The 124,551-nt window shown below is 47.4% G+C and overlaps 2 protein-coding genes across 5 annotated transcripts; one reads left to right on the top strand and one right to left on the bottom strand.

Moving 5' to 3' along the window:
* The first annotated feature begins 9,488 nt into the window (after positions 1 to 9,488).
* Pkig (cAMP-dependent protein kinase inhibitor gamma) lies at positions 9,489 to 76,728 on the top strand. Of its 4 annotated transcripts, XM_038330437.2 has the most exons (5): positions 9,514 to 9,619; positions 11,501 to 11,675; positions 49,687 to 49,755; positions 71,488 to 71,660; positions 76,026 to 76,728. In XM_038330437.2, exons 4-5 carry the CDS (start codon positions 71,513 to 71,515, stop codon positions 76,454 to 76,456), a joined length of 579 nt encoding a protein of 192 aa, XP_038186365.1. In that variant the 5' UTR covers positions 9,514 to 9,619; positions 11,501 to 11,675; positions 49,687 to 49,755; positions 71,488 to 71,512; the 3' UTR covers positions 76,457 to 76,728. The 4 variants fall into 4 exon arrangements, with proteins under 4 accessions (XP_038186363.1, XP_038186365.1, XP_038186366.1 ...); XM_038330435.2 differs by lacking the exon at positions 11,501 to 11,675 and having other exon boundaries at positions 9,489 to 9,619; XM_038330438.2 differs by lacking the exons at positions 9,514 to 9,619; positions 11,501 to 11,675 and adding an exon at positions 9,729 to 9,789.
* Positions 76,729 to 76,748: 20 nt separating this feature from the next.
* On the bottom strand, positions 76,749 to 100,041 carry Ada (adenosine deaminase). The gene is given in 16 exon segments (XM_042055116.1): positions 76,749 to 76,896; positions 77,800 to 78,034; positions 78,037 to 78,079; positions 78,522 to 78,650; positions 80,624 to 80,655; positions 80,658 to 80,697; positions 80,940 to 81,041; positions 81,122 to 81,160; positions 81,162 to 81,194; positions 81,738 to 81,865; positions 82,856 to 82,971; positions 83,558 to 83,701; positions 86,398 to 86,443; positions 86,446 to 86,519; positions 89,343 to 89,404; positions 99,881 to 100,041. Coding segments are annotated over 16 exon segments (1,404 nt in total). The 5' UTR covers positions 99,914 to 100,041.
* Between the last annotated feature and the right edge of the window lie 24,510 nt (positions 100,042 to 124,551).

The raw sequence follows: 124,551 nt of genomic DNA, 5'->3' as shown, positions 1-124,551 counted from the left end.
AGGTACCTGTGTATCTGAATAAAGCCTCTTGCTTTTTGCATCCGAAGAGTGGTCTCGCTGTTCCTTGGGAGGGTCTTCCCAGACTGGAAGACAACCCATTTCGGGGGTCTTTCACCATGAAGGGAAAACTTCTGGACCACGGAATAACATCAAAGTCTAGTCATGACCTGGGCTTGATTTATATTTAATTTTTCTCTGTATTTGACTAGCAGAAGTAATATGTCTAACATCATAATACTAAGAATATTAGACCAGTGGTTCTCAGCATGTGGGTTGTAATCCCTTTGGGTGCTAAATATCAGATATTTTCCTTACTATTCACAACAGTAGCAAAATTATAGTTATGAAGTTGCAGCGAAATAATTTTATGGCTAGGAGTTACCACAACATGAGAAACTGTATTAAAGAGTCAGAGCATTAAGAAGGTTGAGAGGCAGGCAGTGGTGTTGTAATGGTTTTTACTAAAGATTGCTGCGGATCCCCGTTTTTTTTTCATTTATAAATAAGCATGTGCCTGACACACATATACATTTAACACAATAAATAAATAAATCTTTAAAATAAAAGTAGAAAAGAAATAATTCCAGCACTTGGGAGGCAGACAGAGGCAGTCCTTTATGAATCTATATGCTCAAAGCCAGCCTAATCTATAAACATGTGAGTTCCAGGACAGCTAGACAGAGAAATCCTATCTCAAAAAAAAAAAAAAAAAAAAAAAAACAACAACAACAACAACCAAACAAAGTATTCGAGTAGCTGGGTGTGGCTTTTGGGAGGCTGAGGCAGGGCAATCCTCAGGTTTAAGGCCAGCCTGGGCTACATAGTAAATTCTAAACCAAGCAAAACACAAAACTACAACAAAAATAGATAACAGTAGCAACAACAGCCACTAAATAACCCTGTTTTACCTGGAGGGAAATGGGTCTCAGCAAACCCTTTACCTCCAGTTGCTCCCTTTTGTCTAATCTGTAGCTATCCTCTCACGTGGCATTTCATATTTTTTTATGGTTTTGAAGGGTTTATTGTAGATATGAGGAAGGAAACAGCCAACCAGAAACATTCAGTAGACTCCAGGCTGAGCTAGACCTGGGAGGAGAGAGAGGTGGGGGAGAGGAAGAGAAGGGGGTGGAGAGCCGACCAAGAGGCCTAAAGAGAGCCAGGGGACCAAAAGGCATTGCACATTTTATGGAGGGACAATTTTGATGCTTCTCCCATTCTTTCCCTATCTCTATTTTTTACATACATAATATATCTGTCATCACGGACAGAAACGGGGAGCCTAAACTGATTATGAGGGAGAGGACAATCTTCAGCCATCTTCAAGCCTACTGATTTCCTTTGTTCTTTTTCTCTTTCTTTAGACAGGGTTTCAGTATGGAGCCCCGGCTGGCCTAGAACTCATCCACAGAGATCCTCTTGCCTCTCCCTACAAGTGCTGGTTAACAAAGGTGTGCTCCACCATGCCTTGATGTTTTCTTTTCTTTTTTCTTTTTCTAAGATTCACTCATTTTTTTCTTTATGTGTATGCACCATGTGCATGCCAGGTGTCTGAGGAGCCAGAAGAGGTTGGAGCATGGAACTGGAGTTACAGAAGATTGTGAGCCAACATGAGGATTCTGGGAAAAGAACTCAGGTCTGATTGGAAGTGTCACCCCAGCTCCAGGCACTCATCCTTGGGGCATCAGTGGAGCACCAATAGAGCAGAAAGCTCCATCTCAAGCCCTTTCCCCCCCCCCCCCTGGGAGTTGCCTTGGTCTGGACTCTACCTCTGGAAAAGCCTGCCAAGCACTGACCCCCTCCCCGGCCACCTAAGAGCGCTGCAGTAAATATGGGCATTGATTCGGTCTAATTTGGTCTGATTGGAATTACTTGTGTTGACAGAGAAGCTCGTCTTAAGCATATTCCTAACAAGGTCCTCCATGAGAGTAACAAGGGCAGGGGTTAAACTCTCCCACCTTTTTTTTTCCCCCAAGACAGGGTTTCTCCATGTAACAGTCCTAGCAGTTCTGAAACTAGCTCTCATAGACCAGGCTGACCTCAAACTCACAGAGATCCGCGTAGCTCTGCCTCCAGAAGCCTGGGATTAAAGGCGTGTGCCGCCACCACTGCCTGGCTACTCTCCCACTTTTACAACTGAATTTAAGTTGCAACTCTCTGAGAAGGGCAAAACAGGTGTCTTTTCCAACAAAGAGCCGTTTATCTCTAAGGCCCTTACATTTGGGGTTGAGGGAGAGAACCTAAACCAGCCCCACAGTATCTCAAGGACAATCCCAACAGCCCCTTCTGGGTCACATCCAAGCTTGTGCAGATGTGTCCAAAACTGATAAGACCAAACCTCAGTCAGTTAAAGATACACTAATGTAAAGGCTGCTTGCTTGACTAATTATGTAGCTGACCCTGGAGCTTCCTTTAGCTGTGTAAAAGGAGCCTGCAGGTTCCTCTCGGGGCTTTCGCCACTTTGGACAGGTGAATGAACCCACATGCATGTTGGTATAATAAACGCTCTTCGCTGTTACGAACTATTTGAGTCTGGGGCCATCCTTCAGCGTTTCCCCAGACCCCACATAAGCACTCTTATCCTCTGAACTATCTCTCCACCAAGCAACCTCTCCAGCCCTCCTCCTCCTACTCCTTTTTTTTTTTTCCAAGATAAGACTTCTCTGTGTAACAGCCCTAACTGTTCTAGAACTCTCTTTGCAGACCATGCTGGCCTCAAACTCACAGGGCACGTGCCACCGTGCCCTGCTCTTTTTCGTGTTTTGGGACAGGATCTCTCCATTTAATCCTGACTTAGCTGGAATTTGCCATGTAGACTAGATGTGCTTTGAACTCACCGGAATCCTCCCACTTCTGCCTCCCTAATGCTGGGATTACAGGTTTGGGCCACCCTGCCCAGCTCAAGCCTAGTGATTTCGAACCACCTGGCAAGACCACTTGCTTGTCCAAGATCACCTGCCTTGTCGACTGTGTACTCCTACCTTTTCCATTGTTTCCCTTGTTAATTAAGGTTCAAAGCTCCTGTCATCCCTAAGAAGATGGATTTGGGGTCACTGAACCCCTTTATCTACATTTACCTGTATGCCATATTTATTAACTCTCTTTCTTTCCTGTTACTTCTCTATTGGTGTGATAATAAGTGGCTGGAAGAGATTTCATTTCTGTGCTGGGACCTTCTGGGACTTTGAATTACACCCCAGCCCCCAGGACAAAGTTGAAGGCCACAGGACCCTCTTAGGGAAAGTATTTGTTAACGGCAAAACCCAAGTTACACAAAGCTGCTGACTGCAGCCCATTCCTCAACCCGTAGTCATATAGAAAATGTTGATCCAAATAGCTCCTGTGGAGGATGTTATGCCCAAATCTGCGAAGTTCCCCAAAAGCCAACAAAGGAGACCGAGTCCCATATGTAAAAGCAAAGAGCCTTTATTTTAATCAAGTTTGCAAACTCGGACTCTCCGCATGTCCAACATATTGGAAGGAGAGCCCTGAGCTCAATTAGAATTGGGTTTTTACAGTAGTAAAGGTGGGGGTGAGGAGTTTCTGAGGTTCAGGATCTCTAATTGGTTGACATTTGTTTAGGGGTGTCCCGGTGACTGTGTGCTGGCAGGTAGTCCTATAGGTTGGAATGTTAGGCATTTCCCTTGAATGATCTGTTCTTGGGTGGTGCTCAGGTAATCTGTTTGTAGTCCTTCCTACAACCAAGTATTGCTTCAGTGTAAACTACTGAGAAGCGGGGCTGGAGAGATGGCTTAGAGGTTAAGAGCACTGACTGCTCTTCCAAAGGTCCTAAGTTCAATTCATAGCAACCGTGTGGTTCACAACCATTTATAATGAGATCTAGTGCTCTCTTCTGACGTGCAGAGAGAACAGTGTATACATAATAAATAAATCTTAAAAAAAAAACTACTGAGACTTAGGCCTATTAAATTTATCAATGGCTGAGTCCTACACTGACCCCTTACAATAGTAGATGGGGTCCTTCTCCATCTGCTGTGTCAGACTGTGAGGCAGAGGACCCATGCTGGCCCATACATAACAAACAAACCTTGCTTTTGCATTCGGAAGAGTGTGGCTCCATGGTGGTCTTCTTGGGGGGGGGGGGGTGTCTCAGGTTAGGACTTAGGCACAACAATAAGACCAAAGACCAAGACAATTTACACATAAAAATAGTCCATACTCATTGTGAGGACAGGCATGGCAGCAGGCAGGTACACATGACATTGGAGCAGTAGCTGCGAGTTTATATTTCGATCCACGTCACAGGTAGAGAGAGGCGGGGAGAGGGAGCTAACTTGGAATCCTGTGTGCTTTTGAACTATCAAAGTCCCATCCTCCAGCAACAGACTTCCTCCAACAGGGCCACACCTCCTAGTCCTTCCTGGGGACCAGGCTTTCAAACACAGGAGCCTAGAGGCGCTATAATCATTCAAACCACCACACCCTCTTCCGGTCTTCCTTGCTGTTTGTGTACTGGCACCTGCTGCTGAGTCCAGTCAGTTAAAATTCCCTTAATTTGGCGTTTGCCCTTCCTAACCAGTTTCCCTCCCTCTCTTTCACCCTTCCTACTTTGTGTGTGTGTGTGGTGGGTTTTGGAGACAGGGCTTCTCTATGTAGCTCTGGACGTCCTGCAACTCACTCTGTAGACCAGGCTGACTTAGAATTCAGAAAGTGCTGAGATGAAAGGATGTGCCACCAGGCCCATCAACCCCTTCTTTCAAGTCTTTGTTTTCTAAATAGCGTCCAGATTTGTTTACATATGTGTGCATGTATACGCAGAGTTGCCATTTCTTGGTTACCATTTCTCATGAACCATTCATCTTGGTCTTTTTGTGACAGAGTCTGTTACCGGAGCTCCCCAATTGGTATTGGCTAGCTAGCCATCAAGCCCCAGAAATATTCCATCTCTGTCTCCCTCCACAAATGGCACCCCACCTAGTTTTTTACATGGCTGCTGGAGAGCTGAATTCAGGTCCTCCAGCTTGCAAGGCAAGTGCTGTACCAACTGAGCTATCCCCTCAGTCCAAGCCTTTTTATTTATTTATTTATTTATTTATTTATTTATTTATTTATTTAATCTAGATTAGCTCCGTGGTCCTATTGAGCATCCTCAGACCAAGTGGAGTCAATGGTTTTAACAGTCTCTAAATCCTTGTTATTCCAAGACTTTCTCCAAATGACAGTTTACTTATAACAACTGCTCAGCTATAATTCCCACAAAAGCGTGGTGTTTTACAGGCCTGGACCAAGTTCAAACGTAGGCACTTCTGTGGGAATGTGACAGCCAGCCCTAACTTGATGGCCCTGTGTTACTGCATGCCCAGGGGGAAAAAAACCTCATGCTATCCTAGTCATCAGTGAGCCTTCTTTCTGGTTTCCCTGGGTGGTCTGGTTTGTGTGACAACTTATACATCCCCTGTGATGTCTAAGGAACCTAACCCAGTACCAGGCACCCCAATAGCTGTTGACCTTTGTCCTGAAATGCCTGTGGGATCCTAGTGGTCTGCAGGTGCTAGCCAGGGGAGATAAGAAGTAATTAAGCAGTTTGCTTTGGCTTTGGTACTTGTGGCTCTGGCTCTGGGATGAATGGGATGAAGGTCTTTATCACTGTACAAAGAGGGATGACAAACAACCGAGGGGAGGGAAGTCTTCTTCTCCTCCAGCTGTGGGATCCTGTCTCAGAACAAAAACAAAAAATCCTCTAGCACAATTAACATTTATTGTGAAGGCTGCCCACCTAGATAGAGATGTTTCAAATAATAATTTTAAAATAGCGACGGAGCATGGTTAAGTTCCAAGGTCTATAACCTCTGAATGTAGCCTTTTTTCTTTCCCAGGTGTAACCTGCAATTTTCTAGGGCTCTCACAAAAATCTTATCTACAGTAGAAGGCATGTCCTAGGCCCCTTGTGCAACTCTTGTGACCCATGACTTTACCTAATCAGATTACAAGACTATCTATCCAAAGGTACCTTTGGAGCCATCCCGTAGGCCCATATTTTCTACACAGCCAAGTTCTCGGACCATTGTTGGTATCCACAGAAATCACACACCCTCTAGACAGCCTGCCGCTACCTAAGGCTCAGGATGGACTGCTCCTTCTCTTTTGTTATTATGTAGATTGCCTGAGAAGAGGTGTGAATTCCAAGCTAGTGACCGAATTGTGGATGTGACTGCAGTCCCGCTACCCACCCAACCACAGAATATTAATGAGCTTCCACCTTGGTTTACCTTGGGGGAATAAAAGGTGTTTGAATAATAAACCCGGTGATCCTCAGGAATGAATGAAGCCTGAGACTCGCTTCCCATATGGCTGTGTGAACTATGTCTCAATTTTTTCCGTGCCTCCACGCTTCCAGCACGTGCCTCTCTCTTCCAGAGAGAGAAAAGTAGTTTATGTTGAAGCATCGGACCCCAACACTATCCTATCTCACTTATTAAAAAAAGAAGAAAAAAATTTCTTAGCAGCCCTTGGAAGATGTTAACTTCAGAAGCCCCTAAAATGGTTTGTATAGCTATAGTTCAGTCACAAGGGTGAGGACTCTTGCTGGGGAGCCCGCGCCCACACCTATCCTCTCCCCAGTGCCTCTCTTTATTAACTCCAATGCTTAAGGGGATGTTAAAATCTCCTCTCACTAGATAGTGCTGGCACACGCCTTTAGTCTCAGCACTTAGGAGGTAGAGGCAGGTGGATCTCTGTGAGTTTGAGGCCAGCCTGGTCTACAGAGTGAGTTCCAGGACAGCGAGGGCTACTTAGAGAAACCCTGTCTCACAAAACCACCAACCACACAAACAAAAAACCAAAACAAAAAACCAACAACAACAACAGCAAAAAACTCTTCTTAATAAATTCCAACTATGCTTCATATTGGCTCCTGAAGTTTTTTTCTGTGACCTCGAGAATCCTGGTGTCACCTAAGTAGAGGTCCCTGAGAAGCAGTCTTCAGACAGCCTTCAACTGCGTCACCAGCCTTTGCCTCTGTTGGCCCTGTACATATGTATTTCTACATGGGTAGGCCTGTATACACACACATCTATGATCTCTCACTCCTCTTTTCACGGGGTAGCATTCCAAACACATGGTGCTGTACATTCAACTTATACATCTGGAAAGTATTTACTTTTACCAAGTGTGGGGCACTGGTCCCAGGGATAAGACAGCAAGTGCCAGAGAGCAATGTGCCTGCCCTTAAGGTAGTCTATGCTCTAGTGAAGAGAAACAAACACAAAACAAATGCATAGAACCTCAGACACTGGATGAGAGCAGAGAAAAAGAGAGAAAACTACAGACAGTTGGTGGTTGGTGGGGAATCTACTGAAGATGATCAGGCCAGGTCTTTTTGGTCATGGGACACAGATACAGAGCCACAGTGTAAGTGAGGAAACAGACCATAAGCATACCTGGAGGCACGGGTCTGCACACGGAGCAGTGAAAGTAAAGGCCTTGAGACAGACGTCCGCTTGGCTTAGAAACCACAAAGCCAAGCGTTGGGGACAAACCAGCCATACAGCGTTTCCCTGGTGTGTGCAAAGTCCTGGGTTTGATTAACTTGGCAAAAATGAAACGAAGGCTGGGAATAAGGCTGGGTGTGGTGGCGCAGGCCTTTTAATCCCACAACTCTGGAGGCAGAGGCAGGAGGACCTCTGCCAGGTTCAGGATCGCCTAGTCTATATACAGAGTTCCAGAATATTGAGGATTATATAAAGACCTTGTTCACCCATCGTCCCACCCCAAAAAGAGTAGAAGCAGGAACAAGACTAGTCGAGAGAGAGCAGGAGATTTTTATTACGCCCATAGCTTAAAGACCGGCAGGTCTATACGTGAACTGTGCTGACAGCTGTAGCTACTCTGGATCCTATTATTTTAGGCAGGGTTTGGACTTTTGAGGCAAGATCTCATTCTAGCCCAGGCAGTGGTGGAACTCTCTGGATCCTAAACTTGTCCTGCACTCTCAGTGACCCTCCTCCCTCTGCCTTCCTGATGCTGGGAGTACAGGTGTGAGCCACCATACCTAGTTTGACTCTCTTAATTCTTTTTACGGATGTACCTATTTTATGGATGTATTGATCAATAGCCTAGCAATGCCCATTCAGTCTCAACTCTTGCTTTTAAAAACAATGGATTTTGTGACAGCCAGTCCTAATCTGATGCCACCATGCTATTGCTTACCAAGAAGAAACCACTCTATCCCAGTCATTAATGAGCCTTCTTTCCGGTTTACAGAGTGGTCTGCTTTGTTGACAATTTATACAGGGACTCCCCTGTGATGGTTAAGGAACCTAACCCAGCACCAGCCACCCCTAATAGCTGTTGACCTTCCTCCTGAAACGCCAGGGAGATCCTAGTGGCCTGCAGCTGTTACCCCTGTGAGAGAAGAAATGGGATTACTGCTGTGTACAATGGGGACCAGAAACAGCTGGATGGAGTGAAGCACTTTGATCACCCAACTGAGATAACTGTGACACCCACCTTTCATCTTCACCGTGATAAACCCTTCCTTCAGCCCCCTTTGGCTCAGCAAGCTTTTTTTTTTTTTTTTTTTTTTTTTTTTTTTTTTTAAGATTTATTTATTGTGTATACAACGTTTCTACTGCCTGTATACCTCCATGCCAGAGAGGGCACCAGATCTCATTACAGATGGATGTGAGCCACCATGTGGTTGCTGGGAATTGAACTCAGGAATTCAGAAGAGCAGTCAGTGCTCTTAACCTCTGAGCCATCTCTCCAACCCTCTGCTAGCTTTTGACTTGACTCTCAGGCTGTTGTCCTGCTGGCAGTAAGAACAAAATTCATTTCATCTGAATTCGGAATAAGTCTGTCTTTGGTTTTTCCTGGTGGGTTGGAATTCCACAATAATTAGGAACATCTTTTGTGCTGAGGGTCCTGTGTATCCGCAGGATCTTTCCAGGAAGTGTAATTGCTCATTACAAATTATTTATTTCCCATGCTGAAGTGCTCACCCCAAACTAATTCAATTCACTACTTCCACCACCAAAAAAGGCTGGGAGGTTGAGGCAGAGTTCAAGTTTTTTTCAGGTACATATTGAGTTGAAGGCTAGCCTGGGATAGGTAAACCGTTGTCTCAAAAAAGAAAAAAGAAAGCAAAATAAGAAAGAAAGAAAAATAGAAACCCCAAACTAATCAACCAAAGGCAAACTCAAAAAAACAAACAAAACAAAACAACAAAAATCAAAACAACAACAAAAATTCAAACCCATTATTATCAACCTAGCAAAGTTGGGCCAAAGGGCACCTCTACTGCACTTTCGAGTGCCAAAGATGAACTGAGACGTGAGTAGCATCCAAGGTACAAACCCTCCCCTAGAGCCTCGCTGTTCCCCACGCCCAGCTTCCGATGGGCCACCTCTCTAGGGAGCTAAGGCCCCCGGCTCAGGACAGCTTTCCTTCCTCCACCCACTCCTCGCTAAGCCTGAGCGCCTCCTACCCTCCCCCTCCCCAGATCGCTGCTGAGTCCCTTCCCGGCCGCCGTAGCGCTAGCGACGCGGGAGTTCGGCAGCCGCGTCGCCTAGGCAACGGCTCGGCGGCGGGCAGCGGGCGCCAGGCGGCCCCGGGGAGGCGCTCGCGCCGGCGGCCCGGGCTCCGCGAGGCGAAGAGGCGGCAGGTAAGCGGCGGCCGAGCGAGCGGGCGGGCGCGGCTCGGAGAGAAGCGGTCCACCAGGCGACCGGCGAGGGACGGGCCGCGAGGACGCGGGGCAAGGACGGAGGGCTGGACTTAGTTCCCTGGGCCCGGGAGCGGGCGCCTGGGACGCCCTCTGACCCCGGCCCGCTTTGGGTGGGTGCGCTTTCGGCTTTTATTCTTACGCATCTCTTGAGGCTCATTGGAAAGTTTTCTTTTTAAATAACATTTTTTAAAGCTTTTTTTCTTTGACGATTTGTCGTCGAGTAACTAGGAACTGAAGAAAACGTATGCGTGTGCCTTCCTTGGGGGGCCGTCGAGATTGGACTTATTCCTGCGTCAGTTTTCTCACCTCTACAATGGGGATAATGTCTTATAAGATGATCACAAAGTGTATTTATATTTAAGATGCGCGCTATGTGGGAGCTTGCCTTGTTGCTACTGCTAGGAGGAACATCAGTTAGGATTTTTTGAGAACCAGGGCCCGGGCTGATCGCCAGCGGTTTAAGAAAAAAAAAAGTGAATGAGACATCTTGTCCTTAGGGAACTCCACTCCAGTCCGTAGACCTATGGACAGGAATTTGGTATCATTTGAGCTGTCGTTTTGCACGTACAGGAAACTGAGCGCAGAGAGAGCAGTTGTGGACCTGCAGAAGTGAGAGAGTGGTGGTCCTAGAGAGATTACACAAGAAGGTTACTTCCAAAGGAGATAGGAAGCCGGCCATTGTGTTGGCCAGGAGTCTAGGCTGGTGACATGCCCGGTGTTAGGAAGGCAGAACCCCGAGGAGACAACCCGACCTGTAGAGAATCTCCCAAGAATTTTAGGCTGGAAGAGAATCTGAAAGGCAGAAATAGTTTCTACTTGATGTTTCAGAGATAGGACTTGGCTCTTCCTGACACATTTTTTTTTTTGGGGGGGGGGTGAAGTTTTAGGAAGTTGGAATTTTATTTATGGGGTCTAAAGGGAGATTGCTTGTTTTATACAGGGTCTTATTTATGGCCTGTAGACTGGCTAGGTGCTGTTATGTCGCAGAGGCTAGCCTTGAACTCCTAGTCCTGTGTCTGTCTCCATCTTCTGAGTTCTAGGATACAAGTGTGAGCTGGCAGGGGACTTTAGTCAGGTGGGTGTGCTCCATCAGGGGTAGATCCCTCACCCTCTTTAATCTCATCACTTATTTTTGTCTGGTTTTCTGAGACAGGGTCTTACAGTGTCATTCTGGCTGTCCCGGTACTCGCTCTGTAGACCAGGCTGGCCTCGAACTCACAGAGATCCCCCTGCCTCTGCTTTCCGAGTGCTGGGACTAAAGGCATGCGCCACCACCGCCCGGCTGTCTCATTGCTCTTATTTTTCACTTTACAGTCGTTTATTTATGGTAATTTAGAAACCAGATATAGAATATTGTCATAGGCCTTTTCGTTATTAAAACTAAGTACTGGAAAAAAAGGGTAGCTTTTCTGACCATAGCCTTTTTATTTTTTTTTTTTTTTTGGTTTTTCGAGACAAGGTTTCTCTGTGGCTTTGGAGCCTGTCCTGGAACTAGCTCTTGTAGACCAGGCTGGTCTCGAACTCACAGAGATCCGCCTGCCTCTGCCTCCCGAGTGCTGGGATTAAAGGCGTGCGCCACCACCGCCCGGCCCATAGCCTTTTTATAGCAAAAGCCCTGAAATGGCTCAGAGTGTCGCACATTACAAGATGGGGAGTTTGAGGCTCCTCTTTGTAGTGCTGGAGGTTGGAGAGACCCTGGCCCGTATTAAGCAGGTGCTTTGCCTCTCAACTACATCCTTGGCCTTCTCTCAAGAAGTTCCATTATCCAGTCACAGGAACTCCAACCTAATGGCCTTGTCTACTGTTGGCTCCCTCCCGAAGGTCCCACGTCTTGACACTGGTTTCCATTCTCTTCGGCTGCCACCTCCCAGTGGAAGTGAAATTTCAACACTTGAGCCCTTGGGCCATAGATGGAAACCACAGCAAGTATGAGGTGCCAGGCACTGTGCATACTGTAACGAGAAAGCTGGTTCCCGTCATGGCCATCAGAGCTTAGGTAGGAAATTGGCCTCTGACAGGTGGCTGTGTGATGGGCGCTGGTAATGGAGTACTTCTGGTCAGGTGAACACAATCTCGTTTGGAGGTTTGGGGAGGGAGTAGTGTGAGTTAGCTCTGTCTGGAAAGATGGTGAGAAGGTAGAGGGACAGAATTTCAGACACATTCGAAAGCAGTGTCACAGAGCCCAGCATGATGGCACCTGCCTGTCTTCCCAGCCTTTAGGAGGTGGAGGCAGGAGGGTCAAGAGTTTAAGCTCTGGCTACAGACAAGTTCAAGGCTAGGCTGGACTGAGTGAAACCTTATTTCAATACACATATACACACAAGTTCATTTCTCTATTTATTTTGAGACAGACTCGCTAAGTAGTCTCTCCCTGTTTGGCCTGGAACTTGCTTTGTAGGCCAGGCTGGCCTACAACCCACAGAGATTCATCTGTGTCTTCCTCTGGAGTACTAGAATTAAAAGTGTGCCACCGCACCTGGCATTAATAGTTTATTTATGGTGGTGAAATCAGTTGACTACAACTGGCAGTGGAACATCAGTACTGACCAGTTGTGGCTCACACCTACACTCCCAGCACTCAGGAGGCTGAAGCAGGAGGATCAGGAATTTAAAGCTAGCCTGGGCTGCCTAGACAGGCCTTGTTTCAACACCCCCCACAAACAAAACAAAACAATGATACTGAAAAATAATGAGAGAGATTTAAAAAGGGCCCAGATCTGAGGGTTGCTGCTTTGCACACTCCGGGAAGAGCCATTCACTTAAGTGACACCCAGAAGTGGCTCTGGAAGAGGAAACAAAGGGAGTGTGTGATAATGAAGGCCCAGGGCAGAGGTCAGCATTCTAAGATGCCACCGAGATGGCAAGTAGGGGAAGTTAAAGCAAGAAGGTGCCATCTGAATAAATAAGTTCCAGGGGTCACTAGGGACCCGACTGGGCAGATGTGTTGAAATGGTGGGGGCGGAATCTATAATGCCCCAGCTTCCAAGGGTTTGGTGTTATGTATCAGTGGGGCGAGGTAAGAGCGGGATGTGGGAAGACCGAGCGTAGGCAGCTCCGAGAAGGAGGGAGGGAGAAGGCTGGAGAGCGATTGAGGAGTAAGGGAGGGTTTTTGATTTTTTTTTTTTTTCAAGCACAGGAGAGAGTTTAAATGCAGTTGGCCTAGAGCTGGTGGGAGGGAAAGGCTGAGAAGACAGGGGAGTGGAAGGGGAAACTGGTAGCACAGCTTTCTCTGGAAGGCAGGAGTGGACGGCTTAGGGAGAGAGGTTGTTGCCGAAAGAAGTGCACCAGTGGAGGGCAACAAACAGACAAAAGGCAGCAGTGTGGAGAGCAAGCCAAGCTCATTGTTGGCAGATAGCAGGCCTCTTTGTACTAGTATACATGAAGCACTTCTTATGCACTAATCTCAGTATAATCAGCTCTTTTGGTGGAGTGGGTTGCTGGGGATTGAACTGAGGGCTTTGAGGGTTCTAGGTAAGCACTCTACAGTCCCTTAATAAAATTGTCTTCATAAAAACGTTGTGAGTCAGGCCCTGCCTTTTATGATCTCTAGTTTATGGATGAAAACTATGGTAAAATGCTTACCCGAAAGCACATTATATTTGGGTCCTGTGTTTTAGTTTGCTGAGCTTGTGTGTGTGTGCCTGTGTGTGCAGGTGTGGGTTCTGCTCTTTATCACTCCATCTTTCACTGAACCTAGAGTTAGGTTGGTAATTAGCTGGCCTCAGGGATTCCCTTTCCTCTATCCACCATAGTTCTGGGATTACAGGCATACAGTCACACTTTGTGTGTGTGTGTGTGTGTGTGTGTGTGTGTGTAACCAGAGTGTTTGTGCACCACGTGCGTGCAGAAGCCCTCAGAATTGGTGTTGCGAACCACCATGTGGGTGCTGTGAATCAAACCTGGGTCCTCAGTAATAGGTAATTGTAGCAACTGCCCTTAACCCGGAGCCATCTCTCGGCCCCACCCCATCTTTTTATGTAGGTGCTGGAGATTGAAACCCAGATCCTCATGCTTGTGTAGCAAGTACTCTTCCTGAGCATCTCTCTAGCCCAGAGCTTTTACTCTTAGTCACTACCTGGATGGTGGAATTTATACCTTCCATAGTATGTGCTGAGAAAATTCAAGAGATTAATTTCAAAATACGTAGATATATAATACAGTTAACTGAGCCAAACAGCGACGAGAGAGAAAGGACCACACCTTCTTCTTTCTCCCTTCTTTTTTTTTATGCCAGGGATTGAACCCAGGACCTTGAGCATATTAACCACCTGCTCAGCCACTGAGCCACACCTTCATCTCCCTAAAGCAATAGCTTTATAATAGCAGTAATCATCAGAATTGTAATTGTAATGGCAGTAGCCACATGAAAGGCACATACTAAGCAATATACTTAGACATGCTGTGCCTAACCACATAGGATAAGAGCTGGCTGAGCGGTGGGAGGGCAAGACAAGAACGGATGACAGGGTGACAGGAAGGTGGTTTTCCCAGGGAACATTAAGGGTGCTGGTGCCACAAAGTGGGCAGGCGAAAGCCGGTCCCAGGAGTAAGACATCACCAGAGAGTCTGCAGAGATGTTGGCCATGGTGATTTATGGTGCTGAAAGACTGGACACAGACTTTGCTTGATGGGCACTTTAGTCATGAGAAGGGAACAAGATGGCTGTTACATACACTTCAAAAATAACTGCATCCTGTGATTATGTGTAAGAGGCAGTTTTATGCTCCTAATGTTTTTGAGAAAAAAATATTTTTTGAGAGAAATATGTATGTAGGAAAAGTTTCTGGAAATATTAGTTTTTTTGTTTGTTTATTTGTTTTGTGTCTGAGGCAGGGTCTTACTATGTCATCTGGCTAGCCTTGGACTTGCTATATAGACCAGGCTGGCTTTTGTCATGACGTTCTGCCTGCCTCTGCCTCTGTCTCATTTTGTTTTTCAAGACAGGGTCTCAGCTGGGCGGTGGAGGAGCACACCTTTAATCCCAGCACTTGAAAGGCAGAGGCAGGTGGATCTCTGTGAGTTTGAGGCCAGCCTGGTCTACGAAGCCAGTTCCAGGACAGCTAGTACTGTTACAAAGAGAAACCCTGTCTCAAAAAACCAACCAACCAACCAACCAACCAACCGACAAATAAATATAAAAAATATTTTTAAGAAAGTAAATAAATGAATTATAATTAAATTTTTTTAGAATTTATTTATTATATATAAATTCTGTCTGCATGTTTGCCTGAATGCCAGAAGAGGGCACCACATCTCATTACAAATGGTTGTGGGCCACCATGTGGTTGCTGAGAAATGAACTCATGACCTCTGGAAGAGCAGCAAATGCTCTTAACCTCTGAGCTATCTATCCAGTCCTAAAAAATATTTTTAAGGTTTATTTGTGGTAAAGGATACATAAAATCTATCATTTTCTAATAACCATTTTAAAATATAGGTTAATAATATTAAATATATTTGTATTGTTGTTCAACCAGTCTTGCAAAAGTCAAGGGTTACATTTAGTTTTTGAAAATTTCATGTACATGCCCTGGGGGTGGTGATGGTGTATGCCTTTAATCCCAGCACTTGGGAGGCAGAGATAGGCAGATCCCTGAGTTCGAGGCCAGCCTGTTCTACAAAATGAGTTCCAGGACAGGCTCCAAAGCTACACAGAGAAATCCTATCTCAAAAAACAAAACAAAATAAAAGCCGGGCGGCGGTGGCGCACGCCTTTAATCCCAGCACTCGGGAGGCAGAGGCAGGCGGATCTCTGTGAGTTCGAGACCAGCCTGGTCTACAAGAGCTAGTTCCAGGACAGGCTCCAAAGCTACAGAGAAACGCTGTCTCGAAAAAAAAACCAAAAAAAAAAAAAAAATTTTGTGTATATAGCTGGGCAGTGGTGATACATGCCTTTAATCCTGGTACTTGGGGAGGCAGAGGTAGGAGGATCTCATTAAGTTTGAGACTAGCCTGGTCTGCATAGTGAATTCCAGGACAGCCAGAGCTGCACAGTGAGACCCTATGTCCAAAAAACAAAATAAAACAAAAGCATAAATACAATAACAAGTCCATAAATTTTGTTTTTCTTTCCTTGAGACAGAGTTTCTCTGTGTAAGAGTTATCTTGTAGACCAGGCTGGCCTCTGTAGGAGGAGGCCTCTCCTTAGTTCCTGGCTGCTCAGCCCCAAAATAACCACACAGAAACTGTGTTAATTAAATCAATGCTTGACCCATTAACTCTATCTTCTTATTGGCTAACTCTTACATTAATTTAACCCATTTCTATTAATCTCTATATTGCTGCATGGCAGTGGTTTACTGGCAAAGATTTGACATATTTGTCTCTGGCGGCTCCATGGTGTCTCTCTCTCTCTCTCTGCTTTCTCCCTCCCAGTTTAGTTCCCCCCCAGCTCTGTTCCCCTATAGCTCTTCTATAGGCCCAAAGCAGTTCCTTTATTAACCAATGAAAGCAACACATAGACAGAAGGACCTTACACCAGGCCTCAAACTCAGAGAGCTGCCTGCCTCTGCCTCCCAAGTGCTCGGATTAAAAGTGTGGGCCATTACCATAAATCTTTAAAAAATAATAAGAAAAGAAAAAAGAATTTCCAGGTTCTGGATGCCCTCAACCTATCACCTCCTCTTCTAAAACCCTGAGATCTGCTTCAGAGTATTCTGGAGGGAGCCAGTTGCCATGCTGGCATTTGTAAATAACTCAACACTTGGACTTTCTGAAAGATGCAGGTTCATACTCTAGTTTTGTCCTCAAAGCAGCTCTGTGAATATTGAGATTAAGGCCTCCAAGCCTCTCAGGATTCAGAAGGATCGCTATAGCAGGCGAAAACCTGATGAATGAAGTCTGAGGGTAAATGAAATAAATTAGCTCACATAAGTATTTTTTATCATGTTCCATTTATTCTTTCTATGCTCTCTCTAATGCTCTCTTGATGTTCCCCTTTCAATGTTCCCTCTTTTTCTTCCTTCCTTTTTTAAAATTGATTTTTATTGAGCTCTACATTTTTTTCTGCTCCCCTCCCTGCCTCTCCCCTCCCCTTCAACCCTCTTCCAAGGTCCCCGTGCTCCCAATTTACTCAAGAGATCTTGTCTTTTTCTATTTCCCATGTAGATTAGATCTATGTATGTCTCTCTTAGGGTCCTTATAGTTGTCTAGGTTCTCTGGGTTTGTGATTTGTGGGCTGATTTTCTTTGCTTTATGTTTAAAAACCACTTATGAGTGATTACATGTGATAATTGTCTTTCTGGGTCTTGAGTTACCTCACTCAAAATGATGTTTTCTAGTTCCATCCATTTGCCTGCAAAATTCAAGATGTTATTTTTTTTCTGCTGTGTAGTACTTCATTGTGTAAATGTACCTCATTTTCCTTATCAATGTTCCCTTTTGATGTTTGTCTTTTGATGTTCCTCACTTTTCTCCCTATCCCACAGGGTTTCCAGTTTACATACCCATACAGACATAGTTAGCAATTCCATGGGTGATAACAGTGGTACCAAGCATGCATTTCTTATGGCTCAGGGATGGATAAAAGACTGACAAGGTAGGTGCCTTATGTCTCAGAAGGGGCGTGGCTGTGAAGCTCCCCAGAAGACACTAGGAGGATTAGGATGGAGCTTGCTCCCGCCCCTACCCCTCTGAGCTAAGTAAGTGTCCTGGTGTTGTGTCTGCTGGCACTCAGGTGAGAAGGAATTTCTTTCTCTGGGGCTGGTTTAGCAACCCAAGCTTTTGTCCTGTATATTTTAGCGGTAAAAATACAGTTAACTTCCTAGACTAAGACCTTGTGTCAAATGAAAGGTGAAGGTAAGTGCAGAATATTGATAGCTTGTTAGGATAGAGCAAAGGCCGGTAGATTATACCTTCCTGAGGCTGCTGCTAGGGAATTCAGGGCTGCCTAGACCTGATTATCAGTAAGAGCAGACATACCGTCTCTCCTGTTTAGTGCCTCCTACTCAGGGCTCGTTTCTTTCTTCTTCCTCTTCCTCTTGCTCTTCCTCTTCCTCTTCCTCCTCTTCTTCTTCTTTTATCCTTTGGTTTTTCGAGACAAGGTTTCTCTGTGTAGCTTTGGAACCTGTCCTGGAACTCACTCTGTAGACTAGGCTGGCCTGAACTCACAGAGATCCGTCTGCCTCTGCCTCCAGAGTGGTGGGATTAAAGGTGTGCCCCACCATGCCTGGCTAGGGGCTTCTTTCTTGCCAATAAGTCCTGTCAATAAGGATAATTGTGGAGGACTTGGCTTTATGTAGATTTGACTACGAGAACAAAGGTTTGTCTGAGTGAATGCTTTCACACCAGGGTCCCACGATGTGGAAAAGGTCATCCAGTTGCCCATACAAGAAGTTATCTCAGTGAATGATTTATACACTGCTGGGATGTTTCAGGATGAATCCATTATGGAAGGGAGAAGAGCCATGGCTTTGCAAGATTTCTACAGAATTGACAGTGACTATCCAAAAGATAGAAATATTTTGAAGGTAGTTTGACAACATGAAAATTTAGCAAATTTAGCAAAAATAACAATAGTAGGTTTCCCTCTAGAGCCTATGATGTCTCCATCTGTGGTCTTTTGACCAGGTTTATAGTATCAGACATGAACTCCCTCCTGTGGATCAGGCCTCAAATCCCAGCAGAAAGTGGTCGGTGACATCCGTAACAGTCATACCACTATTGTGCTGGGGTTGGTGTTGTAGTATGCAGGGTCTGGTGCTGGGTGAAATCATTACTGTCTTTTCTTCTCTGGCAGTCCGAATAACACAGTCTGGCACTAGAAATCCAGAAAGACGAAGAATAGGAAGTGCTCTTAACTGAACATCTCTAGACCCCCTAAAATTAAATCTTAAAAAAAAATGTCAGCTGAGGAAATGGCTCAGTGGGTAGAGTGCCTGCCTGGTAAGATTGAGGACCTTAGTTCAATCCTAACACCCTTGTAAAGTTAAGTCTGGCCACATATATCTATAATCTCAGCTCTAAGGAGATGGAGACAGGAGAATCCTTGGGCTTGCTGGCCAGCCAGGCAAGCTGAATTGGCATGCTCTGGGTTCAGTGAAAGATCCTGTCTTACACACACACACACACACACACACACACGACTTCTGCATGTGTGAGCACCTATGTATGTACACACACACATTTTCTCTAATCTCTGTTTTGATACAAAGTTACCACAGAAGACTCCTACCCTCCCAACCCCTCCCAAGAAGCAACCATAATACCATAAAAGAGAATGTGGCTTTCCAGACCTGATTTGCGATTTGCTTTTGTGGTTAACAACCTTTGGTCTGTGAGCCACCTACTAAATTTAAATAATGCTTAATATGTCAAAAACTTGGACTGTCCTGGAGAGTTCTGCATAATGGAAGTTCCTTCTTTTTCTGATTCTTGTGGCGCTTTGAACTTTTTATAACATTTCTCATGACTAGTCCCTTCCATAATTACTTTTGCAGTGTGTGTCTATGTCATTAAATCCTTAGCTTGGTGAGGACAGGAGTCCCTCACTGGACCTTTACCCAGCCTTACACATAATTGGGGTTTGTCTGTGTTCTTGGAACTAGTGAATGAATCAATGCCTCTTTCTTTTACTGCAGAGCCCTCTTCAGTAATACTGTCTTAGGAATTCACTGTTAGTGGAGCTTGTCAGCTTGCCTCTTGAGTGGCTCTGATTACGTGTTGGGGGAAAACCCATAAATGTTTAAAAGGTAATTTCAAACCTAAATAAAAGAAGAGAAAATAGTATAAAGTAATCTCTATTACCCACCATAGTAATTACAGTACTTTAGGATGAGTTATATTTTGAGATGAAGGTGAAGAGAACACAGGGGCTTTAGGGTGCCCATTTTGATTTTCTGGGGAGAGATGAAGGGCATGTAAGATAGGCAGGGTAGATAAAGAGGAGCTGGTGGCCCACAGACAGACCAGCTTGCCTTTAGTGAACTGGTATTGTGAGCACTACTTGAGTTGACATACGGAAGTGCAAAGTGTTTAGGTGGCAGCTTCACTCCGGCCCCTGGCATCCATATATTCAAAGAGTCTAGAATGTTCAGGTGCAAGCTCCACCCCAAGCCCCCTCCCCTGGAGTTGCCTTAGTCCAGACTCTGCCCCTGAAAAAGTCCACAAAATGATGACCCCTCCCCAAAGCTTCTCAAGACCACTCCCACTGGGTATTTAAACTGCCCCCCCAGAGAACAAACACATGGTTTTCCAGTCTTCCTTTCCTGTCTCCTCTCTGGGGGGCTGGAAAGCCATCCTGGAGGGTTTGTATCCATTAAACCTGGACCTTTTCTAATTTGGTTTGATTTGGTCTGATTTGGATTATTGCGTTGGTGGAGGAACTTTTCACAAAAAACAATGCCCACTGCTTGGTGAGTGTGACTGAGGTGCCACTGCTGCTGTTGGTGTCATGATCGTCACTGCGTGGCAGGAGAAAGGCAAGTGTGGCAGCTGAGACGCTCAGCTAGTGACCTTGGGTGCCACCCTTTCCAGGCTATAGTGTTCTTCATATGAGAATGGGGCTAAGAGTATCTAAGCCATCTAACCCGTTAAAGCATCTCAAGTAATACAAGTAAATGTATTCTAAATTTACTTTAAGGCTATTTTTCTAGAGTATTCTAACCAGAGGGACTCATATCCCTGGAATGTTTAGGGGTAATAAACTAGTGCCTTATATGGTTTCTCATTCTGAGATTTCATGAGCCTCACCTCCAGATCCACTTGTCAGCCCAGCAAATAAATCTTAAAACACAGTACGTGTTTTTCCATTGGCAAAAAAGGCGTGTTTTATTGTTTGCCTGTTTGTGAGCTCTGTAGACCAGACTGGTCTCAGTGTGTGGAGTCTTCCTGCCTCAGCTTCTTGGATGCTGGAATTACAGACGTGTACTTCCATGCCAGGTTAAAACGTTTGTTTGTTTTCATTATTTTCTAACACAGAGACTTACTGTGTAGCCCGGGTTAACCTCCAGCTTAGAAATCTGCATATCGCTGAGCGCTAAGATGGAAGGCATGCGCCACCCAAGCCCTGCTAAACTGTTTATTTCTAAAGAATGAAAACAGCTTCGTTTCATAGTTCCATATATGTGCTGGATTTGAAACTCTCATCAACCAAGCTGATAAAGGACTAAAAATCACTTTCTAAGGAGCCCTTGGCCAAGGGGCAGTGTGGTGTCTGTGGAGGATGAACAGTGGCCGGTTTGCTCAGCTTCCTCACAGCCGTTTGTCAGTTCCTAACTAAAGATAGTGCCACAATCCACAGATTACTGTGCTGCTTTCCCTAAAGCCAGGATTTCTGGAGAAAAATTACTTTTATTTTTTTTTAAATGAAAATTGAGTTTTAAACTGACTGCCCTCTCCTCAGTACTACAAAGAATTCTGATTATTCAGAACATTTTTCCAAAACATGCGCAGACTTTTCTGTCCAGATAAGAATTTGATTCTGTGGGAGAGAAATGGACCATCCCTGGTGGTTCTAGAAACGCCTGCAGTATTTGTTTGGACAGGACAGTCAGCTGTCATATCCCCTGGGCCACAGAAACCAAACCCAGGCCAGAAAGCCAGTGCACTAGACCCAAATTCTTAGGAAGTCTTCAATTTTAAATATTTCCTTTAAAAAACAAAAAACAAAAAAACCAACTAGTTACCATTTAGACTTGAATTTTTAAGTATTGGGTTGTTGTTTTGATGGCATAGGTTAGCCTTCTTAGCATTTGTTTTTGATAGCATAGGTTAGCCTTCTTAGCAGTTGTGATTTATGCCATCTTGTAATTTACAAACTTCAAGGAGATTAAGCCCCAGCTTTATACTCTCCAAATAAACAAACTAAGAGCAGTGCCCTAAAGCCACCATTAACCTCACTAGCCTGTTGAACTCATCATCCCCTCCCCCTACTCCATTCCACCCCAACCCCAGACTTCTTTTTCCTGTTTTCAGTGTATTTGGTTGATACTTTTCTCTTGTCTTGTCTTCTCTTCCCCTCCCCTCCCCCCCCCCCCCCCCCCCCCCTCCCCCCTCTCTCTTTTTTGGTTTTTCGAGACAGGGTTTCTTTGTAGATTTGGAGCCTGTCCTGGAACTAGCTCTGTAGACCAGGCTGGCCTCGAAGTCACAGAGATCTGCCTGCCTCTGCCTCACGAGTGCTCGGATTAAAGGTGTGCGCTACCACTGCCCGGCTGATACTTCTTTTCAAGGGATCTGGCACAAATCCTGTCTGATTATCTTCTAGCCAGCATCTTACTAAAAGGAGCATTGCTTCTAGTTCAGTTTTCTTCCCAGTGGATTGGCTAGTTTGCTTTTGACCATTGGATCTTCCGACATAGCCTGCACTGGCCTTGACTGGTGATCTCATCCTTTCCTTTCCCTCTAGTATTGGCGTTATAGGTGTGTACCAGTATGCCCAGTGCGAGTTTACATAGGTGTGTGTGTCTGTGCGCATGTGCATGCAGCCACAAGTGTGTGGAAGTTGAAGGACAGTCTTGATCAAGGATACTGGTCCTTGTCTTTCATCTTGTTTAAGCGGGGTCTCTGTCATCTGTTGCTGTATATGCAAGTCTAGGTGGCCTGTGAACCTTTGGGGATTCTCCTGTCTTTGCCTCCAATCTCTGTGTAGGGACCTTGAGATTCTAAATGGATTCTGGAGATTCAAACTCAGGTCATGTATAGTTAGCTAGCTCTTTACCCACTGAGCCATCTTTGGCCCCTGGCTTGATTTTCATTATTTTGAGAGTGCTAGTCTTTCTTCTGAATTATTGTCTCTTTCAATAGAATCTAAATGGATTCTTTGATCTTACTTGTTAGTCCTTGAAAAGTGAAATTGTTACTAGGTTCTTTTATTTTTTAAGGTTGGCTCTAGGCAGCCCAGGCTGACTTTGAACTCTCCTAGTATCCGAGGATAACACTGAATAGTGTCCATAGTTTGGACAGGGCCCTGGTGGTGGGTGAGGCATAGAGCAGTTCTTTGCCCAATAGTCAGCATTACCACACGTGAAGCAAAATCCAGGTGGAGTTGCTGGAATTGCTTTCCGTCTTTGGAGACAGCCTCAGCTGCTCCTACCAGAGTCTGTATTTCTGCCTATCAGAAGAAGACTTTGTTTTGTTTTGTTTTTCGACATAGTGTAGCTTTGGAGCCTATCCTGGAACTCACTCTGTAGACCAGACTGGCCTCAAACAGAGATCCACTTGCCTCTGCCTCCTGAGTACTGGGATTAAAGGTGTGTGCCACCGGCCTGACAAGATTAGGGTTTTACATTTTATCCCTGTTAAATTTGAGCCTTAAAATTTTGAATAGAAGGGTTTTTTTTAGTATTAAAATGAAACTATAAACCATATATCTAGCCCACAGAGGGACTGATAACCTTATTTTTCTGATCTTTTTACAGTCTGCTTTTACAGAATATCACAAGTTTTTTTTTAATATTACTCAGTTTATAGAAATAGCTGAAGCTTAGCAAAGTTAGCAAAGACAGAGGCTAGACATAAATCTTCAAGTCAGTTTTTCTTAGCTTGAATGGACTTGAGGAATTTATAAACCTTAATCATAAAACATCCATTGCTTAAGTGATTAGACATATATCTCTAGGTCAGTTCTTTGTTATCTTGTACAGAACTTTACAACTTTTTTAAAAAAATATATTATTTATTTAGTCTGCTTGTATGCCTGCAGGCCAGAAGAGGGTTCCAGACCTCATTACAAATGGTTGTGAGCCACCATGTGGTTGCTGGGAATTGAACTCAGGACCTTTGGAAGAGCAGGCAATGCTCTTAACTACTGAGCCATTTCTCCAGCCCAGACCTTTACAACTTGAGGGATTTATGAACCTTATTCATTAATCATTTGTTGGTTTGTCCTATTTTTCATAGATAAGAATTGCATCCCAGTTACATGTGTAGTAGTATACTGTAGCACATCTATTTTTTTAAACAAGAATCCAAGTTACATACAGGCCTGTTGTAGATTACCTATGTATAGATTGTTTTAAACTATCAATTTTTTTTTTTACAAATTTTAAGATAACTTTTTGTTAATAGATTTTACAGATTTTTAAAGCACACCCAATGAACTTTCAAATGCTGAACTACAGAAAGTTTATACAATGGTCTTACAAATGCTGAGGTAAAAGAAAGTTTATACTTTAGTAAAAGGTTTAGAGATGGAAGAGAGGGGAGTCTTTAGAGAGTCAAACAGAACCGAGAAGAGGTGCATGAGACAGCAGAAATCTCTTTGGGAACAGTGCACGTTTTAGTTGTTTTAAAGCACATAGTGTCATGGGGGTGGGGGTGTCCTGTTTTGTTCTCTCCATTACAGAGTCAGGTGGCCCACCTGACCAAGGACAGATTTTTGAGGAAACTTTTAAATAAGCTTGCTTAGATCTGGAGTGGGAGGGCCATAACTGAACTCCACAGCCAGATTTTTTTTTAATGAAATAGAATAGCATGTAACAATTTTTAATACTATCCATACCCAAGAGACATTTAAATCCTTGTAAGACTGAATTTAGTGATGAGAGGGAGCAACTTGAGTATGTAGAGTAAAGAGAGCTCAGAGACAAGCAGGGAGTAGAGAGGACTTAGAAGAGGTTTGGGGGTCATTTTCTTCTGCAGTGGCAGTAGTTTATAATCTTTGAGAATTTAGAAAGGAAGGGTGCCATTTCTGCCCATTGAGCTGTACTGAGGCCACGCCTTTTGCAGAAATACAGTGAGGCTTTAATAAAATTCCTGTGTCCAAAGAGGAGAGAGGTCAGAGAAGACAGGTGAGGAGTTGATGGAGCATTTCTGAATGAGCTCGCTCGTAGTTAGAGCAAGCAGGAAGGAAGACATCCTTTAGAAGCAGAGCAAAGAGGAGGTAGAAGAGGCTTAGGGGAAAGGGTCACAAAGAAGAAGTCTACCAGGATTACAGTACAGGGACGTATGGTAAGTGCCTCTAGCAGAGAGATGCCCCGAACCACAGTGGATAAGTGTGCGGCAGACTCTAGTGAGCCAACAAGAGACATTGCCTTTCCAAGTGATGGGTGCCCAGCAGAGAATAGCAGGCTCCAGGAGCCAGGTGGACCAAGAAGATGCTTAGAGAGTAGGCTAGGCGAGACGAGCGGCTAGAGGGGTGGGGAAGGAGTAGCTGAAGAGGAGGCAGACTCTAGAATGTGGAGTCAGATATGATATGGTCGGTGACAGAAACCAGCAGAAACAAATGATCTACACCTCAGGAGAGTCAAATCCCAGGTTTCAGCACCAGATGTATTCTAAGGGGCAGTAAAAAAAACTGCCGACATGACTGGTCCATGGTATGGTTTAGGGAAGGTTTTTATTGTAGATGAGAGAGAACAGCTAGAGGCATTTGGAAGGGTCCAGAACAGAGAAAAAGAGACAGATTGGGCATAGCAAGGACTATCTGTGAGAGAAGGGCGGGTAGCAAGAGAGGAGATAGTGAGAATAGGAAGAGGGAGAGAGAGAGAGAGAGAGAGAGAGAGAGAGAGAGAGAGAGAGAGAGAGAGAGAGAGAGAGAGAGAGAGAGAAAAGAGAGCGAGCGCGAGCGAGCAAGAGCGCTAGCAAGCAGGGAGGGAGAGGAGGAACCTTGTTGTTACAAAGAGGACAGATGGGAGGAGGGAAGCTTGGGGAGGCTAATGTGGACTTTGAAATGTATAACAAGTACTTATGAGTAGGGACTGAGGGAGCCTGGAGGGTGGAGTAGACTTTGATATACAACCACAGGTATATGTGAATGGAGCCATGTGTCCCTTCTTTCAGAGGTAAGGAGAATGACTTCTTATGGGAAACGCTGGCTTTTATCTGACCACAGAAATCTTCCTGTAGTCCAGTTTGAGCTCTTTTAAGACATAGCAGCAGCTTGAGGCCTTGAGACCAAGCACTTTTCATTACCCGTGGATCCAGCTCCTCTTTAGGGCCTCCAAAACCCTGGGGATCCAGCTCCTGCTTTCCTCTCCTGCTGCAGCCCTTCCTCTGCTCCTTCAGTTCTAGAAAGCTGGAGCATCTTCCTCTTGAAACCACGCTGGCTCCCGTAAGTGCACTTTCCCTTCTCTCTGTCTGGGAATCTTTCCTGGCATCTAAGAAGATGCCAGGAAAATGCTGATCTCTCTTTTTTCATTAGTCTAAAATGCTACTTCCTCTAGATGAGACCACACCTGACTACTCAGGACAGCTGGCTCTCCTGCTTCCTTTAGTCATTGGCCCATTACTCTGTTTAATTTCTTTTGTAGAATTTGGTATTGTCTAAAATTGGCAGGTGTAAGCAAGCAAATGCCATGAGCAAAGTCACTGGGATGAATTCTTGTGTAGGCTGGGTCCAAGTCGCAACCTGGAGCCTTCCATATGCATGCATTTCTTTTCTTTCTGAACTGCTGAAGACTGAACTCGGAACCTTGAGCATGCTAGACAAATGCTCTACTGCTGAGCTACACTGCTGTTGCTGTATGTGTTTCCTGTGGAGACCATTTCAGGAGAAAGACTCTGATCCTGTCAACTTCAAAATACTGCCTGCTGACAATGTCAGCTGATCTCCCTGTAAGGAACCCAGGCAGAATGGGGGGGCTTACTGAAAAGGGTTCTGAGGTGAGCCCTTTACATGGCTGTCATCCCAGCACTTTGGGAGTGCTTTGGGCTGTGGCAGGATTGCCGTGAGGTGGCCCAGCAGTTAAGGGTGCTTGTCACATAAACCTGACCACCTGAATTCAATACCCTACATTAAGATGGGAGATGAGAGGTGGGCCGTAGTGGTGCACGCCTTTAGTCCCAGCACTCGGGAGGCAGAGACAGGCTCATCTCTGTGAGTTTGAGGCCAGCCTAGTCTACAGAGTGAGTGACAGGACAAGCTACAAAAGCTACACAGAGAAACCCTGTCTCCAAAAAAAAAAAAAAAAAGGAAACTGTCTTCACAAAATTGCCATCCAAAATGCACACTGTGTCACATGTCTCCCCCAGTAATAATCAGTGAAAACAAAATGAGGAGTCTATGGCCGTAGGGTTGCTCGAGTCCAGGAGTTCCAGGCTGTTGGGTTTCATGCTGAGGTCCTGTCTCATGGCTGAGGATATAGCTCAGTGGTAGAATGCTTGTCTAGCATCCAGAAGGACCTGGGCTCCATCAGCAGCAGGAGGGAGCAAGCTCTTCAGAGAGCAGATGCAACAGCCTGGATCCCAGTACTGCGGCTGGGAGGAGGTAGGCTGTGGGGGCACAGAGCAGTGGGAGCACTGAGGGGCTCTGTTGCTCCAGTGGAAACAGTTGCTTGCTCTTGCGACTTCTCTGAGAAGGATCAGTCTCAGGAAGGCCTGGCTGACTCTGATTAACTGAACTATTCCCTTTTTAGAGCCGGTGACCGAGTCTCTGTTTTGGATGTACTTATATAATGTATACCACCTGTTATCTGTGTATTTTTAGCAATGGGGTTCGGGTAATCCTAATCCTGTCTGGAAAAGAGCAACTGTTTACCAGAAGCGCTTTCTCTTGGCTTTGACTCACGCTGACTCACCCTCTTTCCTTCCCACTGCCTCATAATCATCTTGCCTGGGAGGGAATTTTTAGGGAATTCAGTTAGCTTTTTTTTTTTTTAAATTTATTTAACTTTACAAAGTTGAAAGCCATCATTGACTTCATCTCAGGAAAGGCTAAAGCTTATGCCAGTGAGATTGTTACCATGTAGCCAAACATAGCACATAGCTTTTGCCTGGATAAACTTATGCCCTGGGCTGAGTGATTGGACAAGTGGCAGCAATGTACATGTGAAGAGGGGGGACATATTGCTTTCTGAAAATTGTGCCACCTTAGTTTCTGTTGGACTTGGAAATTTTCCTTCTCTAAGATAGGAGCAAGAAGCCGAACTGGAGCCAGGGCTGTGATGCCCTCATGATGGGCTTAAGGCTGTGGGGCAGAATTCAGACAACCTATCAGAGGAGCAAAATGGGAACGCTTACAGAGCAGAATGACTCATACCCTATGTCTTCATTTATCATTCATTAAATGTGTTCTGTTGTTCATCTGAGACACTAAACACCAGGGCTGCAGCTGTGAGTAACAGAAACACTGCCTGCTATCAGGCCTGACAATTGAGTATACCCGCCTCTTTCTCTGCTCCCCACCCCTTGAATGTTCCCGTTTATTTTTACTGTAGCAGTGTTGGCGGGGATAGGACTCGGGACCTCTTGCATGCTAGAACTGCATTCTACCACCGAGCTACAACCCAGTCCACATGCTTTATAAATGTAAAAGAACATAGTGTTGTCTTGGCCTGCACGTGTGCTTCTGCATGTTACTGACATGAGGAAGGCAGACTTCCTGGAGGAGAAGGCACAAAAGCGGAGATTGCTGAGCAGTAAGGGTTAAGTAGGAGAAAGGGTAAAGATGGGGTGGAATGGCCAAAGAAAGTTGGAGGCTAGAAAAAAGCTGTAACTCTGGCAGCCTTGAAGTGGTGGAGGGGAAGAGCTCGCTTTGGGAAGACCTGAAAGGAGTTGATGTGACGGAAGGACAATGAGGGTTACACGGGACACATATGTGCAGACATTAGCAAGGTCCAGTCACAAAGAACTGGAGATCAGTCATTAAGTGGGAAGTTTCATTAACCTGAGTAAAGTTTGCTTATGGGAGAAAGCTGTGGCAAATGCATGCTCTTATGGGAGTAGCAGCCCAGACTTAACCTGATGCGAGATCAGTGGGGAGGTGGAATGCTAGCTTACTGCTAACTGCTAGCTGACGACTGGAAATGGACCAGAGTTGCACTGGGGGGCCCATGGCTGCAGGAGAACACACCAGCCAGTGACTGGCAGTCGGTGTTTTGAGGACAAACCTCTCAATGCTCTGTAGGAGCCTAAGTGTTTGTACAGAGTACAGCAGACAGTTCCTCAAGTGTGCCTTAAATCCTTTCCAGAGCCTGCATTCTGAAGAAAGTCTTGTGAAAAAGGAAGCTGTTGCCAGGCATGGTGACATCAAATTCTTAATCCCAGCACTCAGGAGGCAGAAGCAGGTGGATCTCTAAGTTTGAGGCCAGCCTGGTCTACAGAGCAAGTTCTAGAACAGCCAGGGCTACACAGAGAAACCCTGTCTTGAAAAACAAAACAAAGGAAAGAAAAGAAACCTTGTAGTAGTGGTGGCACATGCCTTTAATCCTAGTACTCGGAAGGCAGAGGCAGGCAGATCTCCGTGAGTTTGAGGCCAGCCTGGTCTACATGAGCGAGTTCCAGGACAGCCAGGGCTGTTACTTAGAGATACCCTGTCTCAAGAAATGCAAAAAGAAAATAAAAGAGGAAGCTGCTGAGATGCTTGGTGGGTAAAAGAAGTTGCTATAGAAGCCTGATGACCTGAGTTCAACCCCCAGTGTAGTGTCCACAGTAGGAGGAGGGAACTAAACTCAGCAAGTTTTCCTCTGACCTGCACAGTGTGCCATGATTCTCACACACACAGCACACACAAGGAGAAAGTCTCCTAAAAGCATGGACAGGGAGAGATAGTACTGGCTAGGCTTCCCTCGCCACTCCATGGAAGAAGCAGAGAGAGGAGTCCATTGGTATTTTGCCATTGGTGTCAGGTCCCCTGGAGCTAGAATTACAGACTATTGTGAACTGCCATGTGGGTGCTGAGAATTGAACCTGGGTTCTTTATAAGAGCAGCTGTGCTCTTAACTGCTGAGCCATCTCTCTAGCTACCCAATATGTAATATTTTATCTATCTATCTATGGTTTTTCAAGACAGAGTTTCTCTGTGTAGTCATGGCTGTCCTAACACTCGCTTCGTACACTAGGCTGGCCTCAGACTCAGAGATCTGCCTGCCTCTGTCTCCTGAGTGCTGGGATTGAAGATGTGCACCACCATTGCCCTCCTCCAATATGTAATTTTTAATATTTCCTTGGGCAAGTGTCATAGCTCCATAAGTAAAGGTGCTTGCTGCCAAAACTAATTCAATCCCTGGGACCCATGTGATGGAAGGAGAGAACCAACTCTCAAAAGTTGTCCTGTGGCTTCAACATATATTCTTGTCTATTGTCTCTGGCTTCCATACATATTCCTGTCTGCACACACATATATAAACACACATAGTAGGTGATACATACATTATTAAAACTTTAAGATGCTGGAGAGATGGCTTAGTGGTTAGGGTACCCTGCTCTTCCAGGGAACCCAGGTTCAATCCCTAACCTCCACATGACATGTGACAACCATTTGTAACTTTAGTTTCAGAGAATTAGACCCCCGCTTCTGGCCTCCCTCAGCATCAGTCACACACACGGTGCACAGACATACATGCAGGCAAAATACCAATTCTTATAAAATAAAAATAAATCTCAAAAATATTCCTTTTCAACAGCTAACTTGATTTCTTTCCTTAAAAGATATGTAGTTTTAGGCAAGTTAAAATTCTGAGCTTTACTTCTTCTCTTGTAAAGAGAATAATTATAAAATGTGCATAAAGTGTCTATGAGGATTAAAGGAAATTCCTTTTTTCTCTTTTAAAAAGCTTTAGTTAGTTTTGTTTTTCATGTGTATAAGTATTTTGCCTGTATGTATGTATTTATATGTTCCATGTGCATGCCTGGTGCCCATGAAAGCCAGAATGTATCAGATCCCTGGGAACTGGAGTTCTGGACAGTTGTGAGCCACCATGTGGGTGCTGAGAACTGAATCTCTCCATCCCCAAATTCTTTTTTTCTTGAAGTACTGTTTAAAAGAATATCTGAATCCAGGCATGTTTAATCCCAGCAGCAGGAGACAGAAGCAGAAAGATCTCTATGAGTTCAAGGCCAGCCTGGGACTGCAGGCACTTCCTTCTACCCCTGGCTGCTACTTTGAAGGGTGGTGCTGGAGATTTGAACTCAGGTCCTTTTGTTTGTGCGACAAGTGTGTCATGGACTGATCCAGCTTCCCAGCCCCAAGAAACCTATTGTTCTTGTTCTGAGATACTTTTCTGTAGCTGCAGAGTCCAGCGCTCCACAGGCAGAGCAGGCTGGGTATTTAACAATGGTGCCATAGTGTCTGGACTGCTTATTGCTTTCTTTTCTATTCAATATTCCTGTCAATCATTTCCACCTGTTGTTTTGTAGCCAGTGAGTCTTGGAGCCAAAAAGGAAATTGAGGGGTGAGGTCAGTCTGATGAATGTGCTCTGATGCATCCTGCCATATTGTGAAGGTCTGTTTGCTCTCTACTTCATCCTGCCATATTGTGAAGGTCTGTTTGCTCTCTACTTCTCTCAGTCCATTGTTAACCCTGTAAAGGGTCTCATGGCATGCATTTTACGTTTTTGGGGTCTGGGCTCTCTGACCCCAACACACGCTTATAAATGCGTGGGTGGAAGTTGGTTGTGCTGTGGTACCTTCTGTATAAGCTGCAAGTGACTTGATGCCCATCACCAACAAGAAATGTTCACAAAACTTGTAGTTTCTTGAGAGTTTCTGAATGTGATCTGTGCATCTGTGACAAACCCAAAGATAATCATCAGATTCCATTGATCCTTTTAAAGGAAATTGTTTGAGAATAGACATTTCCCTTAGATTCTTAAAGGGATATGTAGTGTACAATGAGTAGGAGTCACTGACAGTAGGAAAGCATCTCACTGGCGTGGAGGAGCCTCAGCGATGTGTTTCTGTACACTGGCGTGGAGGAGTCTCAGCTGTGTGTTTCTGTACACTGGCATGAAGGAGTCTGTACGTTCATCTCACTGAATACCTGACATAAATAATTAACCATAAGGGAAGAAGGATTTCATAGTTTCAGGAGTTCAGTCCATGGTCACTTGGCCCTTTGTGCTTGGGCAGAACATGGCAATGATGGGCATGTGTAGCAGAGAAGAGCTATTCTCAGCACACAGGAAACAGAGTGGGGAATGCAGGAAATGGCAAGAGCAAGATACAGCTGCAAGGGCATGCTCCCAGTGACCCGCCTCTAGCTAACTGTCACCCCCTGCCTTTCATTAACTCCCAAATAATGCTACCATGTTAAAATCCATCAAAGGATTAAACCATTCATTTGGTCAGGGCCCTCAAGGTCTAATTGTCTCTGAAAATCTAAAAAGAGAGAGAGAGAGAGCAAGCAAGAGAGCAGTGAGCTTCATTCATTATCCAGCTGTGTCTTAATTCAGTCAAATTGAAAATCAAAATTAACCATCACATGTTTATCCCCTTACCTCTCAAACCCAAAGTCTTGGATTTGATTCCCAACCCTGCACGAATGGGCCATGGCAGGCCACACCTATAATCCTAGCACTCCGTGAAAGCAAGAGGATTAGAAGTACAAGGCCATCTTCAGGTGCATAACAAGTTTAAGGCCAGCCTGGGCTACATGAGACCCTGTCTCAAAGCTAAACAAAAAACTGGAAAAAGTCTATGATCCAGGTATTGCAGCTATTTGAGATCCAGACTCCTGGTTTCATGCCTTGCAGAAGCCTAAAGTCTCCAGGCGTCTGTTGATTTCTTGGTGAAAGTGTGGCATGTGCTTCTCTAAGTTACCTCTGTCCCTTCTCTTTTGTTTTTTTTCTCCTTTCTCCTTCCCCCTCTCCCTCCGCCTTTTCCCTCCTCCCCTCTCTCTCCATTTCTCTTGTCAGTTTTGGGGGTTGAAGCTGCAGTCATAATAAGCACTCCAACTGAGCTGTGCTCCCGAGTCACCTCTCTGTTTCTTAATCTGTCAACTCCCAGTTGACACTATCTTTTAAACTCTTTTAGTTTTCATCAAGAACAGCGAACACACTTATTAAAAATGTTGAAAGTATTGTTGGCTGGTGATTTTGAGTTCTTAAGGAAAGGACCCCACAATTCTGCCATACTCCTTGCTCCTTGTTTGTCCTCTTGTTTATAACCCATAGATTGACGTTGAAACCCCAGTTCTTCTTTCTGTGTCCTGCAGAACCACTTTGAAAGCTGCAGCTTCTATTTCTATTACATTTTGCAGAGCTGAATCCAAAAGGTTCAAGAGCCTGTTTAGAAGGCAGATACTATAAAGAGCTGCTTTCTTGTATATATGTTGTAATTTCATCTTGAATTTTGTGAGGCCATCCCAATAAATGGCCTAGGTGGTTTTGTTTGTTTGTTTTTAAATAATTAACTTAACTTTATTTTATGTGCATGAAGGTATCAGATCCCCTGGAACTGGAGTTATGGACAACTGTGAGCTGCCATGTGGGTACTGGGAATTGAACCCAGGTCCTCTGGAAGAACAGCCAGTGCTCTTAACCACTAAGCCATCTCTCCAGTCCTGGTTTTTGTTTGCTTTTTAAGCAGTGCTCTTGTTACTGTGTTACTGTCACAGTGGGTAGAACCTCTAAATACTTCGGAGATATTGTTTTTATCTAGAGCAAAAGAATTTTTTAACCAGTTTTTTTTTAATTTTCTTTTTATTTGTGTGTGTGTATGTGTGTGTGTGTAACAGAAGACAGCCTTGGGAATCCTTGGTATTGAATTTAGGCTGTCAGCCTGATGGACTGGTCGTGCCTTTACTACCCACTGACTGTCTCTTGAGTCCCAGAAGAACTATGTTTGTTTTCTTTTTTTAAGATACAGTCTCTCTGTGTAGCCCTGGTTGTCTTGAAACTCACTGTGTAGTCCAGGCTGGCCTCAAACCCGGAGATTGCCTGCCTCTGTCTCTAGGATTAAAGGAGTGTGCCACCATTGACCAGCAAGGAACTGTATTTTGAGATCTACTAAGCCAATTCCTATTACTGTCCCCAAATTGTTTTCTCCTTTGTTTAAGTTCCTTCAATTTTAGTCTCTCTGTCCTTTATTTTTCTTTTTGTGAGCCTAGGGATCAAACCCAGAGCCTTGTGGCTGCTGAGCAAGTGCTCTGCCCCAGTTCCACTTCCACCTGCCCCTTTTCCTAGAGTAATGTCTTTATTTTCATGGATATGGCCTTAACCTGCACTTCTAAAAATTAAGGACTCATGGAAGTACATAATTTAATGGATCCCTCTTGCTTCCACCATCCAGAGATGTCCTCATTTGGAATTTGGTATTTTGTATATCCTTTTACAGATGTAAATGGCTCCGGGAATAGCAACAAAACATAAACTGTGAACTGGGTACTTCAGATTGTCTCAGTTAATCCTGAGTCTCTGAGATGAGGCTTCTGTTCTACCAAACAGTACCCTTGAGGTTTGTGGGTAGCTGGTGATTTGTGTAAACATGTTACCAACACTTACTTTATAAACAGTTACTGACGGATGTATATACGTAGGTGTTCTTGTCTAGTTATCTTCGTGTGATAAATATCCACATTGAAAACCTTGGGCCAAGAAGTGTGCATTGAAAGCTGGGGCCATACTACTGTGTGCTCTCTAGATGGGACAAGTTAAAGGAGCAAACTAAGGAGGTGGTGGGGGGAAAATAAAGAAAACTGGGGCCACAAAAGGTAGAGCATTTACCTAGGGTGCCTGAGGACCTGGGTCTCGTCCTCAACATTATAGTAATAGTACAGCTGGGCGTGGGGGCACACACCTTAATCTCTGCACCCTGGAGGCTGAGGCAAGAGGATTGCCACAGATATGAGGCCATTGTGTTCTGTACAGTGAGCTTCAGATTAGCTAGGGCTATGTAGTAAGTAAGATTCTGTTTCAAAACAAAGATAACAAATTTTCAATAACAAAAATTTAAGATTTGTCGGAACACTTCCATTTTGTGTTCTAGTGAATGTTATTAGCAAGAGAAAAGGGTAAGAAGACAGGCCAGGTCTTCTAAAGACAAGCTGTGTCCCCCACAGATTACTTGTCCAGTGTCACTCTTTACACTTGATGACTTTTCTTCACTTGCCAGCTTTTTCTTTGTGGTGACTGCATTGTGTGATAGAGCTGCAAGCCTCCAGCATCAGTAGTCACTCTGCATATGGACCTAACAGCACCCATTTTTCTCACTTCAGAGTTAGACAGTGTTGGCCTGAGTCCTAGGACCCCCAAGAGGGCCACCACAGAGCCACACTTCTGAATGCAAAAGCAAGGTTTTACTGATTAAGTACGGGCTAGCACGGGTTTTCCACAACAGTACCTAATCCTAAAAACAAAGCAACTTTTAGAGGTAGCTAGTTTTTCCAAACAGACTCGTTGGCCACAGTGTAAGTTAAAGCTGTGGAAGGTTCTGCATGCTTGTTGCTGTAACCCCACCTTTCCCCTGTATGTGTGTGCAGTGAGCTTGAGGGGCTTGACATTCCTGCACTGTCTGCTTCTAGAGTCTGTGGGGATATGTCTGCTGTTTGTTTGGCACGCATATGCAGTTACATATTTGTGGATCACAGAAAACCTTTCTCCTCCTACACAAACTGTGTCATAAGAAATGTTCTCTATATAGGTCTTGAGCTGGGCATGGCAGCCTTATAGCAACACAGACATACTGATTACAATCACTCTGAAATGTTTATCTGTTCTTTATTGAACTCGGGAGTCAGGTATCAGGGTAAGAATCTGAATGATCAGAGAAGCCGCAGAGAAGTGATCAGTGATGACCTCTTTCTCTCGTTTCCTTGGTCCAAGAGGGCTGAAAATCTTTCTAAGCCCCACCCTACTTCCTGTGTCTCACTATACGTTCTCAGTCCTCCTAAACCTCTATGACTAATTTTGGACAGGTAGTAGTTAGCTCTGCCTTCTGATTCCCAAAGTAAACTTTATTGTCAGTCTCAGGAGTGTCAGGGTAACCAAGTATTCTACATTTCCCCCTTTTCATCTAAGTAAAAAGGAAAGGCTTTAACTCCAATTCAGTAAAACTATATACAGTAAGAACAATTATTAGATTAAAAAAAATTCAAGCTGGGCAGTGGTGGCTCATGCCTTTAATCCCAGCACTCGGGAGGCAGAGGCAGGTGGATCTCTGTGAGTTCGAAGCCAGCCTGGTCTGCAGAGCTAGTTCCAGGACAGGCTCCAAAGCTACAGGGAAAAAAAAAGAACAATTATTAGGTAAAAATTATATTCACAATATCTAGTCCATTTGCATTTGGCAAATTTGAAGACAATACTCCATTATCTAGCCTATCTTGGTGAGTCTACAGTTTTGTATCTATTTTTTTGTTTTTGTTTTTTTGAGACAAGGTTTCTCTGTAGCTTTGGTGCCTATACTAGGAAGCTGTGTTGGGTTTGTGTGTGTGTCTGGAATTTTTTAGTACTTTTTCAGGTCCTATATGGAAATATGTGCCTTATGTTGGGCACCAGATGAAGCGTTTATCGAATTATTCTTTATCAATAAAAACTCCGGAGTCAGATATTGGGGTAAAGACCTGAATAATCAGAGAAGCGATCAGTAACCTCCTCTCTCTCTTTCCTCAATCTAAAAGGGCTGAGAATCTTTCTAAGCCCCACTCTACTACTTCTTTTGTCTCTCTATATGTCCTCAGTCCTCCAAAGCCTTTATGGCTAATTTTGGTTAGCTTGTAACTAGTGCTGCCCTCTGATTCAAAGTAAACTTTATTGTTAGTCATGAGAGTGTCAGAGTGTGATCAAAAATATCCCAATATATCATTCAGATAGTTTGTCCATTTATAGGATCTTTGAACACTATTTTCTTTTCTTTTTTTTCTTTTCGTTTTTCTTTCTTTTTTGGTCTTTTTTTTTGAGGCAGTTTCTCTGTGTATTTCTGACTGTCCTTAACTCACTCTGTAGACCAGGCTGGCCTCGAACTCACAGAGATCTACCTGTCTTTGCATCCTGAGTGCTGGGAATAAAGGTGTGCACCACCATCACTAGGCTGTGGGATCTTCGAACACTATTAAAGAATGTTTATGGATTGATTTAAGTCTTAAATATGTATTTCAAACTCATAGATAAATGAATTAAAAGTCACATGCTCCTGAAATGTGATTTATTTTCATAATCTTTTGAAGCTCAGCAACTCAAGTTAGATATCCTGAGGGCAACACATGTTGAGGGAGGGTCCTGGGGGTGGCGTGGGGAGGGAATGTGTTTGTTGAAATTGTCCAGGAGCAAAGCTCAGCTCACTTGAAGCCCAGAGATTTGTCATCCAAATATGTGCAGATTGCTGGTACTATAAATAGCTTGACCTCAAGTAAACAGCCTCTTCCCCTAGTTGCTGTTTGGCCATTATTCACATGCCACAACAGGCTGGCAATGGCACCGGCACCAGCCTTACTCAATGCATGGCACCCATATCCTGGCCTTCTCTGCTTGGTGGAGCCGCCAGCTTCTCCATGCTTTAAGTGACTGGAGTCAGGTGTTTGCTCACATTAACTCTACACATTGGACTTCCTCTGTGGCCCAGCCTGTTGTGGAGCTTTGTCAACTTGCCACTGCTCTAGGCCAACCATAATAGCTAAGAATATTGGCAAGAATTAAAAGCCCGGAGCCACATGTCTGGACTAAAGCAGATTTAGGAGGCACAGGCGGTGTCTTTTCAGAGCAGAAGTGCACATGGCCGCTTCTTTTGGAACCTAAAAAGAGTGGCACCGCTTGTCAGAAGTGCTCTGGGCTGTCTGTGCCAACAGCTCGTGTGTGTGCCAGGGTCTGGCTGCTGGCATTTCCAGAGCCCCTTAGAGACTCATGCATAATGCTGACAGAGCAACCAAGTACATGCCATGGTTGGTTGCTGTTTTCTTTGTGGGGTGGGGGGAGAGGGTGTCTCTCTCCCCCATCCTTTGTCTCCCTCCTGCTTTAGCTCTCTGTCTGCTGTATTCATTTACAGTGGCTGCAGGTCAAATGTCCATGAAAGGTTTAGGGGCAGATGATAAGGCCTGGTAGAAAGAACACTGGATGGGGACCAGGGAGTCTGAAATCTTGGGCAAATCACTTACTTTTCTATTCTTCATTTTTCAAATGAAGATAGTCCTAGGGCTGGAGAGATGGCTCAGAGGTTAAGAGCACTGGCTGCTTGCTCTTCCGGAGGTCCTGAGTTCAATTCCCAGCAACCACATGGTGGCTCACAACCATCTGTACTGAGATCTGGCGTCCTCCTCTGGCGTGAGAGCATACAGCGAGGCAGAATGTTGTATGCATAATAAATAAAAAAAAAAGATAGTCCTGACCCCCGTGTTTTCATGGGGTTGATGAGAAAATTTATGTGCTATTACTTTCTGGATGATAACAAACTGCAGGATGTGAAGGGGAGGTGTGTTGGCACCTCCCCCTGGTGGGGAGGGAGATGGGGATTGCTGTGAGAGTTAGAACTAAGAATGCACATATCAAGTGGCAATAACAGCAGTGGTTACATTAATGTCCCTTAGGTGACTGAGGATTTCTAACCCTGAGGGACATTGGGTTTATAAACATGGGTTTATAGATGTTGACATTAGCAAAAGGGCCTGCTAAATGCTGAGAGAGGGACTAGCTTATAGTGTACAAGGAGTGTGTGTGTGTGTGTGTGTGTGTGTGTGTCTGTCTGTCTGTCTGTCTGTCTGTGCCTGTGTGTGTCCACCCAGCACTGTTTAAGGCTCTTGGGATGGATCTATCAGAGATGTTTTAGCCTTTCCAGTCTGGTAGGAGAACACACAGCAGGTACTTAAAATACCATGCTAAGAGGAATAAGAGATCATTTCAGCACAGAGCTAATGTGGCTCCAAACAAGGCCTCCCCAAGAAAGTGACATTTAGTGTGGGGTCTGATTAGCCAGACCCAGAGGGCAAGGCAGTTAGAGTGGCAGCGGTGATTAGACTCTCAGCGTGTCAGGCTGCCGCCTGTTAAATGTGTAAGTGGTGCTGCCTCAGGAAAGGCCTTCTGGGAGGGTACTACAAGATGGCTCAGTAAAGTGCTTGCTTTCCAACTGTGAGGACTGGAGTTCAGATCCCGGAAGTCATATAAAAAACTAGGATGGTGGCCTGTATCCTACTAGCCATAGTAAGAAGGTTACCTAGAAGGAAGGTCAAGGGCTAGCCTGGCTTGTGTGGCAAAGTTCAAGCAAATTTACTGAACGTGTCTTTGTGATTCTTGTGGGGTTGACTTCCCATGTGACTCACGTTTCTGATTGCAAATTCTGTTTGGAGCTAGGCACTAAGAGGCTCTCTGGTGACGCCTGCATGCTGGAGTGATGGCAGCTTTCATGCCTTTTTCATGTTCTATAGATGCCCCTTTTATACATAAACAATTATAATTGAAAAGATAATGGCAAGAAACTTTTTTTCCCTTTTTTGATTTTTCAAGACAATGTTTCTCTGTGTAGCCCTAGCCATCCTGGAACTCGCTCTATAGAGCAGTCTGGCCTCGAACTCAGAGATCTACCTGCCTCTGCTCCATCACCCAGCTAAGAAACTGTAGTTTCAGATGTAAATCTCAGTATTGTTTCTCAGTTGTCTAAAAAAGCAGGGCCTTTGTAGCTCTGTGGCACAGAAAACAAGCTGTAAATGTGACATCTGCTCTTACAGAGAACCTGGTTAAGTTCTCAGCACCCCACTGGCTGACAACCATGCCTAACTCCAGTTCCAGGGGATCCCATGTCTTCATCTGACCTATCCACATAGGCACTAGGCACACACATGGTACACATGCATGCATGTAGGCAAAATATACACATAAAATAAGATAAATCTAATAAGAAATAAAGTGGAACTTGGTTGAGGAAGACACCCAACATAGATCTCTGGCCTCCACCTACATATGTGCACATGCGCAGATACCTACACAAAATGTAGTCACATAAAACACACACAAGGAACTTATTAAGGAAAGTGCTATTGTGATCCCATCCTCCATTGGGCAGCCAAGGCACAAACCGATTGCCCGAGGTCATCCTCAGTGGGAGGAAGGCAGGGCTGGTAGAACTCCACATCTCTGTTGCCCCCACAGTGTTTTCAGGCTGGTGGTTTTTATTCTACCACAGTTCACCAACTTGTTCCAAAGCCTTCTGATTGGCCGACATCCTCCCATGAAGAGCCTGTTTGCTTGAGTACTGATAAGCATCAGAGTTTTCTGAGAACTAATTAAAATTCCTATTTAGTTACAAAGGGCCACAGTCTGTGTCCAGCAGAGTTCCATAACTTCCTGTCCCCATGGAAATAACATGCACATAGATTGGCTCTCTCGCTTTGGGTAGAAGCAGTTAAAACCACCCAGCATTTTGGTAGCAAAGCCAATAAGCCCACCCCTTGACTTAATGGACTGGTTTGTTCCCTTTATCAGGCTGGGTGGGATGTCTGTTTTAAGAATAGCATTGGCACATGTGTGCATTCATTCTGACTTAGTCAGGAGCTAAGAGCCATGGTTTCTAATTCTGGCCCTTTTGTTTTTGAGCTCTGTGACTTCAGGCTTATCACATAACTTCTCTGCTTCATCTTATTGAGGGAAGAATATAATAATAATTCTTCTAGGGGTGTCGTGAGAATCAAAATAGATGATGTACAACAATCTGCCCAGTATTCAGTCTGCACTGTCTGCTGTCTTGGTCTTCTTGTAAGGATCACTTCTCAGAATTCTAAAATGAAGCCACTAGCATCCCATTTTACAGTTAGGAAAACAGACACACATGCACAGATAGAGACAGAGACAGAGAGTGTTATGTAGGGCTCAGACCCTACTGATCCTGATTCTGATTCCTGAGGCTGCTCACAGTCCCTGCCCAGGTCTCCTTGCTTCTCACAGGGAAGAGTAGAGAGGTTTCCCCATTTCCCTGACGGAGTACTCTGCAGATGCAACATTCTTGTTATCTAGCCTGACCATTGCTGGGTTTGTCCCTAAGGACAGTTACATTCTCATACTTGTTTATCTTATCTAGTAGTTTATGTTGTCTCTCTTCACGTCCCCTGGGACGCCTTCAGTGAATTCTTTTGAATTTTCTCCCAGAGAAATGTTTTAGCTCTCTCTTCTGTGAGGGCTCAGAAGCCCACAAATCCAGGCAGGCATCTTGAATCTATGGAAGAAGGGGTTTCTTTTTGCTCAGGCGTGTGGCTGGCAGCCTGGAGTAAAATGATCCAAGATACATTTGGTAATAAGCTCTACACACACTGGCTTGCAGTGGGATTTCAGGCAGGAAAGAAACCCATGTATCATTTCACTGATGAAACGAAGGTCCAGTGACTTGCTTGAGCCAGGGTCAAGACCTGAAGCCAGTTCTCCAGCGTGTCCTAGCCTGCCCTGTGTGTGTGCATAGGACATAAGGACATACATACTGTGCCTAGCATGTTCCTAGAAAGCTGAAGAAATGAAAGACTTAGAGGACTGGGCAGAGAGGCAGAGATGGAGGAGGCATAGAGAGGTTTCCTGCCTAATTTAGCACATTACACACCAAAGAAATGGATGGAAGCACAGCAGAGCGCAGGCAGCCACAGTCATCCCCAGTGACTAAATGCCTGGAGGCCTGGGACTGACCAGCCACATAGGAAGCCTTTTGTCACTGAGGCCTCGGTGTTGAAAATTGAAGGAAGGATGTTTGACAAATGTGACGGGCCTGGGATACAGTTACAGCCTCCTGGCTCATTGTCCAAAGGAAATAGATCTCTCCCGTGGACAGAGATGGAAACTGAGCAAGTGGGTTGAGTGGTTGACATCATCAGGCCGAGAATTGGATTACAACAAATGGGGACTTACTTGGCCTGAGACGTGGGAAACACCCTCTAAAACTTCGAAGTGCTTTTCATTTAGAAGACAGAGAGAGAAAGGGCAGGAACAAGCTGCCTGCTGCTCTGCACGGCCCTCCTTAAACCCTGGCTTCTTACCTTCCGTTCTGACCAGGACCTCTGCCCGTGGAAGAGACTTGGCCCCTGTGAGTACCACTGCACTGCCTTGTCTACCCCAGCCCAGCCTGCCTCCCACAAAAGGTCTGTTTCTGTGCTGTGATGCATGGACACTTGCTCCAGACATTACTGCTTTCTCCGCAGCTGTCCAGGGCTGCAGAGTAGGTAGGCTCCATCTGCACTGGAGACTCTCAGCATGTAGCTTCGTCAGTCTCCACAGCCTTCAGGGCCCCTCCTTGCCCATATACAGACTGAAAAGCCAAGTCTGACTCTAGAAATTACTATCTGTAAAATTTTAATAGTTTTATAATTACAAAGGTTTTTTAAAATTCCAATTTAAGAAGTTTTACAAATTCTTAAAAGACATATCTCACACATATAAAATTGGTATATTAAAACTCCTAATCCTTCTGTTTCCACCTCTCAAGTGCTGGTTGTATGTTAAATTTCGGATACCAACTTGTTTAGGTTCACAAAGGCATTCCCGTATGCTGTAGCAATTGTGTGGAGAGTCCAGGCTCAGAAGGAGTGATCTTGGACCTTGACTCTGTGCTCTCTTCCTTGACCATATAAACCCTTATGCTTTCCTTCTCTTGGAGCCTGTTTTCAGGTTTTTAAACAAAGGCATGTCACTTTGCAGAGAGGAAGGGAGGGGCCCTTGTTACCTCTAGGTCCCTCTGTGGTTCTCAACTGAGGTCCTCAGGTGACTAGAGATGGCTTATGGCATGCTGTGGCCTATCTTCCCAATTATCAGATTAAATAGATTTGATATTTGAAAATTACTATATTTTTTATGTGTATGAGTGTTTTGCCTGCATGTATACTCAGTATCTGCCTATACCACTTTCGTGCCCAGTGCCTGCAGAAGTAGAGTTACAGACAGTTTTGAGCCTCACAGGTTAAATATATTTGAGAAGTTGTAACTAAAATGGAAATATCTAGCCTTGGAAAGCAAAACCAGTGATAGAATAGGTGTAGCTCAGCGTGGAGCACTTGTTACCATGTACATGAACTCCCAGGCTTCCATCCCCAGCACCACAAAAAATAAAGTCACCATGTAGTAAAGAGCCATCCAAGGAAAACATGTGATCTTCACAAGTGTTTGACACACTTGGACCTGTTTCGTATCTAAATGAAGGGACAAAACCAGGTGATTGTGTGTATGTTTCTTTTCTTCTGAGGGTGACCGTTATAGCTTTTGAAGCAAAGTGCCCTAGGTTTTTGGTATTTCAAATGGCTAAAAACTGGCTGAGTGGGAAAATCAAGAGGACACTGGGCAGGATATGTGGCTCAGTGAATAAAGAGTCCTTGCTTGTGTAAGCACAAGGACCTGAGTTTGGATCCCTAGCTTATAGGAAAAAGTCAGGTTTAATGGCATTTACGTCAGAACCCTTGGAGGCCAGAGGGCATTGATAGGACCCCCTGGAACTGGAGTTAAAGGTGTTTGTGAGCTACTTGAGAACTAGGAGCCAAGTCTGGGTCCTCTGGAAGAGGAGTAAGTGCTCTTAACTGCTTGAGACATCTTTTCAGCCTCACAATTCCATTCCAACGTAAAACCTGCCACCCTAGGTCTTCATTTAACAAGAGAGATGAGAGATGGAGGGGAAATTCCCTGTTCTTGCCTCGTGCCCTTTCTTTTTATCTAGTGTCTCAGCCTCCGCTGCTGCAGGGAAAGGATGTCCGCAGCTGGGATGCAAACAAAAGCAAAAGTCAGTTGTTGTTCCGGGTCTTGTTAATTCTTTATCTTTAGGGCCATCAGAGACCCTAAGCCTCTGGAGGATGTGTTGTTTGGAAACTGTTTGAAGTAAGGTCCGGGTTAGAGGGAGAGTTCTCCCAGCAGCTGGGCATATCTTAAAGCTGCAGACTTCCCAGTGGCTCTGCCATACAAGATGGACTCTACCTTGTAGCAAGGGCACTGGGAGGCCTTTCTTCAATGCCTCAGCCCACAACGTGGGCCCTAGAGCTGGGGACTCTGGATGGGGATCATCCCTCTTTCTCAGGAGGAAATGAGGCCATGACGCTTTGAAAGGTTGGGACGGGGTAGCCGGTCTCTGCCAGGAAGCGGGATGGAAAGTGGTGAGTGGCGCGTCTTCTTCATGTGCAAGGTGAGCATGGCTTTAGTTTCTTGTTTGCGCTATCAGAGCGCCATTACAGGACTTTTCCTGATACGTGCCCCCTGGTGGTGAGCTTAGGGCATCTTGGGAATAGGAAGAGAGTTCTGTGTTGAGCTCCTGTGTGGGTTTCCTGTCTTCCTCGAGTGTGTGTTACATGCAAGGCTGGGCATCTCAGCTGATTCCTTTTCATCCTCACAGCACTGATGCAGAGGTTTTTCCATCTTCCAGAAAGAGCTACAGAGATGGGGAGCAACTTTATCAGATTCTCACCTCTTGCAGGTGATAGAGTGCTGAATGAGAGTAGTCTGTCTCTGCCCGCTGCCGTCCCATCCATATCACCTCCCTGGGGCTCAGTTTCTCTGTCTGCTTGAGAGGGGTATTGTACCAAAGTCAGAAGGCAGAGTAGTGTTTTAGTCTAAACCCACAGCTTAGGCCATGGACATATGTTTGTTACCTTTCCCCACTTAGTTTGCTATACATTATAGTCTGCTGTCTGCTCCTGGCCCTTCACCACTATGGGATTCTGTAATCCCTGGACTTGGTGTGTCTAGTCTGCTGGTGCTTTCAATCTCGAGTTTGGTGGGAAGGCAGTAGAGCACACTTCACTCCTTAGCCCAGATGCCCTGGGCAGACCTCATTCCTCCTTGAGAACCTGTCAGCCTTCAGGCAAAGCTGGGATCACACCCAAACCCCAAACAGGGTGTTGTGGGGGTGGATGAAATACATTAAGTTAGCACCTGTAGATTGGTACCAAACTCTCCAGCTGGGCATGGTAATTCACACCTGTAATCCCTGCACTTGCAAAGCTAAGGCAGGAGGATTGCCATGCTATAATTTTAGGCTATCCTTAGACTCAAACCTATGTAGAGTAAGTTCCAAGCCAGTGCCACCACAGCCACCATCACCAAAATGACAAAACAACTAAATAAAACGGAAGTGCATGTGCTAGACGCTTTACTACACGTAGGAGGATGTTGGTGGACTCGTAGGATAGTGTTTATGTCAGGCTCCTCAGTACTGCCTCTTGGCTCTACAAACCAGGCTTCCGGGCTGCTTTTGGTCACCTAGACACCTAATTCTGACCTTCAAGTCAGCCATCAGCACGGAGGCAGGAAGAAATGGTGGGTGCTTCTGCCTGGGAGCAGAGAGCCCTGGCCTGGCAGCCGCGCCTGTAAGAAGTTGAGCCTACCTACTCTCCTCAGCTGAGCTCAGGCGCCAGACATGATTGCTAAGCACAGTCAGAGGTGGAAACTCTTGCAAACAGTTATTACTCAAGGCTCACGGCTGTGCTTACCACCTCCTGGAAACCCTTCAGCGGTGCTTAGGACAGTGGCCTTGCTCCCTCTAAACACCCTGGCTTCCCTGGGAGTTGCACTCACTGTAAGGCCAGTAGATTTTGAATGGCAGATTAGAACATAATACTCTACAGAGCCAGCAGTTCCCAAATGTAAGAGAAGCTTTGTTGGTGTTCGAAGAAATTCCTGCTTCCATTTGGCTCTTTAGGACAGGATAATGGACCTTTGGAGCCCCCAGAGAAAGGACACACTTGTGAGAGCTCTAGGTCAGCTCTGGGCAGTGCCTTCCTTATAGAGTGGTCCTTCTAGTAACTCTGTAAATGTGAGTTGAGGGGCTCAAAGAGTTTGAATCTGCTGGGAAAGACCAAAGACAGACTCAATTCAGATTTAGACTAAATGAATTATTCTTACTGCTAGCAGAAGGACAACAGCTGGAGGAGAAAAAAGACTTCCCTCCCCTCGGTTGTTTGTCATCCCCCTTTGTACAGTGATAGAGACCTTCATCCCAGAGCCAGAGCCATAAGTACCAAAGCCAGAGCAAACTGCTTAATTACTTCTTATCTCCCCTGGCTAGCACCTGCAGGCCACTAGGATCCCACAGGCATTTCAGGACAAAGGTCAACAGCTTTTAGGGGTGTCTGGTGCTGGGTTAGGTTCCTTAGCCATCACAGGCAGTACTGTATAAGTGTCAACAAACCAGACCAGACCACCCAGGGAAAATGAAAAGAAGTATCCTTAATGACTGGGATAGAGTGGTTCCTTCCACCCCTACCGCTACCCCCAGGCAGTTTAGGTTAGGGCTGGCTGTCACAGTCCTGATACTGAGCACTGGGCTGGAGGGATCGGTGATTACAGACCCAGCTTTAGTTGTTTTCTCTTCCTTCCCACCCCTCTTCTTTTCGGGACAGAATCTTTTCAGCTGGCTCAAACTCACTGATGGCTGAAGCTGGCCTTTACTAATCTTTCCTCTACCTCTTCCTCCCTCGTGCTCGAAATTATAGTATGGTAGCATATGCTACTAGACCCTGCTCAAAATCCACACAATTCCTGGGTTGTTACTGTGGTTTGTTTGGTTGATTTTGTTTGTTTGTATTTTTTTTTTAATGAAACATTGATATTTAAACCAAGTTCTTGCCAGGCAAGCACTCCACCACAGGACTACTTCCTAAGCCCTGTGATTCAGGGAAGACAGCAGGGGAGTGAGCAGTTGCTGTGGTATGTGCCAAGTGGTCCAAGTGAAATATGTGGAGGGGTTGTGCGCGCTGGGCCATGGATCCCTGCAGAGGCTTGAGCTCCAGCTGCTCTGAGCCCACGCCCTCTCCAGTTCCTGTGCCAACAGCTTTGCAGCTCTTGTAATGGGAACAGCTGGCAGCAGCTGCTGCAGCCCATGCACGTGCTCCTTCACCTTCCTGTCCCCTGTGCTTCAGAGGAATAGAAGGAACTCTTTCTTGCAATACAGGAATGGCCCAAGACTGGGAACCCCACTATAGGGATGGGTGACTTGGAATCTCAAGTTACCAGTGGATTTTCTGTGGGTTTGTTTTTATATTGTGTTTTTATTGTGATGTTCTTTTATTGTTATATTGTTTTTTATTGTGATGTTCTTCCTTCCCTAGTTACAAACTTCAAACATATTTAAGGAAGGAAAACTAGATGGTGCAGAAAAATATTTAAATCACCACTCTGTGGTTTCGCTCCGTGGTTCCACTCTGTGGTGTCTAAGTTCCCCTTTACCTTCCTCTCCTCACACTATCATGTTTCTCCCTGGGCCTAGTGTCTTGTGCATTTGTGTATCTTGGAGGCATGCATGTTCTGGTATTGTTCACATACAGGCAGAACTACCATCTCAGTGGGTAGGGGCTGCCACCTCCATTTGTCCTGCCCTGCTGGTTAAAATCTGGGCGGTAGGCCTCCTGAATGGTGCTGTGCTGAGACTATGAAGGGGGTAAGACTTAAATTTTTAGTTATTTTAATTTGTTTTGAGACCGAGTCTCACTATGTAGCCCTGGCTGGCCTGGAGTTTGATGTGAAGACCAGGCTAGCCTCAAATTCAAATCCCTGTGCTGGAATTAAAGGCATGCACTCCTGGCCCTGGCCAAGATCTTTTAAAAAAGCTTCTTGGACTGAAGAAATGGCTCAGCCATTAAAGGCTAGGCTCACAACCAAAATTATAAAAAAGCTTTTACACACACACACACACACACACACACAGAGTCACCAGCCAAGATGGTCGCCAACTATAGGGTTACTGAAAAATTTTGAATGATGACTTAGAAAGTATCTGGATCATAGCTTTATTCTGCCCCCATCTCTCTCTCTCTTACACACACACATACACACACACAAACACACACATACATATAGGAGGCACACACATAAATAAAATTAGCAATTAAATGTGCAAAAAAAACACAACAAGAAATTAAAAACAACCCCTTCCCCCCCAAAAAAAACCCTTCCTGGGGTTAAAGAAATAAAAGTAAGCCAGGTGTGATGCACATCTTTACTCCCACCACTCAAGAAGCAGAGGCAGGTGGAACTCTGAGTTGGAGGCAGACCTGGTTAAGGTCGTGATTTCCAGGGCTATGTAGAGAGACCCCATCTCAACTAAATAAATGAATAGAAAAAGAAATAAATATAAGCATAAATATGATTAACTCAGAATAAAATTAATGTGTGAGTATGTGTTGAAGCCCATGGGGTCAGAAGAGGGTGTCACATTCCTTGAAACTGGAGTTATATGCATACTGGCTTTTGTGAGCTACCTAATATGTGTGCCAGGATCTGAACATAATTACTGAGCCAGCCTCCCAAGAATAAGATTTCTAATTTCCCACAGTCTGATAGAGGAATAAATGCTCAATTACAAAAAGACCCTGTTTTGACAGGCAGTGGTGGTGCACACCTTTAATCCCAGTGCCCGGGGGTGAAAAGGCAGGTGGATCTCAGTGAGTTTGAGGCCAACCTGGTCTACAGAGTGAGTTCCAGGATAGCCAGGACTGTTTCACAGAGAAACCCTGTCTCAACCCTGCCTCCCCCACCCCCAAGACCCTGTTTCCACACACACACAAAAAAAAACCCCAAAAAACAAAACAAAAAACCTTGTTGTCATGTGTCCCAAGAGAGGTCCAAGAGTGACGGCAAGCCTGGGAAGGCAGGAGCTACAGTGTTGAAGCCTCCCTTTCAGTTCATGTTGATAACATATTCATGTGGTCAGCCAGTATTCATTCATTGCCTGCACTGGGCGTGGTGAGAGAGGAATGGTGTAAGAGAAAACAGGAGTGGCCCTTCTCAAATTAATTCACCCAGAGCAAGAATAGGTGTTCGGACTGCTTGAACACGCTGAGATACAGGAGAGTGTGGGCCAGGGCTTCCTCAAAGAGGTGGTGTTTAAATGGCTTCAGAAGGCATTGATGCAGAGAGCGAGGTTAAGGCGTCCATGGAGCCTGAAGACTAACCCAGGCAGGGAGAGGAGCACCCAAGCAAGACGATTAGAGGCGGGAAGCCTGTGGAATGTTAGGGAAGCTGAACGAAGGCTGGTGTAGGCAAAGCATAGGGAGGGGAACGAGACTGCTGAAGTTTACAGCACAGCAGGGCCTCCTGCTATGTGGTGGCTGCTGCCATGAAGAAGTACGGAGGATGGAGGTTGAGTGCAGTGAGGGTATGTGAAGATGGGGGGGTCATTGCTATTTTATTGAAATCTTTATTATCAATTAAGAAAAAGTTAGAAGCAAAGCCCTGAAGCAGAGGAGAGAAGAGGCCCTCCAGGGAACTCTGGAAGGCTGATGCAGTTAGGCAGTTCCCTTGGCAACTATGATGAGCACTTGGCATCTTTCACTCTTAATTTCTATCATTTCCTCTGCTTTCTCCTTTGTCTAAATGATTCAAACAGGGCTGGAGAAATGGCTCAGTGGTTAAGAACACAGTCTGATCTTCCAGAGGTCCTGAGTTCAAGTCCCAGCAATGATATAGTGGCTCACAACAATCTGTAATGAGATCTGATGCCCTCTTCTGGCATGCAAACGGACATGCAGACAGAACACTGTATACATAATAAATAAAATCTTAAAAAAATGATTCAAACAGTATTCACATTTTTCACTCTTATCTGGGTTCCTGGTCTTGTGGGATATGGAAGCCAGAGCATCTGCTGGGAGCAGCCAGTGAGCAGATGCAATCAATGGTCTGAAGCATCCTCTTCCCAGAGGCCAGCCACTCCCAGGGCTGGATGGAATGGGCTTCCCAGAAGGGAGGGAGTTTATTTTGTAGGCTTTATGTATTGACTAGACAGGCTTTCACTTTGTAGCCTTGCTGACCTTAAGTTCACAGAAATCTGCATGCCAACACAGAGAAGTCCAGCTAGGCAGGAGCATGTCTCAAAAAACCAAAACAGAATAGTGGAATGGAAGCCCTTTTCTGTTTTGGTCCTTACCACCACCACTCCACACCTGCCCCAAAGAGTAAGAACAAATGCGTCTTACTGTTCCATGTAGGTGTGTAGGTAACTGTGTGCATCACACACCTCTCACCTCACACTGAGGAGGAGATTGTAGGGCCAGTTGGAACTACATAGGAAGATTGTTCCCCACAAAAGAGCAGCAGTAATATATGCAATTTCACAATTTTTTCTTCCTGCTATCCTGGAAGTAACTCTGTAAACCAGACTGGCCTCAAACTCAGAGATCTGTCTGCCTCTGCCTCTGGGTACTGGGATTAAAGGTGTGCGCCACCACTGCCAGGCTACGATACTCTTAAGCAATTAAACATAAACTTCTTTCCATGTCAGTTCTTTATACTTTGAAATGGCTGTGTGGTGTTTTGGCACACTGACACCCAGGAATTTAACTCCATCCCATACAGACAGTTAATTCCACACAGTATCTTTTACTTGTTGGAGTGTATCTCTGAACCTATTCCTGACCTCTGGGTTCACACAAAGGTGCTCATTCCATGTTAACAGATAGTGCAAGCTTGTCTTCCCAAAGGCTGCTCCAGTTTCTAGCCAGAGCGTGCCTGACTCTAATCTTGTTTTCTTTTCTTCTGGTTTCTAGACTTCCACACTGATTAATCAAGAGTGAAAAACCTGAAGCGATGCGAGCAGGAAGAAGAAATTAAACTAGGTGGGTAGCTGTGCAGTTCACACTTCTGTGCCGTCACATCCCGAGTTTGCCTACACGTCTTCTCTCTTTTTCTTGCTTGAAAGAAAGTCAGTAGGTTCTAAATGAAGTTTGAGGGAAATTTTGGTCGCCTAAAAAAAAGGCAGGGTGGCTCTTAGCGGCAGTTACATAATGGCGTGCTGCAGTGTCACAGGCCTGACTACCGTCCAGTCGGTTTCTTCACAGCACTGGAAAGACAGCTTCCTTCCGGTGCCTTAGCAGGTTTCTTCAGCCATATTCCCAAACAGATGGAGTCATCCATAGCTGGGTAGCAGCTTTAGGTGTGACGCCAACTTTCCCTGCATGTGTCTGTTAGGAAGAAATTTTCACAACACCCAGGGCATGGTAAGACTTTGTTAGAATTACCAAAACAAGCAAAGCCCAGCCCAAAGAAATGGGCACAGCCAGCAGTCTTGTGAGGAGGGATGGGGCAGGCACCTTCCACTTGGAAACAAATTGCATATACAGTGTGAACATGTTGCTTGGAAGTGTGCTTCCTAGGTTCAGTGGTCATAGTTTTATGATAGCCAAGGATTCTGGCATTGAAGTACATGGTCTAAACCAGGTGGCATGACTGTTGGCGTCTCTTTCTTTCCTTCGTTCCTTCCTTCCTTCCTTCCTTTGATATAATGTCTTACCATGCTACTCTGGCTGGCTGGAACGCAGATCACCTGCTTCTGCCTCACAAGTGGGATCAAAGGCCTGCAGGTGTGCATCACCATGCCACACCTGGCTTGTCAACTACCACACCTAAATCTGAAACTCCTGTGACTGGCCGTGCATTAAGTGGGAGTATGTAGTCCACAGACGCCTGCCCTTGTGCAGGTGTCCATGGCTATCACTATGAAGGGAGTGAGAAACAAAGGCCACATGTGCCCAGTTGACCCGTGTCCACCTGGGCCTTTTCCACAGCTAGAATTGTCAGGAAGGTGCTGAGAACTGGTGGAGAGCTCATCTCTCTTTGTGAAGAGCTCATTGGATCTGTTGTGTTCCTCAGCTCAGGATTTGTGAGGAACAGCACAGCTCTCATGCAACTCAGTTTCAACTCAAGAAATGGTCTTTTATCTCAGTTTATCAGCATGTATGAGGTGGGTGCTGGATACCAAACAGAAGTGGCAGACATAGTCCTTGCCTTCAGGAAGCTTAAGAGTCTGGTTGCTAGATGAATGTCTGTTGTCTGCACTAGGTGCAGAAGCAGGTGAGAAGTGGTTTGGAGAGGCTTATACCAAACAGGCTATGGGCCTCAGGGCTTCTGAGCAGTTGGGGGTGGTGCAGAGGCTGGAGAGGCTCGGTGCCCCTGAGGATTCAAGGGTACGTGTGGGCTTGTGTCATGCAGGGCAGGAGTCCGCACGTGGCTGTCAATGAGTCCAGGCTTTAGCCTGGCGGCTCTAAGCAGAGAGCCACAGGGTCAGGCTTAGAGAAGCAACCCTTCTGGAAACCTGGCCTAGTTAACTTCCTTATCCTCCCTACCTGCTCTCCTCAGGGCCTGTGCTCCTCCTGCCCGTGGGCCCTGATGAGGAAAGGTTACATCCTGGGGGTGGGGGTGGGGTTGATCTCTTTAGAGAGAATGAGGAGGTGGAGGGTGGGTAGAGTCTTCTAGTGTCGAGTAGAGCAGCCCTGTACAGGTGGCCAGCCCTGCGCACGTCCCTCATACCTGTGAGCACCAGCTGCCTCATCTAGTAAGGGATAGTGGGCATTGCTTTTCTCCTGTTCCATCTGACTGTGAATGCTTCACATGCCCAGTTAGGGCCTCAGATCCCTCTGCCTTGTGTGTCACGTAATGCATTGTTGAAATCCTCACAAGGATACTGGGGTTTCACTAGCTGCTGTCTGCCCTGTGTTAAGGGCCTCTCTCCCATGACGTCATCTTCAGGGAGCGGTGAACAAATACTGACTGAAGACCAGGTGTGCTTGGCCGTGGCCATAATGAAGGCTTTTAGAATCAGAGTCTAGATTGCCAAGCAGTATGATAAAAACACCTGTGCATCCACGACTGTCCTGGAACTCGCTCTGTAGACCAGGCTGGCCTCAAGCTCACAGAGATCCTCCTGCCTCTGCCTCCCGAGCATTCGGACTGCTTGAGCTCTACCACAGCTGCCTGCCTTTCACATTTCTTAATCTCATTTAGTTCAGTCTTGTGAAACACCAGATGCTAGAGATAAGAAAGGGAGGCTCAAAGAGGTGACAGCTCTGGTGACACAAGGTGAAGCAGAAGAGCCCATCTCTGGCCACTGTAGCCCTTGGAGTATGTGTGTATTCCTGTAGACAGATATGGCAGAGCTCCTCTGTGTTCTCTCAGAGACTAACACATGATCTAGGTCTGCACTCTGGGGCAGCTTGTCCAGTTAGTGTTTTTCCTAAGACCTTTTCTCCAGATACTTTGAGGCCATCTCTCTGCCTTGTGGGTGAGGTCCCCGACACTTCGGAGTGTGTCTGCTTAGCTCCCTGGGCATCTTTTGGCCTGCAGCCATGCTCACAGAAAAGGCGTTGTGTACCGGCGGGTACCGGCGGTCGGAGGGGTTTGGAAATAACCAAAATAGTCCTTTTATAATAAATCAGTTTTAATAAAAGGGGAAATAAGGGAACTTACAGAACCAAGGGTCCAGCGGAGCAGAAAGTAACGCGGGGGATAGCAAACGGGGCTCCTCCCGGCGCCCCGATCCTTTTTAAGGGTATCCTACTCCGCTGGCGCAGCCACGCCCCTGAACGCAGGGATTGGGCCAGCTGCCCCAACAGCGTTGTTACTCTTCTGAGAGAAAGGAAGCAATGCCTGCTCCAACCTGGCATGCACGCTGAAGGTACCCTCATCTGATGAGGAATCATGACCACTAGGACCTCTGAGTGTGAACCCTGTTTGTTCAGGACTGTGTCTGCGCCAAGCCATCTAAAGAATCTGCCTGGGCTGGAGAGATGGCTCAGAGGTTAAGAGCACTGGTTGCTCTTCCAGAGGTCCTGAGTTCAATTCCCAGCAACCACATGGTGGCTCATAACCATCTACAATGAGATCAGGTGCCCTCTTCTGGTCAGCAAGCATACAGACAGAACACTGTATACATAATAAATAAATAAATCTTAAAAAAAAAAAAAAAAAAAGAAGAATCTGCCTGATAGAATCAGTGCGGCCAAGGTGTCCACGTTACCCAAAGCCGTGTGCACATCCAGCTCTGTCCTCATCAGAATTTCAGTGCATTTCTCCCAGAAACAGGTTGTTTCTGCAGAAGGGTTTCCAGAATTATTTGTTCCCTAGGAAGATTTTTTGTTTTGTTTTGTTTTGTTTTTCGAGACAGGGTTTCTCTGTAGCTTTGGAGCCTGTCCTGGAACTAGCTCTTGTAGACCAGGCTGGCCTTGAACTCACAGAGATCTGCCTGTCTGGGATTAAAGGTGAGCACCACCACCGCCCAGTGAGAAGATTTTTTTTAAGTTAAAAAAAAAATCCTAAAACTGATGGAGCCATAAAAGACCACAAATAACTAAAGCACTCTTGAGCAAGAAGAGACACACTAAAGGTACCACAACACCTGATTTTAAGTTATGTTACAAAACTAGAATTAAGACGGTGTAGTGTTAGCCTAGAAAACAAGACATATAGACAGGCCAGTGTGTCGGAATAGAAAGTCCAGAAATGAACTCATACATGCATTGTCAGCTAATCTTTAAGGTGTCAAAATATGCAGTGGCGAAAGGGATAGACAGTGTCTTTAATAAATGAAGAAGCAAGATAATCCATGGGAAAGAATGGTATAAGTCTTATACCACACATAAAACCCACCTGAAAATTGGCTTAAAATTTATAAGTAAGACCTGATAGCTGGGGAGATGGCTTGGCAGGTAAGAGCACTTTCCCTGTAGAATGAGGACCTGGGGACTTGAGTTTAAATTCCCCCATCCATATAAAAAGCAGTGCATAGATTTGAGTGCCTGTGACCTTAACACTGGGAGGTAAAGACAGAGTGGGTCCTGAGAGCTCACTGGCCAGCCAGCTTAGCTCAGATGGCAAGCTCTGGCTTGGAAGAGACCCTGGCTCAATGTAGTAAGTCACTCTTGCCTTGGCTTCCGTGTGTGTCTACAGGCACAAGCACCCACCCACACAATCAATATGGATGAGAGAGAGAGAGAAAGAGAGAGAGAGAGACAGAGAGAGAGAGAGAGAGAGAGAGAGAGAGAGAGAGAGGAGAGAGAGAGAGCGTACAAACACACTCTGTGTCTGGAGCTTTATAAATCCTAGGATAGAGAAGAAAAACTCCATGGTATTGGCCTTGGTAGTGATTTTTTGGATATGACATTTAATGCATATCAAAGCAAAGAGGTGACTGCATAGCAGAGGCAGAGGAGATAGTAGATAAAATGCAAGGTAGCCAGCAGAATAGAGAAGTCATTTGTCAGTCATTATGTACAATAACGGTTTATATGAGACTCATATAACTTAATATCAAAAGCAAGCACCTCAACCCGGTGGTGGTGGCAGCGCATGCCTTTAATCCCAGCACTTGGCAGAGGCAGGTGGAGCTCTGTGAGTTCCAGGCCAGCCTGCTGGTCTACAAGAGCTAGTTCCAGGACAGGCACCAGAGCTACAGAGAAACCTTGTCTCGAAAAAAAAAAAAAGTAAGCACCTCAAATAGTTCCATTAAAAAAGTACTTAGTTGTTGAGAGTTTTTACGGTTACTTTTTGGTTATGGTTGATTGTCTTATATTTGTTTGCTCCTTGGTGGTTTTAAAATTTGTTTTTGTTTTTGATGGTTTGTAATTGGGCCCACATCGCCCAGACTGTCCTCAGGCTCCCTGTGTAGCTCTAGATGGCTCTGAACCGCCTGGTGCTCCCGCTGTGAGATTGCAGGCTGTGTTGCTGTGCCCAGCCTTTCCTGTTTGCTCTTGGAGATGAGATCTGACCTACCAGCCCTGCTGGCCTAGAACTTGTAGCAGTCCTGTTCTCACTCTTCCCAAGTGCTGGAATACCTCTGGCTTTTTTGTTTTGTTTTGTTTTTGTATTTTTTACAAGATCTCATCTAGCCCCAACTGGCACTGAAGCTGCTGTGTAGCCAAGGATGACTTTGAACTTTTTAAAAAAAAAAAAATTTTAGACTTATTTATGTTATTTCTATGAGTGTCTTGCTTGCATGTATGTGTATCACATGGATGTCTATTACCTGTGGAGCCTCTAGAAGTGGAGTTACAGACGGTTGTGAACCACTCTGTGACTGCTGGGTACCAAGCCCAGGTACTCTGCAAGGACAAGTGCTTTTAACAGCTGAGCCACGTCTCCAGCGCTAACCTTGAACTTCTTCTGATTCTCTTCCCTCCCCAGTGCTGCCACACCTGGTTTCTGTGGTGCCAGAAATTGAACCCAGGGTCTAGTGCATGCTGGGCAAACACACTCTACTGAGGTATTTTCCTTTGTCCAGTAGTCTCCTATACACACTTCAACCAAACAGAAACCCACAGGTTGTACATAGCCTACAGTGGCCTCAGGCTCCCTCCGTAGCTAAGGTGTTTTCTTTCTTTTATCTCTTCTTCCTTCCTTCCTTCCTTCCTTCCTTCCTTCCTTCCTTCCTTCCTTCCTTTCTTTCCGTCCCTCCCTCCCTCCCTCCCTCCCTCCCTCCCTCCCTCTCCCTCCCTCTCCCTCTCTCTCTCCCTCTCCCTCTCCCCCCCTTTCTTTTTTGGTTTATTTGAGACAGGGTTTCTCTGTTGTAGCTTTGGAGTCTGTCCTGGAACTCGCTCTGTAGACCAGGCTGGACTCGAACTCACAGCAATCCACCTGCCTCTGCCACCTGAGTGTTGGGACTAAAGGTGTGCACCACCACTGCCTAGCTCTTTCTTTCTTTCTCTCTTTCTCTTTCTTTCTTTCTTTCTTTCTTTCTTAAAAACATTTTATTTATTTTCTAAAATTTATATTATTGTATGTGCATTGGTGTTTTGCCTGCATGAGGGTGTCAGATCTTGGAGTTAGAGACAGTTGTGAATGGTGCTGGGAATTGAACCCAAGTCCTCTGGAAGAGCAGTCAGTGCTGTTAACTACTGAACCATCTCTCCAGCCCCAGCTAAGGTTTTCTTTATTTCTTCATCTTCCTGCTTCCTGCTCTCAAATGCTGGGACTCCTGCCTCCTCCCAAGTCCTGGGCCTAGTCATGTGGCACACACATGGTTCTTATACCTGGTCTTTTTAAGCTTTTTCTTTTTTGCTTTCTTGAGACAGGGTTTTATGTAGCCCAGGCTGGCCTTATAATCACACTCCTCTTGCCTCTACTTGTCGAGGGCCGGAACTACAAGTTTGTATTGCTCTACCCCCTTCATCACTTTCCCTACGGTAACATACAAATAGCTGAAAGATGCATGGGAAGATCCTCGCGTCCTTTCTGATCATCAGGGAAATGCACTCGAACTGCAGTGCACTGTTGTAAAAGGGCAGAGGTGCATGTAAATCCGTGCAGTGCACTGTTGTAAAAGGGCAGAGGTGCGTGTAAATCCGTGCAGCAGTTATGGAGAACAACTGGTGAGGGTCTTAGAAACTTAAACATAGGCAGATTTGATGGTTCATAGTTATAAAATGAATAATAATAATAGATCTAATGTATAGTATTGACAACTAGACGCAATAATAATGTGTTAGTTGCTTGAAAGTTGCTAATAGGATAGCTCTGAAGTCTCATCACAAAAAGTGAGGTGATAGATATGTAATTAGCTAAATGTAGTAATCATTTAGATGATTTAGTGTGTGTTGGGTCCAGGGGGGTCATGCAAAGATGGGGAAAGATCGCCAAAGTCTAATAAGCCAGAAACAAACTTTATTTCAGAAACCTGATTCCAGGGGAAAAATAAAAAATCTCTATGGGACGCAAAAAGCTTATCAGCTAGCTGAAACCACAGCCAGAGATGGATTGTGTAAGGCTGTGGTAAAGGCCGGTTTCTGAATCCACCTTTTTACAGTAAAGTGTACCATGCAGTAGGTTTGAACAAAGAAATTTTTACAATCTCCAAGGAAAACTCAGATATAGATTGCCTTGCTTTACAATCTCCCTTAACAGAGTTTTTCAGTTAAACTAGTGTTTGTATTTAATCTGTTGTCTTCCTTGGTACTTCCAGGCGGTGTTTACTGAAGCCCTGTGCTCTCTCCTTTGATGCTGCCAGTCTCACTTAGCAGGGATAATGCATAACCCAGAGGTCATATATCTATCTCCTAAAACTTAACTCAGCTCATATCTGTCTTTAATCAAAGATGGCTGGGGTGTTAGGCTCTCAGTTTGCAGAGAGATGCTTCAGCCTTGTAAATAGAGCTATGGGTTGTAAAGCAGAGTAACTCACTGTTAATAGTTAATCCTCAAGCTCTGAAAAGGCTACTGACAGTCTGTTCTCATTCTCCTAGGCTTACAACTTTATATTTCTTTATTTCTATATTCTTGTTTCTGTGATCTACATTTTTATATTCTCATTCTTGTACCTTTAGTATGTACATACGAATCTATATGCACACAAAAACATACATAACAGCACACTGAACCTCTGAAACTGTAAGTGAGCCACTCCCTAAAAGAGTTGCCATTGTCATGGTGTCTCTTCACAGTAATAGAAACCCAAACTAAGACAACATTGTAAGTATCAAGCTGTGCCCATGACTTATGTGTCGTCCCCCCCCCAAAGCCTAGCAGTGTCAGGGCGCACAGGGCTTTGGCCCTCAGTGCTCCAAAAGCAGCTGGAACAGAGGTTAGCCCTCCTGAACAGGGTTTCGTAGGAGAAAAAATCCTGGGAACTGACAGCTGCAACCAAGCCACTGCAAACATATGCATCTAGGGGATTCTCAGAGGCCCTAAGTCAGGAGAGGGCACAAGCCTGGTGTCCTGGGACACAGCTGGCAGGCAGGATGTACAGGCTTTGCTGATAGCAGCTGGAGAGCTCTGTTCTCATGGCAGCTTCCCACTAGAGACCTTGGCTCTACAAGCAGTGGAAAATCTCAGCAGGGGCCTGAGGGCAGGGAAGGGCTGGAATCCCCGAAATCCTGGAACTACTGAAAGTAGAAGAGGAACAAGTCTGTGGATTCTGCCCTGGTTACTAGGAGAAGCTCTGAGAGGAGATGGGGGTGGGGGGGCGTGCACTGTGGATGAGAAACTGAGTCACAAGCTCCTCCAACTACCACATGATGCCAGGGGACCGAATCAGCTCTGGGAGTGTTGGGTTCCTCATCTGTGAAAACAGTGCCCACTCTGAGGACAGGAAAGTAAACGGTGCCACTTTCTCCAGATCCTTTCCTTCCGCAAGCTGGAGAAGCAGGGAGCAGGAGTCCAGGGTGGGAACTGGCAGCTGTCTCTAAGGAGAGTTCAAACGCTGGACTTCTTCGCACCCCAGTTCTTCACCTGTGAATGCAGTAATAACTTCCCCAGGACTGGACTAGAACTGGAATACTAAGTGCACAGCAAAATGTTCAAGGCAGGAGTCACTGCTATCAAAGAAGTGAAGTAAAAATCCACAAAGTAGCTTTCATGTAGTTGAAAGAAAAAAATGGTATAGAGCTTAAAAAAAACTGGAGTGAAATCTTGGTTGTGCCATTTTTTGGCTTTTTTGGCTTTTGAATGTTGGCCAAATGCTGTGACTTCTAGAAGCCGAGGTTCCCCATGCTCAGTAAACATGGATAATAATGTGAGTTGCCGAGTCAGACACCGGGAAGAACATGTGGTCCATGCTACATTCGTATTCTGTGCTAATGTGTAAAGCACACTCTAGATGGCACAGCAGCTCAACAGGGTTCAGTGATGGCTTCCAATCAACCAGATAGATGGTGGTAAAATTTAAAAGTAAACTTTTCATATAAGAATGAGTGCTTTCTTAAGCAGAAACTTTCTTCAAACCCCAAGGGAATGGAGACCCTGATCCAAATGCCTGACCTTGGGAAAAGGACTTCTGGAGAGCAGATAATATAATTTCTTAGCCTTACTATATTGACCTTTTCCCCTCATAACGCTCCCAAAAGGGAAGGAAGATCCTGATGTCTTACTCTTTTTCTTTTATATTGTACCATTCTGATTTCTCTGTATTTATTAGCTGAACTTTTGATCTTAATGGCCTCAGGCTCTGGATCTGAATTGTAGGCATTTCATCCTTGGGATTAGGTGTGTCTAGTAAATCTCTAACTTTCCTGTTCTTGCTGTAATTAGGAGGGCACAATGGAATTCCTGGTTCCACAGTGGCGGGGATTTTTTTCCACAGAATTATTTTGTTTAGAGAGGCTACCATTGTACACATCTTCATCCTTTACCAAAGCCCACACAAAATTTCTCAAAGGGAAAGGCATTAATATTGAGGATCATTAAAAATTAAAGTAAAAAACTCTGGAGAAGTGTGGTCTGCAATGTTGAAATGCTGGAACTTCATCTAGCGGCAGTGGTCACCATGTGGTATGTGCCACATCATGAAATACACAATCTTACTCTTAATTCTTTCCACTCAACACCCAAGAGCATGACATTAGTTTACTGGTTTGAGTCCATGGAAAGGCCATTGTGAGCACAACACTGATAATGGCAAGAATTATGTTTTAGCATGGTGGCATATACCTTTGAGACCAGCCTGGTCGACATAGGGAATTCCAGGACAGCCAGAGCTACATAATAGAAAGACACTGTCTCAAACAAAACAAAATAAAATTATGTTGGGCTTCAGTCTGGCCTCCAGTACCAGAGGGACCGTTAAAGGCATCTTGCATGCTGTTGTACTTAACCCTAAGAAAGTTGGTGCTGTCCTTTTACACGTGGAGAAACTGGTGCACTGTGCAGAGATTGAGTGACTTGTGTAGGTAATATAGCCAGCGAGCCTGTCAGAGGTGAGTGACTTGTGTAGGTAATATAGCCAGCGAGCCTGTCAGAGGTGAGTGACTTGTGTAGGTAATATAGCCAGCGAGCCTGTCAGAGGTGAGTGACTTGTGTAGGTAATATAGCCAGCGAGCCTGTCAGAGGTGAGTGACTTGTGTAGATAATATAGCCAGTGAGCCTGTCAGAGGTGTGTGGCTAAAGCATACCTGTTCACCTTCCTTATTTTTAGGGAAAAGACGGAAAAATAAAGAACTGATTTTGCCTAGGGCCTAGAGCCTCTTGCGCTGTGATACTGAGAGTGTTGCTGTGTTACATCTGCATGAGAAGCCACATTCACAGGCGTGATCCGAAATCCTGAAGGAAGGCTTAGGGCATAGCGCATTAACGCACTAGTGTCTACTGGAGAAGGGTTCATCTCCATCATAATTAGGTAGAGTGTTTTCTTTCTCTAGCTTTATGAATTCACATGCCACATTGTTCACCCATTAAAGAGTCCTCCTAGTCAGTGCCCTTCAGTGTTCTCATAGTTGGACATCCATCAGCACAATCACCTGGAGCCATCTCCGTCACCCACAAAGAAACCCTGCCTCCTTTCGGCACCGCCTCTTGTTCTCTCCCAGCCCTAGGCAACTGCGGATCTACTTTATGTCTCCAGATGAGAGCTTTGACACTTAGGAGTAATAATGCGAGAATCTGTGTGCCATGGGTGCGTCCTTCCCAGAGAATAGAGAAATGAAATTTGACTCTAATGTATTTTATAAATGGCTTTATTAGCTAAGAAGCTCTGATCTACATCACTTTGGGATTGATGTAGGCAAGGGGTGGGAGGGTTTTTTATTTTTTAAGATTGTGTGTGTGTGTGTGTGTGTGCGCGCGCACCTGTGCTCATGAACAGAGACCCGAAGAAGGTGCTAGGTGGGGTATCCTTTATCATTCCGTCTATTTTTAGCTATAGCTCTCAGCTACCAAGGTTTAGTTGACATTTTAAAGTTTATATATGCTATCCTAAAGTATTCCTAAACTCATCCCTCTTACCAGGTGTATGGGCTTCACGCTCTCTCATCAGTAAAATGTCAACAAGGCCTATTGTTGTAAACAGTGGCCCCACCCTGCCTGTCATTTCCAGACCCACTGAGCGGAAGGGGTTTGAAAGCACTAGCAGTTCTACCAAGTGCCTCACAGCCTCAGCTGTGAAGAGTTAAGGAATTCGTAGTCTCCCTCACTAGACCATGAACTTCCTCAAGGCCATACGTGTGTCTGGCTGTCTTTGTGTCCATGCGTGCAATCACAAATCTGGTACACAGTGAGTGGTCAGTCAAGTTTTGGATGAATGGATGAATATTGTAATGATATTTTCTTGCTTCCTTTCATCCCACACAGTGTATTTTGGGGGTAACTTTGCCAGGCTCTTAGAGGGGCTGGAGAGGAAACCTGGGCTTGAGGTGCCTAAGGTTTGCTCTAGTTCTCCACTGCTGCAGAATACATCACCTTGATGCTGGGTAGTGGAGAGGGAGGTTACGAACTTACTTTCTCTCTTGATTGTTGTAGGTCAGGACTTTGGACAGCTTGCCTGGGTGATTCTGGTTTTTATCTCTCACACATAGCTAGTGGCTAGATTTGCATTAACAAGGGACGTGTAGTAGCATCTCCATCATACAGCTCAGGCCTCCTCGTATGGTCACTTCCGGGAACTAGTTTGGGTTCCTCATTAGGTATGGAGGCCTCTGGTTTCCTGTATTGCTCAAATACAGAAGACAGGTATCCCAGGAGAGTCAACTGGATGCTGTAGGAGATGCACTAACTTCCTCCTAGAAATCAGACACAATCGTTCATTTTATGGTAGAAATTAGAGACTAGGGTATATATAGCTCTAGTACGTGAAGGACCCTGAGTGGGATCCCCAGTAGAGAAGGAAGAAAAATTAGCTCCAGAGGTAGCTCATAACTCATCCAAAGGATTTAAATTAGACCCTCCATTACCTGTCTATATATATTTTCTTGAATGGTGTTAAAACTTCAACCAAGGACTGTCTATGTATGAGGCTAGTGCTCCATCACTGAGGTACAGCCTTTTCGATGCCCATACTGTTAGGCAGAGTGTCAAACAACTTGTAGACATGTTGCAGAACAACTACAGAGATAGAGGGTAGTTTCCTCCTTCGTTTGTACTTGAGACCCATAAGATTTGGGGAAACTATGCCCACCTGGCACCAGCAGACCTGGCGCTTGGCCCAGCCTGGGACTTGGGCGAGCCTGCCTGGAAGTGATTTCATTTTCCCTTCCTGCCCCTCCCTTCATAGTAGAGGGGGCTGCTTCTCTCTAGAAGTTTTGCTTTACAGCTGAGCCCTAGCTAAGCTTAGGTATGGCCCAAATGACAGGAGAGCTGGGGAGAAGCATGCCTAGCCATCGAAAGATTCAGCAAGACTGTTTGCTATTTCATCCCAGTGGCCTCCTTAAAATCACAGATTGACAGATTCCAGCCCCCTGCCTTACATAAGTTACAGCACAGCCCTGCTGTTAAAAGGGTGAGGTTTTTAAAATTGGTATCCCACTTTTTTTTTTTTTTTTTTTTTTTTTTTTTTTTTTTTTTTGGTTTTTTCGAAACAGGGTTTCCCTGTAGTTTCTAGAGCCTGTCCTGGAACTCGCTCTGTAGACCAGGCTGGACTTGAACTCACAGCGATCCGCCTGCCTCTGCCTCCCGAGTGCTGGCATTAAAGGCATGCGCCACCACCGCCCCGGCCCCACATTATTTTTTTTTATTGCTGTGGATTTAATAATTTTGAGGCAAATACGTAGACTCAACCAGCCATCACTGAAAAGACTGAAGAATTTGATCTCCAGCACAAAATCCAATGCAGAGAACTAGGTGCTGGCCTATCCTCTTTGAACTAGGGAGACTGATGCAGAAGAAGAAGGTTGAGGCCAGCTTGAGGGACATGATGAGACTCAGAACTAGAAACCACAATTGGGAACCTTCAGCCCAGAACTTTGCTTAAGTGTGGTTAAGTACAGCTGGTGTTTGTTTTGGCACACAAAAACATTTTCTTGAGCCTTCCCCGTTTCCTGTTCTACTTTTTGAAATTCTTTCTTTGAGGCTAGAGACTGGGGTGACTGGGTGGGCAGGGGATAAAGAAAATGATAGGAAGAAAACAGACACTTAAAAAAAAATCTTAGTAGACACTAGACCTTATTCCAAGGTCACTCCGTCTCTACGCCTGATTACAGACTAGACTGCTCCACATCTGCCGTGTGACCGGTGGGTAAGCTACAACCTCTCAGAGCTTCCCCTGTCTTTTGCAAAAACAGCCATGATAATGCTTTCTTTGTCTTAGAAGTGGTTTACAGCCAGAGAGAGACCACTGGATCTCTGTTAAAACCTGTTGCCAGTGAGCTTTGAGAGTCCCCACAGCCACACTCAAGGCAGTTATTAGCACCCATGTTTCAGAGTTGTCCCTTGGTCACGCGAGCTGGCCAGTACCGTAAGGGGCTACTCTGGGGACAGATAATAGACTTTAGACCCCTAGTTGTGTCCACTGCAGTAGCCTCCAGGCACCGGGCCTTCTTGACTTACACAGTGAGAAAGAGGAACCTTGGTGGTTTTGAGCCCTGGGAACCTCAGAGCAGGAACTTTTAAAAACTTGAGGCTAGTTGGGCAGTGGTGGTACACACCTTTAGTCCCAGCACTCGAGAGGCAGAGGCAGGCGGATCTCTGTGAGTTCTAGGCCAGCCTGGTCTACAGAGTGAGTTCCAGGAAGGCGCCAAAGCTGCAGGGAAACCCTGTCTCGAAAAATGAAAAACAAAACAAGCAGCAACAACAAAAAAGCAAACTGAGGCTAGGGTGTCAGCTGCCCACTTACAGTGCAGTGCGCAGTGCACAGGAGGTGGGAGTGGCCAAGAATTCCCAGGCAGATGGAAGAGGCCTGGGAAGGTCCAGAATTACAGTAGGTTTGAGAATTGGAGGCTCCAGTGTAACAGAGCAAAAGTTGGCCATGAGGAACGCAGAAATGGTGAAAAGCTGCGCAGAAGGCAGGGCTGGGTCAGAATGGACGTCAGGGCTTGACTCAAGAGCTTAGGGTTTGCTGATGTTGACTGGAGCAGAGGAATCACACAGCCCAGTTTCTGCTTCAGGAACAACTCTGGGGCTGCGTGGGAAATTGGCATGCAGCAGTTTGGGGTAAGAGGGCCTCTGCATGACACTCGGGGTGGACAGTGACAGTGAAACTTCTGCAAGCAGAGGTGATGGAACCTGGTGACAAGCTGTTGGTGGCTGCAGAGGAGCAGAGGAAGAATGGCTCCACACTCTCACCTCCAGCAGCCTGTGGAAAGGGGGCAGGCTGGTTGATGGCTTGCCACATGAGGTTTGCTGGTGACAAGGAAGCCCAGTAACACAGAAAATGGGCAGATTCACACATTCTAAGAAAGTTTGAAGCTCTTTAGGGATCATCAACATAAAATATTTAGGGATTGTCCCTTCCCCCAGGAGCACACAGATCACAGGACTGAAAATTTGGGGGAGAAAACTCTAATGTATGGGTCCTAGGAGGAGGCAGGAGATCCAGAGGGTGTAGTGTTTGGGAACTCCACTGGAAAAAGTCACTAGAGAATTAAGAAATGAACAGGAAGGTGCCCTTGCCCCCTAGCAGTCCAGAATCACTGATGGTCACGTCTGGTTCCGGCACCCTACCGCTCCCTCCCATCATACCACCTCCCCCAGCAAGCTTCGCTGCTGCGCCCCCCCTGGCACCTCTGATCAAAGCCATGCCCAGGGCTGTTCTCTGCATGGGTACTGAGCACTCGGGTCTTGCACTGTATGATGCCAATCCTGGCGGCCTGTCTGTTCCCAGCTTCCTTAGCAGAGGTTTGGAGACTGCTGGTTTAGTAGATCCTGGCTTTCCCTCAGGTACCCAAAGGTCTTTCTGGCTATAGAGAGGCTGGGCAGTTTTGCTGACTCTGAGAAACCTTCCACAAGACCATTTCACACTCCTGTACCCTGTGTCCTCTTTAAAAAAAAAAAAATCTCTTTTTCTGTAATTTCTGCAAAATACTTAATTTTTTTAAAAAGGAAAAAAAAGCAGGAAATGACCTTTCAAATGTAATTGGAAAGCAGTTTAGAGTTGTAATGGAATGAGGACTAAGAGCTGCAGATTCAAGCAGACTGTAGCTCTTGCACAGCCCAAGGCCCATTCAGTTTACAGAGCACCGAGAGCAGCAGAGATCCCAGAGAGATGCTGTCCTGTGGGGACCAGAGTAAGCACCTGTGGGAGCTTCGGCCTGTGACCCCGAGACCCAGAATGTAAGGGCTTCTTCCTTCTTGCCTGGGTGTTGAAGGTCAGCTGGGTTCCCTGTAAGCATCCAGATCCCACAGCTGAGAGCTTCGGTTCTTAGCGCTCCATGGACACAGATTGGCTTTTGGCTCTGCCTGGAGTCCTCCTGGGCCACTTTCATTTTTGTTAGTTTGGTTGGCAGGCTTTCTGAGAGGGTCTCCCTATGGGGAGTCTGTGAGCAGGCTGGCCTTGAACTTCTGGGTGTCTTCCTGCCTCTCCTTCCCAGGTGCTGGGACTGTAGTCAGGTGTCATCACACCTGGTGCTCCACCGTTTTCTTTTTCATGTAACTGCAGAGTCTCTTCCCTGACCCTTACCACCCTTTAACTGAACCATGTGTGCAGCTGGAGAGCCCGCTCCTCTCCTTCCATACCCCACTCGCTGCCTTTTCTTGTGTCAGGTTGTAAATGTCTCGTCTCCAGTGTGTGCCCCATGCCCAGGAAGATGCCTGGCACAATGAAATGTCCATGCTGGCAGAGACTCAGCAGTCATGCCCCATTATTGTTCAGGTGGGGGCAAAGGAAGCTAGAAGAGGAGTCTGGGAGTCTGCCCTGTATAAGGGCTGCCGAGGGTGGAGTCAGACCTTTGCCGCTCTTGTGGTGAGCAGGGCCCCGCCTTTGCTCCTTCCACCTTGAGCTGAGAAACACAGCTCATCACACACTAAACTTGGCCTGAGAAGGAGGGCTTTCAAGTAGAACCGCGCACATGCTGGGCAGGATGGCCTGCTGGTAGAACTCCTGTTCCAGCCAGCAGTAAAAGCATGAGAGAAAGGGCTGTAGGGCTTTGGCTGTCTGTGGCACCATTAGGCAGAGTCGACAGAGGAGAGGGGGTGAAATGTCAGAAGGAAAACGTCCCGATACCTCAGCCACAGGAGACACAGCAATGTTTTATTAATTGGCACCTCTCACATCTCATGGAACTTTCCAGCCCCTATAAAGGCTTGTATTCTCAGTGCATCTTCACTTCAGCCCGGGAACTTCAGGGTGTTTTGGTTAGTCCCGAGCCATATGTCCCAAGTGGTAAGTAGGCACTCTACCACAGCATACCGGCAGCCTCTGACCTCAGTGACGTCAGCAGGACTGTTCAGCTGGCAGGGCAGCGAGCTCTACACTAGGCATTAGGAACTATAGATTCTAGACCATGGGTCTATCACTTTCCTATTGTTACTACTACTACTTATGGTCAGGTCTGTCACCCTGGCTGGTCTGGAAATTCTCTATGTAGACCGGCTAGCCCGAGACACAGAAATCACCTGCCTCTGCCTCCTGGGACTAAGGGACTATGCCCCTATGATGTAGCATTCTCCTTTGAGCCTCAGCTTTTCCAAGTAGCAAGAGGCTTTTCTAAGTGGGCCCTGGAGTCCCACTTGGTTTGACTCTGCCGTAAGTTTTTTTGTTACTTGTTGAGTGTGTACTATGGACCAGGCCCTGTCATGATCCTGGATGCGTCAAAGCTGTCACTCTGCTGGAAATCCATGATGGCCAGGGCCCAGGGGAGAAAGCACCACAGCCCCACATGTTGGTGACCGTTTACTGAGAACGTTCTTTCATGTGAGTGTACATGAATGGATCAGTGCGTGTGCCTGATTTTTTAAGATAGGGTCTTGTGTGGCCCAGATTGTCTTTGAGCTTACTGTATAGTCAGGGGTGACCTTAAACTTCTCATCCTCCTGCCCTGTCTCCTGAGTGCTAGGACTGGAGACATGCACAGCCACACTCAGCTTTGCTTCAGTCTTTTTAATCATTGAATCTTTCTGAGCCAGGTATGATGTGACCATGAGCCTGACTGTTTTTCTGAGTGTCCCTCATGCTAGCAGAGGATGCAGGACCTGAGGGTGTGCCAGAGGTAGAGGTGTAGGGAGTGAGTGAATGCCAGAAAGACAACCCTGCCATAAGCCAGCGTGTGTAGACGAAGTGTAGATTAGGAGAGGGGGTGGGCGTGGGTCTATGCATAGCCTACTGGCACAGGTAACCCATGTTGCCCAGGAGAAAGAATAAACGAGAGGCGTGAGAAGGACCAGACTGTCACTGTTCCTTCTGGTATCACCCAGGTGTCTGCATCTCTCAGCATGAGCGAGTCGATGCCGAGCAAGTGGATGGCTGTGTCATGGGATAGAGAGGTGCAGAGTGACAGGAGGAAGCAGAAGAGCATGAAGGACAGCATGGGAGCACCAGTAGTTCAGGTGCATGGGAGCACAGTAGTTCAGGTGCTGGGGCACAGTAGTTCAGGTGCTGGGAGGCACAGTAGTTCAGGTTGCTGGCCTAGAAGAGAGAGAGTGCGATCTGAGAAGCTGAAGGAAGGCGATCCACTCCCCAGCTTCAGTTTTTCTCCACCTCTCAAGTGGAGTGTAGAGGAGTCCTCTGCACAGGTGCTGCTAGTGACCCAGCCTGGCGGCTCAGGGGCAGGGAGCTCAAGGGGCAGGGCGCGGGCTGTTAACAGTTCATTATTTATTCAGTACCCAGTACCTGCAGGTACAGGAAAGCCCTTCAGGGCACACTGGGAAATAAAAGAAAAGACTGCTTGCCCTTGTGGGAGGGAGGATCTAAAAGAATGACCTGTGGTCTTTAAAATCTTGTGTATGCATCCCCATACTCATGAAACATGCGGCTGAGGGTGGTTCAGGCTCAGGTATTTTGTTTTAGCTGCAGGAGATGGGTTAACATGGGAATAGAAAGAAACCAGTCTGTGGAGGAGAGTTGGGCAGGACCCAGGACAGTGAAAAAAAGCACAGAGCCTTTGACGTGGCTTTTTCTGCTTTTAAGGAAACAGGCTCAGGTCTTGGGGGTGGGGAGGAACTAAAACAATCCGCAGCAGTGACCGCAGAGGATCGTGCAGCTGCTAACGGCCAGCTGAGGGCTGGGAGGCATTTGGATATTATTTTTAGTGTCTTGATATAATCATTGTACAGGGTTTCAGGGTAATTTGGACTTGTTTCTAAGACATATGCTTGATGAAGAAAAGCAAGATGAAAATAAAGTTTTGAGCAGTCATGTATAGTTCAAGCCTGTAATCCTCGCATCTGGGAAGCTGTGAGCTGTAGGCCCACCTGGGGTTTATAGTCAGTTCCTGCTCAGCGTGGCCCCAGAGCTGTCCTCCAAAAGAAAACAAAGGATGACCAGCAAGCTGGCTTAGTGAGTAAAGGCTCTTGCTCACAAGCCTGGCTACTGAACCACCAGACACAGGGAAAGAGCTCCACAAAGATGTCCCCCTGATTTCCATATGAGCACTGTGGCTCCCAACACACCTACACACTTCATGTCACGTGCACGCATGTGATATACATTAAAGATATGAAAAGTAAATGAAAATTTGTGTACAAAATTTTCAGGGAAAATGAAGGGAAGGCTTTTGTGTATGACCCAGACATTTCTGAAGGAAACCAAGATACACTGTGCATGGGGAGAGCGTCTGGAGCAGGGTGGGACGCCAACTCTTACATCTTTCCATTTGCCCCTTTGTGAGTTTTATTCCTCGTGCACAGATACCTTAAACTGATAATTTATGGGCTGGGTTGTAGTTCAGTGGTAGAACACTGCCTAGTGTGCAGAAGGCCTTGGGTCACATGTCCAGCATAATAATAATTAATCATAAAACATAACTTTTCCCCTAAAGAAGATTTAGAAAGTAAGCCAGGTGTGGTGACTCCTGTAATCGCAGTGGTTGGGAAATAGAACACAGGGACATCAGGAGTTTAAGACCAGCCTGTGGTTCATGGTGAATTCAAGGCCAGCTTGGGCTTACATGAGACTTTGTCTCAAAGAGGTAGAGAAAATATAGACTACTTTAAAAATCACTCATAATTTAAATATTTGTATATGTGGTTATATGGTTTTCTTTCACTTAACAGTGTATGTGAACATTTCCTCATGTTTGTTTGTCTGGTGAGACAGGATCTTGCTATAGCTGGACCTGAGATCATCCTCCCTTAGCCCCTCCGGTAGCTATGACTCCAGGCCTCACCTATGCCACAACAGGATGAAGAATATAGAGGTGGAAGAAAAGTGAGCTTGGTGTTTGTGTGTGAGCTGAAAACTCATTGGAGCTGTGTTTGGAATCACTGTTCCCTGCGGGATGGGGACGGATGCTTTCCAGGATTAGGTTTGGGGCTTGGCAGTGATCATTTTCTGTGCCCACACAGCATCAGGTTTCTGCCTGTGCAGCTCATAGGGCCAGACAGAGCAAGGACCATGAGGTGGTCCCAGAGAGAGGCTGGCACTTCAGATTAGCAGGTACTTTCATCTGCTGGTGTCCCGATCCCAGAGATAGGCAAGAACAGCGAGGCCTCTGGCTGACAGCCTTTCCCTGTGGTCCCTGGAGCCATTCTGTCATCCCATAGATATAGGTAGCAGCGGGTGAAGAGGATGGGGTGGGTAGGTGGGTGGATGAAAAGCAATGTGATCCAGGTTTATTATAGAGCACTCCTCTGTAGCAGGTGCCGAGTGGAGCATCTTGGAAGGAGCAGCAGAGCAGTTGGCTCAGCTGCCAAGCTCAGGCCTTTCAGTCTGGTGCCTTGAAAATCCAGACCCAAATCCCTCTTTTCATGGAAGAAATAGGCTGCAGCAGATGGTGTGGGCTGCCCAGGCTTTGACCCATCCCATGGGCAGTTGGTGCCACACGGGGAAATATCTGAGCCTGGGAGCCACGTGGATCTGCCTGAGACCTTCCCAAGTCAGGTTATAAGTGCTTATTTACTGGATGGGGCCATTGGGAGAGATGGACATGGAACAAGTAACCTGGTAACTGTCCTGTCACTCTTTCCACTGGTGGCTTTGTCACTTGTCCTTGCTACTACAATGCTATCACTATTGTAACAGGCCGCTTACCTGTCCTGGCTTTAACAGCTCCCTAAAGGAAGGGGAGGCCGAGTGGTTAGCAGAAGAAATCACATCCACAGCTAAGAAGTCTGGGCGGGGTGCGCCATCTGCTGGATGCAGCCGGGACTGCCTTACACAGAACTTGTGTGCCCTCCATCTCTCCATGCCTTCCTTCATTTTACAGGTGGGGAACCTGGCCCAGAGAGGGGGGTAGCGACTTTGCTCCAAAGACTAGGCTGTGATGTACAATGTGTGCATGCAATCCCTAAATGATTTCTGTGTCGTATCTTTACAGCCGTGGTTCTCCTTTGCCTCTAGAGTGAGTCTACCACAGGCCTGTGCTGTTTCCGGCTTCACACCTTTGCTTTCCACTCCTGCCTCCTTCATGTGTCTGTTCCCTCCCTTCCCACTGGAGGGATCATGGGAAACTAAACTTGACGCCGGCCAGGAAATTAACTAGTAAATGGTTGCTTTCCACCCACACCGGTATCCCAAATGCTCCGTGGGGCCCTTTCCCAGTAGCCCACACCTCTGTCCACCTCCTGACTCATGTCAGAAACCAGATTCCTCATCAGCCAGATTCTGCCCACACATTTGCTCCTCAGGTTGTGCCTTGAATGCATCTCAGTGCTTGCGTGTTCCTCGTTGCCTTCTCACACCCGACCTCCTCAGAAGCCTCTAACTTACTACTCCCACCAGGCCCTGGTCTACAGAAACATCAGAATTGTCTTTGAAATGCACAGCTTATTATGAGGGTAGTCATGACCTTACCTACAAGCCCTCCAGGATGGGCAGGTGGCCTCTGCCCACCCTCAGTGCCTCGGTGTCACTGCCCCATCCTGCTCCCTCAGCGCCTTGGGACCTGCTGCCTTCCCCTTCCTGAGGACGCCCTTTGCCTCTCTCTTTTTCCATTGTTGAATTTTACTTTGAGGCAGAGTCTCATTCTGTCACCCCCAGAGCTCACTATGTAACTACATAGCTCAGGCTGGCCTCAAACTCACAGCAATTCTCCTGTTTCAGTCCCTTGAGTGCTGCAATTACAGCATGGTTGTAAGTCACATGCCCCAATTCTGTCCCACATCCTCCTTGCATCTTGACTGACACGGTACTTCCTGAGGTTGGTTCCTGGCCATACCTGTGGCAACCTTGGAGCCCTGAACACATGGTCATGACCTAAGCAATGGTAGCTTGATGCCAAAATACAGAGAACTTCTAAGCTCTGTGAGTGGGGAGTGGTGCTGGCCTGTCCTTGCTCCGTCTGTAGACCCCAAGACGGCTCCAAGCACATGATATGTAAGCATGGAAGTGCTGGTCTTCAAATTTGAATGAAGATTGAATGTTCTTTTAAAACACATTTTTTTACATTTATGTCATCATGTGTGTGTGTGCGTGCGTGTGTGTCTGTGTGTGTGTCTGTTTGAGGTCCACGGTGAGGGTGTAAGGTCAGGGGGACAGTTTGCAGGAAGTCAGTATCACCCTCATGCATAGTCTTTTTTTTTCTTTAATAAACAAGGTCTTTCTCCATAGCCCTGGCTATTCTGGAACTCACTGTGCAGATCAGGATGGTGCAGAGCTCACAGAGATCCTGCTTCTGCCTCCCAAGTGCTGAGATTATAGCCATGCAGCACCACCTGCTCTGCGCTGTTCTTTAAGATGTGACTAGCGGTCTAACTGGGGTTAGTGTGTTTTCTCAGCTCTCCGTGGAAAAGGGAGTTGTGTCAGAGGACATGAGTGCCTCACCTCCGCTCTCCTGCTCCTGTCCCCACAGGCTGAGGAGCGATGCGACAGGCGTGATGGAGGTAGAGTCCTCCTACTCGGACTTCATCTCCTGTGACCGGACAGGCCGGCGGAATGCAGTCCCTGACATCCAGGGTGACTCGGAGGCCGTGAGCGTGCGGAAGCTAGCTGGAGACATGGGCGAGCTGGCACTTGAGGGGGCAGGTCAGAGCCAATGCCAACACCCTGGTGGGCAGGTGGGGAGGTGCCCTGCTAGCTCTCGCTAGTCTCCAGATCCCACACTTCCTCAGAGACATGTTTCTAAATTGGAGCTGTCCATGATAGTGGCAGAGCCCAGCCAATGTCTAGGCTAGAGAACGCCAGTGTCTTGGTCCTGAGGGCTCTGGTGAGCATCTGGGCCACTTCCCTTTTTCCATTTCAACGCCACCAACAAGCCCTGTCAGGTCTCTGGCATATCCTAATTCCCTCTGCCTCACACTTCATTCTCTCTGCATCCACATAGCTGCCCTGTTACCTGCTGTTCACTAGGACTAGGTGCACTCCTTGCGCAGCAGGCAGCAGGATTAGTTAGCCACCCAGTTCTGCCAGGCTTCTGCCCCAGACTCCCTGGAGTATCTCAGAGCCACGACACTCCACAGTGCTCCCCAGAAGTCATGCCCTGCTGGCCAGCCTGCCTGGCCTTGGGGTCTACTCCTGCCTTGTTACCCACACCTTCCCCCACGCACCCATGTTTGTCTAGTTATCTATCGGGGTGCAGAGCTTCCTAGTCAGGGCCTTTACTCCACTGTTGCTTGTCTAGAACATCCCCCAGTGGAGTTAGGACCACTTGCTGTCCCTTCACTCTCAGGGCCAGCTTAGCAGAGGCTCTGAGCAGCCTCCTCCGAGAGCTGATGCTGCCCCAGCCGTATTACTCTCAAAGGTCTTATTTCTTTGACTTTGAGCTCCAGAAAAGAGGGGCCTCTGTTCTTCCTGCACATGGCAAGCAGTTGGTGACCACAGGGTGAATGACCCAACGAAGAAACCAAGAGGAACCGCCCAGTACTGCCTGGGACACCTTGGTCCCCATTTCTCCCTCTGTTCTCTTAGAGGACTCTGCTCAGCTCAGGTCCCCAGATCGCTATTGACCCTTCCTGGGAAGCCTTCACTTCCAGCCCTTCCCTGCTGCAGGCACAGAGGCCATGTTTGCCAGAGACACCATTTCCCACTCTACACTGTGGCGTCCTCCGCGGCACTCCAGGAGCAGTCGGGTCCTTGAAGGGCCATAACATCGTTTTTACCTGGGTGGCCCCAGTCTTGAGTTCTTGCCTCATTGCCCAGAAGTGACTTAGGACAGAACAGAGAAGGTGTTGGGGGCGGGGACCCAGCTTCTCATGATATACCAACTGAGGCCAAGAGAAATTGGGAGTTTTCCTAGGTTCACCCAGCACATGACCATAGTTAGTATGACAGTCTTTCTGCCTTGAGAGAGTGCGCTGCCTCTTACTCCCAGAGCCTCACCCAGGTGTGGACACCTCCACAGTGCCCATGCCACGCCCCTCTGCAGCTTCAGCTCTTTCTTCCAGCCTGCAGGCTCTAAAGCTGTGAGGGCTTCTTCAACCACTGCCTGGTCCACACGTGCTGGTAGCCTCTTATGGTGCTGTGTTTTGTGCTAAGGCCTTCTCTGACCACAGCTCATCTCCAGCAGAGGAGCCCCTTTTCTCCCTTTGTCTCCATAGCCCTGTAAACACAGCACACCCTGTGAACTGAGCTGCTGCAGCCCAGGCTGTCTGGTGCCCTCTGGGACCAGCAGGGTTTGGCACGTGACAGGCACCTATTCAGTGGCTGCTCACTGCCCAGCTGAATGAGCAGTGTGTCCAGCTGGCACACTGGGCACAGTGCCAAGGGTTTCTTCAAGGCCTCTCTGCTCTAATCAGCTTTGTTTGGTGCCTTCCACCCTCCTTAGCCACCATAGCTGCCAGTCCTCTCCTACAGGCCCTTCCAATGCCATTTGCCCTACTTGAGTCTTCATAATATGTGGGTCCTCCCAGTACATGATGCTTGCTAGCCACAGTGACTGATGTCCAGAAAGGAGATATGAAAACAGAACAGTGCTCACTCCAGGGAGTGATGCACCTTTGGTAAAGCTGGGGCAAAGTGATCAGCTATGAGAAGCCTCTGTGAGGAGGCCTCGCAATAAAATGTTTCCAGGCATTTCTGAGCCCAGCAGACTTACAGAGGACAGGGACTTAAATGTCACCCCTGAGATTTGATCCCAGCAGGCCAATTCCCCAGAATTTTCTCTGTCACAACTCCAAGACTGGGTGCATAAGCTGAGTAGGACAGGACCAAAATCCTCAAATGCTTAAGAGGCCCTGGCCACCGGGTCTCAAGCCTGTGGCCCGCCTGCTGTGGCAGTACTTTTCAGTAGGAGACACAAATCTGTCTGGCCCTGGTGTCTTAGACACGGAGCAGATGCTGCTTTAGTTTGCCTAAGAGCAAGAGAACCGCAGGCTAGCCTCACCTTGGGCATCACAGCTTCTTTCTTCCCTGGGACCGACAGGAGAGGACCTTCTCCCCAACAGGGGAGCTGAGGCTGGCAGGGAAGAAGTATAGTTGTTAGAGGACCTGCGGTCACACCCTGCACTCCAATAAGCCGCATTCGGATGGCAGTTCTCAGTATGCCAATTAAGGGACCCAATTAGGAGCTGGAGCGAGGGCTTAATGGTTAAGACCACTTGTAGAAAGGACCCAAGTTGGGTTCCCAGCACTCACAACCATATGTAGCTCCAGTTCCAGGAGATCCAGTGCCCTCTTCCAACCCCCAAAGGTACCTTGTGTACATGTGATACATATCCATGCAAGCAAAACTTACACACATATATGCAGCCAAAATAGTCATACATATAAAGTAAAAATAAATTGAAATATTTTAAAGAGCCAAATAATATGAAGAACAGGAAAAGGCAATTTATTCAGCACAGCCACATTGGGAGAGGGACGAAGAGATCCCGTAACCCCTCCAGGTTCAATCTTTGGGGCCATGCCATGAGGGCAGGTTTTAAGTAGAGGCCAGAGTCGTTCATACCTCAGCAGTCCCGCACAAGGTGGGATCCTACCCACCATGGACCCTTGACTGTTTAGAGCCCACTGTCCTCAGGGTCTGACGAGTTGCCGAGCTCTTTCCAGGAGAAAAGTCTCTCTGGTTGGCTCGGGCTTTAGGCTTTTCGTGCAGCAGGACGATCCTGGGGCATTGTTTTCAGTAGTCTGACAACTAAGGTGAAGGACAGAGTCTGTTTAAAATGTCTCCATCCCTGCCAGGCTAGCTACTGCAGAGGAGTGGCTTGCCTACAGTCTCTAGCAACAGAGTGACAGAGCAGAGACCATGGGTTCAAAGGGTCACGTCTCATGGCAGGCTTCACAAAGTTGCAACGTGTTCTCAGTGCAGTCATGGGTGTTAGGCTTCCAGGGGCCCAGAAGTAGGTAGAGGCCTTGGTTCAGTCTCCAATCCTCAGAGGAGGTAGCTTCATGCCAGGCAGGCTCAGATTGGCACACACTTGAGTCACAGTGCCAAGTTCTGCCCACACTATTTACTTCCATGAGCACTCCAGGCCCAAGACTGCTGTGTGGGGCACTGGGAGGCCAACCTGCCAGCAAGCCTCTATAAATTCCAGAGAATGCAGCTTAGTGGAGGACGCTGGGCTCCGCAGTAAGCAGGCTTCTCCACCCTTAGATTGTAGGGGACATCAGTCAACTTGCTCCTCTGAGGCCTGTTTTCGCATAGGTGTCATGACCCCAAACACACCTTCAGGTTGCCGGTGTGGACTGTTGGCAGAGTGCCTGCAGTGGCCAGACCCAGGGCTCAGCTCAGGCGTAAAGACAGGCCTAATGGCAGAATGAGATGGACCTTCAGTGGCATCACAGTGTCATTGGGGCTTTGAGACTGGCGATTGAGCTTTGCCCATATAACTGGGCTCTGTGGAGGATGCTGACCCCTGGAGGGGGGGGGGGGGTAGGATGGAATACAAGCCTGGCACTGTTGTCAGGTGGGTGAGGCAGAAGCTGCTGGTTCCACCTCCCAGCGGGCCTGAGGAAGCTGGGAGTGAGGAGACCCAGCTCACACAGAACCAGGTTGCATCTCGCCGACTGCCGTCTTCAGCCCAGCCAGGTTTCTGGCCGGCTGGAGGAGAGCAGGAGTGGGTGCTAGCAGTGGTATGCTGAGTCAGGCAGTCCAGATGTGCGTTCTCTACCATTGTGGGCACCCCTGAGCTGGGCTGGTAGAGTCTGTCTTCAACGATTTCTCATTACTAAGCACATACTTCTTGCTGTAAACTTCACATCCGCAGTCCCCCTGGGGAGCACACTCTTCTCACGCTTTAGCACCTGTCCCCAGTCCTGACCTTTCTGGTTTTCACTGTACTAGGAGCCCTGCCAACCTTTCCACGGGAGAGCAGGCGATGCCTCTCTGGCCCAGTGCAAGCTCTTAGCCTGCCCAAAGGCTGACCACAGTGATCAGTTTGCCTGGTCCTTCCAGGACTCCCGTGCTTCGTAGTGTGTGACTGTGTCCAAAACTTCCTCCTCTCTCCCCTGCAGAAGGACAGGCGGAGGGAAGTACCCCAGAGAAGGAGGCCAGCAGCCAGCCCCAGGGCAGTGATGCAAGCAGCTCGTTCTTGAGTCCGCCGGCCTTGGTCCTACAGGCTAACTGTCCCCTCCTGGACTGGAGCCCTGCACGACCCAGCAGTCTCTTCTATGAGCAGCCAGATCAACTGAGAGCCTCGTGGAGGCCTCTGTGGCGCATACTCCAGCAAAGTCCTCTGCCCACGCCATGGTTCCACTCTCCCTTCCACCTCCCCGCAGTGCCCAGGTACACCATCACCACGGGATATTATTTATTCAGCCAGGTGGGGCCCGAGCCAGGCCCTGCCCCCCAGGTGGGCAGTCCCTACCTGGACAGGGACTGTCCCCACACCATTCATCCCTCCAGTCAGCTGCCTATATGGAAAGATCTTCCTAGCCCTTTTTAAAGCCTCTTTTACATTTTTTAAAAACATAACTTTTTTCAGCAGAGAAGGGGGAGCTGACAATCACTTTTTTTTCTGTTTTGGTTTTGGTTTGTTTTGGAAGCCGTTTAAGCTTAGTTCTGATGATCTATGCAGCTCTAAGTTCCCCTCATAGAGCCTCAGATCCAGTTGTAGGGAAAGGATTTGGATTGAAAACTAGCTGATGAGTTCTTTGCCCTTTGTACCAAGAGAGTGATACTTAGGTCCCAGGAAATAAACACTGATGATTTGTGTGACTGGCTTAAGAGTGTTTCTTTTAATCACCAAATGCCCACCTGGGCTTTGTACCCCCAACATCTTCAGCCGGCAGGGTTCCACTGCCCCTCTGTCCTGTAGTGAGGCAGTGTAACTCCTCACGTGATGAGCCCTTCCCCACCCCATCCTCACACAGCCACGGCGATAACCTGAGGGCCTGTGAGATGGCTCAGTGTGTAAAGGTGCTTGCAGCCCAGACTAACAGCTCGGAGTTCAGTCCCTGGGCTGATATGGTGGAAGGAGAGAAGCACCATTTCAAAGTTGTCCTCTAATGCACATGCACACAAGGGAGCTCACAGCTGTCTGAACCCTAGTTCCAGGGGATCTGATGCCCTGTCCTGACTTCCTCTGGCACCAGGCACACACGATGCACATACCTACATGCAGGCAAAACACCCATATACATAAAAATGAATAACCTTTTAAAATAATGAAAATAGCCGCAAAGGATTCTGGTTAGAGGAGCACCTGCTCAAACCGCCCCTCTGGGAAAATGTCACTTCTGGAGGAAAGGTCCTGGCTCTTCCGGTCCAGTGTCCATGTGGGGGCCTCTTACCCACCCAGCCAGCAGCCCCAAGACCACATTCACCATGTGCTGCAGGATGCCAGTCACCAGCTGCTTTATTAAACAACCAGATTTTTAGCCTTAGAAGGAAGTTTCCAATCCATACCCACAATTGGCAAGGCCACGGGCCCTAGCCAGAACACCTGATCAGAGGACAGACCTGGCCGCTCCAAGGTCTGGAAGGAATGAAGGTAAGAGTGTCACAGAGTTGTGAAGGCTCCATCCACAGGCTGAGGCTCAGAGAGTGGCCTTGCCATCTTCAGGGGACCTGCCCTGCTGGTCAAGTCAGAGAGGTAGAAAGATCAGACCACTTATAACACATAAGGCATCGGGGAAAGCACAGAATTCCAGGCCCGAGAATGTCTTCCTACCAGAGATAGCAAGACAGGGGCTACAGGCAAGGGAATGTGTGGCTTGCCAAGGCCATATGCAGAAATGAAGGGATTCATGGAAATAGGACTGGGCCAGCTCCTTGTTAGGGTCACACCTCAGGCTACCATGATGGTTGGGAGTATCTGCAGGAAGCCTGTCCAGACAGTAGTCACCGCTCAGGAAACAGCCTCCCTGACAAGAGGCTGACTGACAGCTGCACCCAGAAGCCAGGCAGGCCTCACTAATTCTCAGCGCTGGCCCCCGCTCCCCAAAGGACCTCCCCGAGGTAGGTGTACCTTCAGCCTCTGGTGGCCATTGGTATTCTCGGTACAGTCGTTCCAGAAGCTCCTCTTCTCTTCCTCGGGGAGGAAGCTTGACTTGGCTGCATTGATGTTCTAGAAGGGAAAACAGTTGAAGAGCCAGGAAGGAGTGGTCTCGTGAACCAGGGCGAGGGGCTTGTATTAGGCCACAGGCAGCATGAGCCATAGCAGAGACCACAGACCACCGTACTCAGTGTGGGTGTGAGGAGGTTAGATGTGGGCAGAGGCCCTTGCAAGGATTCACTCAGGACAGCAGAACCCAAGACCAAGGTCTCAGCTAGGAGCAGCCTAAATGGCACAAAATTTTCCACAGCCAGGCACACCTGTCTGAGAGAGGGATCAAACCCAAGCAAAGGCTAAGCCACTTGATCCCTCAGCTGGGATGCCAGTGTCAAGGCATCTCTGTGGGAGGCCTTTGGTGCTAGACTCAGCTTGGCATGTCAGGGAAACCCACTGTGGGTCTCCAGAGGTTGCAGGCAGTCCTAACACAGACACCCCACAGCTCATACCCACTCACCAGTCGCTTGAAGTCTTCCTCAGTGAAGCCCATGTCTCGTTTGGTCATCTGGTAGTCAGTGTCCAGGGTGGACTTAAAGATGAGGGGGTCATCTGTGTTGAGTGAATAGTTGGCCTGGTCTTCTTGAAGCTGGCGGAGGGAGAAAAAGAGCCTCTTTACTTCATGGCTGCCTATCTCCCTGGTTCAATCTTCACCCAGCCTTAGACAGCATGAATGGTTGCGTTCTGGAGCTGAGGTGAGAGCCAGGAGGAGGGCAGTTTGCAGAGCCAGGAAGGCAACAGCCCCTCATGCATCTGTGCCCTCTAACCTTCCCCTTCTCAGCTCTGGAATGTGGCTGGCACCCCTGCCTCCCTCTCCTAGTCAGGCCTCAGTTCCTGCATATGCTCCTCAATACACCACATAAACTTCCTGGCACAACCCCCTGCCCACCATCTTGTTGAGCTTGATTGGTTTCTGCTGGCTCCAACCTTGCTTGCTTGGATAGCAGTATTCAACACCATTATTGTTTTGATTTTTTTTAAGATTTATTATGTACACAGTGTTCTGCCTGCATGTATGCCTGCACGCCAGAAGAGGGCACCATATCTCTTACAGATGGTTGTGAACCTGGGAATTGAATTTAGGGCCACTGTTAAGAGCAGCCATTGCTCTCACCTCTGATCCACCTCTCCAGCCTAGTATCAACAGTTCTAAAATTTGTATTTATGCTGTGTATGTATGGTCATGGTGTATGTTTGGAGGTCAAAGGGCAATTTGTGACGGTCGGTTTCTGCTTTTGCCATATAGGTTATTGGGTTGTCATGCTTTGTGGCAAGCACCTTTACATACTGAGCCATCTTATCAGCCCCAGAATTGGACACTTTGACTCTTCTCAAAACACCATTCTTAGATTTCTCTGCACCATACCTTTTTTTTTTTTTTTTTTTTGGTTTTTCGAGACAGGGTTTCCCTGTAGTTTCTAGAGCCTGTCCTGGAACTAGCTCTTGTAGACCAGGCTGGCCTCGAACTCAGAGATCCGCCTGCCTCTGCCTCCCGAGTGCTGGGATTAAAAGGCGTGTGCCACCACTGCCCGCGACACTATACTTTTTAAAAAATTATTTTAAATTTTTTGTTTAGTTTCCTGTGTGTGTGGATGGGCGGAGCTAGAGGAAGGTGCTGGCCATCCTCCTCATTCTCCATCTCAGTCCTCTAGGTCAGGGCCTCCCACTGAATCCGAAGCCCCAACAGTCCTCCCGTCCCCACCCCTCCCTAGTAGTGGGGTCACAGGTGTGCATGGCCATGCCTGGCTTTTTAGTGAGTGCTGGAATCTGAACCCTGGTCATCCTCATGCCTGCACAGCAAGCACCCGTAACCACTGACACCACGCTTTTGACTTCCCTTGTTTCTACCTGCCCCTTAATGCCACTGTTGTGGGTTCTCTCCTTAGACCTTGATCCACCATCACCTAGAGTCTTTTTCTTCAGCCTTTGTATTTGCATAGATGAGTTAAACCTCCCTCTAGCCAGCGTGCTAATAGACCCGTGTGCCTCCAAGAGCCGCCATTTGGTGTGCCACAGGCACCAGTGCTGGCCTGTCCATTGTCAGCACCCAGGTTCTGCCATCTGTATCCTGCCTTAGGAGAAGGTGGCTTTGTCCTCACACGAGCCCTGATTAAGGACCTGGTCACAGGATAGGAAGACCTTGTTCTTGGTTGCTGATGGGAGTCCTGTAGTATGGGAGAGAGGCTCCAGGGAAAAGCTTCAGGCTGGCATTCAGATGAGTGCTCAACAGCACCAAGAGCAGCAAACACCCAGCCGGGTGAGACTCGTCTGCCCACAGCCCAGAAGACAGAGTTGGTGAAAATGCAGAAGCTTCCTTTGGGAGGGGGCATTCTGCTGTGTCTGATGCATTATGGGGCCTCAGCTCTAGTAGTCAGTAGGTGGGGACCACAGTCGGGTCTGCACGTAAGCTTCGCAGTCCTCATTCGCTGGACAAGGACAGCAATACCTTGCCTGCTTCCCACCCAGCCAACGGAACTTCATTCCTAAGAACCCAGGATGACCAGGTGCCCGTTCCTACGTTCCCTCCCCTTCCTTCCAGAGAACCAAATGGGTCCCAGGAACCAGATCTCACCGAACAACTGCATGCTCCGTTTGGGATCCCAGGCGCCTGTGAGATAGCTGGACCAGGGACAGACCTGCAAGGGGCAGGTGTGTGGCTGGCACGTGGTGTGGCTGGCATAGTGAGCCCCAGGCCATACCCCGATGGGCCAAGCCACCTGCTGTGGCACCATTCTTGCCAGCTTTGCCAGGACCTCCTTGCTTCAAAAGCCCTTGAAACCTCCACCACTGGCCATTCCCAGTCAGCTTGCCTGGCCTTTCCACCTCTGTCTAAAAGGCATGGGGTAGCCAGAGACAGCTCCCAGCCTCACACCCTCACCTCAAAGTGCATGTTTTCTTGCAGTAGCCTCTTGTAGAGGGCCTCGTCCTCCAGTGTGTGGTAGCCGTGTCCTACCCTGTCGGTCTTGAGCGTGTCCACAGCCTATGGAGAAGCAGAGAGGAGGTGAGTCCAGGAGCAGGACTGGAGTCAGAAGAGGAGGCCCAGGGCTCCTGATTCCTTACCTCTCGCACAATCTCAGCAGAGCCAACCTCCCCAGCATGGGACAGTGCGGTGAATGCCACTCTTCACAGCCCCCTAGAAGGGGAAGAGACAGTTTGGGGGTTGACTCCGAGGGGTCCCTAGAAGGTCCCCAGAGGGTCCCTGTCTTTGACCACTTGGTCTAAATTTTTGGCAGGTGTGACTGTCCTCAGAGTCAGGCGAGACTACTTCAATAAGTACACAGGAGGGTGTGGCCTGGTTTCCAAGTGTCGTAAATAAAAGTGGTAGCTATCCTTATTCTGCAGCTCCTGCACCGACACTGTCGAAGGGTTTTAAACACATTGTCTAATATTCTAAAGCAAAACTAACACGATTTAGGGTAGAGTTTCAGAAAGTTCAAGTTAATAGACCAAGGTTCTAACAAGAAGTGTAGAACTAAGAAATGGGGCCCAGAAAGAAGCAGTTCTGTCCAAGATCACAGCAAACCACAGGCAGATGCAGACACAGACACAGCTCTCCCATCACCATGCTGGGGCTTTGGTTATAACCTGTTCGGAGTCTCTCACTTGGGGACTCGGGAGGCCCCAGGCTTGCCATCCAAGCTCCCCCCAGGAACATCTCTCCCCTTGTCAGGCCCACCTCATAGGCTTGCACGTGGCCTGGGAAGAGGCTACTTCCTTGGATGGTCTCATCACCAGCCAGGTCGATGGCCACCACAGTCTTCTGATGGTACTTCTTACACAGTTCCAGCACCTCAAGGGACCAGTCTGGGAGAGAGGTTCAACGGAGCATCATCAGACAGGATGGGAGCAGGGCTGCCCGGCCGCCCTCCTGGATGTTTGTAAGCCCTCATCTGTCTAGAGAAGACATAAGATCCAGTGTCTTGTCTTCAGATCCTGACTGCTGGGTCTTCCCCCACCCAAGCCTCTTTTCCCCCCACCAAAACCTTTTCCCCCACCAAAACCTCTTTCCCAGAGGAAGACTACCACCACTGCACATGGCCGAGGGTGTGCTGAGACAAGGCTGGGCTCAGTAAGTGACAAACAGGTCATTCCCTCAGTGCTTACCAACACCATGGCAGACTTACCCTCACTCAGAAAATGGGAACATAGAGTCTAATATTTAGCCCATGATATACCCCAGGAATGAGTTCATTGCTAATGAATCATGCAGTTTTACATTAAGAGCCCCATGAGTTACGATGTGGACCTACAAGATGGCTCAGTGGGTAAAAGCCTTAAGCCCGATGACCTGACTTGGATCCCCAGGCGGCATCGAGGGTTGAGAAGAGGCATGCAGGCCGTGCGCTATTGTGGTGAGCCCCATAACCTCACATCAGCCCTTGGCTCTGTTCCCGCTAATCCTTAGGGTAGGGGCACAAAGTGAGTGTGACCATCCTGTAACGAGGTGTGAACACTCAAAGGGGTGATGTGACTTGTATCACAGAATGGGCACTGCAGGTTGAAGCTTGAGCCCTGGATGTTTGGCCAGTGCTGGCAACAAGAGAGGAATCCCAGATACCTCAGAAGTCAGATCTATGTAAGAGGCTCTGGACCGGGCCAAACCGTCTTGTGGTTGTAGACGTTTCCCTATTGTTTAGTTTCCTTTGGCTATGAGCTTCCTGTTGGTCACGCGGCTGTCAAGACCTAGATTTCCCGTTCACGAGACTCACTAGAGCTGCCAAGAGTTCACTGGACACATAGGGTACGGGATTCTGGGATAGAGCCAGGCGGCCAGCAGGGTACAGTGGTACTCACTGGGTTGGTGGCGCATACAGCACAGTATGGACCGGACCTTGACCCCGAATGCTTGTTCTCCCTCCTGCAGGCCCTGGTTCACAAGATCCACAACCTCATCAGGGGTGAGGTCCCCTCTGTGTGGGGAGAGCAGGAAGGAGGGACTTCAGGCCCTGGTAGCCATGGTAACCATGGAACTGGAGCAGGGAGGAGCAGCCTTGCCCCTGACCTATGTCTTTCAGGGAGACATGTGGACATGATTTCAAGCCCCTATGCAGTGGCCTACTTCCTCAGAGCTGTCTGGGCACTATTAGATTCCAATGTGGGGGTGTCAGACAGCCCTCCCTATTTCTAGATGGAGAGGGGGCTAAATTTGAACCTGTCGGGCTGCCACTGTCTACAGGCATCAGAATCACAGCTCAGAGGGAGGGGGCAAGGGGACTTTAAGATATTTCCAGATGCAAGAGGTCCAGACCAGAAGACAGGAATGGGCCAGGCTCATTCATTGAGCAGAGCCTCTAGATGTCACTGGCTAAGCCAGGCAGAGTCGTGGGCAGCTAGCCAAGCGTTTTGCTTAGGGCAGAGATGTAACCACAGGCAGAGGGTTAGGGATCATGCCTCTTCTGTTTGAGTTGAGTTCACGGAGCAGGGCAAGGCCAAAGCTCTCAGCATTCTGCCCTCTCGGGGCTGAGCAATGCAGCCCCTTCCAGTGTTACCACTCACTCAGCCTGGTTCCAGGGGATTGGGTCCACTTTGGAGTTGGCCAGCAGGTGTGGGCTGTAGCGTACTTCCACGTACACCACGCCTTCCTTTGCCTTCATCTCCACAAACTCATAGGCGATCCTTTTGATGGCCTCCCTGCAGCCCCTGGGAAGGAAAAAGACAAGCTGGCAACAACCTTCTTCATCTCCTTGGGAGCTCCCGTGGCAAATGAGGTGCCTGCAACCCTCTTCAGATCCTGCAGAGAAGACCCAAGTTACCTGATGAGGTGCCTGCAACCCTCTTCAGATCCTGCAGAGAAGACCCAAGCCACCTGGCAAGACCTGGCATCTGTGCTTCTGAACTAAACTTATTCTGACCCCTTGCCCTTGTGTGACGGAAACTGCTTCTAACGGGCATGTCTTCACGTTTGCCCTGATACCATGCCATTCCACGTGGCAGTGGGACTGATTAAAAATAAAATCCCAGAGGGCTCATGAGATGGCTCAGCGGGAAAAGGCACTTGCTGTCAAGCCTGAAGACCAGGGTTTGACTGTCAGGATCCACAGGGTGGAAGGAGGGCATAGGTTCCCACAAATTGTCCTCTGATCCCCGCCCCAGTCTAAAAAGAAAAGTAAACAAGGGCTTAGGGGTGTGGCTCAATGGTGGAGCATGTATCTAGTGGCCTCCTAACCCCATAATTTTTTTTTTATAAAGGAAACCAAAGCATGCTGTTCCTCTCTTCTGAGCCCCTATGGCTTCCAGTTGTGTAGAAAGCTCTGCCTTGAAGCCAGCCCAATGGCACGGTCACCAGCTTTGCTAGCATCTTGTGATTCACATTCTTCTCTGGCCAAGGACCATCAAGCTTGTCCCTCCCACCTCAGGACTCTGCCTGCCTCCACCCAATGCCAGCTTAAGGCCCTGCCCAGACTACCTTCTCTCTGGGGATCCTTTCTCCATGTCCTGATCACTGACATTAGATATCACATGCTTTTTCTGAAGTGTTATTTCCCATGTCCCCTTGACTCCCATGAGGCAAGGATCCCCTATGTTGTCATGGCTATGACACTGCATCCAAGGAAGGGCCTAGGGCACAGTAGCCAAATTTTTGTTGGATAATGGACGTGAGGCTGGCAGGGAGAGAAGGGGCACAGATGGTGAACCCAGAGGGACTCTGGGTTTTTTCGTTTTTGTTTGTTTTGTTTTGTAGAGGCAGGGTTTCTCTGTGTAGCTTTGGCTTCTGTCCTGGCCCTCACTCTGTAGACCAGGCTGGCCTCGAACTCACAGAGATCCGCCCATCTCTGCCTCCCAAGCGCTAGGATTAAAGGCATGCGCCACTACCACCCAGCTCAGATTGACTCTGGAATGGACAAATGATGTTCAGACATGGTACAGTCTGTGTGATCCTGGGCTAATTAGCTGCCCTCTCTGATACCTCTGTCAAATGGTTATTGTGAGGCCAAATGACAAAACATCAGAAACCTCACCTAGGCCAGGACTTTGGTTGGTGCGGACACATGCTACAAAGAAGTGATTAGCTGGATGCTGGAAGTGTTTTAGTTGCTGCTGCTGAGTGTAGGCTACAGGAGCAAGGCACAAAGTGACCTGTTGAGGGCCTCTGCGAACACTGATCAAACGCTAAAGGACTGTCCTAGGTAGGACTTCCTCCAGAGCAGGGACATGAGCAAGGGAAGGCAAGCAAGCGCCCCCTTCGCTTTTAGGTGAGAAGAAAGGGCCCAGCTCTGGGGAAATGGGGCACTCCCAGGAGGAGGTTCAGTGGATGCGGGTAGGCTCTGGGTCTCAGCTTTGCTATAGGGAGGGGCTTGCTCTCTGCCTTTCCCAGAGCTGTGGTTCCAGTCATTCTCCAGGGGGCACTGAACCCCTCATACTGGACACAGACCCTCAGTACACAGTGAACAGGAGCTCGGATTCCCTGCCCTTTTGGTCACCTTGTGACAGGGGAACCAAGGAAAGGGAAAACACACATGGTCTGCCAGACAGGAACACTGTTGATACAGATAATGCCAGGATTTGATGCAGTGCACCACAACATGGCCAGTGACCCCTTCCTGAGAAGGGACACCCGCAGATGTGCGTGGAAGGCAAACCATGGACCTTTAGAGAACAGCATTCCAGGCAGAGAGAATGAGGGTGGGGTGGTGGGGCCGACGAGGACCTGAGGTTGGGGTATGTCAGTCCCCAAGGGTAGGGGAGGAGTCAGCATCTGCGGAAAGCAAGGGCTCAACCCTGTAGGACCCCTGCACCTGGCATGTGGGTTTCAGTGTCAGCTCTGAGCGACACAGAAAGAAGCCGGTAAATTTGGGTCAGAAGCCTGGCTTAGATTTTCAGAGTCTGAGTCCCTTTCTCTGACACTCTCTAATGGCAGTTCCTGGGCCTTTTCAGAGACTAGTAGTGGTCCTTGTTCAACCAGTGATTCAAGACATCCAAGACAGACCCAACTTACTGTACCTCCATTTCCCGCTCCAGCACCTGGCCTGCCCATACCCTCCAAAGCTCTAGACTGGGGCATGGGGACCTGATTCAGACCTACCCCCACATGTCTTTTCTTGACCTAGGCCAAGGGTTCTTCCTCTAAGTTCTGTGATGGCGGCATGGGTCTGGGATATTAGCTGGCAAGGGCAGTGAGTTCTGAATAAGACATCTCATAGCCTAACCAGCACAGGGCTTGAATAGAGCCTCTTCCGCCTCTGAATGGGTTAAGAGATTAGGAGTCCAAAGGCATAGGAGAATTGGCTCAGGGGCACACTATGGTAAGAAGCAGGGCTGGAGGTACAGCAGCTCAGTCTGGTCTTAGTTACAGGGACGGGTGCTGTTGTGGGACACAAGGATCGGGAGCAACTTACGCAATAACAGGCATGTAGTAATCAAACTTGGCCAGGAAGCCAGGAGCGAAATGGGCTTGTCCATGCCGATGATGTCGCGCAGCCCCTCCACTGTATCTGCCGGGAGGGTGACGCCTCTCTTCCTGAAAATAAAACTGAGGATGAGGGGCTGCAGCCAGAGCTCAGGGGGTGAGACACTGGCTGCTCTTGCAGAAGACCTGGTTTGATCCCGAGACCCACGCGGAGGCTCACAACCATCTCTAACTCCAGTTCGAGCAGATCCGATGCCTTCTTGCTCCTTGGTAGGCATCAGGACATGCAAGTAGTACACATACATACTTGCAGGCAAAACACTTGGACACATAAATGAATTTTTAAAACTACATTTGGAAAAAACAAAACAAAGCCGCACGGTGGTGGCGCACGCCTTTAATCCCAGTGCTCTGGAGGCAGAGGCAGGCGGATCTCTGTGAGTTTGAGGTCAGCCTGGTCTATAAGAGCTAGTTCCAGAACAGGCTCCAAAGCTACAGAGAAACCCTGTCTCGACAAAACCAACCAACCAATCAAACAAAACAAACAAATGAATGAAAATAAAAACACGAGATGCCAAGGCAAGATCCAGTCAGGCCTCCCAGGGCAGCATGGAACAGACTGATAACTCCAGTAAGAAAACAAGGGGTCCTTCCATCTAGCTTCTCCCCTGGGACGGATGAGGATACTGAGCTCCAAGGCCTAGAGACCAGCATAGAGGCCTTCTAGAGACTTGTATCCAGAAGTCACGACAAATCACACATTGCTCATCCAAGTACTCAGCAGGCCTGGCCCTGCCTGGCTTCTAAGGTTAAATGCAATTCAGGGTGGTAGACCGAGAGACAAGTCAATATATCTCAAGGGACTAACAGGCTGGCTGTTGCTGGGGTGAGTATCATAGCAAGCCCACGACTTCCTCATCAGGTCCAGGGTAGGCAGAGATGTTTGAGCAACATGCCCAGACAGAAGCTATTAGACTGTGTGGTATCTTAATTCCCAGGACAGGAGCTGGTATCAGGACTTCTCCCTCTGTCCTCCTGGCTGGCTTGTCTTAGCAACCTGCCCAACCTAGCATAGGTCTGCTGTGCTGGTTACTCAGCTCAGGACTCTGTCCCATCCCTGCCTTCTTCCTACATCGGGAGCTCTGCCTCCCCGTGGACTGCAGGAAGCTGGTGTGAACTTGGTGTGCCTTCCTGCTTCTGCTGTCTCCACCCACTGTGAGTCAGCTCCAGTTTGCAGTGTCTGTCCCTCTAGGCCTTGGTTGCTCCTATTTTATACCACTATTGTTATTATTGGTGTGTGTGCATGCGTGCATGCATGCATGCGTGTGTGTGTCTGTGTGTACACATGTGTTTAAAAAAGAGAATATTAAGGGGCTTAGACTTTAGCTTTACAGCAGAAGCCCTAGGTTTCATTCCCAGCACAGCCATAAAATAAAACAAGTCCCCATAGTTTCCCAGTAGATAACACCAAGGTCTCCCCGCTCTAGCCTGTGTGTCATGAATCCTCACCAGTCCCAGGTCTCCATAATTTACCTTGGGGTTATGGTCCCTGCCCCTGTTGTGCTCCTGGCCCATAGACAGGTTCTCAGTACTCACTGGTCCCTCCAGATTAAGCTTCTTGCTGCTGGCCAGCCAGCCTGAGTCACCTTCCTAAGGCTGTGTACAGCCATGGTGATCCTGGAAAGCCTTCAGAGGGACACACTGCTAACTATGTTCAAAGGTCAGTGGTCAGACTACAGCCCTAAAGCCCAGAGGATGGTGAGGCCATGGTAGGCACCTGGAGACAGACTGCAGATGACAAGAGAAGGGACAGTGGTGGCTCAGAGCCGTGCAGTGATGGCACTAGAGGAGGCTAGACCTTCATATGCTCCACAGAGAGCCCTCAGGGTGGGGAAGGGGCCTGGGAAGGAGGTAAGAGGCACTACGAAGGACACAACCCAGGAGCTGAAGGAAGAAGAGATGATTGCCAACAGTCACCCAGACACCCAGACAGAGAAGGGGTCACTGGAAGCAAGGCTTCTTCCCTGGTTCCTGAAGACTCCACGGCACCCCCGTCTCCCGAGCTCACTGAGGCCAGAAAAATCACACCGGCCCCCAATATCCACACTTTGCTCTTTCACTCAAGGATACTCGTGCCTTCTTGGCCCGGCTAATGAGCCTTCTTGGACCATTTAATAATCCCTGATTAGAATTCGTCTTAGTGTCCCACCCAGATGACCTCAGTAAGGCCCTGTGGCAATAGCAACTAGCTCCAGATGATCAAAGGCCACACACAGATAAGGCCAGAGGTGTCCCTTGACACTAGAGCCATAGATGCTGACAGTGACATCTGGGAGTGACCTTTATGGTGGCATCTGATAGACACTCGTTTTTCAGGCCTTACTTTACAGAGCTCCCTGGATGCGTTGTTAATGGGAGAAAATACTCTACCAGACCTCTGGACTGAAACCGCCTTTGGCATTCATGGCTCCATCCTCCCACCTGTCAGGTAGGGTGAACTACACAACTGCCTCCCAAGCAGTGGGAGGGAGTCGCTAAGGCAGTCACTCAGTGTGGGGCAGCCGATGTGTGCTTATGATGGCTGAACAGCAGCCACATCCCAGGGCAGGAAGAGGCTGCTGGAAGCACCAGGTGGAGGAAAAGCCCGCCGAGCAGAACCCTCCCAGGATGCACAGAGTGCTCTGCAGCAAAGGAGTGAAGGATGCTAGGGGCGGGGCTTGCTTTTCCCGACAGCTAGAAGGTAGGATGCTTGCCTACCACCTCCAACCAATGGCGGCTGGAATGGAAAGAACCCAGGACAACACCATCTTCCACCAAGGGCTGGCCTGACTCTCACAAGGGGTGAACAGAGTCCTGGGAATCTCCAGGGTCCCCCAAGAAGAGCTGTACATGTCGCTGGATGTTGGAGAGGACTGTGGTTGACCATGGACTTACTTGGCATAGTATAAGATGGTTTCTAGCTTGATGGACCCATCCAGGTGGACGTGCAGTTCTACCTGCAAGGGGCAGAGAAGGAGCAATGAGACACCAACAGAGACTGAGGGCCACTTTGGAAGCCACCTTTTCCTGGACCCTTAGTCAATACACCTCCTAAACTCTTTACATGAATGCTCTTGTCTAAGCTTACCTGTTTGTGGGTTTTTTTTTTGTGTGTGTGTGTGTGGGGGGTCTTACACTTGTGCTATGCAGTTCACAGCTCAGGAAATTAATGTTAAATGCCTTGTCCAAAGTCACGTAGCAAGCAAGCAATGGAAGCAGGGACCCGACCCTTGCCTTAGCCACAGCTGGGGAGCAGCAGAGTCAGTGTTCTAACCCCAATCCAATTCCCAAACTGTGATCTGAATGAGGCCAGTCACAGTCCCAGTGGGAGCCAGCCCCTACCACACCAGAGCTGCTGCCCTCAGCCATCTTCCTCAGCCAACTCTTGAGTTTACCAGGAATAGCCGACTGTAGATACCTCAAAAATCAGGCTCTGGGGCTCAGGAAGACAGCTCAGTTTATAAAGTACTGCTGCACAAGCATAGGACTTGAGTTCAGTCAGCACTCACACGAAAAGTGTGGTGGTGCACACTTACAGTTCCAGAGCAGGGGAGATGGAGATGGGGAGGTCCCTGGGCTTTCCTAGCCCAGTTTAGCCTAATGGGTAAACCCCAGGATCCCTTGTGAGAACCTGTCTCAAAAAATAAGGAGGTGGCACTTTAGGAATGACACCCGATATTGACCTCTGGCTTTCACATGTTGGCACATATGCATATACTCACCCATGCCTGTATGCGCACGTACACACACACACACACACACACACACACACACACACACACACACACACATATATAAGACTCCACTGGAGGGTACAGCTCTGTGGGAAAGTACACACTTGCATGTGCAGGGTGAAGTAAATGCAAATATACAAACACCAGACTCCGTGTCACACACCGGTGCCAGTCCAGCCTACCTCAGCAGGCCACATATCTGGTAACTAAGTCTTTCTGATCCTCTAGAAAGGTCTTGGCAATCATCTCTTATTTGTCCAGTCCCGTGTGTGACACCTTGCACATAAAGCCAAGGCTACCAGCAGGGGTTTTGGAAAGAGTCTATTTGTCTAGACTCCCAGTTCTACCATTGGATAATTCATCTCAGATATTTGGTCTCTTTGGGCCTAAGCGTCAACTGAACAGTGTGGGATACTACAGTCTTCTGCAAAAACTGCGGCAAAGACTTTAGACAGTGTCTGTGGAGAGGTGTGGCCCAAAGGAGGCAGCCACTGCCCCCGGGAGATGCTGTTTTCTATGACTGCTAAGAGGTACAACAGGTGGCAGGAGCCAGTGACCTAAGGGACTTTGTCATCTGCCTTATCCAGGTCATGGAGTAAATTTATTGGACCAAGGGAGACCCAGAAGTGGTATATTCCAAGGTGTGGCCATATCTGGAAATTGGTGGCCTAGATAAGGATGTTGGCAGGCCTGCCATGGAGGAGGAACATCTGGGAACTGCTGGCCCAAGGGTTAGCCCCAGGAACTCTTACAGAGCCCATTTCCAGCAGAAGAAACCAGGCCCATGGCAGCAGCCAGCAGAGGGGACAAAGCCTCTAGTCAGCAGGTCCTTAGAGTGCCCAGCACTCCTAAGGCCACCAAGCTGGGAGAAGATAGAGCAGCTCACCCCCAGCTTGGGATCACACTGGCTGTTGGCTTTCCCAGTTTCTTTGAGGTTGAGAAAGGCCATCACAGACAAGAGTTTGAGGCTGGGGTCTAGAACCAGGCCCTAGCTTAAGCCAGCACTTAGTGCAGGGGAGGCAGAGCCTGGGGAATAGAAGCCAAAGATAGTGGGAGACGCTGGAGGACATGGCATATAGAGGCCAGCCCACCAGGCTAAATAAAGGGGAGCAGTGACCTCCCTGGGTGGGAACACTGGGTCAACCACGGGCCCCCAGAGTTGCCTGTATTTCAAGCCCTAGAACCAGTAACTAGGACCTAAGATGATAACATGGATTCATCCTCAATCTTAGATGGTAACACATGGATTCATCCACAATCTTAGATGGTAACACACAGGTTCATCCACAATCTTAGATGGTAACACATGGATTCATCCACAATCTTAGATGGTAACACACGGATTCATCCACAATCTTAAATGGTAACATATGAAATCACCCACAATCTTAGATGGTAACACATGGATTCATCCACAATCTTAGATGGTAACACATGGATTCATCCACAATCTTAAATGGTAACATATGAAATCACCCATAATCTTAGACAGTATCATCCACTATCTTAGATGGTAACATACGGGATCATCCAGTCTTAGATGGTAGCACATGGAATCATCCACAATCTTGGGGAAGCTTATCCTGAACTATCTGGACAGGTTCTGAATGTACTTTCCTGTCCTAGAGGCAGAGGTAGAAGACCTCTAGAACAATGTGACCACAGAGACAGACTGGATCCATGAGGCTGTAAGTCTGGAATGCCTGACACTACCAGAGGCTGGAAAAGCAAAGGGCTGACCCCTGAGCTTTCAGTGTGAGCATCATCCTGCAGGCCTCCAGAACTGTAGAGTGTTGGGCTGGGGGAAGAGGGATGTAACTGCCTTTATTTTGTCTTTTCAGTGCTGGGGATGGAGCCCAAGGTGTTTTGTGGCTTTAAAGCCACTTAGCATGTGGTCACTTGTTACAGCTGCCACAGGAATCTCATATAGCCAGGCTCTGTCAGAGGTCAAGGCAAGGAGGACACAACGATGCCCCCCCGAGTCTCAGCTCTGGTTTTTGTTGTTTTTGTTTTGTTTTCTGAACTACAGTCAAGGCTGAGAAGAATGCCCTAGAGCCCTATGCTAGAGGCCTGAGCAAGGAGAGCAGAATCCAGATAGGGAAAGGCAAAGAGTAAATGGAAGTGAGAAAGTAGAGAAGGTTTAGATGATTTTCTTATGAACCTTACTTCTGAATGGCTGACCACATAGCCCAGGAGGGGCAGAGGGTAGCTGTGGATCGCAGCAGCTCATTTCTTTTGAGGCAGGAGTGAGTTGGCCCCATGTAGACACTGATGGATGATGGGAGTAAAGGAGGTCACCGAGAAAGGGGGAGGAGTGGTCGGAGGCAAAACAAAGCCAGGACTATGAGAAGGGGAATCCCACCGTGGGTCAGGGCAGGGTGTCTGTGCTCTGTCTCCATCAGTGGGAGCCAGAGGTCTGCAAGGGCACTGGGGGAAAGCAGTTACACATCAAGAGAGACACCTCCACAGTGTCTCTGCTGCAGTATAACAGCGACAATTGTCAGGATGTGACTGCCCCACCTGCCAGCCCCCAGGAGACCATCAGGAGCAGAAAGGCTCCCAGAAGCTCCAGGCAGATAGCCAACGAGCCAGCTCTAGAAGCATCCATACTGTCTTGGGCTGGTCTGTCCTGTCCCACTTATCAGAACAAGAGCCCTTAGGAGGTTAGAGCCCTAGGGTATGATGACACACACATACCCACACACCCTGCAGAGCCACAAGGTAAAGAAAATCAGACATCAAGGGATACAATACAGCGTGCTCAGAGGGCCAACCTGAAGAAGGAGCCCTGCAGGGCAGAGTAGACCAGAGAGAAGAAAGGATCAAGGAGGAGTTAGTGTGCGGCGGAATCGGGAAACCTGCAGGGAATTACTCATGGAGATGGGTTTTCAACAGAAATATTTTCAATAGGCAGGGGAGAGGGTGCAGCCCTTAAAACTGTGGCTTTCTGGGTGGAGAGCAGGCTGGGAGTAAACCTCAGCAGAAGATTGCTAATGTATGTGTCCAGATGAGAGCCAGCTACTGTGCAGGGCGTGCTACACTGTACATGCAGTAGGTCCTTGGTAATTAGGAGTCCAACCCACGACATCCCCCTATGGTAGGTCTTAGAGAACCAGGCAGGGGCGAGGGCACCTCTGAGGCCAGCTGTCCACCCTGCTCCACAGAAGCTGCCACATGGAACAGGTTGGTAGGGAGCAAAAGCATAAACCATTGCCACAGACAGCTCACAATGTAGATAGGTAACCCACTGAACATTCCAGAAAGCTGCCATTGAGAAGCCAATCTACCAGCCCAGATGACCATGGAGGTACAAGTTTGGAGACTGAGCTGGGACCATGTTCAGGAAAAGGGAAGTTAGGGTGTCTATTGAGTCTATTGTGTATGCCACAACATTAAAGGCAAAGACTGCACACCCATTTTATATGGGAGGAAGCTGAGGCTCAGAGAAGAATGTAAAACAGTGGTTCTCAACTGGTGGATCACGACCCCTCTGGAGGTTGAACGGCCCCTTCACAGGGGTCACATGTCAGATATTTACATTGTGATCCATAACAGTAGCAAAATTATAGTTACAAAGTAGCAATAGAAATAATGTTATGGTTGGGGGTCACCACAGCATGAGGAACTGTTAGTAAAGGGTGGCAGCATTAGGAAGGTCGAGAACCAGCGCTCTAAAGGTTCAGGGATCTGTCAGTGAACCGGTCTGCCCTTGAGCTCCTAACAGGCAGGACCACCTGTGAGATAGTGCAGGGGCTCTCAGAGCTCCCGCTGTCCTTAGACCCTAGGCAACGTCCGCATTTATGTGACCCCAGCAGCTGTGCATAAAGAGGTTTATTTTAAAGATTTATTTATTTATTATGTATACAGTGTTGTCTGTATGCATGTTTGCAAGCCAGAAGGGGGCACCAGATCTCACTACAGATGGTTGTGAGCCACCATGTGGTTGCTGAGAATTGAACTCAGGACCTCTGGAAGAGCAGTCAGTGCTCTTAACCTCTGAGCCATCTCTCCAGCCCCATAAAGAGGTTTTTGATGTGAAACTCAGAGTAGTCAGAGCAGACCAACAGGAGAGCAAAGTCGGGGCCCAAGTCCTCCTGCCCTTAAGTCCAGGTCTTGTTCAGGGCCACAACACCATCCCGACCCTGGTGCCCGGTCTCTGTCCAGCCTCCTGACCTCTCTGGGGAGTTTTATATCTCTCTCTGTGGTCACTCAATAAGACTGGCTCGCAGTTGGCCATTATGTGTGAGAATGGCAGGAAGACCTCCTAGGGCTGCTGGGGATAGGAAGCAGCTTAGTAACTAACAGAAAATTACTGTGTGTCAGGAACTGAGGAAGCACCAAGAGATGTCAGCCTCATAGGTGAGGTCCAGAGAGGTGCGTTCAGGTCACAAGACATGCTGGAGATAGTGGACAGAATTAAAGTATCTAAATCTTGGCCCTCCTTGATCAGATGCTCTCATATCTGCTTCAAGCCTGTAGAAGGTGGACAGGGCTGGCCTCAGTAGGACAATGGTGTCCCCCAGGCCTCCACATGCCTAAACACACAACACTGTTCCTATCATCTCTAGCTCTTCTCTCCGCTCTCTCTCTCTCTCTCTCTCTCTCTCTCTCTCTCTCTCTCTCTCTCTCTCTTCTCCCCCCCCTCTCTCTCTCTCTCCTTTTTTTTTTTGAGACAGTCTCTCTCCTCTACATAGCCCTGGCTATCCAGGCTGGCCTCAAACTCAGAGATCCACCTGTTTCTGCCCTCTGCACTCTGGGATTAAAGGTGTGCGCCACCACACCTGCGTCTACTCTGCTTTCATTCCACTTTTGCTTCTCCAAGAACAGGTACCCGTCTGTGTCACTCTAGTGTGTCTTCGGTACCTAGTACAGCACCTGGCAGAGCAAAATGTGCTCTGGGTCTACTGAATGTCATTGATACCCCCACCCTTCAGTCTTAATGTCAGCAATGGCAGATTCGGTAGAGAATCCAGGGGGGCAGAGCAGCCACAGGTACCCACTGCCAGCCCACGTCCCTTCTTTCTTCCTCATCCTGGCAAGGGCTTGGGTGGAGCAGGGGTCAGCACCTCATGTCCCACCACCTCTTGACTAACTTTTAGGATGAAACCAACCAACCAAGGTAGGCTTGGGCCAATGAACTGCTTCAGCCCCGCCTCCTTCAGGAAGCACCTCCAAATTCAGCTCAGCCCTTTCTGGGCTCCTGTAGCTCCAAGGTACAGATTGGAAGGAGCCAAGCAGCCCTTTGGTGTTTCCTATAGACCTGGGGCCTGGTGGAGTTCTCCAGTGCTATTCATGAATCACCCCAGAAGTTCCCAGCCAACAAGAAGCATCTCCACCTGGCAAAATCTTATGACTCAAAAGTCTAGGAAACAGTCCAGTTTACCCCCACTTTATAGGTGGTAAGACTGAGGCTCAGAGAAGAACTCGCCTTAGGTCACAACAGTTTTACAAACAAATGAACACCACAGCCAGGAAGTTGCATGAGCCTGAAGCCAGAAGCTTTTATCCAAACAAGGCAAGGCGTTAGGCAGACAAGGGAAAATGTGACCAGGATGATCACCAGGTGACACAGGTCCCTACAGACAGGAGCTATCAGTGTGGCATGCCCACACTAAGCAGGTCACATTTGGTGTCCGTGAGACGGGTACAGGTATAATTCCCATTTCACAGGAAAACTAAAACACAGGGAAATTACTTAACTCCAGTAATTAAGGGGGAGGGCAGAACTCAGCATGGGCCTAGCTCTGGCCCCCACACTGCTATCTAGCCCTGCAGCCACTCTGAGGCACGGCTCACCCATACCCCTAACCCCATGATAAATATAGCATTCAACCTCATTTTGGGGTCCCCCTTGTTCAAGGTTATCCTACAGTGCTGCCTCCACAAACCCCAGGGGTATGGCCATAGGACTCTCTCAGGACACCTAGGCAGGTGGACAGTCCTCTCTCAGTCTGCAGAACAAGTCTCTCAGGATTTGGAATCAGGAGACAGGCTGGTCTTCTGCCTCCCTGTGTGACCACAGACCCCTTCCTCTTTTCTGCCCTGTCAAACAAAGGCTTCCATGAAACCAAATCTCCCTCTGTCCCCTCCCCAACAACTGTCACATGAATCTAAACGGGTGAGATGGTCTCTTCCCATGGGTAGTTTCATTTTAACAGGTGGCTCTGGTAACGGAAAGACAACAAGAACCCAAGTCAATGCACCTGCTCAAAATAAGAAATGAGGGTGACCCGGAATCCAGGAAGCACCCACTGCAACCTCCGGAAGGAAGCACACACAGGCACTTTAGCAGAAACCATGGCGGTGTAGATTTTCCCCAACACCCCATAACAGCCGTTTCTCTGTCCCAGCTTATTGAAGACAGCTGAGTTTCAGGGCCTGCTTACCTGAGGACTTGATGCTGCCAAGCTGAGAGGCAGGGGTTCTACCCTGGTCTGTCTGAAGTCCAAGGCCAAGACACTGACTCTAAGTCCTTGCTCTTAACATCACTGCACTCCCCTTTTCTATCTCACAAAAGACAAACTTCTAATTAGCAAAGCTGTCAATAGCACCTACTTCAGTTTTAGGCCAGTCTGACTTGCAGCCTACCTATGCTGCTTTTTGGTGGTGCTACTTTGGCAAGTTCCTTTGCCTCTCTGAGTCAGTTTCCTCCAATGTAAATGAAGATAACAGGACCTGTCCCAGGAGACTGCTGTGAACAAAACGTGACTTAATTCATACAAAGCAGCTAGAACCGCTCTCGGTATAAACATCCAAGTGTCAGAGAGCAAAGGTGCCCGGGGATCATGCCACATGTGGCTGGCTTTCAAACAGCCTTCCCAACCTGGGTCAGTTCCCTCAAAGTCTAAGACATGAGATGCACAGATAGTACAGCTTTGAGCACACTTCTTCTCCTCTCTTGTCCTCAGACAACTCCACTTGCAAACAGGATGCTGACAGCTGCCTGTTCAGTCATTCAGGATTCTGTGAACGAAGCTGCTAAAGGTTCCCAGTACTCACGACCCCATCATCCCATCACAGCCAGAGGTACGAGGTCAGCACAGAACTTTAACACATGGCAACAACTAGAGCCACGGAATTTTCTAGCCCTGCTTCAGTGATAAGGATCACTGGTGTATACATACACACACACACACACACACACACACACACTTATCCACCTTCTTCAGTGCCCAGCAATTTTAAGAAGCAAGCACTCAATCAAAGCAGGTAGCAGGTGTCTAGGTTCTTGCTCCTCGGGGTAGGCTGGTGGACCAGCAGTGTTACATCGTATCTCAACCCCACCCCAACCTTCTCTGTCTCAGCCTGCAGTTAAAGTCAGATTACTTCTAAATCTGGCAGGGAAAGCTGAGGATATGGCTCAGGAAGAAAAGAGCTTGTACACAAGTGTGTGGCTCCGAGTTCAAATCCACAGAGCCCGCACAAACGCCAGGCATGGTAACTCACATCTACAACCCCTTTACTCCTCTTATGAAATGTGAGGCAGAGACAGGAGAACGCCTGGAAACTCCTGGGGCAGCTATCCTGGTGTTCCAGAGAGGAACATGCTGGAGGGCGAAAACCGATACCCAAGGTTATTCTCTGGCCTCCACACGCAGGCCTGCACGCACACTTACATATACACAAAACAAAAACTCTGGAAGGTATCATCGGCTCACCTTGAAGTTGTCCAAGCCCCTAGGTCCCAGCTGGTGGTAGGCATAAGAAACCAAAGACCTCAGCAAAGGCTGCTGCCTGGCTCAGGTGAGACCCCAGCAAAGGCTGCTGCCTGGCTCAGGTGAGACGCCATCTCATCCCAGGGCATTTGCAGAGCTCACCCAGGGGAGACAGGCGCATGGAATTTCTGGCTTTTATGTCATTTTCTCATCCCAAACAAGGTCTTGCTATATAGTTCAGGCCTGGAACTAAAAAAAAAAAAAAAAAAATCCTCCCGCCTCAGCCTTCCAAATGCTAGGAATTACAGGTGTGTACCATGGTGCCTGGCATAGGAGACGGGATTTTGAAGCCAGCCCTCAATGTGGGCTCTTCTCCCAGCTTGGCTACATTCTAGTTAGGCTCTCTGCACCCGTTTCTGCATCTGCACATGGAGATGGTACTGGCTACCTTACAAGGTCATTGCCAGAATGGATTGGCTGTATGCAGTTATGGTGTGAAGGCTGGGCCCTCAGTAAGCTTCAACTGGTAAAACTCAATCACACAGGCTGCCCAGATGCTGATCCCAGTGTCCCCTTCCCACTTCTGTTGGCCACAGCTATGTTCCTCCCTCCCCATGACATGAGACACAGCAGCCAACATGCTACCTTTCCACTCAAGCATTGCCTCCTAACACCCAGACGCCGGTGCGCGTAGACCTAGTAATGAAGTCCTTGGCGTAGACCTAGTAATGAAGTCCTTTCCCCCAGGTGTGCAGTCTGAGGCTGAGGAGGAAATGATCGGCCATGAACCAGGTGACAATACCGGGGAATCATAGTATACTGGCACTCCCCACAGCGCTGTTACAAAAGGGTAAGGTGCTATCGATCTGTCACCTGTCATTCATCTTCAGCTTCCATCGCTCCCATCAGGAGAGGTGGTTCCCCTGACCAAGGGTGAAGAGAATTCAGACCATCAAAAGAAAAAAAAAGTCTTCAATGACAAGAGGCGCTAACTATCGTGAGGGGCACCAGACAAGATGTGCAGGAGGCATGGGTTGGGCAAGAAGGCGTGCCCTGCCCTAGCCTCTAGCATCTGACGGCAGGGTCAGAGTGAGTTCCCCACGGGAGGAGCAGGCCTACCTGCCCTTCCCTCTCCCCCTCCAGGCACACATATGTTGCACAACATACACACCGGATTCTTACTAATGCCTTTGCGATGTCTGCCATCACCATTCAACATTTGTTTCTTGGAGGGGTAAATCTGAGCCTGGCTGTCTCTGATTCCTCCCTCTGGGTCCTCAGTCTTCACTCTGTTGACCAGTTCAATTTGCCTGCCTAACTACTGGGTCTAGGGCCTCCTTGGACAGAATCCCTGAGGGCTGCAAAGCTGGCCTTAGGGACCTGGACTCTCCCTGACTTTCATTGTTTCCAAGAAGCTACAACTGCAGGCAGAAAGACAAGGGGTACTCCATTAGGGGTCAAGGGCCATGACCTGACCCCAAACAAACCTATTGTGGCCAAAGGCCCAGGGTGTATAGGAATTCCTCCCCAGCGCTCTGTTGCCTCTTTCCCCTTTCTGGCTTGGATCACAACTTTTCCCCACGGGCGCACCCACAAACTCACCCACAAACCTAAGTTAACTGGTGCCCACAAAGCAATCATAACACTGAAGATAAAGCCACTCACCGAACACTTAACAGCTAGAGACCCTGGGCCCCATTCTACTAAGGTTCTACATCAGGTCCCTGCCCAGGCTCGCACAGCTGCGCAGCCCCACCCACTGAGTGCCCATTTGACAGACAGCGGGGCTGAGACCCGGAGTGGACAGGGCATGGACAGCAGCCGAATCCGAAGGCCAGCCAGAGGCACCTCCAGGTTCTGGACGCTCCCTGCCACATCGTCTCTCGCCCGACAGTCCGGAAGCAAGCCACGGCCTTGGCCGATGGGAGACGCCAGCGGGAGTCCTCCTATGCTTCTAAGGGTGAAGACTCCCAGGGCTGGGCCCGGCTAAGCCCTGGGACAGCCCGGGGGCACAACCCGGGCGACGGAGCCCCTCCACGCTCACTTTGGGTTTGTTGAAAGCGGGCGTCTGGGCCATGGTGCCGAGTGTGCACCCCGGTGCCGAAGCTCTTCCCGCCGCCGAAGCTCTCCGGGTCCGCGCTGGCTCGGTGGCAGGGTCGTTTCCCGAGGACTCTCAGAGAAGGCAGACCGCCACGCTCTTTTTTACCGGGCTGCCCCGGCCGGTCCCTCCCATTCCCCGCCCACACCGGAGACTCCGCCTTCCGGGGCTCGGGTCCCGCCCTTGGTCCGCCTGCAGCCCTGGCGCCCATTTCCCAGAGTTCTGGACCCCAGATCTTCCCGGCGGCTACACCCTAGAAAACCCCAGGTGAGCCCCCAGAAGGCGTGACCCCAGTGTCCCCGCCAAGCCCTGACCCCTTTCCGGCCCCTTCTTCACCGAGGCTTCCACTGTTGCCTGGGCGCCTACTATGTGCAGGCCAGAGCTGGAGGCACCGAGCCCCGGAGCCTCGTGGGGCAGGATTCTGCGGGGTAGACCCACAGAATCCCAAGGCGAGAGTGTGTAATTAGGGAGATTTAGCGGAGTCAACGACGGCTGGAGCTCACCAGGCGAGGGCAGGTGGACTACAAGGGGACATTCGTTATGTGTGTGAGAGACTCCTGGGAGCTAAAACTGAAAGGACGCCAGGGTGGCTGGAGATACAGGGACGGACAGAGAGAGAGAGAGACACAGAGTTCATCTCTCCCGGGGCAACTCCGCTGGAGAAAAATGCCCACGTATGGAGACAATTGAGAATGCTCACATCGACTTAGTGGGGAAACACAGCGGACTGTCTGCTCCACAGAGTATTACGCAGCAGTAAAATGAGTTTCAGCTGCAAAGCCCAGCAGGTGTGCGCAGATGCAATACTGAATGGGGACAGAAAGAATAAGTGGAAGAAAACTTCATACACTCCACTCCGGTCAACTTCTAGGACATATAAAAACGACACCAAAAACATGCATGCTCGCTATATGCATCAGTGCAGAGGAATGTAAAGCAATGGAAACATACACTTAAGTCTAAGCACTGTCATTCAAGCTGTGGGACAGGATAAATGTGTGGGAAGACTGGAGCACATGGAAACATCAGTTTGATGACGGTATCCCAGAACTAGACGAGATGCAATTTCCACTTTTCGTCTGTAAATAAACAAACCTATAAATAAGAGGGGGAAGAATAGGGGATTGAGGCCAGAAGGCAAGGTGGAAGCTAAGTCATGCTATGTGCCACAGTGAGGTTTGCCCTTCCCATGAGCCTGCGGGGAGGTAAGTGATGGCTTGTCAATGGTTTTTCAGTACAGCATCAAATCCTTATTGGAAAAATCCTTCAGCTGCAAAGTCTAGAAACTTATCCATGTTGACATCAGAGGTGAGCTGGTTAGAAACATACTCCTGGCTGAGGGCAGGGGCCGCTGTATTCTAGCAAGAGGTTTAAACAACTTGAGGTGCTTAAACCTTGAAGTAGAGACACTGAGCACCCTGGCAAGAGGGGACAGCATGAGAGGGGCCCCAAGGAAGGATCCTGGTGACAAGACTGGGGACAAGTAATAGTCAGATCCATGCTGCATGTAAGCTGCAGAATCCAGATTTGGGATTGGGTTTCATGTGGGTCTGAGGAGTGAGGGAGGGGGTGGATTGGAGTTGGTAATACATACCTGTAACCTTAGCATTCAGGAAGTGGTGGCAGGAGGATTTGGGGCTATTCTTGAGATTGTTGAGATTCTGTTTCAAAAAGAAAAATTCTTAACACATTGTAGCATTGTGGGCGGTTTGTTACCTCAGATACATGATACCACCATCCCATGTGGGCACACCCTCGGTGGCCAGTGGCCACTTTACAAACATCATCCCATTCAATCTGTCCTACACTCTGTAATGCAGGAACTGTTACCAGTCTACAGATGAAGACACCGAGGCCCCAAGAGGGCACTGCCCAATGGGCTCCTGGAGGATCAGTGTGTTGTAGAGAATGCTGATACTTAGATTTCATTCTGACTGTATCTGGGTCTGGGTTGTGACAGTCAAGTCCTTCTCCAAAGTCAGTCAGCACACTAGAGGGATCTGGGGCCACAAGAATGACTTGCTATCCCACCAAAGGCGACCGCTCTTTGCTGATGGAGTCTAGGTTTTGGCGTCTTGCCCTGGGAGGGCCTGAAGGGCTTGCTGGTAGAACACGGCAGAGGAAGTGTCTAGACTTTCTTATCTGGAGGGATTTGGAGCTTTTTCAACTTCCGCTGGGACCTCTTGGTCTTTCCCTCTGGGTACTTGAGCCACCAGAAGATACTGTCACTGGTGGAAAGTGTGTTCGGTGAGTGCAGTTGGCTCTGAGCCAAACCTCATCTTTCAGCCACCCCTAATCCCACCCTTCAGCCAACCAGCTGACTCCAGCCAGTGTCCAGTGGAGCCCAGCCACGTTCCTTACTTGCAAAGCTATGGCAGGTGTTCCTCATCAGCTGCCATGATTTGGGGCAGGTACTTCCATCTACTACAGCCCTCTGGCTTCTGGACCCCAGTGTGTTCCATCCTAACCAGGCAGACTGTCAAAATTCTCCTCTCTAGGCAGGCCCAAACATCCAGGAAACAACAGAGTGCTGGGTTACAAGTCTTTGATCAGCCTCACCGCTGGATACACGAACCGCTCTTTTGCCAAAGAGCAAACCTCATGGTATACATAACACCAGGGATTCTTTCACCTCTGGCACAGGCAGAGGGGCAGAAGGTGACAGGATGGAGAAGCCAGATGCTTATTTCCTCCACTCTCCTAGGCATCAAAGAGAACTGTCTTTCTGGCAAGGCTATAGCTCCTGGCAGGCTTCTTCTCTCTGTTCTCTCCTCTGCCCCCACAGCTCCCCTCTTGCCCCTGTCTCTAAGACAGTGACTCCATGTGTGGCTGCTCTTCTTGAGTTATGCTCCTGGTGTTAGGGTTTTCCTAGACGCAGCTCCTGAGACAAAGCTTGGGATTTATTTGGAGAGATCTGAGGAAGCCCCCTGTAAGAAGAATGCAGAAAAGAAACAGGGCAGCAAGAGAACTCTGTAGCAGGCAGGTGACCAACCTGAGCTCTGGACTCAACTTCTGGAAGATGGTAGGGTATGCAGCTAATCCGATTGGGGGCTCAGAGATTGAGGGGCTTAACCACACACTCTCCTCCATTATCAGGTGCGTTTATGTGTATATTTTGCAGTACTAAGGACCAAACCCCAGACTTCTTGAGTGGCAGGCAAGGTCTGTATCTTCTCCAGTCTCCTCTGGTATTTTTTGAAGCCTCTTCCATGAACTTCTTGGTACTCTGAGTTCAGCACAACTGACTAATCTTGCTTCAGGGCTGCTAGCACCTGCAACAGAGAGACCTGGGGACATCCAGGGGTCATTAGGAAGTAGTTTTCACCCTGTGGAGGAGTGTCCTGCTTATATGGGCAGCACACGGGCAGGGCCCACCCCTTTGTAGTCGGTGCATTTGTTAAACTTTCCTCCATTACTCCCTTGAGTGTGTCATCTGGACCCTGTCAGTTGATACAGGCTGGCCTCGAGCTTCTCCAAACAAAACACATCATGTAGAGGCTGGAGGAGGGATGGAGAGAGATGCCTTTCCCAAAATGCATCACATACGAACTCTGACTCTCTTAGCCTTCCTGCAAAGCCAAACTCAGGTCTAACCCCAACCAGGGTGGAGTGGTTCAGGGCTAATCCCAAGCAGGGTGGAGTGGCTCATGTCTGTATTCCTAGTGCTTGGGAGGTGGAAGCAGGATTGCCGCAGGATTAAGACCAATTTGGGTTACAGAGTGAGACCGTCTCAAATATATATAAATCCAATTCCAGCTAATAAATTGCATTATGGGAACTGCTTAGGAGTAATCTCTCCATCTAAGCCAAGATAGGCTTCGGTAATAACATTGCTGATGCAATTGCCAAACAGCTAATGCAACAAAGTTTGTGTGGGGGTAGGGTGGGGTGGGGTGGAGGTGCTTCACTTTAGAAACAACTACAATCTGCTGGACCAGCACTTTTAATCCCAGCACTGGGCAGAGGCAGAAGCAGGCAAAAATCTCTGTGAGTTCAAGGCCAGTCTGATATGTATAGTGAGTTCCCAAACAGTCAGAGCTGTATGGAGACCCGGTCTTAAACATGAAGACAGACAGACAGACAGACAGACAGAAGGGAGGGAGGGAGGGAGGGAGGGAGGGAGGGAGGGAGGGAGGAAGGAAGGAAGGGAAGAAAACTACAATGTTTCAGCAGTAGTTACTGTAGCCAAGAGGATGAAACAGATACCTGATCTAGCCCTGAATCGGATTCCTGAGTTTGTGCTTCTTCTGGGTTGGTGGTCCACAGCAGTCCTGCTGAATCTACGGCTCTGGGATTCCAAGGTCATGTTTACTCCAACCAGTTAAAAGAGGAAATGTGAGGTAGCCAGGCTCGGAAGAAGCACATTTGATACACTGTAGTAGGGGGGTCATTATAGTAGGTTACAGGTGGATTACTGGGCCACAGAGTTGTAGGGGGATGGGGTGAGCTGGAAAATGTAGTTCATTAACATCTAAAGTCAGCCAGAGTAGGAAAGTATCAACCCTTTTGTTCCCCTTTCAGGAGACTTGCTGTCATCTTCCTGAGGTCAAAAAGCCCTGAGGGGATGAAGGGATGGCTCAGTAGTCAAGAGCACACACTGGTGTTGCAGAGGTTCTGAGTTTGGTTTCCAGCACCATGTAGGTTGGCTTACAAATGCCCGTAACTCCAATTCCAGGGGCTCTATAGCCGTCTTCCGGCCTCTATAGACACTGCACTCATGTGAACCCCCACATATATAAATAAAATAAAATAAAAATAAAATAAAATAAAATATAAAAAAGTCATAGGAAGAATGAACGTGGTGGTACATGCCTGTAATTCCAGCACTTGGGACGTGGAAGCAGAAGAATTAGCTACCTAGTGAGTTTGAGGCTAACCTGGGCTATATGAGGCTTTTTCTAAAAACAAAAACAAACAAACCAAAAACAAGAAAATGTTTCATGAGAAGAATGAAAACAGATGGGACCATGTTAAATTAAAATCAAGTTAAAAGATTACATTTTCTCTCAGGTGCAGAATATGGAGGACAGTCATCATGAAGGAGGTGAGGTTATTAGTGAGAAGAGGGTCAGGAGAAGAAGAAATGAAAGCAACGGTGGGCATGATCAAACATCCGTGTTCCTATCATTCTCTACAATCAATGTACATGGATTAAAGAAGAAAGTCCCATGACTTTGACTTGCCAGTGAGTGGGGTCATTTTTTCTCCAGATTCCTAGGCCGAGGCTAAAGTCTGATGAGAGTAAGCATGTGTGCTGTGGGGGGTGTGGGATGGAGTCAGGGGAAGTTCTGGTCATCGAGCTGCCCCTGGGATAAAGAGGAGCTGCATCTGAGCAAGGCCTTGCTGCAGAGTCAGGCTGAAGGCTGCAGGTGAGGATTTCCAGGTAACAATGTCAGTCCCCCGCACCTCCTACCTTCATAAAAGATGCACCCCAGTGATACCCACTGTGTACTAAGTACTTGTTATGTATCATTTCATGTGTGATGTCGTCTAGTCCTCCTAGCATCCCTGCAGTCCCAGGCGGCAAGGATCACAATCAAACCCTCATTTGGGGAGGAACCAAAGCTCTACATTGGCTGCTGGTTAGAGATACACTAGGGTTGAGTGCAAACATGCTAGGCAGTGTACTTGGGGGAAAGCAGGTGAGGTTGGCAACAGCCACATCTGAGGAAAAGCCTGAGCAAGAGGCTGGAACCCAGGGTTTGCATCCTGGCTCTGTCCCGATGCCAGATGGCCGAGGAGTGTGGCTTCCTCATTTGTTCAACATAGCTCCCCAGGCTGACTCTGTGCCAGGCTTTGAGAATATAGAGAATATCTTACTCTGCCTATTCATAATTCTTCAGGTAAGCTGTCCTCTCCTAATGTGACACATCGTGACAATGGTCATTAAGTTTATCTTTTTTCCCTATGAGGTTGAGCATACATTCGGGAGCCTTGGGGTTACAGGGTCAATGCTGACGGAGCAGTTAACAAAGTACAGTGGTCAAAACTCATAATGGTCTATGGCTTGCAGCCTTAGGCAAGCTCCGAGGCCCTATTTCCTCCTCTGTGTAGTGGAGATGACAACAAAGATTCATTAACTCTGGAATAAACTAGAGCCATCCTAGTTCAGGGCCAATGTGTGGACATAGCTGGCTCATAGTCTGAGCCATAGGCAAATTCCTTTCTTAGACCAAGGAGAGCATCCTTATTTGATAGGGAAACATCACAAGGAGTTAGCAGACACCACAACTAAATGCTCATGGTAGTGGTACATGCTTATAATCCCAGAATTCTAAAGGTTGAGGCAGAAGCACCAGAAGTTCAAGGTCATCCTTAGCTATACAGTGAATGTGAGGCTAGCCTGAGTTGCATGCAACCCTGCCATGAATAAACAAACAAATACTACTGTGCTGAAATCAATATTTCAGCAGCCGGATCCTCCAGCCATCAAAAAGGATCCAGAATCCTGGACTTCAAAGTTTAGGATATATTAAAGGGCTGGGTATAGTACTCATGTAATGTGCACAGGGCCCTGGGTTCAGTCTCCAGCACTGGATAAGCCAGGTGTGGAGGCACACGCCTGTAACCCTAGCACTTGAACAACTGAGGCAGGAGGATCAGGAATTTAGGGTCATCATTGGTTACATAGTAAGCCTGAGACCAGCCTGGATACATGAGACACTGATTCAAATAAGCGAACTCACAAAAAAGAACAACAACAAAACTCACCAAGAATAATAAGACGAAAAACCATGTTCAAGAATTTTCTAATTCTTTAAACTTTGTAGGAGCCAAGGAAAACATCTGTGCTCTAGATTTGTCCCTGGATGTGTGAACTCCATACAACCCAGTCCTTGCTGGCTGATCTCCCAGGATCTGAGTGGGAAGAGAGCCCAGAGAAGATGGACCTCACCTCAGGTTACAAAATAGGATTACCATCTTTTCACAGCAGAAAATCCCCAAACGATAGTGGTTACAACAAGATATTTTTCTTTCTCTGTTGTATGAAATCCAGAGGCAGGCCATGGATGGAGGTCAGGCTCTGAAGACGGCTCAGCCTGTTTCTGTTCTGTTGCCGGTAGTGTGTTCTGTTAGCCCCCAGGCCCAAGGTCTACTGTAGCTGCTGAGGCACTGACCCATCTCATCAGCAGCTCCCACGATCAAAGAGGAAGAAGAAAGGAGCCACTAACGCCTTCCTTTTAAAGATTCAGTTTCCCAAATCTCTTTACAGTTTTTACTTATGAAGTCATGTGACCACACTGAACTGCAAAGGTGCCCGAAAAGTGTTTTGTAGTTGAAAAACAAGCCTCCCAGATAAAAAGGGAGGTTCTGCTACTACTAAAGGAGTGGATAATGGGGACGCAGCTCAGTGGTAGAGTACTTGCTTAGCACAGGCATGGCCCTGGTTCCATCCCCAGCAATCCAGAAAACTGAGCAAGAGGATGCTACACAGTGGAAGGCAACGGGCCCCTCCCATCCCATCAAATGGCCTGGTGCATTGAGAAATGTAGGAAGAAAGTATGGCAGCAGAAAGCCAGATACTGGTGTCCGTGTAGCTTCTCTTGTTATATGTCTTTGAGACTCCCTATGACTAAGAAGAAAAAATAAGAGGGCAAGCCAGGAAGAGGGCATTGGTGTGAACGACTCCTCCAGGAAATGGGGACGGGGCACACTCCTGAGCCCTTTATGAGCACACGATGTCGTGGTGGGGAGGTCCTTATCCTGTCTGTGCCCACTGTGAAAAGAGCTCAGGTTGATCAGCTGTTCTCAGAGTAGTAGTTAACTAGCCCTTCAAATGGTAGTCTGCCCTCCGCCTCTGAGTGTTTAGAGGAGCCTGGTTCCTCCAACCCCTGAGCCTTTCGGGGAGCTCAGCAAGTCTGTTTCAGCGACTCACTGGAACATTCGGGTTTCAGGACCTGGGCTCCTTGTCACCTCCATCCATTATTGGTTCTATAGCAGTCACATTTTAGTTGATTCTTCCTGTCTGCTGTTTATCACCTCACAGGGTGTCATTGTCCCAGTCAGAGTCTGTGCAGCCCCGTGTATGTGTGTGTGTCTGTGTCCTTGTCATTCTCTCGGAATCCTAAAGAATGGTGACATTAGGTATGTGATAGCAATCAGCCACAGCTAGCCTGTAACCTCTGGCTTATGCTCTTGTCCGGGGAAACCTCCAGGCTTGAGAACATTCTGTGGTGTTCCCAGCGTGGCTGCCCCTTCCTCATTCATCTCTAGATGCCCTGGGTGCCTCAGAATTGTCTTTTTCTCTGCACCTGGGCATAGCTGCATCTCAGCTCTGGCCTGCACCCCTGCTAAGGGGCAGGACCTAACTACTCTTCTTTGAACCTGAAAGGGCTTGGGTGGGCCCTAAGCTGCTGGATATGAGTTCCCGGCCTAGCTCACTCCTTAGATGTCAGTTTAATCTTTGGTGAATTAAAACTCAAAGGTGGGGCTGAGAATGCTAATTCTGAACTGGAATGCTAGAGTTGATCTCATCCACTGGAGTATGGAAGAAATCCAGTGTCAGTCACCTGGGGAGCCTGCAAGAGCATCACCTGTCTGTGAGTTCTTAAGAGCCAGGGCTGATGGTTTTCATGGCACATAGGGGGCTAAGGCAGGGGGATCATGAGTTTGGGGGAATCCTAAGCTGTATAGTGAGAGTCTGTCTCAATTTGCATGTTTGCAGGTACAGATAGCATGTGTCTCTGGGCCCCAGAAATCTGCAGTGGCCTTCCATGATTCTTACAGGAAAGAGGCCAAGAACTAGATTGATAGCCTTCCCAGACTGGGGAGTTTCCTGAGGTGCAGGGTTTTCAGTGCTGAAACCAAAATGGTGGCATGGAAAACCAGAACTGAGGATGTCCACCAGAACGCTCTTAGACGTCATCGTGGGGTGCCCATGTGACTTAAAAGCTTAGGAAGATGACTTAGTTGATAAAGTGCCTTCTGTATAATCATGAAGACCTGAGTTCTGTTCCTAGAACCCACATAAAATTGTGCTTGCCATTCTAGTACTGGGGGGTGAGGGGGGGCAAAGGTAGGAGAATCCCTGGCAAATCCTTGTCCGCCAACTACCTGGTCTGGCCAAGTTGATGAACTTCAGGTTCCAGAAGAGACTGTCTCAAAAACTAAAATAGAGAGTGACTGGACAAGATGTGCAACGTATACCTCTATCTTCTACGTGCACACACATACTCCCTTCCTTACACATGCGTACATAAGCACACACTGACACACACAAGCACAGAGGCATATACAAGCACAAATACCTAAGCGTACACAGATGTACACATACACGAGCACACACTCAGACATACACACATACATAAGCACATGTACACAAGCATACACACACACCCACAGGCACACGTGCATGCGCACACACACATAGTGCTTACTCTCTGCTGTCACATACATCTCCCCACCCCATGTCACCTAGCATTTCTTTTTTCAAGACAGGGTTTCTCTGTAGCTTTGGAGCCTGTCCTGGAACTAGCTCTTGTAGACCAGGCTGGCTTTGAACTCACAGAGATCTGCCTGCCTCTGCCTGCCGAGTGCTGGGATTAAAGGCGTGCGCCACCACCGCCTGGTGTCACCTAGCACATTTTTATGACAAATGCTGGAGACGGCCGGAGTGGGCTCTGGGACCAGGGTGCCAGCCCCAGCCTTCAGCTCTAATTGTCTGAGTCTCTTCAGCCACGGCTGCCCCACTTTCCTCACCTACGAAGTAAGAATATGATCAAATTCCACCTCAGCAGGTGGTGGAGGCTTAAGTGACTCAGTGGATGAAGTCCCTTGGAATGCTGTCCATCATCCAGCCAGAGAGGCCACACCCCGTATCAATGGAAACGTGAAGAAAAGCATCAGCATTTTCTAGCAGGCCTAGGAGATAGGAGCTTGGGATGGTGGACGCAGCCTCCTGGATTCCAAAGTCTGATTATCTAATGATTCTGGACCTTGAACCGTTTCAACCTAATTCCCTGTAGACACATTGACGCCTTTAGAGTAAGCATGGCTAGGAGAGAGTCTCGTTCTCACTTATCACTGTAACTACTTGGAATGTGTAAGTGAGCTGAGCCTAATATGTTCTTGTTGATCAAAGCAATAAACAAACAACCATGGCAGGCCCTCCTTGTCTTCTCCTTTTTCTTCTGTAAGAATAAACCTCTTAGCTGGGGCGCTGGTGGCGCACACCTTTAATCCCAGCACTCTGGAGGCAGAGAGACCCTGTCTTGAAAAACACAAAACAAACAAAAAATAGAATAGAATAGACACATTGGTGCTACTTGGAGCATTTAGTGTGAGAAGCAAGAATGTGCGTTTTCACAAGTGGCCATCCTCATTGTTGACACAAAGACCCCTCTCTGTCTTCTCCCTTACAGAGGTTGGCTGCGTAAGGCAGCTTGGCTGGAACTGAAGCACCTCCTGCCGTGGTTCTCCGGGTGTAATGATGTCAGAGAAGGTAGCTCTGTCTCTTGCGCGATCCTATGAGAGTCTGTGTTTTAGGGTAAGATTTCTGGAGACCAGAAGCCGGGCGGTGGTGGCGTACGCCTTTAATCCCAGCACTCGGGAGGCAGAGGCAGGTGGATCTCTGAGTTCGAGGCCAGCCTGGTCTACAAGAGCTAGTTCCAGGACAGGCTCTAGAAACTACAGGGAAACCCTGTCTCGAAAAACCAAAAAAAAAAAAAAGATTTCTGGAGACCACAGAGAGAGACTTCCTTTGGTAACTTGCTCTAGACCTGGTACTTGAACTCTGCAATTCCCAACTTCAAGGAAGCTGCTATACTATTTTCCTGTTACTATGACAAACACCCAGACTATTCGACTTATATGGAGTGAAAGTTTTTTTTTTTGTTGTTTTTTTTATGTTTTTGGCTCACAGTTTTGGAGGTGTGGGGCCTGTGGCACACATATCAGGGTGACCAGGAAGCAAACAAAGACAAGAGGAGGGGCTAGGCTCCGTTATCTCTTGCAAGGACACAGCTCCAGTAATCCACTTGAAGATCTCCCAAGAGTTCCACCTCCTAAAGCAGTTGCTTACATTACAATTCATAAGAATAGCAAAATTGCAGTTATGAAGTAACAATAAGATAAGTTTATGGCTGGGGTTCTCTGCAGCATGAGGAGCTGTATTAAAGGGTCCCAGCGTTAGGGAGGCTGAGAACCACTGTGGAAGCCGCTATCAACTCCAAGTAGTGCCACCCTGGGGAGCAAACCTTTGCCCCACGTGACTGAAGCTGGACTGAGTGTGCCCTTAGATGCAAAGGTCCCAGATATTTTGGAGGAAGTCAGAATATTTTTGCTGTTGTTGGACTTTCCCCAGAGGAAGGGAAAGGAGCTGAATTCCACCTCTGCCCCTGTAGAGGGTTGGGCACTGCTGTCTTCCCCTAGACTTAGAATGACTTATGAGCAAGGCTGCTCTTTCAATCAGAGCAAGCCAACACACAAAAGAAAAACAGCAGAGGGCCTTTTAGTCTAAATTTTATTTACTCTGTGTGTGTGTGTGTGTGTGTGTGTGTGTTGTGTGTGTGATGTGGGGGGGGTAAGTGCGGGTGTGGGTGTTGTGTGTGCATGATGTGGGGGTGTGGGGGTGTGGTGTGTGTGTGTGAGATGTGTGTGTGTGATGTGTGTGTGTGTGTGTGTGTGTGATGTGGGTGCAGGTGCGGGTGTGTGTGTATGTGTGTGATGTGGGTACGGGGGTGGGAGTGGGTGATGTGTGTGTGTGTGTGTGTGTGTGTGTGTGATGTGGGGGTGTGGATGTAAGGTGTGTGTGAGATGTGTGTGATGTGGGTGCAGGTGCGGGTGTGGGTGTTGTGTGTGTGTGATGTGGGGGTGTGGATGTAAGGTGTGTGTGTGTATGATGTGGGTGCAGGTGCGGGTGTGGGTGTTGTGTGTGTGTGATGTGGGTGCAGGTGTGGGTGTGGGTAATGTGCACAGGTGTGGGGTGATAGGAATGCCACAACACAAGTGTGGAGGTCAGAGGACAACTTTGTGGCATTAGTGCTCCCCTTCCACCTTTGTTACCAAGGAAACTGAGGTTCCCCTTTGAAGTTCTTAGTCTCATTAATAAAAGAATTCAGAATAGATTCAAATGGAAGCCCAAGAACAATTTGATTAGAGGCTGAAAGAAAAACATAGTACAGGTGAAAATCCTAGCAGCCCCCGTGGCGATGGAGGAAAACTTATGTCTGCCAAGTTAGGCATGGACTAGAAATAGACAAATTATTTAGAAAGAAAAAGGTAGGTTGGAAGGATGGTTCAGCAGTTAAAACCATTGCAGAGGATCCAGGTTTGATTCCCATCACCCACATCAAGAGGCTCACACTCACCTGTAACTCCTGTTTCCGGAGATCCAACACTCTCCTCCAGCACACCCTCATGCACACACACTTACTTACATATTACACATAATTAAAAACAATAATGTAGAAGGTTGGAGAGGTGGCTCAGAGGTTAGGGACACTGGCTTCTCTTCTAGAGGACCCTGAGTTCAATTCCCAGCACATACATGTCAGCTCACAATTGTCTGTAACTCCAGTTCCAGGGCTTCTGACACCCTCACACAGACATATGTGCAGGTAAAACACCAATGCACACGCACTAAAAGTAAATAATATTTTTAAAAAAACAATGATATGAATAAATAAAAAGAACAGTCACTCTCAAGAATAGAAGTGGACTAATGAGCCGGGGAAGGGGCCACAGTGTCATCTGGCTACCAATGTGTGGCTTTTTCCTGTCCCCCACCTCCTGTTTGTATTTTGGGGCTTTTTTTTTTTTTTTTTGGTTTTTCGAGACAGGGTTTCTCTGCAGCTCTTTTAGTGCCTGTCCTGGAACTAGCTCTTGTAGACCAGGCTGGCCTCGAACTCACAGAGATCCGCCTGCCTCTGCCTCCTGAGTGCTGGGATTAAAGGCGTGCGCCACCACCGCCCGGCTATTTTGGGGCTTTTATTTCATGCATTTATTTATATGATGCTAGAATAAATGAGGGCATCCAGTCTTCCTCAGAAACTCACTTTTTTTTTTTTTACATGTTAATCTTGATTTTTATTTTTTTGAGATTGGGTCTATATAGCCCTGGCTGGCCTGGAACTCCCTGTATAGACCAGGAAAGCCTTGAGTTCACAGAGATCTATCTGCCTCTGCTTCCTAAATGCTGGAATTAAAGGTGTTTATTGCCGTACTTGGTCACGTGTTAATCTTGATGTAGCTGTTTTAGTTCCTATTCTCCCACCACACCTTTATGGGTTCTGGGATGGAGCTGCGGTCACACGCTCACACAGGAAGTGCCTTTACCTGACAGAGCATCTCAACACCCCTGGTTGAGGATGTGTGTAGAAAAAGACGGTCATTTGTTAGATACATCCCTAGTCAGGGACCCGCTGCTTTGTTTTGCTCTTTGTCCTCTGTTACTACATGAGGGCTCTGCTACAAAAGGGAGAGACGTTTCTCCTTACATCCCAGAAGAGGGCTGTGCTGGCACACTGATCTGTGACCTGCAGTGGTGCCTCACAGGCCGACACCAGAATGACAGCTGGAAGGAATTTCAAGCTTGCCTGGGAGATGCACACGAAGGCTGGCCCCACGTCTCTTCAGTCAGTCTAAGGTAACTACGTCTCAGACACATCAGAGCTACTGTTGACGGCGAGGTATCTCCTCGAAAAGCTTGGGCTGTAAACCACACACTGGACTTAAAGCACTTTCCAGACCCAGCCGCTGTTCAAGGAACCCAAATTAAGTAAGCCGGTTTTCCAAAGCTGAGACCTTCTCTGCAGGAGAGCCTCCATCCTGTGCCCCAGTGCTGAGGGACACATGGGAGCTTCATCTTGGTAGGGATCAGGGGCCTGGAAGGGTCTCAGAGACGCCCACTGCCATCTTGGGTCCCATTGACTCCGGAGTTCAGCAATTGGTTGACTTATCCCTGAAGCCTACTGAGAGGAATAGGCAAAACAGAAGCCAGGCAGCATGGGCTTCATCCCTGCTGAGTCAGTGCCTCTGAGCAGCTCTTGGCCAAATTCCAGAAGGACACCTTGAGAACAAGGACTGCTACGATACATTCCACGCCGGAGCCACTGACACTCCCAGGTGAGGGCAGGCAGCCTCTGGTCTTAGGTGGGTCTTCAATTACCCAGAAAGCAGGGAGGGACCACGTAAGCTCTGGCTTTCCTCTTGCCTTTGTGAGTCTCTGTCCACACCCTACCTGTACTGTGCACTTGGCCATGAGCTCTGCTCCACCCCCATCTCTTCCTTTCTTCTGGCAACTTCTCAAGTCATTTGATTCATGGTCCTGAAAAACCCTTCTGGGAGTCCTGTAATCAGGCTTCTGTGGACATAGGCATGTATTCTTCAGTTCCTACAAAGTGACCTTTGGACCGCCTTCTTCTCCACTCCAAATTCCTCTTTCTTCACAGTTCACTCTGATTTCCACTACAAAGCATTTAATAAATGGGTCATCGGAAGACCTGCCCAGTTTACTCCTCGGCCATTGCTAGCTCAGAAGGAATATTCTTCCTGGTCTGAGAACCTCACCCAGGGCAGTAATGGTAACCCACACTTGTAATCTGAGCACCTGGGAGGTAGAGGCAGGAGAATTAGAGATTCAAGATCATGCGTAGCTACATAGCATGTTTGAGGCCAGCCTAGGCTGTAAGAAATCCTGTCTTAAAAAAAGCCTTAAGTTGGGTGGTGGTGGTGCATGCCTTTAATGCCAGCACTCAGGAGACAAAGGCAGGCAGATCTCTCTGAGTTCAAGGCCAGCCTGGTCTCCAGGACAGGTTCCAAAGCTACAGAGAAACCCTGCCTTGAAAAAACAAAAACAAAAGCCTTGATGAAGGTACCATGTGTCTGAGAGCATCACCAGCATTCTGGTACCCTGGCCATGCTAAAAGCTCCCACTTCTACAAACATATAGCCACTCCCCCTGATTCTGAGGACATTTAGGCTCTAAGATGCCCAATCCCTTTTGGAATGCAGATACTGAATCTCAGGGTAAGGGCATATGAGTTCCCCATCTGGGAGTGGCTGTGTGCTTTGGTCCCCTTTACCCTTTCCTTTTAGGTCACAGAAAATGAGTAGACTCAGCACAATGGGGAGTCCCCTCCCTCCCAATGACTTCCCCTTGGGCTGCCCAGCCCCAGTCAGGGAAGAGAGCCTTACTCTAGTTTTCTTTTGTTCTCACGTGCTGATGTCTGAGCCGTGTCCTCGTGGATCTGTTACTGTTTGGTTTCTGAACTGGGCATCTCTGGTCAGGCTGAATAAACGTTCTTCCCATGAAGCAGAGAGATTGAGACACATAGTTATGATTTGTGTTTTTCTTTTTCATATTTGTGTATGTAGTTGTACATATGTGCGGTTGCACATGTGTGTTGGTGCATGCAAATGTGTGTTCACATGTGTGGAGGCAGAGGACAAGCTCAAGTGTTACTCAGGTGTCATTTGCCTTGCTTTGAGACAGGGTCTCTCACTGACCTGAAGTTCATGGGTTCAGCTAGGTCGGCTGGTCAGAACCAGGGCTCTGTTTGTGTCTGCCTCCTCAGGGCTGGGAGTGTAAGTACCTACTGCCAGGCCTAGCTTTCTATTATATGAGTTCTGGTGATCAAATCAAGTCTTCTTGCTGACAAGACAAACACTTAGGAGCCTGCCCCATGTTTATGTCTTCAAACTCCTCTTGTGGCTAAAAAGGATTATATGTTATTAAAATAGAGTTTCTCCAAATATCTAAGAATATACTCTGACTTAACATGTGTTCTTTTAGTTTCTTATCTGTGTTCATGATAATTGTTGACTTCGTGCAAGTGTTTACATGTCATTTTGTCATTGCCCTGACATTAACCTTCGTCTGTGGTGACTGACGATGAAGGCTAAAATCTCTGAGGAGAGCAGCAATGGTCTCATTAGAGATTCATCTGTCGAGGGTCTCCAGACCCCAAAGACAAGAGACAAACGCTCAGCTTGGCCTGCTGTGGGCGACCACAGGTATCTAGAGTCTTAACAGAGGCATCAGAGTGTCTGACCCCACACCATGCGTCCACCCCACAGGGCCTCACATATCTTATAGGGATGAGAGTTGGGAGCAACCCAACAGCTGCTCTGGAGAATCCAGGTGTGATGGCCCTCGTCACCTTGAACAACCCACACCCCTTGGTGTTGGGGTTTTCTGAGACTCCTAATGGAGGATATCTGGGCCATTGGTGACACCAGGAAGTATGGTTTGCTGAGCTCAAATGCTTCCCTAACACAAACTCTCACGCCAGTCATCAGAATGAGACTCCACTGATGTGTCTGAGACACTTGGGCAACCTGCAGGTGCTTCAGTTCAACACTCTGAACTCACCTTACAGATCTAGGTTGATACTGGTGTGCATATGTGTGTATGTGCATATATGTGTGTACATATGTGTGTGCATGTGTATGTGCATATATGTGTGTATATGTGTATTCATGTGTGTGCATGCACACACGTGCATGTGTGTATCTTAAGGGCTACAGTAGAGAGACTTCCAATTTATTGTGTTTATTCTCTTCTGCTACTTCTTTTGAAAACATAGCTTTGGCAAGATTATTGTAAACCAGCCCTGCACAGAACACAGACGTGCAAGAGCGAATGATCAAACCGGTGAAGGGTTCAAAGGTGACTCTTTGAAATCCAGTCATCCAGTCATCCGTGAGGCTTGCTTAAGACTGGTCTCCAGCCAAAGTGATATAGATCTGTAATTCCCAGCCTTGGAGATGCTGAGGCAGGGAGATTATGAGATAGGGAAACCTAAGCTATATAGACTCTTCTCTCTGTCTGTCTAAAAAAAAAAAAAAAAAAAAAAAAAAACCACTTACAACACCTAAAAATTGTTAAGGTTTGATCATATAGGCAAATGACTTCATTTATTCTGCCATAAATATAACTCATCATAAATATAATTAAATTATTTGTGTACTTATATTACTTTGGGATTTGTTTATTTATTGTTTGTTTTTTGAGACAGAGGCTATCTATGTAGCTCTGGCTGTCCTAGAACTTGTTATGTAGGCCAGACTGGCCTTGAACTCACAGAGACCCACCTTCTGTAACCCAGATGGGCCTGAACTCTCAGCAACCCTTGCCTCACCCTGGGATTGCAAGGCTGCATCGCCCGGCCCAGCCCTCAGTATTCCTTTTCATTTCAGTTTTGTTTGTTTGATTGATTTGGTTTGGTTTTTTTGAGATAGGGTTTCTCTGTGTAGCTCTGGCTATTTTGGAACTCACTCTGTAGACCAAGGCTGGCCTCAAACTCAGAAATCCTCCTGCCTCTGCTTCCTAAATGCTGAGATTAATGACGTGTGCCACCACTGCCTGGCATCAATCCTCCTTTTCAAATGAGTAGATTATTCTCACTGCACTCCTTTGTCTTTGGACTCAAGTGTTAGCTTGAAGTCTATATAATCTCAGTTTGTGTGTACATATACATATACACAGATATACATACTATCTATATCTATATACTGCCTTTTGTATATGGTATATGATATATTTGCAAAATAAGGTTCTCCAAAAAGAGTTCTATTCCAATTGACTTATGAATAAAGAAGTGCTCATATAAAATTAACTCAAATTCCTTTTAGTTCATGGACTGGAGTCATTGGCAAATAAGTTAATTTGTTAGTAATATAAAACAGAAACATGCTGGACAGCAATGGCGCACGCCTTTAATCCCAGCGTTTGATAAGCAGAGGCAGGAGGGTCTCTGTGAGTTAGAGGCCAGCCTGGTCTACAGAGTGAGTTCCAGGACAGCAAGGGCTACACAGAGAAACCCTGTCTCGGAAAAAACAAAACAATGAAACAAACAAACAAACAAACAAACAGAAGTGTCTCTGTCACTGTAAACTTAATCTGCCTATGTATCTGGATTTGCATGTGTTAGATGTTTACAACTGAGTGTTCTTCACGTTCTCTGTTTCTGACATCACTTTCTGGGTCATCGCTAAAATATATATAATTTTATTCATGAAGAAATAATTTTGTTTAAGTTCAGGAATTGGTAAAGTTTGTTTTGAATTTTATTGTTTAAAGAAGAAAATAAGTCAGAAAAAGGAATCAGCTGGGCTGGCGAGATGGCTCTGTAGTAGAGGCATTTGAATACAAACCGGATGACCTGAGTTCAAGTCCTGGATCCCACAGGGTGGCAAGAGAGAACCGATCCCTAGAGCTGTCTTTTGGTCTCCAGCCAGGCACCATGGTGCATGCACAACTGCAAGCATACACACACACACAGAGAGAGAGAGAGAGAGAGAGAGAGAGAGAGAGAGAGAGAGAGAGAGAGAGAGAGAAAGGAAAGAGAAATTACATTTAAAATTTAAAGGATGAAAATGTATTATGTATTTTTGGTTAAAAAAGACTTTTTGGGGGCTGGAGAGATGGCTCAGCGGTTAAGAGCATTGCATGCTCTTCCAAAGGTCCTGAGTTCAATTCCCAGCAACCACATGGTGGCTCACAACCATCTGTAATGAGGTCTGGTGCCCTCTTCTGACCTGCAGGCATCCACACAGACGGAATGTTGTATACATAATAAATAAATAAATATTAAAAAAAAAAAAAGACTTTTTGGATTAAAGGAAGATTGCTTCCAGATAAAACTAAAAACTGATGTAAGCAAAACTATGAGGTTAAAGTGTGTCACCAAAGTTAAGTATGAGACCTTAGAAGCATTTGGTTTATGGATGAATAATCTGGCCACAATGAAAGGTTATTCAGGGAATTCACAAGGTCAGTTTTTATTTTATTTTATTTTTATTTTATGTGGAAGGATGATTTGCAGCATATATGTCTGTGTGCCACAGGCATGCCTGGTGCCATCAGAGGCTAGAAGAGGCCATCTTAACTCCTGGAACTGGAGTTACAGATGGCTGTGAGTCACCATGTGGGTGCTGGGAATTGAACTCAGGACCTCTGGAAGAGCAGCCAGTGCTCTTAACCTCTGAGCTATCTCTCCAACCCTGTGTAAGGGTTCTTAATATCCCGCTCTTAGCAATATTCATAAAAATAGCTTTAAAAACTCTGATGGCTGATCTTGGCTGTCGACGTGACCCGGCTAGAGGGGATCTCAACTGAAGAAGTGCATCAGCCAGGTCGGCCTGTGGGCATGTCTGTGGGGCATTTCTTGATTGATAATTGATGTGGGAGGGCCCAGCCCACTGCGGGCAGTGCCACCCTTCGGCAGGTGGGTCTGGGCTGTGTGAGAAAGGGAGCTGAAGAAACCAGCAAGCCAGTCAGCAGCTTTCCTCCACTGTTCCTGCCTCTGCTGCTGCCTGAGTTTCTGCCTGACCTCCCTCATGAGGACTGGGACTGGGGTATGTGAGCCCCCATTCTTCCTCATGTTATTTTTGGTTGGTGTTTAATCACAACAGTTAGGAAGCAGCTAGAACAATAGCAACGATTTTTAGTTGGATATGGTGGTGCTTGCTTGTAGTCTTGGCACTAAGGAGGAGAGGCAGGAGGATTATTGTGGGTTTGAGGCTAACTAGAGCTACATATCTGGTTCAAAGAAAACCTGCCTACATAGGGAGTCCCTATCTTAAATACACACACACACACACACACACACACACGTGCATGCACGTACGCATGCATGCACATGCACACTCAGATCAAAACAACAATGATTTTGGTTATTTTTTTAAAAAACAAGGTAATCGTTTGGGTTTTCTGCTCATTTTTTTCTACTTAGGAAACTGAGTCTTTAAAAAATAATATTTATTTTATTTATGGTATGTGTGTTTTCCCTGTATGTATGTCTGCGCACCACCTGTGTGCCTGGTTCCCCAGGCACTGGCAGTAGAGGGCACTGAATCCCCAGATGAGTGTGAACTACCATGTGGGTGCTGAGAACTGAACCTCGGTCCCCTGGAAGAGCAGCAGGTGCTCTTCACCAATGAGCCATCCATCTCCCCAGCACCCCTGACTCAGCATCTCTGTTTTTAAGGTCTTTTAAATAATCTATAACTCCAGTTAAGTGTGAACACATGACTATAGATACACTTTCTTCTGAGAGCTAAGTGTGTTATGTGTCCAAACTTTATTTTGAGGTTAAAAAGATGTCAGGTAAAGTAAGGCCCTGCCCTCCAATCAGCCAAAATGCAGAGGATGACAATCCTGGTAAGTCACCTGTCTCTTGATCAGAGGGATATGGAGACCACAGAAGTTGGGCTCCACCTGAAACAGATCCTTCCGAGGACAGTCATTGGACAAGGGGTCCCGGGGCTGGCTGAATAGATGGTCTAGCTGCAGCAGCAGGCTCCAGGTTCTGTGAGAGACTCTACCTTGAGAATCAAGTGGAGTGTGCTGGAGGAAGACCTGAAGTCAGTTTCTGGTCCTGCACCTGCACACACAGGTGAGTGCCCCACACGTGTGCATGCACACACATCACTCCTCCACACCCAATAAAAACAGTCATTAGGACAGTCCCCGGGAACCACCTGGCCCACCACCCCGACCTGCCCCAGCAGAGGACGCCACTGCTAGAGGAGAAAAGACTGAAGAAGCCAAGGGCTTTTCATAAGGCTCTACTAGTCACCCCAAGAGCCTCGGCAGACCTCGACGGTAAACTGAGGAGGATGGGGTGTAACCGTGGGCAAAATGTAATATTATACAGCCACATGGAAAATGCCAGCCACACCCGTTATAAGACAACTTAAGGAATAAGAGAGTTTCAGGCCAGCCTAGGCTACATAGTGAACTCAAGACTATCATGAGCTACTCAGTAAAATCTTGTCTCAAAAATACCAGGAACCCAGGGTATATAGTTCAGTGGCACTGTACTCGGCATGTTCAAGGCTGTGAGTTCACACCACACCACCCAAAACATTTTTATATTTTTTATATAAAATGAGAATTTAAAAAAAATGTATTGGGTTAAATAAAATGTATTATTAGATTTACAAAATCGATGTTTTATTTTTCTTTTGAGATAGTATTTCATGTAGATCAGGCTGTCCTCAAACATGCTTGTAACTAAGGATGATCTTGAACTTCCCCACCTCCTGCCTCCATCTCCCAAGTACTGGCATTACAGGTGTATATCACCACACTGAATAAAAAAATTCTTTTTTTTTTTTTTTTCAAGACAGGGTTTCTCTGTGTAACAGCTTTGGTTGTCCTGGAACTCACTCTGTAGACCACGTTGGCCTTGAAATCACTGTGATCCATCTGCCTCTGCTGGGATTGAAGGCTTGCACCACCACCACCTGACGTAAAAAAAAAATTTCTTAATATAGAGGTTTCCGGGGTCTGGGGAGACAGCTCAGCAGGTGAGGTGCACAAGCTTGAAGATCTGAGTTCAGATCCCCAACACCTGTGTAAACTGCAGGGCTCTACAGTGTGCTTCTGTAACTCCATAGCTGAGCTGGGGGGCAGAGACAGGAGGAACCTGAGAGTTCACTGGCCAATCGATTTAATCAATGGATGAACTCCAGGTTCAGAAAGAGTGTCTGTCTCAAAAAAAATAATAAAGAGCAATTGGGGAAGAAATCCATCATTGCTTCTGGCCTCTGCATGCACACATGTGTACACACACATGTCAGGCATGCACGCTCACAAACTCCTCCTATACAGTTAAAAAGATATAAATTCTAACACACGCACACTCACATGGCAGGAGGCATTCATTGATTGGTTGGTTGGCTGGTTTATTTTTGGCCCCTACATGGCCTTAAACATATCCAACAAGAAAGTCTAACCAAAGAAAGGAGTCATGGGTATTGATCCAATGCAGAGTGAGGGGAATGGACTCTTGGGGTAGTTAAGAAATGACTCTAGGGGGCTGGAGAGATGGCTCAGCGGTTAAGAGCATTGCCTGCTCTTCCAAAGGTCCTGAGTTCAATTCCCAGCAACCACATGGTGGCTCACAACCATCTGTAATGAGATCTGGTGCCCTCTTCTGGCCTTCAGGCCTACACACAGACAGAATATTGCAAAATAAATAAATAAATAAATTAATTAATTAAAAAAAAAAGAAATGACTCTAGTAGCTTCTGTGTGCAGGGAGGAAAGTCAAAATGCTCTTCAGACTCAGCGGTAGTGTCTTAAACTGTAGCCATAAAACTCTGGACCCCCAGTGCTGTGGACTCTTGCAGAAATGCATCCTTCAGCCCTTCCTGGGGCATTGTCATTCATGCATGCTTTGTATTCAAATATATCTTCAGCTTTGTGAATTACCTCAGGCTTGGTGCAGTAACTACAAAGGTCTTTTGGCCTGCACATTGGAGACTAGACTTTTTTTTTTTTTTTAAGCTGACTGACCCAATCTAATATTGTTCTGAACATTCTTAGGGATTCTGGTAGTCATTCATCAGCTCTTTGTATCTGATGCCTACATTTTAAAAAATATTTTAATTTATTTGTATGTGTCTGTGTGTATGTATACATGTATGTGGGTGTCCTCAGAGGCCAGAGAGGTAATGGGTCCCCTGCAGCTGGGATTACAGGCAGCTGTGAGTCACCTGACATGGGTACTGAGGAACAGATTTGGGTCTCTGGAAGAGCACTAAGTGCTTGTAGCCAGAGCCATTTTCCAGGCCTTGGTTTCTACATTTTAAGCATTCTTGTATATTTTTCTTTTTATTTTTTTCTTCCCTTCCTCCAACATTTTTCTCTCTTCCTCTTTCTCAGATAGGATCTGTGTAGCCCTGCTTGGCCTACATGACCCAGGCTCGTTTTGAACCTGCATAGTTCTCCTGTTTCTCTCCTCCAAGTGCTGGTGTTCCAAACCACATTGCCCATTAAATTCTTGAAAATTTTCATCTTCTAGGATCAAGGCCCTGTAAATCAATATGAGGATCCCTAAAAAACAAAGCAAACCACTGGAGTCTCTCGAAAAGCAAGCCTGGATCCTCTAGAGCAGATGTCCAGATTAAAAAAGCCAGCCAGAAGTAGTCACAGAAGATAAACCTCTGCAAACTCCTTAGAAATAAGGGAAGGACATCTGTGAAGAGGTATGAAGTAGTGACTGACCAGAGAGTAGAAAGTGGTCAAAGGGAAAACAAAAAGATAAAAAGGAACTTATAGCCCATGAACCATGTGCACAGGTGTGTCCACAAAGTTCACACTCAAGATGTAGGAGATGTCGTCACAAAAAAGTTGACCAAAAAAAAAAATCTCATAATGTTTTAAGTACATTTATGGCTTTTGAGTTGGGCCACACTCATAGCTTGTTCATATCCTGCTAGATGTGGCCTGCAGGCCATTGGTTCGACATGCTTTGTCACGTTCAGCCAGATGCAGGCCGCAGATTGGACATGCTTCATCACGTTTGGCCGGATACAGGCCACAAGTTGGACATGCTTGCCAGCATCTAGACGTGTAATCAATAGCCACCAAACTGGAGTATGAAAATCAATGTATGCTGCAGATACCGCATCCACCACAACCCTCATCCCCAACATAGCAATATCCCTTGTAAAGTTACCCTAGACAAAAATAGCTCCCATAACCTCACACCACATCCCCTAGCTTTAGAGAAGGCACACCAGCCAGGCAGTGGTGGCACACGCCTTTAATCCCAGCACTTGGGAAGCAGAGGCAGGTGAATCTCTGTTAGTTCGAGGCCAGCCTGGCCTACAAAGCAAGTTCTATGACAGTCAGAGCTGTTACAGAGAAACCCTGTCTCCAACCACACCCCCATGCAAAGAAAGAGAAAGAAAAGAAAAGAAAAGAAAAGAGAAGAAAAGAAAAGAAAAGAAAAGAAAAGAAAAGGCACACCAAGAAAAGCCTGTGGGACAAGACTCTCTCTGGGGAAGCCCACCCTTACCCCTGGAGTGTAGACTTTCACTCTGCAATAAACTTCCTCCCTTGGGTTTGTGAGATGACTTAGCGGGTAAGGGAGCTAGTCACAGCAACAAATGACCTGAAACTCAGAAACACCACACACACACACACACACACACACACACACACGCAACAAAAGTTTAAAAATGTAGTCCTCCCAATGTCTTCTTTGTCACGTCTCTGCGTTCTTTCAGACATACCAAGAACCTGAGAACATCTCTGCCGTGTGAGTCGTGGCTATCTTAGGGATCTCCCAGGCCGTCACCACCAGCACCTGAAACTCATGGCACACATGAGGCTGCTATCCCCACTAACTCACATGTGAAAGTCTTTCAAATCCACCATTCCTGTGCCTGATTGTCACAGATGCTAATTCTAATGCTGATGCTGAATGTAACAAAAAGCCAGGTTTATTTTTTATCAGTGAAGACCTTGTGCCAGTCCTTTGTTACACCTGTTACAACTGTTGCCTTTGTTGAACAGTTATACACCTGTTACAACTGTTGCCTTTGTTGAACAGTTACACCTGTTACAACTGTTGCCTTTGTTGAACAGTTACAACTGTTTAAAATCTTGCCCATAGTTCAATTTCTTTATTCTGATGCCCTCCTGATGCTTTTTGGAAATAGCTGCAATCCTCAAGTTTTCAGGAGGTTTGAGAAAAAGATGGAGGAAGTACTGTGGTAAAGATGGGTCTTGGGTAACACTGGGGCCCTACCATAGGACAGAGAGGGTTTTCAGACCCCTGAGGAGGGCATTGACGAGCCAGGCAGAAACAGGCAGAACCGGAAATACTGGTGGCAAGACGGGAACAACTTGATTTTAAATAACGGGCTATGCATTTCTG

The sequence above is a fragment of the Arvicola amphibius genome, chromosome 5 (genome assembly GCF_903992535.2).
Source record: "Arvicola amphibius chromosome 5, mArvAmp1.2, whole genome shotgun sequence".
Taxonomy (NCBI): Eukaryota; Metazoa; Chordata; class Mammalia; order Rodentia; family Cricetidae; genus Arvicola; species Arvicola amphibius.
The sequence above is the reverse complement of the archived record's forward strand: the minus strand, read 5'-3'. Positions and strand labels throughout refer to the sequence as shown.

Excerpts from the sequence above, each read along its gene's own strand:
- Pkig (XM_038330435.2), top strand. The coding sequence starts at position 71,513 with ATGGAGGTAGAGTCCTCCTACTCGGACTTCATCTCCTGTGACCGGACA. Across the intron at positions 71,661-76,025 it reads GCTGGCACTTGAGGGGGCAG|AAGGACAGGCGGAGGGAAGT; the intron begins GTCAGAGCCAAT and ends TCTCCCCTGCAG.